General features: G+C 43.1%; 19 protein-coding genes across 33 annotated transcripts; 8 read left to right on the forward strand and 11 right to left on the reverse strand.

Moving 5' to 3' along the window:
• Window positions 1–679: 679 nt before the first annotated feature.
• LOC128258578 (dnaJ protein homolog 1) lies at window positions 680–2,838 on the reverse strand. Its single transcript, XM_052990272.1, has 2 exons — window positions 2,544–2,838; window positions 680–2,289 (listed from the first exon to the last, which is right to left on the reverse strand). Exon 2 carries the CDS (start codon window positions 2,267–2,269, stop codon window positions 1,208–1,210), a length of 1,062 nt encoding a protein of 353 aa, XP_052846232.1. The 5' UTR covers window positions 2,270–2,289; window positions 2,544–2,838; the 3' UTR covers window positions 680–1,207.
• A 527-nt stretch (window positions 2,839–3,365) lies between these two features.
• LOC128258089 (ubiquitin carboxyl-terminal hydrolase 47) lies at window positions 3,366–12,776 on the forward strand. Of its 3 annotated transcripts, none has more exons than XM_052989492.1 (10): window positions 3,366–3,626; window positions 6,850–7,070; window positions 7,133–8,805; window positions 9,067–9,454; window positions 9,513–10,430; window positions 10,497–11,477; window positions 11,538–11,664; window positions 11,753–11,823; window positions 11,883–12,016; window positions 12,080–12,776. In XM_052989492.1, exons 2-10 carry the CDS (start codon window positions 6,882–6,884, stop codon window positions 12,288–12,290), a joined length of 4,692 nt encoding a protein of 1,563 aa, XP_052845452.1. In that variant the 5' UTR covers window positions 3,366–3,626; window positions 6,850–6,881; the 3' UTR covers window positions 12,291–12,776. The 3 variants fall into 3 exon arrangements, with proteins under 3 accessions (XP_052845452.1, XP_052845453.1, XP_052845454.1); XM_052989493.1 differs by lacking the exon at window positions 3,366–3,626 and adding an exon at window positions 4,688–4,807; XM_052989494.1 differs by lacking the exons at window positions 3,366–3,626; window positions 10,497–11,477; window positions 11,538–11,664; ... (1 more) ...; window positions 11,883–12,016; window positions 12,080–12,776 and adding an exon at window positions 6,734–6,758 and having other exon boundaries at window positions 9,513–10,093; window positions 10,159–10,371.
• A 98-nt stretch (window positions 12,777–12,874) lies between these two features.
• Window positions 12,875–16,551, reverse strand: LOC128258103 (proliferation-associated protein 2G4). The gene is made up of 8 exons (XM_052989519.1): window positions 16,375–16,551; window positions 16,122–16,219; window positions 15,697–15,833; window positions 15,472–15,634; window positions 14,497–14,718; window positions 13,992–14,217; window positions 13,524–13,651; window positions 12,875–13,461 (listed from the first exon to the last, which is right to left on the reverse strand). Exons 1-8 carry the CDS (start codon window positions 16,460–16,462, stop codon window positions 13,348–13,350), a joined length of 1,176 nt encoding a protein of 391 aa, XP_052845479.1. The 5' UTR covers window positions 16,463–16,551; the 3' UTR covers window positions 12,875–13,347.
• Window positions 16,552–16,989: 438 nt separating this feature from the next.
• Window positions 16,990–18,234, forward strand: LOC128258106 (thioredoxin-like protein 1). The gene is made up of 3 exons (XM_052989522.1): window positions 16,990–17,451; window positions 17,515–17,798; window positions 17,858–18,234. The coding sequence occupies exons 1-3, from the start codon at window positions 17,086–17,088 to the stop codon at window positions 18,069–18,071; spliced, it is 864 nt and encodes a 287-aa protein (XP_052845482.1). The 5' UTR covers window positions 16,990–17,085; the 3' UTR covers window positions 18,072–18,234.
• On the reverse strand, window positions 18,107–19,906 carry LOC128258100 (bifunctional coenzyme A synthase). The gene is given in 3 exon segments (XM_052989515.1): window positions 18,107–19,238; window positions 19,298–19,349; window positions 19,351–19,906. Coding segments are annotated over 3 exon segments (1,557 nt in total). The 5' UTR covers window positions 19,858–19,906; the 3' UTR covers window positions 18,107–18,240.
• A 429-nt stretch (window positions 19,907–20,335) lies between these two features.
• LOC128258091 (ubiquitin carboxyl-terminal hydrolase 36) lies at window positions 20,336–27,395 on the forward strand. Of its 2 annotated transcripts, none has more exons than XM_052989497.1 (4): window positions 20,336–21,110; window positions 22,792–23,549; window positions 23,605–25,230; window positions 25,570–25,993. In XM_052989497.1, the coding sequence occupies exons 1-4, from the start codon at window positions 20,789–20,791 to the stop codon at window positions 25,756–25,758; spliced, it is 2,895 nt and encodes a 964-aa protein (XP_052845457.1). In that variant the 5' UTR covers window positions 20,336–20,788; the 3' UTR covers window positions 25,759–25,993. The 2 variants fall into 2 exon arrangements, with proteins under 2 accessions (XP_052845457.1, XP_052845456.1); XM_052989496.1 differs by lacking the exon at window positions 25,570–25,993 and adding an exon at window positions 26,311–27,395 and having other exon boundaries at window positions 20,382–21,110.
• A 138-nt stretch (window positions 27,396–27,533) lies between these two features.
• Window positions 27,534–28,476, reverse strand: LOC128258108 (nucleolar protein 12). Its single transcript, XM_052989526.1, is given in 4 exon segments — window positions 27,534–27,820; window positions 27,822–28,244; window positions 28,246–28,273; window positions 28,337–28,476. Coding segments are annotated over 4 exon segments (792 nt in total). The 5' UTR covers window positions 28,399–28,476; the 3' UTR covers window positions 27,534–27,541.
• A 241-nt stretch (window positions 28,477–28,717) lies between these two features.
• Window positions 28,718–30,844, reverse strand: LOC128258097 (membrane-associated tyrosine- and threonine-specific cdc2-inhibitory kinase). Its single transcript, XM_052989511.1, has 4 exons — window positions 29,827–30,844; window positions 29,621–29,766; window positions 29,201–29,565; window positions 28,718–29,145 (listed from the first exon to the last, which is right to left on the reverse strand). Exons 1-4 carry the CDS (start codon window positions 30,773–30,775, stop codon window positions 29,010–29,012), a joined length of 1,596 nt encoding a protein of 531 aa, XP_052845471.1. The 5' UTR covers window positions 30,776–30,844; the 3' UTR covers window positions 28,718–29,009.
• Window positions 30,845–31,302: 458 nt separating this feature from the next.
• On the forward strand, window positions 31,303–35,845 carry LOC128258092 (uncharacterized). 2 transcript variants are annotated; one of them, XR_008267937.1, is made up of 5 exons: window positions 31,320–31,364; window positions 31,458–31,506; window positions 32,504–32,942; window positions 33,031–35,460; window positions 35,516–35,845. XR_008267937.1 is itself a non-coding variant. In XM_052989498.1 (4 exons), exons 3-4 carry the CDS (start codon window positions 34,543–34,545, stop codon window positions 35,648–35,650), a joined length of 1,053 nt encoding a protein of 350 aa, XP_052845458.1. In that variant the 5' UTR covers window positions 31,303–31,506; window positions 32,504–32,942; window positions 33,031–34,542; the 3' UTR covers window positions 35,651–35,845. The 2 variants fall into 2 exon arrangements, 1 of the variants encoding a protein (XP_052845458.1); XM_052989498.1 differs by having other exon boundaries at window positions 31,303–31,506.
• Window positions 35,846–35,960: 115 nt separating this feature from the next.
• On the forward strand, window positions 35,961–37,775 carry LOC128258111 (transmembrane protein 11 homolog, mitochondrial). The gene is made up of 4 exons (XM_052989529.1): window positions 35,961–36,087; window positions 36,342–36,490; window positions 36,930–37,114; window positions 37,178–37,775. The coding sequence occupies exons 1-4, from the start codon at window positions 36,065–36,067 to the stop codon at window positions 37,340–37,342; spliced, it is 522 nt and encodes a 173-aa protein (XP_052845489.1). The 5' UTR covers window positions 35,961–36,064; the 3' UTR covers window positions 37,343–37,775.
• An 83-nt stretch (window positions 37,776–37,858) lies between these two features.
• On the forward strand, window positions 37,859–40,115 carry LOC128258107 (peptidoglycan-recognition protein LD). 2 transcript variants are annotated; one of them, XM_052989524.1, is made up of 4 exons: window positions 37,859–38,093; window positions 38,347–38,640; window positions 39,353–39,577; window positions 39,639–40,115. In XM_052989524.1, exons 2-4 carry the CDS (start codon window positions 38,386–38,388, stop codon window positions 39,963–39,965), a joined length of 807 nt encoding a protein of 268 aa, XP_052845484.1. In that variant the 5' UTR covers window positions 37,859–38,093; window positions 38,347–38,385; the 3' UTR covers window positions 39,966–40,115. The 2 variants fall into 2 exon arrangements, with proteins under 2 accessions (XP_052845484.1, XP_052845483.1); XM_052989523.1 differs by having other exon boundaries at window positions 37,862–38,093; window positions 39,399–39,577; window positions 39,639–40,114.
• LOC128258105 (retinaldehyde-binding protein 1) lies at window positions 39,979–44,117 on the reverse strand. The gene is made up of 2 exons (XM_052989521.1): window positions 43,887–44,117; window positions 39,979–41,254 (listed from the first exon to the last, which is right to left on the reverse strand). Exon 2 carries the CDS (start codon window positions 41,187–41,189, stop codon window positions 40,200–40,202), a length of 990 nt encoding a protein of 329 aa, XP_052845481.1. The 5' UTR covers window positions 41,190–41,254; window positions 43,887–44,117; the 3' UTR covers window positions 39,979–40,199.
• A 3,429-nt stretch (window positions 44,118–47,546) lies between these two features.
• LOC128258090 (E3 ubiquitin-protein ligase Bre1) lies at window positions 47,547–52,243 on the reverse strand. The gene is made up of 4 exons (XM_052989495.1): window positions 52,123–52,243; window positions 50,769–51,915; window positions 49,434–50,323; window positions 47,547–49,375 (listed from the first exon to the last, which is right to left on the reverse strand). Exons 2-4 carry the CDS (start codon window positions 51,906–51,908, stop codon window positions 48,277–48,279), a joined length of 3,129 nt encoding a protein of 1,042 aa, XP_052845455.1. The 5' UTR covers window positions 51,909–51,915; window positions 52,123–52,243; the 3' UTR covers window positions 47,547–48,276.
• Window positions 52,244–52,591: 348 nt separating this feature from the next.
• LOC128258102 (tektin-1) lies at window positions 52,592–55,171 on the reverse strand. 2 transcript variants are annotated; one of them, XM_052989517.1, is made up of 4 exons: window positions 55,038–55,171; window positions 54,706–54,886; window positions 54,123–54,635; window positions 52,592–53,332 (listed from the first exon to the last, which is right to left on the reverse strand). In XM_052989517.1, exons 1-4 carry the CDS (start codon window positions 55,144–55,146, stop codon window positions 52,753–52,755), a joined length of 1,383 nt encoding a protein of 460 aa, XP_052845477.1. In that variant the 5' UTR covers window positions 55,147–55,171; the 3' UTR covers window positions 52,592–52,752. The 2 variants fall into 2 exon arrangements, with proteins under 2 accessions (XP_052845477.1, XP_052845478.1); XM_052989518.1 differs by having other exon boundaries at window positions 54,998–55,083.
• A 3,797-nt stretch (window positions 55,172–58,968) lies between these two features.
• On the reverse strand, window positions 58,969–70,099 carry LOC128258101 (ribosomal protein S6 kinase beta-2). The gene is made up of 10 exons (XM_052989516.1): window positions 69,519–70,099; window positions 66,913–66,953; window positions 66,107–66,233; window positions 65,917–66,048; window positions 65,720–65,853; window positions 65,466–65,657; window positions 65,289–65,379; window positions 64,983–65,231; window positions 64,807–64,914; window positions 58,969–59,402 (listed from the first exon to the last, which is right to left on the reverse strand). The coding sequence occupies exons 1-10, from the start codon at window positions 69,627–69,629 to the stop codon at window positions 59,112–59,114; spliced, it is 1,476 nt and encodes a 491-aa protein (XP_052845476.1). The 5' UTR covers window positions 69,630–70,099; the 3' UTR covers window positions 58,969–59,111.
• LOC128258094 (uncharacterized) lies at window positions 60,391–64,664 on the forward strand. Of its 3 annotated transcripts, none has more exons than XM_052989506.1 (3): window positions 60,391–61,991; window positions 63,142–64,326; window positions 64,385–64,664. In XM_052989506.1, the coding sequence occupies exons 1-3, from the start codon at window positions 61,580–61,582 to the stop codon at window positions 64,552–64,554; spliced, it is 1,767 nt and encodes a 588-aa protein (XP_052845466.1). In that variant the 5' UTR covers window positions 60,391–61,579; the 3' UTR covers window positions 64,555–64,664. The 3 variants fall into 3 exon arrangements, with proteins under 3 accessions (XP_052845466.1, XP_052845468.1, XP_052845467.1); XM_052989508.1 differs by having other exon boundaries at window positions 61,856–61,987; XM_052989507.1 differs by lacking the exon at window positions 60,391–61,991 and adding an exon at window positions 62,754–63,066.
• A 1,188-nt stretch (window positions 70,100–71,287) lies between the features above and the next one.
• On the forward strand, window positions 71,288–72,384 carry LOC128258109 (uracil phosphoribosyltransferase homolog). Its single transcript, XM_052989527.1, has 3 exons — window positions 71,288–71,471; window positions 71,539–72,137; window positions 72,215–72,384. Exons 1-2 carry the CDS (start codon window positions 71,389–71,391, stop codon window positions 72,080–72,082), a joined length of 627 nt encoding a protein of 208 aa, XP_052845487.1. The 5' UTR covers window positions 71,288–71,388; the 3' UTR covers window positions 72,083–72,137; window positions 72,215–72,384.
• Window positions 72,279–73,287, reverse strand: LOC128258110 (mitotic spindle assembly checkpoint protein MAD2A). The gene is made up of 3 exons (XM_052989528.1): window positions 73,095–73,287; window positions 72,867–73,013; window positions 72,279–72,801 (listed from the first exon to the last, which is right to left on the reverse strand). The coding sequence occupies exons 1-3, from the start codon at window positions 73,165–73,167 to the stop codon at window positions 72,398–72,400; spliced, it is 624 nt and encodes a 207-aa protein (XP_052845488.1). The 5' UTR covers window positions 73,168–73,287; the 3' UTR covers window positions 72,279–72,397.
• A 267-nt stretch (window positions 73,288–73,554) lies between these two features.
• On the reverse strand, window positions 73,555–109,686 carry LOC128258093 (protein vein). Of its 7 annotated transcripts, none has more exons than XM_052989505.1 (6): window positions 106,206–109,686; window positions 78,456–78,633; window positions 78,254–78,381; window positions 77,953–78,064; window positions 76,755–76,804; window positions 73,555–73,688 (listed from the first exon to the last, which is right to left on the reverse strand). In XM_052989505.1, exons 1-6 carry the CDS (start codon window positions 107,557–107,559, stop codon window positions 73,666–73,668), a joined length of 1,845 nt encoding a protein of 614 aa, XP_052845465.1. In that variant the 5' UTR covers window positions 107,560–109,686; the 3' UTR covers window positions 73,555–73,665. The 7 variants fall into 7 exon arrangements, 6 of the variants coding, with proteins under 6 accessions (XP_052845465.1, XP_052845463.1, XP_052845460.1 ...); XM_052989503.1 differs by having other exon boundaries at window positions 73,573–73,688; window positions 76,751–76,804; XM_052989500.1 differs by having other exon boundaries at window positions 73,683–73,788; window positions 76,751–76,804.
• Between the last annotated feature and the right edge of the window lie 2,398 nt (window positions 109,687–112,084).

A 112,084-nucleotide genomic window follows, 5' to 3' on the forward strand; every position in this document is an offset into this window, starting at 1 on the left:
TTTTTTAATTTACAAAATTTGAAAAGGGCATCTCAGTATTTCAGTGCCCCAACATCAGGGTTTTTTTTTTGCTATTTTCAGTTGCTTTTCAATAAAATTAAATTGATCAATATTTAGTTGGCTTGGCAGTGTGAATTGGAGTTTCACTTTTTCACCGTTTTCTCAATGTTCCCCCAAAAAATACTGTAATTATTAATAAATTAAATAATGACAGATATTTAGTGATGGGATCAAAATATACTAAATATACTAGGTGAAAAGCCATAAAGTTGACGGTGAAATATTTTGAGAAAATTTGTGACTAATGTGAATTGGCAATAACAGCTTCCTAATTTCGCCACAGAGGGTCGCCCCTCTTGTCTACTCTGTAGAGTTCAGTGCTGGAATAAATTTACATTTTTTTTGCCATTGTTGCCAGACAGTGTTAAAAACATTATCCAACTTACAAATATACACGCCAGGAGGCGTCTCTTTCTACGGTAATGGACCGTAAGTAGACTTCTAAACTAGTTGGCGCGCATTTCATATTTACTAAAGAATAAGAAAATCAAAACAAGTAAAAGACGTTTTAAGGGAATTTAGTATTTGGCTACTTCCCCGCCACGTGCAATATCAAAATAATTCATTTTTCCAAATTCGCTGTAACCCACTGTAACTGCCCAAAATGAGCACACGATATTTTTATAAATAATTTTATTGTTAAACATATTTAAACTGGTACTAAAACGTACTATGTCCTACTGCATTTAAAACTAGAAGAGTTCCTTTTAACTGATATAACCTGCCTTGTTGGATTTGGAATGCCGAAGTTGTGCCTTTTTTCAAAAATCGCTATTTACTTTCAATTTATAATACCTTTATTTCTTATCTTGAAGTGCTTGAATGAATAAATATAAAGAGATGTTAAGCACCGACCGAGACGGCAGTAAACAAAACGAATTATGGAATTGGTGTGGACTAGGGTATAATAGTCAATAGTCGATCAGTCTCCAACACAAAACGGGCTCTCTGTGTGTGTGTTCTCTTCCCTATCTTATCTAGCGTCTGCATCCTCGGCCATATCTACAGCTGTTCGCTTGGCACACTCACTAACTTCGGTCTACAATTGGTTAGCTGTCTTACGAGTACGTACGGTATAACTAAAATTAGGCCTTAACTAAATTGATAACAATAGTGTGTATGTGTGTCTGCTGGCACATCTTCCCGCCTAGTTGGGCAGCAGCTCGGCCAGCTGGTTTCGCAGACTGGGCGGCAGTGTGTCGGGGAACTTGATGTCGAAGGACACGATCAGGTCGCCGCGCCTCGAAGGCTCCTTGGGCACGGGCAGGCCGCGTCCACTGATTCTTCTGGTGGTGGTGGGCTTGATGATCTCGCTGTTGGTGTTAACCGGAATCCGATCGCCCTGCAGCGTGGGCACACTAACTGGTGCTCCGCACAAGGCCTGCTTCAGACTGACCTGGGCTGTGTACTTCAGATCGATGCCCTCGCGCTTGAACTGCGCATGCGGCTTGTCGCGTATTATGAAGATGATGTCAGCCGGTATCTTGTTGGGCGCCGCATCGCCCTCCTTGGGGAAAGTGATCTTGGTACCGGCCTTCCAGCCGGGCTTCACGGTGATGCTTAGCACCTTCTCCTCCTTGTGCGGACCGGCATTGCCCATGGCCATGCGTGAGATCTTCATCTTCTTGGTGCAGCCCCTGTCTACTTCCTCCAGTGTTACATACAGATCATGCTCGATGGGCGGATCCTGCTGCTGCTGGCGCTTGCGACTCGGAGCCTGGGCGTTGAAGGACTGCGAACGGAAGGCACCGGCCATGGGATTGGCCGCAGAGAAGCCGCCTCCGAACACATCCTCGCCGCCGATGTTCATGAAGATCTCGTTGGTGTTGCCGCCTTGGCATTGGCCAAACATGTTATCGCCGCCGCCAAAGAAGATGCCGAAAGGATCCGAGGAGCCAAAGAACTGGGCAAAGGTGGCCCTCGGATCGCCGTGGAACTGGTAGCTGTAAGCTCCCGGCTGGCTATTGCCATCTGGTCCGGGCATGCCGCCCTTCAGGCCATCCTCACCGTACTTGTCGAAAATATCCCGCTTCTTCTTGTCCGAGAGAACCTCATAGGCCTCAGCAATCTCCTTGAAGCGCTCCTCCGCCTGCGGGCTCTTGTTCTTGTCGGGATGGTACTTTAGGGCTAGCTTGCGATAGGCCTTCTTGATCTCATCATCGGTGGCCTTGCGGTCGATGCCCAGAATCTTGTAGAAGTCCTTGGCCATTTTAGTTTGGGTTTTCACAGCTGAAACAACAGAGAGAGAACGTTTTTAGATTAGAACGAACACTGATTGCCGGGATGTGCCGATTGCTTTGCTTTCGGTGGAAATTGCTAGAAGCACAAGTTGTGCAACTGCCGTGTTGTCATGCGAGTGACGTAGTCCGCGGGTTCCGAGTGCTCCCGAGTGCGGAGCTGATCAGATCGATGCTCCCTGCCCACACAGAGCGGCCCACATGTATTTACAATGTTCCCCTGACAATATGCTAATTCTAACTCACCTCAAAATCTATAAAAATCCGCTTTACAATCCAAAAATGCAAGATGCAATGGCAAAGTGCAATTGCTGATAGTTTTCACAGTTCACTGTTTAAAAATTCACGGGGCAATGTTCTTGAAATATTTATGACGTTTTATTCGCAATTGATTCAATTGTTCTTTTCGTTTTCTTTATCCACTCAATGTGGCTTGCGCACTGAAAAACACCCTCTTTTTCGTTCTCTATTTTGTTTGATAATGAGCGCCAGCCAGCAGTGCAGTACTTTTTATAGACTCTTTCTGTCTGCGTCGAAATTTCTCGATGTTTCTAGTCTTTTAGGGTTGCATCTGGAATGCCGATTATCGATAGGTCTTGAGTGTTGGAGACTCACGCCAGTTCTAACGATTTATAGCTATTTTTAGCGGAAAAATATATCTACTATACAAATTTTAAAATAAATGGTGATATATTTTGTATAGTGTTTTCAAGTTGTCCTTTTTTGTTGGTTGTAAAACCGGCTACTCGGTTTTATATTAATACCTTCTTATTTATTAAAATAAACATTAAGTAACAATTTTTTTATAGTTAGGGAATATAAAAAATCATTTTTAGAAAAACACTTAGATATTCTACGTTCAAAATTAAAAAAATAAAACCATAATAATTTTTTTTTTTTTGATTTTAATATTGTTTAGCTTATACATATTTGTCTTGAATTTAATTAAGGTGGTTCCCAAAACAAAAAAGCAGCACTGATACAAGCCAATAAATGCTAAGTGTTACCAGTGTGACCTTAAAACTGTGCCCCCAAAAAGCACATCTGGAGGTTTGCCATTTTGCCAGTGGCGACGGACAGTCACACTGGAACGAGTAACTCTGGCAAAACAGCCGCAGCCGAACAACAAAAAACATTTGTAAAAATGAACCGTCGAGCCTCGTATTAACCGGATTCAAAGTGCACCGAGAGGAAGCCAGCACGCATGAGCAGAGCAGCAGGATCGGGATCAGAGAAGCAGGATCATTGTGCAAAAAACAGCCGCATTTACCCCTCAACACCCACACACACAAACAAAACCGTATACCGCAGTATTTTCACACACTTGAGGTGAGTGAGATGGAGGTACACACATACACACACACACAGATAGAGAGAGAAGAAAACAAGGCGCCCCTCGAAATTTGCGACATATGGACGCGACTCGCTAAGGACTAATTTCCAGCCCGAAGGACACCCATTTGGGGCCACTTTTTGGGGCCGACCCAAGCCAACATATGCGTGTCACGTTCCACAGCAAAGCCTTGACCGATCGCCCCGCCCACCGACCACCGCCCACTGGGGTGTTGCGCAAACGAAGGCAGCCTTTGACCCTTAACCCCTTTCCCAAATTGAAATACAAATCCTTCGGCATGGCGCCAGTGGCCAGGATGTCGATGTCTCATTGCAGCAATTGCAACGGCGGCAGCAGCCTCATAAAAATAGTCATTCATTCCCGCAAATAGAGAGCTGGCTGCTAGCCGAAAGAGAGCAGCGCCACCGACATTAATAGCACTTTCGCTATAAACCCAAACATCGCCTATATTCATTGAGTAATCTGACTGGGTTCTCGGGCCTTTAAGTTCCCCCAGAGAACTACCCACCCACTGCTTTGTTCGGCGATAACCCTTATCAGTTGTAGTCCCTGAGTGGTCATTGCAATTTGAAAAAGGGTGTTGCATATAAGTTGATTATTGGTCTCTGGATATTGTGAGAATCAATTATTGCTATCGCAGTTGCTAAAGCCCAACTATAGAATGTTTTTCCAACCGAAAGTCCATATAAGCCCAATATTTTCAAAATAATTCTTGAATCTAATTGTAGTTTAAACTAAGTACTTAGCAAAGTTCTTTTAAAAACAACAAAGGTTTTCCCATTAGGCTTAGTTTTCTTATAGCAATCAATAAAAACAGAGTAAGTGGCCTTAAATGAAATTTAAAGAATTACTTACATTCGAAATGTTCTTATCTTACTAAGCCCAAATCAATTATAGATCTGATTTTATTATTAGAAAACAAATTTAAAATGGATTGTGGCTCCAAAAGTCGGCGTCAACATAAAGTGCATCCCCTATAAAGAACTAAAAAGTACCGCACTCAGCTAGGCGGCTATTCGCGAACGACCGGGCGCCAAATCGGGTGGGATATCTTCGGAATCGGAATCTCAATCGGCCAGTACACGCGTGAACTATGTCGTGCGCTGACGGCGCGGTCTTCTAGTTCGGAAAGATTTCAGCACACTCGGATCAGACGGTAAAACATGCCAGAAATCGTTGCATATAGAGCTCGGGCATATACACACTTATTCACACCACATTGGAAGCTCCAACTGAAGAACTGAAGTTGTACGAGGTCTAAGAATAGCAATCGTTTCGTAATGGAGATTTTGGTTCTCGAAAGTGCATTATATGACCAGAAATCCTGCGATTTCCGGCAGACAGCAGTCATATCTCAGTCATCTCGTGGTTTTGTAGGCCACATAGATTTCGCAGTACCGAAATAGTTCAAAAATAGCACAAATATATGCGAGAATGAGCACTCTCCCCTCTGGTCTGCCAGATTGTCTATATGGCATAGATAACTCGCGATATCGGTTTCTGTAATACCCAACCAACACAAACATTGGTCGAAAGATCATCGCCGTCATGTAAATATTGAGTGGGGGCAATAGTGTTGAAAATGCCACACTATTCTGATGAACAGACATTCATCTATGAGTCTGTGTGCTTCTCTGAAAACGTTCGCGTTTACAAATAGCCAGATATACGCGTATTTGAAACGCTCCCAAAGCTGTCTTATATCTGCCTCCTCTCGCCCCTTTATCTTGAATTTTGTGTGCTTTTTCCGAACGCTCCGATGTGTCGTTGTCGCTGTCGCCGCCTGTTTTTATTTTTAGCAGCACGGATTTCTTATTTTGATTTCTGCTGGCCGACGTGTATTAGCATTTTTGGATCCCCATCTCGCTTGCTCCCTTGCCGGACTATACGGGTTGTGTTTGGACCATCCAACATGTGTTTGAACGGCAACTGCAGCGCATTCACATCACGTCGTGGTGCATCCTCCATCGGGAGTCCCAAAATATCTTGGCTGGCTGTGTGTTTTTGTGGATATGTCATTGCAGCGAATTGGAAAAACATAGCAAATACTCGAGCCAATTGCTTGTGACACTCAATTAGATGCCGAGCAACTTACGTCTCTTAAAATTAAAAGCAAAAAAATTAATTATAGATCCAATTGACAGGCATTTCTGAAGATTATAAATATCCTTGGTTTACAGTCGATAATGCATTAATGAAGTGCAAAGCATTATAAATTAATATTTATAAAAATAGACAAATGCAACGTTTTCAGTATTGACTGAAAGTCAGAGAATATAACTAAGATGCCTGCTTTAATGGAACCATCTTACAATTATCCCCTGACCTATAGAATAAATTTAGAAAATGTCTGGAATAGATTAGTCGCTATCGCTTAATGATACCTATAATATCTATAAGTTTCCAACTTAAATCCACCATATGTTTTCCTTAAATCTGTCAAGCTCTACAAATATTTCTAATATAATTTTCAGTCTTTCGCCTATGCTCCAATCGGTAATATTTTGTGCATGTGGGTATGTGTGCCGCCCACTTGCAATTTGCGCACTGCCGGAATATGGAGGCGCCAGATATTCGGTTAGCACTTCCGTTACAATGTCGAGCAGCGACCCACAAAGAATCCCAACCAACATGGAGCGATACTTGCACTGAAATTTATGCGTTCAGTACGCCCGATGATAATGACGTTGGTAGCCAAATGGAGGCAAATAATAATTCCCATAGCATCCTCCGGGGCCAACTGCTGGTCGGTTGTTTACGAAATTCCACTGCGCGTTAGTCACGACGTCGATTTTCGGGGGGCAGTCGATGCTCGATTGGGTGTACGTGCTATATCTGTATATATATATACACGGCAAACGGCGCTGGCCCGTACAAATAAGGCGCGAAAAGCGAGCCCGGAGCATGTCAATAGCCGTGAATAGGGAGGCGGGACGGATTTTGCTTGCTTTCTGCCGCTTTATTCGCGAATGAGGTCGAAAACAAGAAGATTTCGAAGTAATTTGGTGCTGGCCAGCTCTTCCTTGTTTACTACGGTCCTTAGCTGTCCAAAAGAAGCTTCGTCATGAAGCTGGTCATGCCACTTGGCCACGCCGGAGATGTCAAAGGTGTCATTTTGTTACCCTTATTTTAAAAAAAGAAAAACCAATACAAAATTCATGAGTAAAGCTCAACGTTTCACTTTCACTCTATCCGTAGGATTATCCCCACCATCACTCCGCAGACAGGACATGACGGACAAGGATAGCGAGCAGTGCACCGTGTCGGTCTTCGACCAGACTCCCGGCTCGGAGCAAAAGAAAATCAATGTTGTGGTTCGCTCCCACTTCACGGTGAAGCGCGTGATCGACCTGATTGGCACACAGTTTCCCTACGGGAAATTTGAGCTTCTGCTGCAACCACACGAAAACAAGGATCTGGTAAGGACTATCCCGGATTTAACTCTTAGAGCAGACCCTTTCACGAACTTCAACTTTTTTAGGTTAACCTGAATGCCCTTGAATCCAAGCTGCTGTACGATGTGGATGGTTTTGAGCGCCAGCTAAAGAACCACTTGGTTCTGCTGCCCTCCGGCAGCTGGGATGGCGACGTGGCCAAACGCTTCGAGTTGCCCATCAAAAAGGTGGTGGTCAAGAAGGTCGTGAAGTCGGACGAGGCGAAGGCCAAGAGCCCAGCCACTGGCGAGAAGAAGAAGCGTGTGGTTGGCGAGAAGACAAAGAAGAAGCCAGCCTTGGGCTCGGCCTCGCCAAACAAGACAAAAACCACGGTCGAGGACCCTGCGGCCAGCGCCAAACTAAGCGCTGATTCCGATTCAAGTCCAGAAAAGAGTTCCAAGACCAAGGCAACTAAAGAGAATAGTCCCAAGGCCGTTTCAGAGGAAGCTCCCAAGGCCAGCCCAGAAGAAAGTCCCGAGGTATCTGCAGAGGCTGAGCAGAGCTCCAAAATCTCGTCTCCAGCGAGTCCCATTGCAAAGAAGGCGGCGAAAGTCACGACAACGGAGACCAGTTCCGAGTTACCGAGTCCCATCAAACCATCATCACCAATAAAAGAACTGGACTGCGAACCTCTAGACTCGCTGAGCAAACAACAACTCTCCGAGCAACTGCAGCTCTACCCACAAGCTAGAAACCTCATTTCGCCGGTGGATCTATTCATCTCGGATGCCGAGCAACTGTCTGACGACGACCTGGCCCTGGGCGCATCTGCTAGTCCAACTAATATGGGACCAGGCTACGATTTTGGAGCCCCGGCTGGTGACTTGGACGTGGAGGGTATATCCGGTGAGGTGGATCTATCTACAATGGGGCCAGACGATGGAACGGATCCGGCTCTCTCTAATTTCTATCGCCGCAAGTATGGTGGAGATGAGTTGCCAGCATGGCAGAGAGTCAACACCACGACAGCGGACTTTGTGGCCTCGGTCACGACGGAAGCTGAGGCCGAGGCTGAAGCTGAGGCAGAGACGACACGGCAGAAGAACGGTGGAGCCAGGGGCTATGTGGGATTGGTTAACCAGGCCATGACCTGCTACCTGAACAGTTTGCTCCAGGCGCTGTTTATGACGCCCGAGTTTAGAAATGCTCTGTACCGCTGGGAGTTCGACAACGACAACGAGGCCAAGAACATACCCTACCAGCTGCAGAAGCTGTTCCTTAACTTGCAGACGTCGCCCAAGGCGGCGGTGGAGACCACGGACCTGACCCGCAGCTTCGGCTGGGACTCGACGGAGGCCTGGCAGCAGCACGACATCCAGGAACTTTGCCGCGTCATGTTCGACGCCCTGGAGCACAAGTTCAAGAACACCAAGCAGGCCAATCTCATCTCCAATCTGTACGAGGGCAAGATGAACGATTACGTCAAGTGTCTGGAGTGCAATACGGAGAAGACGCGCGAGGACACCTTCCTAGACATCCCGCTCCCGGTTCGACCTTTTGGCAGCAGCTCCGCATACGGCAGCATCGAGGAGGCTCTGCGCGCCTTCGTCCAGCCAGAGACGCTCGATGGCAACAACCAGTATCTGTGCGAGAAGTGCAAGAAGAAGTGCGACGCGCACAAGGGACTACACTTTAAGTCCTTCCCCTACATCCTCACGCTGCATCTGAAGCGCTTCGATTTCGACTACCAGACAATGCATCGCATCAAGTTAAACGACAGGTGAGACACAGTGGTAATTGATTTAATAAAAAACCAATAGGGGGAATCTGATTGCTAACATGTGTATAGTAACATACACCTAGTTTAACTGAGTTGTTGTGTTTGCAATGTGCATATGTTAAACAAGATAAATTGATTAGAGTCTTCATATGTCATATATCAATATTTCCTCCCGTTCTAAGATCAAAACACGTTTACATTTTTCCGAAAATTGACGATGATAGTCAAGCATCTTAATTCTTTTATTATTCTGCCTTTCAGAGTGACCTTTCCTCAGACCCTTAACCTGAACACGTTCATCAACCGGAGCGGCAACAGCGGTGAAGCCAACTCTCAGATGAACGGCACCGTGGACGATTGCAGCACGGCGGACAGTGGTTCGGCCATGGAGGACGATAACCTGAGCAGCGGTGTGGTGACCACAGCGAGCTCAAGCCAGCATGAGAACGACCTGAACGACGAGGACGAGGGCATCGACATGAGCAGCAGCACCAGCAAGAGCGCCAAGCAAGGATCGGGTCCGTACTTGTACGAGTTGTTTGCTATCATGATTCACTCGGGCAGCGCTTCCGGTGGCCACTACTACGCCTACATTAAGGACTTCGACAACAACGAGTGGTTCTGCTTCAACGATCAGAATGTTTCCACTGTAGGTTTTGCTTTACTTTTCAATGATATTCGAAAACTGATGGACTTTCTATCTGCAGATTACCCAGGAGGACATCCAGCGCTCGTTTGGCGGACCGAACGGCAGCTACTACTCCAGTGCCTACACCTCCAGCACCAACGCCTACATGTTGATGTACCGGCAGGTGGACGCTAAGCGGAACGAACAGGTCGCCAAGGTGGCCGACTTTCCGGAGCACATCAAAACGCTGCTGCCCAAGTTGCATTCGGAGGAGGAGACTCGCGTGACTCGCCTGGGCAGGCACATCACTGTTACAGACTTGGCTCTGCCGGATTTGTACAAGCCACGCGTCTACTTCTACAATCCCTCACTGAAGAAGATGAAGATCACAAGGGTGTACGTGTCGCAGAGTTTCAACATCAACTTGGTACTGATGTCCGCCTACGAGATGCTGAATGTGGAACAATTTGCGCCGCTTTCGCGCTGTCGCCTGGTGGCCTACAACTCTGCAATGGATACGATTATCCAGTCCCTGGAGAGCTGCACAGATCCGGGCCTGACTGAACTGCGCGCCGCACAGAACTACAGTCTGGACTTTTTGCTTGAGTATCGGGCCGAGGACCAGGAGTTCGAGCCCTACGCCCCGGACGGCATTACGTGGTATGTGTTTATGGTAGATCTATCGAGCATGGCGATGGACGGTCCCTTCCTGGTTTACTCAGCAGCGCGGGAGCGAGAGGCCAGCGACGCTCTTCGCCGCTCCATCGGCCTCCGTTTGCACATTAGCGAGCAGCAGTTCCTTCTCGCCACGGTGCGCGGCACGGTGCCGAAGGCTTTCATGGCCTATGATCCCAATCCGACGCCCGAGGCGCTGCAGCACCTCCAGAACCTGGCCAACACCCAGTTCAAATCCATAACATACTTCTATTTGAACGTGCCCAATACGGATCCCGCCAGCCTTGAGATGCTGGGTGTGCCCAGTGTAGAGCCAGTCGAGGTAAGTTTTACAGATCCCAAGTGTTCTGGGTGACTGAGTCTAACTTTCTTGGGTATCTTTTTCCAGCCAGCCAGCGGTGGAGATGTGGTGGACGCCGCCATGATGAACGGCGTGGGATCCGGTCACGAGACGTCCAGCAATGACTGTGACTGGAGGCGCTACAAGCGAGATTTGCTGGAGCCAATGTCGCAACCCAGTCCCAGTCATGGCCACGAGTCCAACTCGGAGGACAGCAGTCTGAGTGACGGGGACCGCACTCTGGTGGAGACGGAAAACCTGGCAAACCGCGGTGGTGGCGACAGTCAGGTCAGCTCTACCAGCCATTCGCCACAACTGTCTAGCCCCGAGGACGAAGCAGCCTCCCACGATGCCATGATGCGGGTGCACGCCTACTGCAATGGCAACGGCAGCTATGCGGCGGCCGATGTGGTTGATCCCCTGCTCCTGCCCAGCAGCACCAACCACTTCTTCCACGCCACAAAGATCGAGTGCGTGGATGTGGTGGGCAGCAATTCCAGTTCGGGTCACCAATCCGACGAGGAGGCACAACTGCGTAGGCCCACGCGCGCCTACAAACTGCTGGTGGGCTCACACATGCGCATGGGCGCCTTCAAGCGCCACATCGAGGAGCTGATCCAAGTGCCCAGCGCCTACTTTAAGCTCCAGCGCAAGCACGACAATAACCTGTCCGGCAACCAGAACAACTCTCTGGTCCTGCTCACCGAGGGCGAGACTCTGACTGTGGAATTGGGCAAGAATCTGGAGCCGGACGAGTTTAAGGCCAAGATTCACTTTCTGCGGCTGGCGGACGTGGATAACGAAACCTCTAGGTTGCCCTGCGTCTGTGAGTGGGTGTACAATGCCAACACCACCGCAGAACAGGCCAAGAAGGATCTGGTGGCCAAGCTGCATCGCATTGACGCCAAGTATGCCACTCTCACTGTGGACAACTGCCGCATCTGGCTGAAGGGCGGTCGTATTCCGATCAAAATTCTGGCCAACGATGAGACGCTCTACTGCGACATGCGCTCAACCATCGCAGCGGAGGTGGGTTTGTCTTTGTTACGATCGGGATGACAGTCATAATTTTTCTTCGTGGCTTTGCAGTTCATTGTGCAGGAGTGCGAGGAGGGAGTCAATCCACAGCCCAAGGACGATTCACTGACCATATTTGTTAGGCGCTGGTGTCCGGCTAAAATGGAGTTTGGCAAATTCCAGGAAATTACTATGGACCGTAAGTATTTTAAAAATCCAAATTTAGGAATGATGAAGTTGGTTTCATTAAATTTAATAATGTTTTTAAACCTTCATTTTTTTGACAGAGGACAGCGAAATCAGACGTTCATTATCAGAGATCAGCGACATCACTATAGACAAACTTAGCTATATGAAGGTATGTACGATACCCTCTTCGGTAGATCTTGATCCAAACCTAAAACGCTTTCTTCGCAGGTGAACAGCAACTTCCCCTGCACAAGCATATCGGCGTTAAGCGTCAACGAGTCCAGCAGCTGGTACTCGGTGCCTGCCACCCTGGACAAGTATCCGCTGAACACCACACAGACGGGCAACATTTACCTGTACAGGTGAGTACTTAAGAGGGGGAGTGGAGATTACACGGAGCTGATACTGACAGAACTCACCAACAGAGATAGAAGCGTACCTGCGCGTGAGCTATCGCTGGATGAACGACGTCAAATGAACGTCAGGGAGAAGGCCCGCTTGGACCGGGTGGGTTGCGTGTCCACCACGCGGTACTCGCAACGCCGGGAACGCGCCCTAAAGATCTACCTGGACTCGCCGGAGAAGTCGAGCAACGTGACCGCCTCGGCACCGATGGATGTGCATGTCGATAATTAGTGTGGCCCCGTTTTGAACACAGTCCTCGACCCAAAAACTAAAAAAGAGTACACCAAACTATGTATGTAGCGAGGGCAGACAGACCATTAAATCTCAGATCCTGTTATAGTCCACGGCCACATATCCTTGTCGGCTGAAAATGCTGGTCGTGTTGTCTATACATTGCCAGCAGCAATTGCGTATTTTGTTCTGTTGTTTATTTTATTTGACGCAAAAGAAAGAAGTCGGCGGGATGGGCAGAGAGCATTGAATCGAACTGGACTGGACTAGACTAGATGGCACTGGATACGGGGTAGGCGGCTGGGGTGGCTGGCTCAGCACTAAGCGACGTTAACCTTAACGAAGTTATTCTTGCAACTTTCGTAACACCAGAGTTCAAAGATGAGACTGTAAAATTTAAACTAAACATGCAAGAAATCTAAATTACAAATTGTATAATGTGAATGTGAACATCAAAACTAAATTAAAAGTATAAAATAAACACAACTCTCAAGTGCATTTATTACAATCACAAGCGTCTCGAATTCGATTAGACCCTGTGGCTGGGGCCCGAGGAAGTGTGATAAATAAAAACTCACTTGGCATTTATCGGTTGTTTTATAGAAAATGTTAATTTTATTTAATACCTACTACGCAGCGTTAATAACGTTTCTCATGAATTATATTTTAAGATCAGTTTAGCGTTAAAATTGTTACAATTTGACGACAGTTCTTGCTTTGCTTTTTCGTTGCGATGATGTTTAACAAACCGATAAACGAAGGCAGCTTATAGTAAAGGAAATAAAGAGGTAAAGTTGGAGCGGTGCCACCGCCCTGCTGATGGATGGAGGATTTGTTGGGGAAATGGTTCTGCGTTGTTATTCGCTGCTGCTGGTGTGAACAGGAATCCTTAAATTGTTGCCAGGTTCTGTTCTCTTCTGTTGTCAAAAAGGCTTTAATACGCAACGAATTCGATAGTAAAAAAACTGTAGAGCGCGGCAGCGGTAGGCAGCGCAATTGTTCACATTGTGGTTTCCGTTGTTGGGTTGGTGGTGCGGATCTGAATCAGCTGGCTGGTCTATGCCTTGGTCTCAACGGCCGGCGCCGTTTCCACCTTTGTCGCCGCTCCAGCTGATGCTTTCTTGCCCTTACCCTTGCCCTTGACGGGACCCAAAGGCTGCGTCAGCAGGGTCTAAAATAAGGGTGTTCTTAATAAGTATCTGTCGTGACATCATATAGGAAAAATACACTTACCTTCAGCTCCTCCTGCGCAACGCTGTACTCGCTCACGTAGTTCTCCGCCTCGAATGGGATGCCGGTGACCAAATTGACGCCGTTGGGCATGAGCAGAACCGTATGCTTGAACTGCGCCACAACCTCGGCTGCAATTCGAGATAAAGCAATAGTTTGTTAACGTTTTGATATGAATTTTGGTTTTAAAAATTAATTAATAAGTTATTTAAATATGAAACCAGTAAGATAGTATAATTGATAGAAGCTTTAAACCTCGTTGCATAGATAAAGATAACGTAGTTAGTTAATTGCAATTGTGACATTGGCATGTTCAGACAGAGGCCACACTGGGGCAACTGCTGAAGACGCCAAGGCCTGGGCTTTGTTCTAGCAAAATGTCTGGCCGTACCTAGCACCCGAAGGTGTACCAAATCCGGAATTAAGTTTTGCCACCGAAATAAGAGAAAGAATGCTTGATATCACACTTACATGGCTTCTCATACAGCACTTGGAAGGGCTCAATCATCTTGTGCGAGACGCACTCGACGACTCCCATGCGAGCCTTGGTCTCCTCCTCGAAGCTGCGGATGTTGAATGGCATGTTTCCGTACTTGGTTTTCACCTCTGCCAGCAGGGCGCGGGAAGCCTTCAGCTTGAGCATGTAGTTCTCCTCAGACTTCTTGTAGATGGAGACCTTGGTGTCCTTCTCGCGTCCCTGCAACGAATACGAAAGCTAAGCAATTGTTTTTTGCCCCATCCATTGGGAATCCTCGCTTCTCTTTGGCGTTCTCAGATCTCATAATCTAGCTATCTTCGGACAACAGCTGGCTGGACTTTGGTGTCTTCGCGTGCCGAGCTTACAGACAAAAGCCCGCCGAGCATACGAGATGCTTACGCAACAAACCCCTCACTCCAGCCTAGTCAGCCTCAAGCGCGTGTTTTTAATCATTGAACAAAGAGGAGAAAAGATGGTGTCTTTTGCTGAATTACTAACCACTCCTTCGCCGGTGCTGACGATGACATCGATGGCATACACCTCGTACGTGTCAAAAGTGCACTTCTCATGCTCCTTGCGCTGCGCCTCGCTAGGATTCTGTATGATCGTCTTCTCACCGTCAATTTTGAACTGCTTCAGCTCGTGACTAAGCATGCCCTCAATGGGCTTGCACTTGTACGACTCGCTGATTTGTTGCACGGCATCGGTGAGGGAGTAGTTCTGTTAAAAAAAAAAACAAGGGTTTAAAACTTAATCTTTGAATTTAAGATCAGTATAATAAACTAGTGCATTTTAAGACAAATTACTGTTGATTGTTCTTATTTACAAATAAAAATAAATCAATTTAAAAAACCGCTACAGAGATAAAGAAAACCTTTCGACTTGGCAAAGGCAATTGAAAGATATGCCATTCCCAATCACCTAACTTAGCATTTAGTAGATAATGCACATATAGCAGAGAAATCATAAATCACTAATCGGAATTCTCGAAGCGATTGTGGACAACTTTAAAGACCGAACATTTCTGTAATATAAACTTGTTCAGTTCACGAAATCGACACTGCTATTCTCTGCAGGCGTTGAGCTGTACTGAGCCATGGTTTAAGCAGCAGCCAATCCGTTGCCTGCAGAATACAATTCCAGCTTACTCTGTAGATGTGGACAACTTTAAAGACCGAACATTTCTTTGCAATAAACTTGTTCAGTTCACGAAATTGACGCGTTTTTTTCCGCAGGCGTTGAGCTGAACTGTGCCAAGGTTCGAGCGCCAGTCAATCCGTTGCCTGCAGAAGATGTAACCATGTGGACAACTGGCATGAAACAACCAGACCTAAATATTAGACCACAGCATATACCAGCTGCCAGCTGATCCTCGCAAGTGTTGAGACGTTCAGTCGCGTGGAGAAATGCGCCAGACAATCCGTTTCTTGCGAGGACTTACTACGGATTATTTAGAACTTTTGGTGGACTTACAGTGGCGCCGGACTTTAGCAGACGCAGAGCAGCCTGGACAGCCCAGTAGGCAGCGAGGATGACATCGGCCTGGCGACCACTGATCTTCTCATTTGCTCCAGCACCAACCACTATTGTGTGAGCTGCCACGGCAATGAAACCATCAATGTGGGCGCCCAGGTCACTATGGAGCAGGAAAACAAAGAGATTAGGTTTGGGATAAGCCAGATAAGAGGCAAGACTTACATTTTAACCACATCGCCGGCCTTTAACGTGTAGTCGGCATCGTTTTTGGCTGGCGAGAAGTGGCAGACACAATTGTTGACGGACAGACAGGTGGGAAAGGCAATGCCCTTCTTCAGGTCCTTCTCCTTTTTGTATACCTGTCGAAATAAAGGGGTTTATGTATTACTTGGGTGGCTCCTTAGACTAGAAATCTCTGAACGGGTTAGGCTGTCCTCAGATCTCATAATCTGTGAATCCTTGGGACCGAAAGGCGAGCCCACAAGCCGGGCACGTGGGTATTTGAAATACCCGCGAGCGCCTGGCGACCACGGAGTGATCGCCATCCCACACAGCACAAGGCTCGCCTTTGGAATACCCTCAAAGGTGTGTTTCTTAATCATTGGACTGGGTATTTAGCGTCTGAAACCCGGGTGGTTTCCACTTACTTTGCCGGTCTCCTCGGTGAGCTGATTGTCACCCTGGGTGCAGATCTCCCGCACGGAGGCATCCACCACGCAGAGTCCAATTACCGCCTTGAGGGTTTCTAAAATTAAACAGACAGACGGGGTCCAGAAATAGGCGGACTTATCAACGCGTGGCGTAAAAGGGAAAGCGGCATTTTTATTGTGTAAGCGCCACGTAGCAGCGCCTTCTGGAATCAACGCTTTCCCCTCACGCACTTCGGGCAGCAATACTCACTGTTGACGATCTCGCCGGCCAACTTGTACTTGGTCACAACCAAATCCTCGGCGATGGTCTTCTCGGGCTCCTTTTCCACGTCTGCCATTGTGCACACTCTCGAATTTTAAAATGGCGACTTTAATGAAAATGCGACTGACTGAAACACCACGAGGTAAAGCTAGTGTGGCCAGGTAATGCCGAGGAATCGATAGTATCGAAGGTTCCAGTAGCGTGGCCAGTGGGCCTGCCTCTTAACAATTTTAAGCCATGACAACCCTAATAGTAGAGCGCGAGTTTTAAATTAATTTGGTAAAAACTCAAACTAAAACTTAAGCCTGTGGCTAGCAAAACGAAAAACTGCACACAAAAAATTACAAAACTAATTTCTTTGGTAATTACATGTATATTTCATAGTTTTTTGCACATTCGACAACGAACAAAATAATTCGACAATTTGAATTCAAGATAATTTAAATTCAATCCAAAAAATATTTTGATGTTTCTTAGTTTTCAACGAAAATGTGGTTGAATGTCTTAAAACTGGTTGTGCACAAAAAATTTCTACACCCTCCTAGTTTAATTATTTAATAAATTAAGGTCATAGATAATTTTATTTTAAGTTTATTATAATATTTGTATCTGGTCACACTGAAATTAGATGCCAGTCATCTTTTTGTTGTCGCTTCGGAAATTCGCATTTAAAACCAATAATATTTTATAATTATCGCCATGTCCGTGCGCGTGATCAACGATGAGTCCCACTTCCAGGCGGAGTTGGCACAGGCGGGCGTTCGCCTAGTAGTAGTAGACTTTACGGCCACCTGGTGCGGTCCCTGCCAGCGGATTGCCCCTATTTTCGAAATGTTCCCGAACAAGTACCCGAAAGCGATCTTCCTGAAGGTGGACGTGGACAAGTGCCAGGATACGGCCGCCGGCCAGGGCGTTTCGGCCATGCCCACATTCATCTTCTACAGGAACAGGACCAAAATCGACCGCATCCAGGGAGCGGACGTCAACGGCCTGGAGGCCAAGATCCAAGAGCACATCGGCACCAGTAGTGGTGAGGATGCCGGCGAGGACTATGGCCAGGGATTGGTAGGGTAACCCAGCTTTTCAGACCACCCAATACTTACTAAGCTTTGTTCATTCACCATACAGATGGAACTGAACACTTTCATCTCGAAGCAAGAATGCGAGTGTCTCAACGAAGCCGATGACCATAACTTAAAGCATGCCCTGGCCTCCGCCGGCGGCTACCTGCAGTCCGACTGCGACGAGCAGCTCATCCTCTCCATCACCTTCAATCAGGCCGTCAAGATCCACTCGTTGAAGTTCAAGGCGCCTTCGCAACTGGGTCCCAAGGATGTCAAGCTGTTCATCAACCAGCCGCGCACCATTGACTTTGACATGGCCGAGTCCATGACCAGCGTGCAGGATTTGAGGTGGGCTTTACCTTAACCAACTTCCTTTCCCTCGGCTTATTGTTTGAACCACTTTGCAGCCTGGCTGAAAAGGAGCTGGAGAACGGCGTTCCCGTCAATCTGCGCTACGTCAAGTTTCAGAACGTGCAGAACATCCAGATTTTCGTGAAGAACAACCAGTCGGGTGGCGACGTCACGCAGATCGACTACATCGGCTTCATTGGCTCCCCCATCATGACCACCAAGATGAATGACTTCAAGCGGGTCGCCGGCAAGAAGGGCGAGAGCCACTAGACTACCCACTAGGATTCCAATGAAAATTTCAGCGATTTCCCAATGACGTCCCCGAGCTTCTCTTTAACTTTCGACTTACAAATAAGCAATGTACAACAAATGCATAAAGAATCATACAAAAAAAAGGTTCAACAATGGTTATCTCAGGTAACTTGAATATCAATTAGTGTTAGAGACTGCTCTGGTGCGAGTCCAGTTCCTTGGTGAGCATTCGCCAGGCCCGCTCCGCCTGTTTCTGTGTGAAGTCGTGATCCCATTGTGAGCTGAAGATAACGTGAGACTTGGCCACTATCTCCGTGTTGGGCACCTGACTGGACAGCCGCTTCCTGGCCTCCTCCTCACTGAGGTTGTTGCGATTGACTATTCTACGAACAGCCTCTTCGGGCGTCACAATCATGGACCAAATCTCATGGCAATTGGACTCCCAGCCCGCACGCAACAGTATCGCAGCCTCCAGGACCACCACACGGGGCACTTCGGCCTGGGAACGAAGTGCATCTAGTCTTCTATTGACCTCAGCGATGAGTTCCGGCCAGACGATCCCATTGAGGGTCTGCAGCTGCTTGGGATCGGCAAATACCAAGGGCCCTAGTTTCGAACGATCTATCCGGCCGTCTGCGGCAACAATGCCCTTTCCAAAATGCTGCACAATCCGTTCGTAGCACACCTGACCCGGTTCATATACATCGTGGGCCACCTTGTCGCAGTCGATGACATGGGCGCCCATTCCGCCCAATCTCTCGGCCATCTTACTCTTGCCGGAGGCGATGCCACCTGTTAAACCTATGATATGGGGACGCGACGGGAGCTGTGGTCGCTGATCCGGTCTTCGCCAGCGAGTTCCCAGCAAATCAATCCGAGTGTTACTTGAGCTGACTTTCGTCTCGTGGATGCCGTCATGCACGTTGCTCTCCACAATATCGATAACGAAGATTTCCAGCTCCCGCAGCTGCTTGGCGGAGCGTATCTCATTGACCTTTTGACCACCTCTCAGGGTTTCCGCACTGACAACAATCATGTCCAGATCGGGATCCACTTGCGTGGGTCCGAAGGGATCGTCGATTGGCACTATCTCGTACTGGAGCGTGCTGTCTATGTCCATAAGGAAATGTCTTAGCCGGGCAATACGCTCCTTCACGGGCAGTATCAAGTCCGGCAAAGTCTTGCCTGCAGATAGCAAAGGCCATTTAGATAAGAATCTTTTCGACGAATCATCCATTTCTTACCCTTCGTCATGGCTGGGGTCGTCACGCCCACAACCAGACGTTTGCAGGTGCGGCAGTACCGCCTGGGTGAGGAATATCTTGTGGCCCAGGTGAATGCGATCAAAGGTTCCGCCAAGGACAACCGAGGGATACATCTTCGGAGCCTGCGAGGCGTCCTGTTGGTCTCTTAAATTGGAGATAGGTGAGTCTTCTAGGAAGATAGTGGGCTTGCTGATGTTGAGATCCGCCCGCAACTTGTCGCACAGTTCCGGATGATGTGCATCCGAAAATATCAAGTCCACTGGCTGAAGCAACTTCAAGGATCCACTGCTTCCTGGCCGGAGTGGCGAGACAAGTACCCGCAGGTCCAACTGGTTGCCCACATAACTGCTGCTGTTCGCATAGAGCTGAGAAATCAGACGACCCCAAACCGGAGGATCCGGTAGATTTGGTGACGTTGTGGACGTTGACCCCGCCACATTCAAGTGGATGTATAGGGAGTTCACGTACTTCTCGATGGCGCGCAGGGATTTTCCAAGTTGCTTGATGTTAGACACCACCAGTAATCCTGTTGAGGCCATGGTTTCTATTGATTGGTAATATTTTAATTCTAGCTCAGTTCAACAGTTGCATCAACATTATAACGCAGGGTTGTCGGATGCACTCAAAATTATCGATATCTACTGATAAGGGTTTAAGATACCGATGACATTAAAGATTTAAATTAGGAATTTTGTGTATGAATTCTGTTAACTATGCTTACTAAAAATGTACAACGTTTTTCTATGCTGAGAAAAAATGTTTGTTAAGAATACCTCAAATTTCAACAATTAATTTTTGAAAAAAAATGTATTTTGAAAAAATAACCTTTTTAAATAATTAAAAAGTAATCACGAATTTAACTATATATATAATATTTTTTATAAGAAACTTTTTTAAAACACTTGTTTTTTATCATTACAAAACTTAAAATATTTTTATTGAATATATTTATATGTATTTTATATAAAACGCACTACGACATTTTTCTACGCCGCATTACCTAGCGCGTCACTTGGCCATTCGCCCCGAGTTGGCATCCCCAATCACGAATATGGTGCGAAAAGAGAATCCGCAGTCGGAAGAAACACGAGGGAAGGAATCGTCATTATTTTCGAAAGCAGACTTTGCGTCTTAAAATGTGCCGCGTTTAATACTGAACCACATCGATTAGCAAATGCCTGGGCTCCAAACGTAATGTTCAGTTTGCCAACTAAACAAATCGCAGCACGGACTTAACGGAGCCAGAAAAAGATTGTGTCCGAGTGCGTTAGTGTGCGTGTGTCGGTGTCGCAGTCGGTGTGGGAATAAGAAGCAGAGTGAGAAAGAGAGGAGTGAGAAAGGGGAGAGAAGGTGGGCAGAGGAGGATCTTCTGCAGGATCTTCGATGCACATTAGCTAACTGGGCGAATGTCGTAGTGGTCCACTTGGTCCACCCCACCTACACAAAATTCCACCACAAATCCCCAGCAGAATGCCCATTTCGATGGCCGTGTGTGAAACGGCGAATGTCGTCAACGCAGCTCTGCGAGAGTCCCTTGGCGCGTCGTCCTCTTCGGCCGACCAGGCCAAAACCGGCGAGGATTCCGCCGGCAACCTACAAAACCACATCGTGGCCAATGCCAAGCGCATCCTAATGGCCAAAATTGAATACGAGGAGGTGCCCAACTTCCACGAATCGGTGCTGGAGAACCTCAAGTCCAAATACATTGTCATCAAGCCTGGAAATCCAGGCGCCATAAATGGTTTTGGTGGTAAAAACAACACAGGCAAAGTTGTGGGCGCAAATGGACATGGTGAGTAAAGCAAAAAAAAATTCAAAAGTTGCCTGCAAAAGTGGCTTTTCTTCGTCTCCGCCTTCGTTTGTCTTTCTTCTTTGTGTGGCAATTTGCGCAATCTTCCATGTGCTATACATATCTATGTATATATATATATGTGAGGTATATATACATATATCCTCCCGTTTGTTTTTGCCAAATCTTTTGGGGAATATCCCTCCACAAATCACGTGTGTTGTTTTTCCGCTAACGTTTTATTTTTTGTGCTCTGCCTGCATCTGCCGGCAGTGCAGTCGGCGTTGGCAGAGCAGCATACCTGTACTTTTTAGGCGCTGTGTGCATGTGTGTGTGTGATGGCGTACGTGTAAACAGAATGCAAAGGAATACGCGGAAAAAGCAAAACAAGTACAACGTTCCAAAGAGTAAGCTGGAAAGGCAACAACACAACTCCCAGTTTCTGATTCACAGAAGTTGTGGCGGAAAAAAACGTGCTGCCTATTCAGCGGCAATTAATAAAAGAAGGCAAAAGCACGAGGGCTCCCCTCGATAGTTCCGTCTCTTTTCCCCGCACACATGGCCAGCGCCAGCGGTACTTTTATTGACTTTGTTTTTTTTAAATGCGTTAAATGCGTCGCAATCTGCTTAGGTGTGATAAAAAAACGAGCGCAAACAAAGGCGATTGCAGGCGTGATTCACACGGAACAGGAAGCGGACACAAAGCCAAAAGAACAAACTCTTACAAGATGATTTTTTTTGGCCTGGTCAATGCCTTGAACACAGTTACAAAGGCAAAAAATAAAGGGGAGCAGAGAGTCTACAACAACCACTGTTAGGTCGCGCCAAAAATTCAGTTGGCAACACTGTGCTACCTCAACCCCCGCAAGTCAAAGCAGGACAACTATATGTTCGGAGCAGACGCACTGTCTGGTCTGGTAATCGCCATCCCTTTCACACGCTTGCTGTTATCAGCATAAATGCTCTTCTTCTGCCAGTCGTTATCTCGCTCACACGCTCGCTGTTATCAAAGTTATGGGTAGTGTTGGGTAACAACTAGGTTTTACTGCCTAGGTACGTACCTAAAACTCTTTTTAAATACTTTTTGACCAGCTTTGTTTGTTTTTTTTTTGTTGAACAAGACTAGCCGTCAGAAATATTGTTAAAATACTTGACTATTCCAACCGATTTTATATCAAATGTTACTTCACATAACAAAAAGAAGAAAAACAAAATTCTAAAATAACTCTAACATAAAAAATGTATAGCTTTATTATCCATTTTGTTTCTTCCTAGAATCTTTTTTACAAAAAAATCTATTTTTATTTCCAATAAAAAAAAGCTATGCTTGTGAATCTTAAATCGTTACTTTGGTACTTCGTTAAATGTTATTTACATTATCTAGGTACAACACACTTGAACCTTATCCAACACTGCGCATAGGTGATGGTGAACGTGTGTGCGAGTGTGTGTCAGCAGTTTCCACAGCGAGAACAGCTCGTGTTATTTTTATTTTAGTAGCACGGCACACAGGCAGGGAGCGAGTGAATATTTATTAAGAACCCTCTGGACGCTCGATGCATTATGACTGTGATAATGGTGGACGGGTTTGCCTTGTGGCTGCTCTACAAACTGCTCGTGTTGCCCTGCTTCCTCCTCCTATGGCACGTGCTTAAACTGGCTACCAACCTCTTTCCCTTTACAGACAATAACGGCGGCTGTCGCAAACAGTCGGAGCACCCCAACAATCAGTCACACCACAACAACCACAATCATGCAAATCCTACTAACAATCCCAATGAGCTGCCCAAACCGAAAAGGGTCCTGTATCCCCGGGAGAATATCCGCATTGGCTGGAAGCAGTCAGAGCGCAAATGGCAGGTGGGAACGGGCATGATCAACGTGGGCAACACTTGCTACCTCAACTCCACGCTTCAAGCGCTCCTACACATCCCCGCTCTAGCCAATTGGCTCGTTTCCGAGCAGGCTCACCTGGACAACTGCAATGTGGCTGAGTCCGGCGGCTGTTGCATCGTATGCGCTATGGCCAAAACCCTGCTGGCCACCCAGAGCAATCAATCGGCCGTCAGGCCTTTCCTCGTCTACTCGAAACTGAAGCAGATCTGCAAGCACATGGTCGTCGGTCGGCAGGAGGATGCGCACGAGTTCCTCCGCTTCCTGGTCGAGGCCATGGAACGAGCCTATCTGATGCGTTTCCGCAACTACAAAGAGCTGGACCAACTGGTGAAAGAGACGACGCCGCTGGGACAGATATTCGGGGGCTACTTGCGCAGTGAGGTGCGCTGTCTGAGCTGCAGCCACGTGTCCATCACGTTTCAGCACTTTCAAGATCTGTTGCTCGACATACGCAAGGCGGACTCGCTGGAGGACGCCTTTGATGGACACTTCTCGCGGGAACGGCTGGAGGATATGGGCTACAAGTGCGAGGGCTGCAAGAAGAAGGTGCGTTTGCTTGTTTTTTATTTTCTAGATCGCGTTTCTAAACGTGTTTCTTCAGGTTTCTGCCACAAAGCAATTTTCCTTGGAGCGAGCTCCCATTACGCTATGCATCCAGCTAAAGCGCTTTTCTATGATCGGCAACAAACTGACCAAGCAGATCTCCTTTAAGCCACGCATAGATCTGAGCAAATACGCTGCCCGTTCGCCTGCGGCTCAAGCGCAACCGCTTACCTACCGTCTGGTCTCGATGGTCACCCACTTGGGAGTGTCTCAGCACTGTGGCCATTACACTGCAATCGGATCCACAGAGTCGGGCAGCTACTACAACTTCGATGACAGCTATGTCCGGCCCATCGCCATGCAGAGTGTCTGCAACACAAATGCCTACATCATGTTTTACGAATTGGACCTCTCACAGGCTGTCAGTCCTGCGGCCGTCAGGCCTAATGGAGTGCGTCACACCAACGGTCACAGTACGCCAGTGCCGGCGACGACTGTGTCTTCGCCCTCGCCAACTCGTTTCATTGGTCCCCAGTTGCCGCCCGGCGGGATCAATGGCTATAGCAATGGCAGTGCCCAAAAGACCGCCATCCAGTTCAAGCAGCATCACCAGCAAAATCAGCAGAACGGTCTCCAACTGGGGACCGGAAAGTTTCAGGACTCTACGAAGCCTTTACTGGTTGGCGCACACGCTAAAGGCGAAGCTACTCCAGGTCCCACTGCAAATGGTAACAAAAGTTCCTCTACCAGCAGCAACAACCACAAATCAATGAACCAGCAACAATATCTGCCAATCTCCTCGGAGGATGAGGACAGCGACGATGAAATAAAGTCCAGGCCAACCACAGCCCAGCTGCCGAGCATGCCCAGGATGACGGAGGACCACACAGAGAAGCCAAAATCGCCGGTAAAGGTTCAAGCTAAGACTCCCGTAAAAACCCCGCTGAAGAGCTTAGTGCCCTACGAATCCGCTTCCGAGGAGGAGGAGGCGCCACTGCCCAATCCCCGCAAACGTTCAAGTGGGGAAAACTCAAGCGAGTCGGACCAGGAGTCTGTACCGGTTAATGGTCACAGCAAGACCAATGGCTCTCTAGCGAACGGGTCTGTCTCGTCATCGGTTCACGTTAACAACAGCAAACAAAAGACTGATGCCATAGACGAGATCTTTAAGAGCCTAAAAAAGTCAGCGGATAGTGAGGATGACGACGATGAGGAGGAGCCGAGCATCCAGCTGACCAATGGCTGGCACCCACAGAAGCAATCGCAGTCGTTAAGCAGAGCACCACCCTCGCCCAAGACGCCACCCTCGCCTGCAGTCATCAAATCGAAGACGGGTATCTGGAAAGTTACGCGAAACGATGCCGCTGATGCAGAAGACGATGACGATGATGAGGTCGAGGAGGCGCCGGCAACCAAAGTCCAGTCGCCGACCAAGACCCATCGCAACCCCTTCGCCAGTAGCAAACCCTCCACGGACTCACCCACAACGCCTGGCGCCAAGCGCCAAAAGTTGCTCAACGGTAGCGCGGTCAAGTCGAACCAGCAGCCAAGGGTGGGCAATGGTTACCAGAGCGAGGCCACCTCAAATGGAAGTACCATTAACGAGCTTCTGAAGCAATCGCATCGTGGATACGGCTCCTCGGTGCTCAGTTGGAACGGCAAGCCAGCGGAGCTTGAAAAGGAGGTGAGTTCGGGGAGCAGTCTTAAAAGTAGCGAATTGTGAAATCTTTCTTAAGGGGTTTTTTCAAATGCAAAGTTGCGGTTTAAATAAGATTAAATTCCCGTTAATTTTCAATTGTTAAATGTTTTATTTAAAGTTGAATTCTTATTCCGATCGCAACTGCTTGCATCTTAATTTTAAATTTCATTCTTTGACTGGTTTTTTGGCCTTACTTCTTTATTTTCCTTTTGATACATGTCGTTCGCTTAGTTGTTGCATGAAATGCGATTGGATTGCGTTGATTTACTAAACGAACTTGTTTGTAATTTGCATTTGTTTCCACATTATCCCCCATTCATTTAGCCTTTTGAGTTGGTTTGTGCGAAACGGATAGCTGGTCACGGCAGTGTGGATGGCAGCGATATCGTCGAGAGCTCGGCAGAAGTCGACATGGCCAGTGGGAGTGACAGTAACGTGGTCGTTTTTGCAGTAGCAGTATCAGACGCTGGCGCTGACGCACCCGATCCGGATCGTCTCGAGGACGGCCGGTAGGAGGCAGAAGCGGGGGCAAAGGCGAGAGACCCTTTCTGTTTCCCCACAAAGCACACACAATATACAAACAATACAATTACCCCGAATAGTCTGTGATTGCGTTGACGGTATCCGTTCGTTCCCAACCGGACGGATTCCGCAATGCGGCCCCCCCCATTCGCCACGCGTTAAGAGTGTATAGAGAGTTGCAAGAGTCCTTGCGTGAGGGAGTGACAGTGACTGCACCAGAGCCTAGGTAATTCACCGGATGTCTCCGCACCCGTGCAATGAAGCTTATGATTTGACTGCTGGCCGCGGCACGTTCTTTCTTTCTTTCCCCGCCTGAAACGCCATAAATTCAACCGTGCCGTTACCGTTTTGCCTGATAACCTGTCACCGTGAACAGTAAACCGTAAGCCACTCACCCATTTCGAATACAATATGCATCCCAGTGTTTTTTTCGTGAGCGTTCCAAACCTCATCTGCATAAGCTTCATTACCAAGCGCATGCCAGCCTTTCCATTCATAAGGTCCGAACTCCATTTTAATTGTTAAATATTCTGTTTTCTGCAGCTACTGGTGGACGCGCGTGAGCAGCGGCAGCGGGACCTGGATGACGATGAGGAGAACGAGATGGATCGTGGGCGGCAGCGCAAGGTGAAGTCTGGAGCGACAAAAGGCAACAACAGCAGCAATGCCAGCAACAGCACGCCCGGCTACAATCCATTTCAGGAATACGAGGGCCAAAAGCGCTGGAACAAGAACGGCGGCGGAGGTGGCTTTCCGCGCTTCTACAACCAGAACTTTCGCCAAAACTTCCAGCAGCGCAACAAGTTCAAGTTTAACCGCTTTGGCGGACCGGGCAGCGCCAAGTTCCAGCAGCAGCGAGCCCTGCAGCGTCACCTGGCCGCCGGCGGTGGCTTCAGCCGACGACAGCCAACGGCACAGCAGCAGCAGCAATCCTAACTGGATGCGGACAGACGAGGATCGAGAGGAGACGGAGACGTCGATGAGACTGCGGCGTGTGCATTTGTTATTGGATTTCGATTTCGCATGAGTTTTGTAAACGTTTTTTAACTGCTGATGAACATATTAGAAGTAGGAGTAGGCGTAGGACTGTAAGCTATAAGCTAGAGCGTAACTGTTGCCCCCAGATCATCCAGAACCTTACCTTAACCTAAGCCTATGATTAAGTAAGAAAAAAAAGGAATGCGAAAACCTGTTTGGCATTTTATATTTATTGTGTTTGGCAGCATTACGTTTGGATACATTGAAGCGGTAACCGTGCATCCGCTAGGAAGTAAGGTTACCGCTCTAATGGGTCACTCACAAGGTTACCGCTCTAATGTATCATTTTGAAAAAATGTTACTTCCCGCAAAAGCAAAACTTCTTAAACTTAACAGCTGCGCATTATGGAAATAAAGAAACCCAATATTTTAATAAGAGCCTAAACTAAAAAGCAAACAAGCAAAATTTGTACATAGAATGCAAGAATAGACCTAGACCCATGAAAATCGAGTGTAATTTTAACGGCGCCCCACATTTATTTATAGAGCATAACCAAACAGCGGCAAGTAGCAATATTGCCAATGTTAATAACCCAAAAAAAAAAAATAAATAAATAAAGCATGTTGGATGGATGTATATGTACTATGAATATGAACGAAAATTATATGCGAAAGCGAGAGAAACTCGACCAGCGTATTAGAAAAATTATTGTACAAGCCAGGAATTAAACAGTTTATTTGATCAACTAGAGTAATAGTAAATAAACCGTAAAACAAACTATGCTAAAAGAAAAATTTAGTCGGCGTTGCGCTTGCGCCTCAGCTCCTTCTTGTTGACCATGCGGCCCTTTCGGTACTTCGTCTGTTGACCCTTTCCAAACTTGAGCTGTTTGCGCTGGTGCTTGGGAACGCTCTTGATGGTGTTGTTCCGATCCCGCTTGGCCTTCTTCATATTGTTCTTCTTGTCCATGCGCTCCTTCTGCTTAAACAGCTTGCTCTGGTGCATTTTCTTCAGGGTTTTGGTTTTCATCAGGCGGTCGAGGTCCTTTTTGCTCTTGATGTCTGGCTGGGATGTGGTTGTTAGCTTTTTTTGCCTTTGGATGCTCCTCCTCCTCCTCTGGCTTGGATTTGCGCTTGCGGGCATTGGGATCATAGTCCATGCCGGGTATTCTGTTGGGCTCGTCGGCCTCGTCCTCTTCGCTTTGGACCTCCCGCTCCTCCGGCTCGCTTTCTTCTGCCGTATTGGCTCCCAACATATTCCGCTTGGCAGCCAGATCATTGGTGGTCAACTCAACGATCTTCACCTGCACCTCGTCGTCTTCGTAAGTCTCCTCCTGCTGCTCCTCCTCCGCCTTGTCTTCCTCGGTGAGCTCCCGCAGTGGCTCAAAGGTCTTCTTCAGGTGGTTGAACCCATCTTTAACCTCCTGCCGGATGCGCTTTCGCTCATTTTTGAGGTTCCTTTCCAGTTCGGCCTTAGCCCGCGATCGTCGTTCGTTTTTTTCGCTTCCGAAAGCCGCTGAGGAACTCTCTACGGGATTTGGTTTGGAAATTATCACCCCTTTGGGATTATATATTTTATATCTTTGCTTACATGCGTTTTTTGTTGTCGAAAACAACCTCTGTTTTCTTTTTGGGGGCCCTTTTCCTGGTCATTTTATTAAGTTTTGGGTTTTTGTTTATGTTTTCAACATGTGCGAGTGGCGGCAGTGTTGTAAAACGTTCGACAAAGAGATGCTTAATGTTCTAGCCGTTTTTTATTTCTAGCCATGTTTTTCAAGCCAAAATTTTTATGAATTTTCATTCACTGTACCATTTTTCGTTAGTAAAACATTTTTTTGTTACCGTTTTAACATTTGGGAAAAATTTACTTAGATTTATATTTATCAAAGATTTAACTTACAAAATACATTAAAAGTTAATAACTTTCTATCCAAAAATGTCCATGCCCCAAAAACACAACACTTCATACCGAAATTTCAATTACTAGTTTTTATTTTTTTAAACTTTTCAAATCGCTTTTCGTATATATATCACATGATTATATGTTCAAGTTCAACAAGTTCTTCTAAAGAAGCATTAACATTACACAATTGTAAGACTACATCTAGGGAACTTCGTACAACTCTACTGTCTAGAACTAAGCTAAATATATTTAACGATATATTCGGTTGCCATATGTATCTGGTATTTGTTCCGTAACTGATATATGTAGATTATTTGTATGATAAATTCATTGGGTTTCCATTTATCGGTGCCCTCCTTACTCACTCGTCGTCAAATTCCACGTCGAACAGCTTTTTGCGTCGGAACGAGGATGGGTCGAGGACCTTGGGGGAAGACAGGGCGGAGCAGGGACTTTCGAAATCATGAACCTTAACAAACCTGCTCAGTGAGTCCACACTGAAAAAATATTGGTTATAAGCTCACCAAAGGTGAAGAGAACAATGGTACTCACTTCTTTCCTAACAAGTCCATGCGGGATTTGCCTTGATTGGTGTTTAGTGGCGTGGAATTCATTACGATGGGGGTACCATGATTGGACAGCTCCAGTGGATCCTCGCCGACAAGAAAATCTGAGGCGTAACAATCGCGATTGGCAATGGGCGTGGATCCTACCAGCTGGAATTCCACCCGTGGCACTAGAGGCACGCCTTTGGACGAGGGCGAGGAGGGAACAAGGTTCATGCTGGGCTGCGAGGGACCGATGGGCTTCCACAGATGCAGGGCCTCAAGGAAATAGAGAAAATAACGGAAGGCTGCCGTTTTCCAATTGCACATTTTTCCCCAGATGGCTCGACGAGATCGCCGAATGCTCCGTGACTGTTTATGGATTAAAGATTTAAAAGAGTCAAAGGGCGGGCTAGCGTACTCTTACCAGTATACTAAGGTTCATTAGCGACTTGCGCTTCTGTTGAAGGCGCTGCAGCTTGGGATGTGAGAGTAGTTGATCTGCTGTTGGTCTCCGGGTGGGATCGGGCATCATCATGGACTTGATCACCGACTGCAGCTCCAGGGATATTTCTGTGATGACAAAAAACATTATTAATTGTTCGCCTTCGGGGAAACTCCTTTGCAACTCACTGTTTATGAACTCCTCGGGCAGGATGCCGTTTCTAAGTTGGTGCCACAGTGGGCCATTCGAGGGCAGTTCCATGTAGCATGCCAGCTCCAGCATGGCGATGCCCAGGCTGAAGATATCCGCCGCCTTGGAGAAGTGACCCTGCAGGATCTCCGGAGCCATGTACCTGGAATCGCCCTCGGTGGCATGATGGCTATTAGCCTTGTCCACATCGATGACCAAGCCAAAGTCGGCCAGCTTGCACGTTTCGTCATCCTCGCCGATCAACACATTGTCCAGCTTGATGTCCAGATGGATGAGATTTCGGTCGTGGAGCGATTTCAGGCCCCTCAGCAGATCAAGCAGGATATGCCAGATACGCTCCTCGGGAATCCTTTGGCAGCGCAGCAAGTACTGCTCCAGGCTCTCACGGCACAGCTCCATTTGCATGTAAAGCCGGTCGTATTGCTCCCAGGCGCGTATGAAGCGGATGCAGTTCTCGTGACCGGAGAACTCCTCGTACCGCCGGACCTCCTCCAGTCGCTCGGCGCGGTACTGTTCGCCACGGAACAGCTGCTTGGAAATCTTCACGGCGTAGAGCCGACCGTCAGAACGATCTCGCACCTGAAACACCTCGCCAAAAGATCCCTCGCCCAGCTTGGCCACCCGCTCGAAGCACTGCTCAAAGTGGCTGTTCCCATCGCTCAGTTCTGATGGCACTGGTGAAAGTGGCAGAGTACTCGCGTCCGGACATTCCGATCCCCGGAAGGAGATGGCGTGGGCGACCTGGGAACTGTTGGCGCTGCAGGAGCCCAGCGACTGGCTCCGGTTCAGATTGTTGTTGTCCACCGCAACATAGCCACGCGTCTTGTACTTCGGTGGACGGAAGCGGTTACTGTTATCGCCATTGCATTGCTTGTGTCTGTGCTTATCATCGTGCAATTCCGGGATCGGCAAGCGATGGTTTTCCATTTTTTATTTTCAATTTGGGTGTCTTTTAATGAGTGTGGCGCAGTGTGACCATATCGCACAATGGGTGAAATCTTGACTCGCGTTGTTCAATAAGACGCCGGCTAGCGACCAATAAACTGCAATTTTCTATCTTTTGATCTTATAAATTATTTAAAAATAATCTTTCAGTTTTAAATACATTAAATTAATTATTCAATTGATCTGAAATACAAAATCCGTAATCTAGCGATGGAGCTGGAGAACATACCAAACAAAATACTAAATTATTTAGTATAACCTATTCTTTTGAGAAATACAATTACAATTAATTTTAATTGATTTAGTTATGCTTTTACTTTATTTAGAACAAAATCAAATAAAATTTTACCCGGATCAACCTTCTGACTCAATTAAATGTTGATCTAAATTTACAATAAAACATTTTTAATAATTTAAACATTTGGGGAATACCCCAAATGAGTGAAAATTAGTGATGATGAAAGGTATTTTAAAATAAGGCGCTCAGGTTACGTGCGTTCATATGCGAATGGTAAAAAAGAAAGAAGAAAATCGCAAGCAGATGATAGCTTTTTCGTCCAACTTAAAAAAAGTAAGAAACCAGAAGTTTGCGCATGCTTTTGGAGTAAAAAAGTTCAAGTGCCTTGAAATTAATATCAACAGATAATTTAACATCAAAATACAGTTGTTTTGTTGCAGTTTTCCAAGCTGCTACAAATTAATACGGAGAGCAGGTAATTATTGTTTTGTGCTTCAATTATTTGAGCTATTTTAAATTACGAATGTTTACTCTTCAGGTAGAGTACTGTTTTTGGTCTTCTTGTTTACGTTTTTGCAATGCAGCTGCAGCTGTGTGAACACTTCGCTACAAGATTTCCTCATTTGTACTTTTTTACACTGTGGCTTTAAACTCTGAAAATAAACTTTTTCATAGATGATGTTTGTACATGTGTACGTTTTTTTTCTAAAAAGGAAAACATTACCTTTTTTGTAAGCTAGCGGTGAAACATTAAAAACATGACAGATAAGACAAGATTTATTTTTTATAATTACTATTAAAAGTTTTTTTTGTTACCTATATGGAATCTGTTCAAATTTAATGGTTTTTGAAGCATTCTGCGTATACAAAGCTTTTTTTATAGGTACTTTGATGGTTTTCGTATAGCTTTGGATTCATCACATTAATTTAATGTAACCTGTAAATCCTATAGTATCCTATAGCACTATATCCATTTAGTGTACACTGTCATTAATTTTCTTTGTTAAAACTTCGGCGAAACGAAAATACACTAATTTTTGTGCACAAATTTCGTTCACTGTAAGCAAACGACTCCTAAAATTCTGAATTGGAAACATTTATAAATATTTCGTATTTAAATACATTTTTGGGCTTGCGTCCAAAAAATTATGAGTCAACATTTTTAAAAAGCTTAAAACTTAAATCGTCTTTTTTTATACGCATTTATGTATATATGGACCTACTTATTTTATTCATTTATATATACTGAAGAAGTGGTCTTACTCAAAGTCTTAAGCAGAAATGACCAATAATAATAAACAAAGGGGTTTGTGTGTATTAAAACGTCATCATTAAGCTTCGCTTATCGCTTGTCAAGAATATAAATTTAAGTTATTGAGTTCAGCCAAAAAATATCTTAAAGATTTTATTTGTGCATTGCTTTCTTATTTTGAAAATGTTGGGTTCAATTTTTTCGTTCATTTTTATTTAAGCTAATCATTCGAAAAACTTACCAAAGCTATCAATCAGCCTAAGAAATGGACGAAGATGGGGAATTTATTTTGAGCCCCGACTGCCTCTTGGAGATAATGAATTACGTGATTACTGATTGCAAGTTGAAAGACCAAAATGTTGTGCAGTGTTCTTCAATTTATGATGATCTAATCCACTTTGTATTGGCCGATGAAGTCTTTTGGGAGTTGCTCGTAATTCATCACAAACGACTATACGAAGATCTTGAGATGGCTATTTCCGGCAAAATCATAAAGCTTCTTATAGATATGCGAGTCAACAAGATACCAAGTGAAAATGAACATTGCTGGAGATCCTACCTACGATCTATTAGAGAAAACAGTCCTTACAATGTGGAATTATCTTTTGAGGGTCATAAAGAAAAAAGGGACCATACTTACGTAAACATTAGTATAAAAGGTAAGTCTTGATATAACTTAATGGTTAACCCCTATGAGCTCTTCAGATTTGCTTTTATCAATTAATTTTCAACTCATTTTTTTTCGAGGAACCTCAACGCAGCTTACAAACACCGAAAAGTTAAAGTTAAATGGTAACATTACTACACAAGAGTTAACTGACATCTGCATCTTGAACCAAACCAATTTAAAAATGTTGACCTTTGAAGGCAGTAAAATCCATGGAAGCTTTTCCGATATAGTACCCTTTTGCGAAAATCTTGAGGAGCTGAGAATAAGATTGAAACCAGGAGACGGTGCTGCCCAATATGGATCGCTTGCTAAGTTACCCAACTTAAAAACGTTTGTTCTTACTGGAATCCAAGAGAGCGGCTCACAATTGCTATTCTTTAATGATTTAAGAAAATGGAGCAGACCTAAAAGTCTTCAACCCTTGACCCTGACCATCGAAGATTGTCTTAGTGATAAAAGTCAGCATATTGCTTTTGCGACATGGAACTCGTTGAGATATATGCACATACATAACTATGAAGTTAATAATTGGCGGATAACAAAGCGAAACGTTTTAGTTAAATATGAGTACGACTTATGTGATATATCGGAGGACAGTAGTTCAATAGAGGAATCTCTTGCCACAATAACCTTGGGAAAATATGTAAAAGTTAAATTTAGCAGATGTAGTGAAGAACTTGAGGTTAAAATACATCGAGAGTCGGACATCAGCCAAATGGGTTCCCTATCCAAGCTGCCCAATCTAAAACGCTTGGTCATACATCATAAGTGTAACTACTTAGATTATCCTGATACACTTGCAACATTTTTACAGGCAATGGTCCCAAAAGGGTCATTTGATTTAAAATTTTGCAAGATAAACTATTCAACAATAGATAAATTAGAGTGCATGGAACTTTCGAAAATGAAATCAATTCGATATCTAGGCTGTCATCCCTACGATTGGAATTCAACCAAGTTTATAAGTCAATTATCTAACCTACAACACCTACAAATCAATGTCCGCCGCGAAGCGCTTAATGACAATCAATCAGAGCTGGTTCTCAATTTGCTTAATGCATGTCAGGTGCAAGCTTCTATAATGACCGAAAAGTTTCGTGTTACCTTAAAAAGGAATGAAAACAAAATGGAGATACATATATTTTGGAATAGCTTTAGGGCCGATATTCTGGCACCCCTTGCCCAGCTTACGGGCGTTAACACCCTACAGATCTCAGGGTGTCCAAATACTGGGTCACTAAATCCATTCTTTCAAGCATTCGCCACCAGTAATTTAAATACGATCGAAGAAATAGATCTTAGCCAAATGGAAAAAATAAGTTTTGACGATATTTACAAGGTTGCAGAAATTAAAACTTTAACGAAACTTACTTGTTGTCTCGCAGATACTACTGGAATTGAAAAATTGGCAAACTTGAATAAACTCAAAGATTTAGAGATTTTCGGAAATGGAAACCTGACCGCATTATTCATAAAATTGGCTGATACGGATTCAATTCAACGTATTCGATATTCCGGAGGACTTGATCACAAAGAGGTTATAATGGTTTCCCGAATAAGGTCACTTAAAAAACTAGATTGCTTTTTTAATGACGTGGAAGATACTGCAATCGTTGTCCGATCTAGCTAACTCAAGTATTGAAGAATTGATTGTTAACGTATCAAAGCCAACATGTTCCCTACTAAAATTATTTGCAGAGTTTTCTTCATGTAGTTCATCTAGGCTGCAGCACCTGGAAGTTACGAACAAAACTCTCGACATCACTGAAATGACAGAAATTTCGAAAATAAAAGGCCTAAAAACATTACGCACAGGCTTCTTATGCTTGGAAAGTGCGGCAATTTTAGATCGTTTAGTCAATCTGGAGAATTTAGTTATTAAAAATAATGTTTTGGCACTTAAATCACTACCTCGGTTACAGAAATTGCATTTATGGTACCAGATTGGCTTCAGCGAATGTAACAATTTAGTTGAGCTTGAAAAACTGGAATCCTTAAAATGCTCGTTAGCCAAAGATCCGGGTATTGAAGTTTTGGCCAATATAAAAAATTTAAAGGAACTATTCATATTAAAAACAAAGGATTCGCTTAGTAAACTTTATCGAGCTTTTGCTCTTAGAAGTGAGTCAACGCTAAGAGAACTGCATACACAAATAAGTGGTTCTGATGAGATCCGCGAAATATCGCAAATTAAATCGTTAATAACGCTAAATATTGGCTACAATAGTACATGTGATAACTTATCAGACCTTGGTCAACTTAGCGAACTTAAATCGTTGCATATAGTTAGCTCTGAAAATTCCAGTATAGATACCGATAGCTTATTGCTGGTTATTAAATTTTGTAAAAATCTCGATTGCGTCACGTTGGAATTTAAAAGAGGACAAAAAGTGGCTGTGACCTTTGTGAGCAAACTGAACACCATTTTAAAATCTATAAGGAACATTGGACTTCAGAAACCTTTACAGCTTACTCTAGTTGAATCAACAGTTTTCCCAAAATTTCATGTAAGTAATTATAATAACAATAACCTTTCAGACATTAAGAATTTACATTTTGCAGGTTGATGATATTGATGAATCTTACTTAAACGTTGTCTATTCCTACAAGACCCATGACCCAAATTTAATTGTAGATTTTATGTCGGATGGTGAAGAATCTGACGACTCTGAAACCTATGATATTGATTGGTATTAGATTCGTGTTTAATAAAAAATTAACAATATTATCACATATTTTGTTTAAAAAATTGTACATGAAGTTAAAGTTGTTCGTTCAAACTTCTTAATTTTTTGGTTTATTTTATCAGAAAACACACAAAATCCATACTTAAAAGAAATAGTTGAATAACGAAAAATAGTTTTTGAGGTTACTATTATAATTTAACCAATTTACATTCTGCGTTTGTCATTCGTTGAATTTTGAATATCGTAACCGTTAAAGAATACCCAATTTTTTAGTATATGCCGCCTTGCAAACGTTTTGAATTCGGTATATTGAATGGTATCTTTTAGTATTATTTTTACCGAACTTTGGTATATTTTAACGGTCCAGCTGCGGCCGCACTGAGTTTATTAACAAAATAAAAAAAACAACAAATTTATTAGCAAAATGGTTAGCAGAAATACAGAAAGGTAAATATTGGTCCGAGAGACGGTAACGCAGGATTACGCAACAAGCTCTATCTGTGGGTGCAGCCGTATCCCAGATTGTGGAGTGCACACCTGTTTTGGTTATGCAATTTACCAGGCGGCTTCGGCTTCTACACTATCTCCGCCGGACAATGGTTTCCCGCGGAGACTTAATCTTGACCTTAACCTTGAAAGTCCAGATCCAGATAGCCTTGATTAACGGCTTCCATTTACATATTTCTCCTCCTCTTGTGCAGCACGAGTAAAGTGCCAACTTTCCATGTCATCCGCGAGGTTTACGACAGTTCCAATGCCCATGAAAGATTCGAGGCGGAACTGGACAAGGCGCTGGAGGCCAAGGTGGACTTCATCATAATAGAACCACCGCGCCTAGGTGACGAGACTGGTAAGGCCAAGGGACTAAATCTTTTATAGTGGTTGTATAATTTGAATTTGCATCCAATGGCTGCCAATTTAAAATCGAAATCGATCTGATTTTAAAGTCCTTAAAGAAAAGAAACTGTTGCTTAGATGTATTCCAAATTACTGATTCAAAATTTTAATAATTTACCTTGTGTACTGAAATATTTAAGTTTGTTAATAAATAAATATTTTAGCAACTGAAAATGAAACCGTTATATCTCATAACTTTAATTTTGTAAATTGTATAAAATTATTAATTATTTTATAGAAGTAATTTAGGCCTAACCATACTAAAGCATTTATTAAGTTTAGTAGATTATAAATTAAATAGGCGTTACTGTTAAAAGGCGTTACTCTTAACTACCCTAAATCAATATTATTTAACAATAATTTTAATACTATCAAACTTATAATTTAAACAGGTCGTTGGATCTGGGTGGGTAACTGCCTGCACAAGACAGCCGTGGCCACAGGAGTAATCTCCCTGGTGGCCAGTTTGCTGTGGCGGGATCGCCCCATCATTGCAGCTCCCGCTTGTGCCCTGTCGCTCTTTTGCACAGGACTCTACACTGTCTCCTGGAACTATGATCCTTGTTGTCAATATCAGGTCTTAAATCAGACATCCTCTGGTCTGCAGGTCAATTAACCCATTTGTGTACACTTTTACCAGGTGGAAAACAATGAGACCGTGCTGGAGAAGCTGCCGCTAACAGATGTATCCTCGCCTGTGATCCTGGGCTACTCGCCCAACTCCAAAACCAAATACTTGCACCGCGGCGTATCCTTCCTCTCGGCTGCCCTATGCGCCTGGCAGATCTGGAGGTCCTACAAGTAAAGGATGCGGCGGAACCCTTTAAATGGGCAGCTGCTGGATTGGGCCACTTCCCTGCGGAGGCGTTATACCCTATAGCCAATAAGTTTAGTCTAGGCACCTAAGCGAAAGCATTTCTTTTAGATTTTCGAACGATTTTAACTCACTGTCTTGTCTTTCGTGAAATTTTAAAAGTCTCTGTCCAGTGTCCAGTATCCAGTGTCCTTGTCAGTGTTTTTGTGGCTGCCACTTGGACTGGCAAGCATGCTCATAGCCTATTACGGTTCAAAGGCCTCAGTTAGTCCTAAGGAAGGAGCGTTCCCTGCTCCTGAGCAAGCACTGTAAATTAAGCAAAGCCAACTTCTGTGTATAAAACGAAAACCCATTTATGATTGTTATTAGAGTCTAGTTGAAGATATCAGAAAGCGAAAGGCAAATAAACGCAATGCGAATGTTACTCCAGGCGGCCTTTAAACTTCTTCCTAAGCTAAGAGAACATAAGAGTGTTTTTTCGCTAAGAGACAGCTTGGTGATGACCAGCTGATGATTTACGGAAATGTTGTGCTTCATGCGGGCTCTCTCCCTTGTTCTCGTCGCAGTCGTTTAATGCATTCTGCTGGCACTGGTTGCCAGCGTCGATTTGTCGATCAAGTGGTGCGTTCCAGTGCGATCCGGTACGGGGCTGACCCACAACAGTCCACAGCACCACCTTGATGCCGAGGCTGCAGCAAGAGCAGTCTAGCCATGGACTCCAGCCACATAGCCGTGAGAATGGGTAAGTCTGACGACAGATAAGCCATCGCCTCGATAGATAGCTCAAAGGGGTGAGATAAATCAGCTTCTTGGCTGGATACCATCCCAGTTAGTGGCAAGATGCCGATCTTCGCGAGCGCCTATGCTCTGCTATTACTATGCCCACCAAGACCACAGCGGTCTGGACAAAATGTGCCACTTGACCAATCGTCTGCTCACTTTTATCTTGGCTAAGTTACATTATTTGTTTTTTGTTCTATATTTCGCTACGATAGCACGTAGTCCCTCGCCCTCTGGAGCTTCCCAGTCTTCATATGGCAGCTTTGGATCAATCGAAGACATTGTACACATTCGCGTCGACGAGGATTGCGGAGTCAACGAATCCACTCCCTTGCTGGCGGCTACTCAGAGGACGAACAAGTCGCCCCCATCCTCCCCAGCCTTCACCACATCGCCCTCCCCCCGAAGCCGAGTCCTCACAAAAGACTGCCTTAATTGGCAATCTGTGGTGTTCCTGGTTATGTGCGCCTCCGCCTTGGGACTGGCCTCGTATTTACTCTGGCGACAAAGTGAGTTTTCCAGCTGATGGAGGGGCCTCAGCGTGCACGAGTATGTGCTCAATTCGTTTTTGTTGAAATAAATCTGAATTATGTAGCTGTGAGTTATGATAAGCTGACTATAAGTGAGTTTTTGTGGGCCGGCGGAAATGGTCAACGATCAATGTGCATTCGCAGATTGCCTAAAAACTAGCTTAATGAAATATAAGTGATAACAAAAATTTAAAGACCAAAATTTAAAGAATTTTTGTATTTTATTTATTGACTCAAAAATACACACAAACAATTTTTGCATGTAAATTATTAAATAATTTGGAAAATATTTCGAAATGTTTGAAAATATTTTTTACACTTTTCAAGAGAGTCTGGACTAATTTTTTTTACTCAAAAATAAATTTAAAAAAATGTTGAGAGTATTTAAAATTAACAAAATATTTTTGTAAAATATGCTTTACACTTTTCAAGAGAGTTTAGAATATTTATTTTAAAAAGAATTTTAGCATGTAAATTATAAAATAATTTGGAAAATATTTTGAAATTTTTCAGAATATGTAAAATTTTTAAAAAGTAAATTTGTTTTGCACTTTAATCAATAAATAAGTAAATGACAATTAAATAAACAAATTGAAAAAAAAAAACAAATATGATTCGGTTTTATTTTAAGCTTCTAAATACAGACTGGCTTTGTGATTCATTCTTGAACTTCTCGAATTTTGTGTTATAGGTTGACAAAGAAATTAAACGACTGAATCACTTTGCATTGCTTGCAGCCCAAATGGCGGACCTTGGCTATCGGCTGAGTCTCATCGAGCATGACATATGGTCGGAAATGGATCTTCAGGGCCGGGGAACTCCATTGGATGCGACCAATGTGTTCACCGTGTTGTTCACCCACACGGAGAGTGAGGAGTGCCGTGAGGATTGTCCGGAGGTGTTACACAAACTGCAGGTGAGTTACCTGGATTATACGACTATATTAGCTTTAAGATGAAACCTATTCAATTTCGAAGAGCTCCCTTTTGGCGGAACTGCCCTACAATTTTCTGATCACCGGCGACTGTCAGGCCTATATGATATATGGATGGGAGTATCAGAGCGACTTCTCAAAGGATCTGCCAGGAGGTAGTTACCTAGTAATTGCCTTCGTGGGCAACTTTGACCGCTTTTCGCCCAGTGATTGCCAACTGAAGGCGGCTCAGGCTCTGATCCTGGAATCCCTGAAACGCAAGAAGCTGCAACCGGACTACGAACTAGTTGTGGTGGGCAACCATGCGGAGGCACTGCAGCAGGAGCTCCAGCACTGGCCACGCTATGCCAGCCACCGCAGGATTAAGTGAATGAAAGCACGGGTTCCAAATTATTCCTCTCGTTTATTGTACGCCAAACACAAACAGTATACAAAGAAGCGCAGGATGAGTAAAGCGGGCGCCACCGAAAAGCGAAGCGGGGATCCCCCGGATCGGCTCTGGCCGGGATCGGGGGACCAGCAAAGCGATGCGCATGGGACTGATTAACGGATGATGCCTAGGACTAAGGTCTTACAACTAAAAACTAGAGCTGGGTCGCACTGGCTAGTCGAACTCCAGTTTCCGAAAGCTGCCCTCGATGGACTCGATTTGTGAAACGAAGTTGGGGCCGCCGTTGGAGGCCTTCTCCGCGTTGAAACTGCTTCTTCGCTGGATGCCGCGATCCGAGAGCAGGACGATCTTGTCCAGGCCGAGGATCAAGTCCCGCTTGGCCGCCAGCTCCTGTTTCCACAGCTCGATCATCTCGCGCATGGGCATGGTGCCGCCCATCTCCAGCGGCAGACAGCCCTGGTCCACGGCCTTCATCAGCTCCTTTTCGCTGCCGTAGATGATCAGTCGCTGCTTCATCTTGGAGCTGACCCGGTTCTTTACGAAGTCGATCAGCCACTTGAGTGTGGAGGGCACGTTGATGAGGTGGATCTCCTTGTGGCGCATGGGCAGCGACTGTTCGCCCCACTTGAAGATGCGGGCGAACTCCGTGGGATTCCAGTTGGTCACGTGCGCCGTGGAGACGCCGGCAAAGTCGCCCACATGGGTCAGGCCCGTGATCTGGGTCTCCTGGTCCTCCATCAGGCACTCGTACGTGAGGAAGTGCGCCTTGGCCTGGTCGCAGCTGGTGTGGATTTTCGGATTGAGGCCCTTGGCATTGATGACCACCACCCGGCGACCGTGCTTGTCCCGCTGCGGCACCGCAAAGATGTAGCCCTGGTCGATGAGGTCGCCCAGCCGCGGCTCCAGATAGTCCAGCTGGGTGCTCATGTGCGGGAATGTACGTCGGATGTTCAGGTACTTGAGCAGCGTCTGCTCCGCCATGGGAATACTGAACTTCTTGGCCCGCAGGAAGCGCAGCAGGAAGGTGTCGTCGCCGCGCACATTCTGCAGATCCTCGTTCTTGGCCACCCAGTTCCGCAGCTGTTCCAGACTCTGCTCCCGGGTGCACCGATCCTCGCGCAGCTCCCGCTTGGCGATCTTCAGCAGCGCCTCTGGCAGGGATGTGCTCTCTCCCTGATCCTGCACCATCTTCGTCTCCTTCATCACTTGCTAGTCTGGGCTATGTGGTGAATACTCTGCGGTCAAGCAAACAGCATGGATTGCGGCCACTACAAAGGAAAGATACAAAGTGAACTGATCAGCAGGGTTTTTTTTTAAACGAGAACTGTATGATTAATACTAAGTTCAACAGAAGATATGGTTTATCAAGTGTTTCAAAATAAATTTAAACATGAATTGTTTAGTAATTATTTCTTTAAATGCTCCATTATGTATTTTGTTGTTGATGTTTTGAACAAAATTCAATATGTATAGCTTATTTCCCTGTTTGCACAAAATATATTTAAAATATATATTTTAAAAAGAGAAAATTTACATAGTCTCAACATATTATATATTGTTTATTAATCTTAAACTTCCTAAAAAAATGGTTTATCAAGTGATTCAAAATATATTTAAACACAAATTGTTTAGTAATTATTTTTTGTAAAGCTCTTTTACACAATTTTTTTCTGATGCTTTGAACTAATTTCCCTTTGCTCAGAAATTATCTTATGTAATATTATGTATTTTAAAAATGGTGAAATGGACAAGGTCCCTAAAATATATGGTTTATTAAATTTAGATTTTTAAAAATATGGTTTGTCAAGTGATTCAAAATATATTTAAACAAGAAGTGTTCAGTGATTAATTTTTTTTAAATATTTAAAATATTTAATGAAATATTAGGCATTTTAAAATAATTAATCAGGACAAGGTCCCGAAATGTATGGTTTATTATTCAAAATATATTGTACCAAAAATGGTATAGTAATTAGTTTTTTAACACTCTTTTATTCAGTTTGTTGTCTATGTTTGTATCTAAACTTGCACAGAAAATATATAAGTAATAATTTTGCAATTAAGTAAAATGGGCAAGATCCCAAAATATATTGTTTAATAAACGTAAACTCATTTAATTGTTTAAAATACTAGAAAATATCTAAGAAAAAAAATAAATAATCAAGTAGAATACGTTTTACCTAAGTGATTAAATCATTCAACTAGTTGTCATACGTATTTTCGCTAATTTACTTAGTTGAAAGATATCTCTTTCTGCCTTCTATCGTCAAGAAATAAAATATTGATTTACAATTCTTCATATTATCTGTGGGATTTACAAATGGTCTTCCCATCGAAATTAGTTCAAGGTCTCAGCGATCTCAAGGCAAACGCCACTGGATCACGGATGGTCTGTAATTTGCAAATATTTGCTAATTAAAACTCACAAGAAACGCGTATTTGTTAAAACACCCGACCAAATGTAAATGGACAATACATTTTCAACGAACTCGCCAGCGACGAAATGAAAAAATGTATAAATTATTCACTTCTTTGTTGTATGTGAGACCCATAAACTATGCGGCGCATTATGGCCACATATAAAATATGGTAAAAAGTCCAAAAAAAAAAAGCGAAACCTCAACGGGGAATTGGTTCAAGTTCAAAACTGTTTACCGAAAGCGGGTCAAAAACTGGCTATTGAAGGTACAAAAAAATGGGGTAAATAATTAGCCAGTACAAGAAAGAGTTTCACTGTTTGCCCGATTCCGAGCTCATTGCATAATCTCAGAGGGAGGAAAAATGATGAAAGCGGCTGAACAATGCCCCCTGTTTTGGAGCCACCTTGTTTGACTTGGCCGGATAAACAAAGTGCGATTATGGGATGCACTAACATGCCCAGCTTTATCCCAATATTTGCACACAATTTGTGATCAGTGAGCTGTGTGAGCTGCGGCTCGAATTGATTGTTTTACTGCCGCTGTGCCCTTTGTCTTTCGCTGTTGAGGCCCTCGGATAATCAAAATCCGTTTTCCCATGACTCCGACATCGACCCATTTGCATATGACTTCGATTCGTTGCGAACTCTGTGCCTTTTAATTGATTTCATTTTGGTTAAAAATTTGCATTCGATTTCGCTTTCGAATATTTGTCGGTTTTTCAATTTTCGTTTTGTCGGTTTTCCCCCAACTGGAAATGCGATTTCAAAATGTCATTGGGCAATGCGCCCGTTGGATCCCTCTCGCCATCTCTCTCACACGCCATCTACCCCTCTCTTTCACCTGAGATTTCAACATGTTTATTAGGAGCTCGTTGTGGCTTGCGTGGCTTTTGTGTGGCTAACTGGCCAATAATGCAACAGGCGGTGCAATAGTGGCTCATTTGGCAATGCCACAGCCTCATGTTCTCTTCGCTGATTGATTTTTAAGAAGCTAGCAAAGCTGATTACTTTTGTACTCCGTAGGTGCAAGTCAATTAAGTTTTAAAGGTTAATTGGGTTTCAAGTTATCGTGCAGTTTTTGATTGCTTTTTGATTGATATGAGTATGAAAAATTAATTTTATATTGCGCTAGAGTGGTAATTTTCATTCTTCACGTTTTCCAATTTCCTTTTAGATTTTTATCTTTAGTCAAGTCAAAAAAAAAGACACAAATCTTGAGGATTGTTTACCGCTATATTTCCTTTAAGAAATCTTATAATATTAGTTGTTTTTATTTTGTTTTGAATTCTTTTAAAAAAGTAATCAATTTATTTTGAAAAATGATTATAATCTCAAGTAATGTTCTCATTTAGCTTTGTTTTTTTAATTATTTGGTTAATTTCAATATGGAGCATAATTTGATATATATATATATATATATCCTTTTAGGGATTATTGAATCCCCAAACTTATCACAATCACACACACTTTGGCACTTACACCCTCTTTTAGAATCCTTTTATTTCGATAGCACGTCACACGCTGCGTATGAGCAATGCCAAACGCCCGTTTTGCAATCCTTGATTTTGGGTCTTGAGCTACGACTAATTTATCCTCGAGATGGCAATGTCAAACGATCTTCGAGAGACGACGCGCCGATTGAAAAAAGTACGTCCAAACAACGCGGGGTCCAAACAACGAATGACGCTGGCTGGAGAGGCCTCTCATCTAGCAAAACAACGAATGGCGGGGAGAAACCAAAATTGTTAAAGAAATTAACTGGATTATATAATGCCCACACAGACACATGAATACCATATGAACACCGAAGCCGAGTGCCTGTGCGGGATTCGAATGCAATCTGATCGGTTTGTTCGGTTGGTAAATGCGGCTGCTGCATGGAGTGAACAAGTTTTTGGCCAGCCGAAACTGAAAGTACGAAGTACACGAACCTTTTGGCCAGATTTTGAGGAGAGGAGAGCCATAGTCAGTGCCTGATCCCAGCCATCAAAGGTAGCCATAAAGTATTAAAGAGTTACTGTTGTTAAGCAATGGCAGTCAGTCAGTCAGTCAGTCAGTTGGTCACTTGGCCAGTGGCTGTAAATCAGGTTCGCTGGCGGTTCATTTTCGACTTTTCTCCCCAGCACTTACACATTATTTTTATTTTTTTGCCTTTTCATGCCTATTTCACTCATTAGGTTTATTGAAAACCATTGCTCACGGGGGACTGAGACAAAATTTGCATTTTCATGGCCCGACTCCAGGTGGCAGTGAAGCGAGAGTGTTCGAATGGTCGGTCGGCAACCTTGAAAATGCAATCCCCCGATGCGATGGTAATGATGCTGTCGCCTTTGCTAATAGCCAAACACCTAATGATCACCCGGCGTATACGTCATCCGATGGTGATATTTGCCCAGCTCTAGCTCTCCAGTTCCAATTCGAATTGCGACTGCAGTTTACGGCTGGGAAATGCGTTGGCCCTTTTGACATTTTGGACTCTTTGGACTCTTTGGACCCAGGGCCATGACGTGGGCTTGGGTATTTGGGCATTTGGGTATTTTGGTATTTGGACATTTCGCAACCCGACGAAGGGCGTAGGTCCAATGATCGTCTGCATGCTAATCTAATGATTCGTTTCCGTTCGCCCGTAGGCGGGGAGAAATCACGGGGGGATTGGATAGGTGGGCACGCCCCGCCCCGAGTGCTAAACTTGTCATGATACTGCAGTGTGAAAATGCCTTTGTTCGATGATAATTAATGTTGATCTTGTTATGAGCCCTGTCTCAATGACAATTTGGTTAATTGATAGCTGAACGGAGGCCATTCGAGAGTGAAGTTCCTTTGTAACCTTAATACAAATTAATACAAATAATCTAAGCAAAACTAAAGGGCTATAAAAGTAGCAAACCCCAGTTAAAAGTATCATTATACTTACTTACAAACATAAAATTCTAAATTCTAGAAAAGATTTCCTTGCTTCAAGGGAACTTTGCTTTAGACTTTAGAAAGAAACGCCATTAATTTTAGCAAAAATGTAACCTAGAATTTATGGTGCAGTGCCAATTATGGCCAAAAATAGGTAGAATTTCTTGTTTTTAGGGTAAATTTTATTTAGAGTGTAGGGTCATTACTACTATATATATTTAATTTGTGGCTAAAATGTCAGGCATTTTAATCATTGGTATTGATTAAATCGAATTGCGATACACTAATCCAAATATCATAATATAACTTGTCTTAGATGATCTTAAGACTTAAGACTTAATTACATTTGTTAAGTTCAATTCCGTATGTATTGTATATATTTAATTATGAAAACCCCCGCCTCGTAGCTGAAAGGTTATTGAATCAATTAATTTCAACTTTAATTGCCTTTATCCTGTGTGGTGGAACTTCCGTGTCTGCCTTACGACCCGGTTATTCCCCCGATTGCACCCATAACCTTCGCCATTGTCCCTGACCAGAGCCAACGGATTGACCTACTCCACCAAAGCAGCCACATTTTAAACACATCTGTTATGTTGGTAATAACCGTTCGCACTCGCTTCGCCAAGTGCTTGGTGTAATGTGCTCACTCATCGCTGGCACGATTTTAATTTCCGACTCTTTTTACATTTATTTTTCGTTTTCGTTTCGTTTTCCTTTGGTTTTTGAAACCTGGCTTGCCGCATAACGAGTTTACGGCTAAGATGCTCCAACAGCTCGGCATCAAAAACGACAACGACAACGACAACGACAACCCGTCCAATTGCTCCACATCCACATCAGCTGGTAGCCTGGCCATAAAGATGCCGCCGCCTCTCAATGCGAACAGTAATAATAATTTTTAATAAACACATTACATGGCGCAAAGCAGACGAAACAATTCGCAATTTCTGTGAATCGGAGGGGGGTACCTTAACTTTAGGTTGGGTAAATCTCAAATGGCTGGAGGGGGGAAAAAACACTTTTCGAAACACAGTCGAACACATGACTGCCTACAGATTTTACGGAGCTTTTGTGATTTTGGTCTTGGCCATAATTAACAGAGACGAAAATCAGCGACATGGCTTAATTACGATTTCGAAAATAACCCTAGCCTCCACATTATCCATCCATACATTCTCTTTCTGGCTGCTGGCTATACGCAAATCTTTCTTGATCCACCGAAAACGGGCGTAAAAAAATGTGCATACCATATTTGGTGATTTACAGAACATAATTTATCATCTTAGTCGTTTTAGGGCATCGGTGAGGGGGCTGAATAAGCGCCGAAACCTCTTTGCCCAATACGCAGTAAACATATTGTTGATACTGGCGCAGTTAGCACGAGCACCTGCCCAAGGCAAATAACTTCTTGGCTTACTTGTAGTCACCAAATTGCGTCAATGACTTTAATTATAATTGCACAAGACAATGTCGCTGCTCTTGTCGCAGTCCATTGTCATAAACACTAGGTAGCCATAATTGCCGTAAACTGGCCAACTGGGCTGTTCTGGCCAATTTTTGCCTAGCCAAATGCTAACCTAATACTATGCAAAATAATTGCCGTAGACTGGCCAACTGGGCTGTTTTGGCCAAAGTTTACCTAACTAGGTTTGCTTAGACTGGAATTTACCGCCAAATATCGTGTTTCCGTTTTATTTTCTTTATACAAACGAGTAAAAGTTCAATGGAAAAGAAAAAGTTTAATTTGGAGGCTATAAATTAAACAACTTAACTAAACTCAACTAAATATTTTAGAATGATCGTACTTTAAGAGAAAAGATGTAGTAAAAATATAATTAATATAAACAAAAGTTGCTATGTGAAGCTGTTTAAATTAAAACTTAAGCTTACAAGTTATTAAAACAGTTTGAAAATACGAATTAATTGGGTTTTTAAATCAAGTCTATGGTAGTTGCTTATAGATTAAATTTTACATGAAAGCCAACACTACGTATGAGCGATTTACTTTGAATCCAGCTTACAGATCTTTAAATTTTTTTTTATTTTTTTTAGTTACAAATAAATACAAAATTAAAGATAGAAAAGAAGATACGATCTAAGATTTTAAAAATCCGCGCGCCAAGAAATAACAGGGTAAAGATAAACATCGCTGTTATTAACATCAATTTGTGGGTGGCAACATTTTAACAGGTGGATTGTATGTTGACAGATAACAGAAGATCAAAATAACGAAATCTGATCAAAAGTTTCTTTATTCATGAAACAGTACACAGATTAAACGATTACACTTACACACAACAAAAAAAAACAATCAAAATTTTCTGTTCTCCTGAACAACAATTTTCGATCATAGGTTAATACAATAAATTATAACCAAGTTAGCAGCCCTTCCAAATAAAGCGCGACATTTAAACGGATTCTCCGACATGTTTATACAGCTGGTATCTATGCTACGTTTGATCATTACAATAGAAGTAGTTTACTTAAGAATAATAGGGGCTTGTATAAATATACTTAACATAAATTAAAGTGAATTGAAGACAAATACCCGATACTGGTTTTGGGGATCAGAAGAACTTTGGGTACGCTAAACATATAGTTTTTAGCCATTTATTAGTGTTCGTACATTTAGTTTTCAAATTAAATCATTTAAAAATAGAGTTTGATTTACAAAAACTAGAAGCTACATAAAAAAACCGCGACATGATCACGCGGCACTCATAATGAGATGCTTTTGCTTGGCGCAAGAATGAACAAATTCAAATAATTGCCACGGGGAATCTGGGGGAGTTATTTGGAGACTACTTAACCAACTATTAGTACGTAGGTAATATATGCATAATGAATAATCCGGCATGAATGTGTGTGACTGTCTCTGCTTGTGTGCGTGGTGTGTGTTTCTTGTGTGTGAATAGGACATGACCGGAACGTATCTAAATTATCGTTACGGGGTCTATCGCTTATCTACTGCAGATATAGCCTATGATAATCGTTGGCGCCAAAGGCGCAGTTGCATTTGGGACACTTTCGCTGCCGCGTTTCATACCGTGTGCGCAGGCAGTCGTAGCAGAAGACATGGAAACACTTTGACAGCACCGCGTCCTTCCGCTTCACTTTGCACGAGGGACACGTGAGCGTTTCCTTGTACTCGCGGATCTCTTCGATCATCACCTCGTCGATGGTGGTGCCCGACATCTCCATCTTCTTCATGCGCTCCGCCTTGCGTTTGAACTGCGCCAGCTCCTCCTGCAGCCGCTTGGTCTTGTAGGCCTCAGCCTCCAGCGAGCTGGTCTTTTCGGCCACCACCTGTTGTGCCTCCTTCATCTGCGCATGATACTTTTCGAGATGCAGCTTGAGGTCTGCCGCTGACTGGGCGGATTCGATCGCCTTGCGCTTGTGCATCTCCATAGCCTGCTGGCGCAGCATCAATTCCTTCTCGATGGAGGCGACGGTGGCCTGTAGGCTGCGCTCCTTCTCCTCGAGCTTTCGCAGAACGATGTGCATGGCCTCGATCTGCGTGGTGGCCGTGGCCATCTGATCCTCCAGCACCGTCTTCTCCTCGCGCAAAAGCTTGTGCAACTGGTTGGCCTTGATGCGCTCCGACATAAGCTTAAAATTGGCGTCGTCCTTTTCGCGCAACTGTTGTATAAGCCGTGAGTTCTGCTCCTGCATGTCCTCGAAAGCCTGCCCAGTCACCTCCATCTCGTTGAGCAACGCCTCCTCCTCGTGTGAGCCTACAAAGGGTCTCGCGTAGTTTGCCGTGCCAGGCGCTCCAGTGCCCCACGAATTATCCGAGGGTTTGTGGTTGGCCATCTGCTTCTGCAGCTCATACTTCTGCTCCTCCAGTTGCTTAATCTTACGTAACGCCTCCTCGTCGGCCAACTTTTTCCGTTCCTCGCGCTTACTCTCCTGCAGCTTCTTTAACTGCTGGCGCAGCTCCTCGATCTCGGAACGCAGCTTCTTCTCGGTGGCCATCAGCTGGACCTTGTCGCGCTGATCCTTCGAGACGCCTTTGTACATATCCAGCAAGAGTTTCATTTCCTTCTGGTCGTTCAGCGCTTTTCTATGGAGCAAGCAATAAAATTAATCTGATTATGGAAATAAACTGAGAGCAAACCTACTTTAGTTGCGCCTTCAGATCCCGCACCGTTTCGCTCTCCACAGGCTTCACATCCTTGCCTTTTACGCCATCCTTGGAATCTTTTTCGGTTTTGACGGGCGCGGAATTTGTGGCAGATGTCGTTGAGTTTCCGGGCCCAGGGGAGTCCTTTTTCTCGCCTGCGACCGCCTCTCCAGCGCTGAGCTTTTCCTGCTTGATGCCGTCCTTGACGTCTTTTCCACTGGCATCATCATCAGCTTCATCTTCGGCCGAGGCGTGGTTCTCCTCTTTGATGGCGACGTTGGTGTCGTTGCCGGAATTCGTTTGGTTTGATTGGCCACAGACGGAGGAGTTGTTGGAATTTTCCTCCTTCACACCCGACGAGTTCTCCTGCTTGACTTCCTCGCCCGCAGCACCCGTCGCCGCCTGCAACTTGTTGCCTTCGAGGGTGGCCAGAGCTTCGTCCAGCTCCTTGCGCAGCTTCAAGTTGTCCGTGGATGTGTCCTTGTACTTTCGCTTGTAGCGCTGCACTTCGCCTTTGAGCTGGCCATTGTGGTTTTGCAGAGAGGTGATCAGGTGTCGCATCTCGCGGTTGATGGGGGCCGTCTGCTCGTTGGCGGCCATGTTCTGCTCGAACTCAATGCGTAGCGCCTCGTACTCCTTTCGAATGAGGGCCAGCACGTCCTCCATCTGGATCATCTCACTGCGGACCTTTTTCTGGGCACTAAGCTCCTCGCTTTCCATTACCTCAATCTGTCGCAGGTGCTGGTTCTTGCTCGTCTGCAGTTGGTTTCGGGTCTCGTCCAGCATGGTCTTGATCTGCATGGACTCGTTGTAGAGCACGGAGAACTGGCTCTGCAAGCACTTGTACTCTGTGGTCTCCACAATAACCGATTCGGGTAGCTGTCTTATCTGGAAAGATAATGGTTTATAAGATTTATCAAGTGGGAATTATCTTTACCAAATAACAAAAGTTGCATTGCCTTTCATCGCAAAGCGTTTAACTTTTTATTTTAAATTATTTTAAATTTAAAAGTAATTAAATCCTAATTATGTTTATGCAATGATTATGTAATGATCATGTTTAAATTCGTAATTTGTTTTGTAAAAAGATAAAATTACGGTATGAGTGACTTTTCTGTTCAAAATAACTAGAGAATTAGAAAAAGTATTAAAGTAAAAAACTTAAATGAAGTTTCTAAAATTGAAAATGAAAATAAAAGGTGAACCAAACATAAAATAAGCAGTTTAAGTTCTTTTTAACAGGAATTCTCTGGCTTACGCGACCATAATAGTTTCTGACAAAAGGTTTGAAAACTGATGTCTGACTGATGTCAAGACAATATTTTGAACTTACGTCCATCTTAAGCTTCTCCACCTCCTTAAGGGTTTCGCGGTGCGTGGCGTGGAGCTTGTCCAACTCCTGCAGTCGGTTGTTGGCCAACTCGCGGTACTCCTCCAGCTCCTTTTGCAGTTCCTCCAAGAGCTGGCTGTTGACGCTAGTGGTGGCGCTGGCGGTGCCCGTGGATGTGGGTGTCTTGGCGCTGTTGGTGCTCTTGTTGGGATCGCCGTAGATCTGGTGGTACGCCTTCAGCTTCTCAATGGCCTCGGCCAGATGGTTCTCCAGCTTGTCGTTCCGGCAGTGGATCTTCTCCAGGTCGTACTGCAGCTCGTCGATCTGGTTCTTCAGCTCGGCGTTCTCCGTCTCCTTGGCGGTGTGCGCGTCCTGGTACTCCTTCATTTTCAGCGACATGGTGTGGAACTTCTCGTGCAGCGAGGTGTTCAGGTTCTGCAGCTTGTGGTTCTCGCTCATGATCTCGATGTGCGTCTGCTTGAGCGTTTCCTCCAGCGCATGGACACTGGCAGAGACTGTTGTGGCCTCCGCATCGCCGCTCGATTGTTGCTGCTCCTCCTCGCCGGCTGCCCCTGATCCGGATCCCGCTGAAGCCAGACTATCACCTTTCAATACATGAGTTATCTTCTCATTGCGTTGCATTAACCTATCAATAACCTGCACGATCTTGGCCACCGCCCGCTTGGACACTTGGACGCGGTTGGCTAGCTTCTCGTCCAGCTCCTCCTTGTCCCAGGTGGACAGCTGGGCAAGGAACGAGGTGGTGACTTCGTTCTCGTTCCGGTTCTCCAGTTCGTCGGCCGTCTCGGCATCGAAACGCTGCAACAGGACGCGGATGTCCTCGTTCAGCTGGTTCCAATACCGATTGACCACATTGAGAACGGCGTCGTCCTGCGTCTGCCGCTTCTCCAGCTGCTCGATGCGGTGCCGCAGTTCCGCCTCCGTTCGCATCCGCTGCTCGATGCGCTGGGCGAGCTTCTTGTTCTGGAACTCCAGAACCTTGATGTCCATCTCCTCCAAGGTGGACACCGGCCCAATCAGATGGGGCTCGAAGTGCACCTTTTTGATGGGCGGCTGACCGGCGGCTGCGGCGGCCACCAAACAGCTGCTCCCGCTGGCGTCGTCGGCGCTCCGTTTCGACATCCTTGCACTGCAAGTGGACAAAAGGGACGAAAAGGACTAAGTCTTAGTTGCGAAAGCCTTCAGAGTGCCGCATATTGATTTGCCATTCGTGGCTGTACTCCATTTTTTATCGTGTGCGGTGGCGGCGGCGGCGGCAGAGGCGTAAAGCTCCCGCCACTGACCACCGCACCACGTCTCTTGGGTGCTCAAATTTAGGACATGCAATGACACTCACCTTAATCTCAGGTTTGTACACTTTTAACTTAACATTAATTAAGGTTTTCTGTTGATTTTTTACGTTTTGTCAGGCTTCAATTTCATTTCGCTGTGGGAGCTGGATTGCGGTCATACTTAAGATTTTCACACCGATACGGTAACACTTTTCACCCTCGCATTTGCGTTCGCGCTATCGATAGGTTTGTGTTTTCTATCGATTAAGCGTAGTAAATACCAAAAATACCAGATTTTAAGTTGAAAATTCAACTTTTGCCGCGAAAAAAAGTAATGTTTTTACGGATTTCATTATTTTTAAAACAAATTTAATAAACAATTTTTTTCTATTTTAAAACTTGACCCACTCTAAAAACCTATATTTTGTAGCCCATTTAAATTTAATGATAAAATAAAATATTGTAAATATTTAAAAGAAAAGTAAAAGCAAAAAAACCAATAACCAACTGACAAGCCCCCAAATCACGAGACTCTTTCTTGGTAACTGGAAATCGAAAGTGAATTTCAATTTATTAAGTAATTTGGGATCGAACACGAAATGCACATGCATCTAATTTGATTAATGGTGGCTGGGCTGCGTGCGGGACGCTGATGGCGACTACTGGGGTGCGGTACTGGAAGTAGTGCTGCCCGACTAAAAGGTTTGATATTTGAGCGCCTGTCGCAGAGTCATGCAGTCGACCTCGTCGATCTTGCAGGTGTTCGCCTTGATGTTGATCTCTTCCTCCTGCATCACCTGGACGTGCATCAGGTATCGCATCGAGGCCTTGTTCTCGTTCAGCTTCTGGTTGAGCTTGCAGACAGATGCCTTGAGGGCCTGCAGTTCGTTGTAGAGTGCGTCCTGGACCATGTCGCAGGTGAGCTCCAATCCTGGACGGTGGGCACGATTGCTCAGCCTCGTCTGGCACAGAGTGATGGCCCTCTGCTTGTCCATCATCTCCTTCTCCAGCTCGGTCATGTTGCGCTGCACCTGATGAATGTGGTCCATGGTGTCCTTGTGCTTGTTCTCTAGGCACTGCTTCACGTGCTTCGTTTCCGAGATCCTTCGCTCGAAGGCCTCGTTGGTCCTGTCCGTCTGGTTCTGCATGTCCTCGCACACCTGCTTCAGTAGCAAATCGATGTAGGCCCGCAACTGTCCGGCGGACACCAAAGCCTTGGCGTTGGCCTCCAGATTCTCGTACGTCTGCGCCTGCCACTCGGTCAGCGAGAATTGGCTGAAGGAGGGGGTGGACACATGGGGAAAGTCAAGAAACCATGGCAACTATCAGGTCGATTTATATAAATGTGCAAATAAATCGCTTGTTGGAAAGTATTACCGGGACAACTCCATCCAATATTACCTAGGAAACTGCGATCTTATTATTGGGTTTGACCTTCCTCAAGTCTCTTCAGGAAGGCCAATCATTTAATCACATTAAAAGCATACGTGTCGAAAAGGAGAAAACTAGAAAGGATTTGACCAAGCTCAACTATGTTCTTAGCTAAAAAGAGCAACAAAAATCCAGTCAAATTTAATGGAAATATGCTTTGAACTGAACCAATGGCAAAAAATTAGAAACATAGCAAGACCTACCTAAAGTTCTTTAGAGAATGTAACATTTTTATTTTAACTAAACGATAAATTGCCTATTCGAAAAAATATGTCCTTGACTGTTTATAAATACTGTTGAAGATCTGAAAGGATTTATTAAGGTATTTCAAATTTTTATATTTAAAGGAACGACACTTTTAACTAAATGATATATTGCCTATTACAAAATGTCCTCGACTGTTTAAAAATATTGTTGATATCTGAGAAGATTTTTAGAGGCGTTTAACATTTTAATATTTTAACGAATGACTACCTATATTATATATTCCCTATCAGATAAGTTGTTTTTTAAATAAAATTGCAAACTTAAGAAATGAGCAAAACATTATTTTTTAAGCCGAAATATTCCATAGTTGGCCAATGCAACTCCTTACACCATCGCGATTTTAGTTACCCCAGTGTGCGATACCTACCAGTGCTGCTTGGACAGATCTTGACCCTTTGCCAGGTCGTGTTGGAACTCCTTGAGCTTCAAGTTCTTCTCGTCGATGGCCAGCGACTTGTCCTTGGCGGCCAGGTCCTGGTCCAGCAGATAGATGGCGGCGCGCAGCTTGCGGATCTGCTCCTCGGCCTCCTTGAGGGCGGCATCGGCCAATCCCTGGCAGCCCTTGATCACCTTCAGCTCGCGGCGCAGCGAGCGGTCCACCTCGTCGTCGCAGAGGTCCACCCCGATCCTGCCCTCCCGCAGGATCAGGCACTGCTTGCAGATGGCCAGCGACTTGTCCTTGAGGAACTCAATGCAGTTCAGCACCCGATTGCGGTACGTGTTCAAGGCCTCATCCTCCAGGGCGGCGGTCTTCTTCTGGCGATTCAACTCGTCCACCAGGAACCGGATCTCACTGGTCCGCTCGCGCATGTGATGCTCCACCTCGCGCTGCCAGTTCTTGGTGGTGTCCTTTGTCTCGTCCACCACGCGACGCGATTCCCTGGATGAGAGAGTGGGTGACCAACTTGAATCCGCTCCCAGGGATCGCACTTCACTCCCGATATACTCACTCCACGATCCGCTCGGCCAGCTTCTCCTGGTCGCAGGTGATCCGGAACTTGATCTTGTTGTTATAGTCCCAGTCCTCCTCGGAATATCTCGGCGGACACTTGGCCACTGGGCCCAGATGCTTTCCGGCCAGCTGGAGGCCAGTGATGCGGCGAGACTTCAGGTTGGGCAACATCTTTCTGGCTGGGATTGGATTGGATTCGATTAAGATTGCGTAAGAAAGAAAATATAAATGAAGCTCTTGGTAAGAAGTTTAACTGTCACTGCAAAATCTCTACACTCGATTGTCCCCACCTGGCACACTTCTCGAGACCGGGCAGGAAATTATGTGTACCTGGCTGGATGGCTGCCTGGCTCGGAATCTCAGCCGGAGTCGGAGGAGAGTCGCTGGCGACCTGAGTGGCCTGCCCTCCTCTCCCAGGGGCTTCGTTAAATCGATTCATGCTAGGGAATTTACGGTTGCCTAGCGGTATTTATTGTTATGTTGGCTATCCCCCCACCGAAAATCCTTTAACATACACTACACAAAAATATAGTATTTAACCTATTACTCACATATCCAGAAATATATTACTTCGAAAAATCTAGTTTTTAAATTTGTATTTAAATATCAAAAGGATAGAAACTGTTTTCAAGCTTTAAGAAATAATGCGCTCTTAAAACTTATTAAATGTGATACTGGCAAAGAGTGAACATTTGTTAATAATATTTATGTCTATTGTATTAGTTTAATATGTTGTCCATTTATTTCGATATAAATACCTTTTCAAACCATGATTTTCAGGTGTACCAGCTCCATCCGTCCGTGTGCATGTACTTGTCCAATGCGCTTGTGCCGTGTGTCACCTGGCAGTCAGTCCAATTGGGAACACGGAGCTGAAATCCGGCGAAGGAGTCGCCGGCGGCTCCGCCAGCTGCTCCTGCACCTTGTGGTCCCGTCTTACGGCATGTCTATAAATAACTTTATGCCAGGGGGAGTCCCCTTGAGCCAGCGGCTCCTCCTTGATCGATTTATGCTAACATACTTTCGCTTTTGCGCCTTCGTTTTTTGACTTGGGCTGATTCTTCATACTTTTTACTTTATTGCCAAGTTTTTGGCATTAATTATGCTAATCAATGGCATTTGCGTGTGTAAGTGGGAAAGACTAAAAATAAAAAACTATCAATGATTGGTTTTGGCATTTGAACCAGCAGTTTGAGAGGACTTGGAAGCTTTAGTAACCACTTAGATAAAGAGCAATGGCTTAAAATAAGTAATAGTTTTATCTTTTGATTAAAATTAATTTAAAAACGTTTTAAATAATAAATATATATTAGTTTTTTTCAAATTGTCTCAACCCAAGTTTGGATCTAATACACTAAATCATTCCAAACCGAACTCTGTTAATGATAGTGATAATGAAAAATGTATGTGCTAAAAAAATAGATTTTGAAACACAGTTTTAAACTCTAAAATCCGGTCTAATGGGGCTCTCAAACCTACACATTTAAAGTCTAGTTTCACAAACACAGTTTGAGAAGCACTGTCAAGCCCCCCAATTAGCTGGTGACTTCAGCTAAGAAATTCCCAACTTAAAAGCTCTTAAAGCTTTTAAGTGAATTCAAACGTATTTCAATGTTTATTTTTTTTGTAAAATTAAGTTTTAATATATTACGATACACATTGGCCATATACATCTTTTATATCCACATAGACGTATATACGCACTGCGCTTACAGCTAAATGATAGAAATTTACAATTTAATTAACTAGGATCTCTGGATGTCGACGCTATAATGTTTTGCTCTTTGTTTTGGATTTCCGTGTTTCGGGTTTCGTTTGGCTTCAACGATCTTATGGCTTATGGCAGCTCGTCCAGAACTCTTTGTCGACTTGGCTATTTTGGTATGCAGTATGCAATTAAGCCCGCTTTTGGTGGGCTGTCAACAGATGTGGCGACGCCCCCATAGGACTAATTAACTATAATTAAGCCTTGTGTTGTCTCGCTGTTTCTGTGCTTCTTTATGGTTTATTAACAGTGAACTTTGAAATTCTATTCTGGCTTCATCTTTACTACTTCCAGGTCGCCCACCCACCCGGATAAGTACAATGCGGAATCGGTTATTTACGTGGTTCAATTAGCTGGACTGTACAGTTTTTTGGGGCTCTTGGCCTGAACTCAATGATTGGTGCTAGACCTTCGTAACATAACCCCTGATCGATCGATCGATCGATTGATCGGTAGGCAGGTCGATCTGTGATGGAGGATCTGTTTCAATTGGTTAACTTGGCTATCTACGAAATTCTGTAACTCTCTGCATTTAGTGTTCCTGGTGTTTGGTTTCGCCCTTGGTTTTGGGTCTGGTTTAAATTCATTTACTTGCGATTTGTTTGTTTATTGTAGTTAGTAATAATTTGTTGCTAGTGTTTCTTTTGTTACTTCTTGCTTCCTTTTGTGTGTAGGCAGTGTTTCATCATTTTGGGTTATTTGTTCGATAGTTATTCGCTTCCTTTTCCGCTTCGTTTTTTTTTTTTTAAATTTTTTTTTACATATTTCTTGGCCTTAGCACTTTGTCCTGTTATGTCTACTAACAATAAAAATAAGACATACCTTCCACGAATGAAAACAGTTTCATTTTTGGTTTTTGTTTGGGTTTTTCTTTTTCTTTTCTTACATATAAAAAATGATTGTTTAATTAAATACAAAATACATTTAGCCGTGAACAAAACCAAACACAAAGAAATAAGTGTACAATGAAAAAAATATATGTTTTTATATATTCTGTTTCCTAATTTCTCGATTTATTTTGTTAATAGTTTTTTGTTTCTGTACTTTAGTTGGTAGTTTATCATTTTGTTAAGTTCTTTATTTGCATCGCACACTTTTTTAGCTGCTTGTAACAAAAATAATTGCTTCTGAGGTATTTATTTTTTGTTTATATAAATATTCTTTATACACATAACCGTTATAAGTATTTAGGTTTTAGTCGCTTTCGTTTTCCATAGTTTTTCATGTTTTCTATTCCGTTTTATTTCCGTTTTTATTCTGTAGTTGTCTTGTCTTTTTAAACAATTCAAAGCACCTTTTGATTATATTTGACATTGTAATTTATTTTTGCTTTTTTGCGTTTCTGTAGACATTTCCTATTTTCTCGTTCCCTAGGCAAATACAAAAAATATGAATCAGATTGTTACTGAAACGGAATATAATCAAAGTACATAAATCGATTGTATACATTGTTTTAGATCCCCCTTTTTGGGCTTATTGTTGTGGCAGCGTTTAGCTTCTCAGTACGCGGTATTATTAAGTTTCTTTTTACTAGCTTGAATTCAGAAATGCAACCGAAATCGAATTAGACCAATTCTTGGGGCTGACTACGAAAGAGGGAGAATTCTTCTGGGGGTAGTTATTGAATACAAATTGGCTATGCGAGCATGTTAGGCCCAAAGTCGGGTCACTTTGTTATAATCGAGCTGGGAAACCTGATACGTTATATATTTTATTTTATAGTTTATTCTTTAATATTCTAGTTTAGTTTATAATTTACATTTCATTTAAGTTTGTGTTGTTGGCTACGCTGCAGTTGTCCCTAATAGCTAACGTCACTATATGCCTACTGAAGGTGTTTGAAATGACAAAATCAACTGGAAAACTGTTCGACAACAACTAAAAAAGCTTTAAAGAACGTGTCTAACCAGAGTAAATATACTTGAATTATGTGTTTGTGGCTGAACATCAGTTTCTAGACCACAAACTCACACGATTCGTATGTATATACTTTATATAGAGCTATCTCGCGAATACAGACCTTTCTTCGTAATATAAATGGTCTGCTGTCTGTTTCGATTGGAGTTTAATAAGTGTAAAAAGAAATTAAAGTGTTGCGTGTACATTTGAACTAAATTGTGTAAACCTTTTTGCCTATATAAAAATTAAGTGTAAGTATAATATTTATACATAAACACGGATAAGTTTAGATTTGAGGGTCACGGGTCGGGTTGGGTTGGGTTGCGATCTCGCCTACCATCTCTCTAGGTGTATATAGTTATAGCTATAGCATATGCTTATGTGGATGTCTCTAACTGTAGTATCTGGGTGTATCCAAAAACGAACGCATCCACATCTGCCTCGGCATTCTCATTATCATAATCATCGAATAGCACGATCCGCGTGCGCTCTCTTTAACAAAAACAATTCCGCACACGCACCACAGAGGTGATGTGCTCCTCCTGCTGCTCCGTCTGCATCCTGGTGATCGTCCGGCCCATTCCGTATCCTTAACCAAGTCCACACTCCACATACGTCATAATAGTAACTGTCAATTTCTGATTTTTGGATGGGAAGAAGGGGAAGGTGGTGGGCGTGGTTGTGGTAGTGTGACGGGACGGGATGGGATGGGATGGGTTGGGAAGGTAGCGCTCCAGCCTTTAGACCATCGGCAGACCCTGCTGCACGTCCATCATTTCGTCCTGCGCCGGCGAGGGACGTGGCGCAAACGTCTGCATATGGTGAGGGGGCGTGGCCCGGGCAAACATCCCGGATCGCTGCGGATGGCCGTGCATGGACATCGGGGCATTGGCTCCCACATTGGCCGATGGGAACTGTAGCCGGAAGCTGCTGTCCGGCAGCTGGCGAGGTGTACGTCGTGGGGAGCGTGCCGGCATCCGGTTGGCCCGATGCATGTCCTCCAGTATCGAGGGCGCTACGTAGGTGAAGCCCTGCGAGAAATGACAAATTTAAAACCTTGAGTTGCTTGCCATTTAGAGTGTGACGCTATCCCCCCAAATCCCTGACCCACTTGTGCGGTGTGTGTGCAATTGAAATCGGTTCGGGCAACTACAATTACAACTACACTCGGTAGTCCAGCTCGATTCGATCCGATTCCCGTCTTGAATACTAATAATGCCCCCACTGGCTTTCGTTGCAGGGATTATGCAAGCCGGCTGGCTAAGCTGTGCTCCATGTAACACACATTTTACATAATTTTCCAGACCCGCCGAGGAGAGACATTAATTAAATATATGTCTTAACGAAATCCACCGGCAAATGCAATAAAATAATTAAAAGCCGCCGGCTGCCGTGTGTCTGTGTAAATTCCCGCGGTACGGAGGCTGGACACAAATGCGTGGCGATGTTAGAGGAGTAAGAGGAGGAACTGCAGGGAGGGGGGCAGTGGCACCTGTCGCTGCCAGGTAAAATGTACGTGAGAGCGCCGTCGTGTTAATTGGAACTGCGATCGAGCGCTGACCCACTAAGGCATAACAACTCGAGGTGCGTCGAGCGAGCCAGCGAAGCGATGAGAAAGTTTCCATTATCCATAATAAAGTTCTAATTGAATCCCAGTTTGGGCCTCCATCAGGTGCGATATAAATCCGCTTCTCGGTACGGTTTTAGAAACCTTGATCTTGGCCTCTCACGTGATGATTGGCTAAGCATCATTAAGTAATTAGCAAAGATGTGATCTATGAGATAACCGATAGAAACAGTTATTCTCAAACTGTTGGTTAGAGAGTTTGCTAGCCAGTTGCTATCAAAGTTGAGTATTCAAATTGGTAAGAACTACTTTCTTCAAACTGTACGAATGTCACAGAATTATAAAAAACAAAAACAAAACAAAATTACATATATCCAATAATATTTTTTTCCAACTTGTTGGTTTAATTACCTTGGTATTTTTGTTAAAATAAAGTTAGCTCATTGAAGAAAGCTTCTGGTTCACTCAAACCGTAAGGTTAAATATCTTAACATTTCCGGCTGTCCAAAGACTCCAAAACCTTAATTAGGCAATACTTAAGTTCACATTTAGCCCACTAATCCCATAAGGCCATGAGCAAAACAAACTTTACACAGCTAAGTGAGCCCCGAAACGCCAAACGAAAGCAGCACAAAGGTTGTTCGTCTCACCTGGTCTAAACCAACTCAGATGTTTGTAAACAAATAAAACAAAAAGCGGATAGAAGAAATGAGAGAGGGGAGGGATATAGAGGGGTGCTCGGTGCGCAATTGGCTTCAAATTGCAGCGCAGCAAGAGCCGGAGCGAGCCAAACCGAGTAAGCCAAATCCGGCGACTTGGCCACTTGGCTGCACTCATCGCCAGTCTCACAGAAACGCTCAAAGCGTTCGGACACCCAAGCACAAGCGGTGCGAGTCTCAGCCACAAAGCAAAATAAGAAAGAAAACAAACCCAAAACCAGGCGACTTGGAGTAACTTTCGTGCCTCGTGGTAGAAAACTCAAGCTGGAGAAAGGCCTAGACCAACAGCTCATAAGCATTTTATTTTTTTTTTTGCAACCCAGCCAGCCAGTCAGTTGGCCAAAATCGCCGCATTTCACCGACCATAATGCGCTGACATTGATTCTGGGCCAACGTGCATTGTCATCGGTGGTGAGGTCGTTCAGGGCTATCGGGATTACCAGTTGGTAGACCCAAAAACCAGTTGAAGGGCAACAAGACCAGCTAAAAAGCGAGAGAGAAACTCAGCGCGCATGCGTGCACGTGCATAATTCACTCAAACGCTTTGAGTTTTTGGTAACAAGAACGAGCGTTCGCTGTGCTGCTCAAACTGTTGGTGCGCGGAAGTGTTAAGTTTGTTATAAATAATATTGCGCAACATAAGTACCAAAAATAAAAGATACATAAATGCGCTAACTAACCACAATAAACGAAAAATGTGTAAGAAATTTGTGAGCAAAATTGGCAAACTGTCGAGCTGTGTGAAAATACTAACAACACGGTCGAGCCGATAACACAAAAGCCACGCTTTGTTCGTGACTCGTGGCTAAAAGCCAAACAGCCAAACAACCAAGCGAGCCAATAAATAAACACTAACCAAGACAGGCCACAAAAAAATAAAAGAAAAAAGCAAAGCATATAAAGGAAAATCATAGCGGGCAAAATGTCCAAGCAGTTGAAAATAAATTCACTTTCGTTGCTGCATTGCCTGGCAGCGCTGCTCTGTGCGGCAGCGCTGCAGCCACAACAACCACAGCTAATATTGCAGCAGCGACAACAGCAGCAATTGCTAGTCCAGCAGCAACAGCAGCCACAGCAGCAGCAATTGCAGCCAGCAAGTGTTGCTGCGACAACAGCAGCAGCAACAACTCCTGCAGGCAGCAGCGACATCAGACTTTTGAATGCAACTTCAGATGGTGCTGTCACCACCACTTTCATCGACAACACCAGCAGCAATGCCAACAGTATGACCCACAACGTCCCAAACAATGATGCTGCCTCCTTCGAGCAGCAGCAACAGCAACAGCATCAAACGTTGCAATATGCACATATCTCGGCATTAGATAAAGAAGTAGGTATGCATCAACAAAAAAAAAAAAAGAAAAACAAAGAGTAGCAAAAAATAAATCAATACTCTACTGCGAATGAATTAACAAAAGTATGCTTGGATCCTCGGGCAAAAGTGATTTTCAATGACATATTAATTTTATTTGTTTGTGATATGTAAATATGTATATGTTGTTATTGATTGATAGTTAAATATTTGGTATGAAAAAGGCGAGTTTCTTAGGAAACCTACTTAAGATAAAAATTTGTTGAATCGAACAACATTGAAAACCGATAATCTACCACGTTTGTGGCGAAAAAAAAGAGTTGTAAAACAAATGGTGACATGCTGAATAGGATTTTAAATAATTGTAACCCATTTTCTGTACACAATTGGTCATACAATTTCTGTCACCTTCCTAGCTGTACAAGCAATTTTCAATGACATTTTAAAATATAACCAGTGTCAGACTCAAATTCTGTTGTTAATTGCAATCTATAACATTTCAGATTAGTGTAATAGTTTAAACCATTGTTTATAGACTAAGGAAAAGTCAAACTATATATCAAATCTGACGCCTAGTTTTAGTTTACTCTACAAACTTAGAACAATTATGTTACGAGCTTAGGGCCGCGTTATGCCACTTTCCTTCTCTATTCACACTTCCCACTAATATGTTTTGATGGTGTGACCAAGAGAAATTTCCGTCACGATTTAGTCGAACGACTTCATCGTTTGGCGCTCGCTTATTGCCAGGGAATCACCCCATCAGGCGGGTCTCCAAGTGCGTATTTATATGGAACAGCGGTAGTCGGACGAGCAGTCAGCTTACCTCGGGTGGCGTTAAATTTTGCGAATTAGCCATAACAAACATTACCGCTACCGACGACGAATTGACTCTTTCTTGGGGGCCGACAGTAAGGGCAGTGGAGCGGGCGGAGCACCTAGCCAAGTCGACTTGATGGCCGCGCTTTAAGTGTGAAAGTGAAATTTATTACTCTTGAAATTGAAAAACGAAAATCAGAGCTAGACCAGAGTCAAAGAAAGGGGGCGATGGGGCGATGGAGGGGCTAGTGGCCGAACCAGTTGGGTAATTCCGTGCGGTTCGGGTGCGCTAATTAAAAACGATGCGATCCGTGCTAACCGAGCCTATCTGGGGCCTTTCCATCTCATTGCAGTCGAGCGCCTGATCAAACAGTGGGCCCCCATCGTTTGGCTGGCCCCCGAGGAGAAATTCATGCCGCTGGGCGTGGAGGAGTTCCTGCAGTATGTCCATCCCATGGACAAGGACAGCAGCTTTCGGCCAGGAGTTCCGTTTAGGGACTACTCTACCAAGTCCCACCTGGTCACAAACAACGAAATCCAGGAGCTGCTAGAGAACGACAAGTCTTTTCTGTACGGTCGCAATCCCAATGAGAAGCCGGTGCCCATCTATGGAGTGGTCACCATGTGTCCTTCCAGAAGGCAACCAGTGGTTCCAACTCCTCAACCGGTCAGCACACGAGCTGCTTACATTCCCGTCTCCATTGATCCCCTCGAGCAACAAAATGACACTGTAAGGAGATCCTCCAGACTGTTTCCACTTTTTCAGCGGGTTAAACGTGAGGCACAGGCAGCTCCAAAGTACAGTGCACTCAACGAGTACGAGGAACTGGTGATGGAGCCCACGCAGATGCCCCAAAAAGACTCCGATCCAGAGTCGGAGCCGGAAAGCGGAGTGCCAGTGAACAACTTTATTGCCAACCTGGCGGATAATGTCAAGTTTAGCGGTGGCACCGACTCCGATGACAACCTGGAGGAGAACAGCATTGGGCAGAGCCCGGAACAGGAGGCGAATCCTGGAAAGGGCAAGTTGCCGGGCTTCCATGTAACCTACTGGATGTTTTATCCCTACAGCCAGGGCAAGACCATGTGCACCGTGAGCTTGGGTCCTCTGGGGAGGATTCCCTTCCCCGCTGTGTATGGATATTGTCTGGGCAATCGCAAGGATATCGGTAGCCACGTGGGCGATTGGGAGCACATGAGCCTGTATTTTAACGGCGATGCCGAACCGCAGGCCATGTATGTATCCGCCCACGATGCGGGTGCCTACTACAGCTACAATCGGCTGACGGGATCCTTTGAGTTCCGCCGCCAGGAGACCCGCAAGGGAATCCTACAGCGCCCTAACTTTCCAAAAACAGTGACGACATTCAAGAACCATCCGGTGCTGTTTGCCGCCAAGGGTTCGCATGGCCTGTGGACAGCGCCAGGGAAGCACCGATTTGTCAAAGTAGCGCGCCTCTATGACATTAATGGATTTGGTACGCCATGGAACACTTGGAAGGCTGTGGACATAAGTTATGAAAACTTGAGATCATATGGTGAGTAGAGACCATTATTTTCTTTCGTCGGCTCTGACCAGTTTTGCATTTACAAAAGGTCGTTCACTGGTACCAGATTGGCTCACATATCGCGGCAAGTGGGGCAATCCGAAGAGCAATTGCCATCCTTTCCGGCGAATCGGACTTAATTTCTGTGAGTTTACCGACGGTCCCACGGGAATACCGCTTAAGGAACCCCACTTCCAATGCGGTGCTGACTATCGCTGAGGAGTTACTCGGAAAAAGGTCCCTTGCCTAGTTTTAGACTAAAGTATTTATTGTGAGAACCACCCAAAAAGATCCCCTAAAGATTTAAAATGAATCAATAGTAAACATAATTTCTAGATTTCTTTACTGAACCAAAGGGGAAGAACTTTGAAAATGTATATTTGATGTGGGCCTTGGAAACTGATTTACGTTAAAACGTATTATAATTTAAGTAATTCTCTTATTTTTCCCCTTGACTTTGTCTCTACTCACTTGGAAAATTAAATTGGCACTTTCGCTCAGCGTCGTATCATCAGGTGAGTCCACTGGAATTTGTCTTGTGAATCTCGTGTCGAACTGTGAGACATCGTCTTCGCTTCTCTGTTGGTTTAAAGGTAGGGATTAGTATTAAGGTACTCTTAATCGGTGGCCAATATAGTGCGACTTACCAAGAGCGGTTTTATAGGCGGTTCGAGGCGTCTGGCAAGCACATCGTCCCAGTTGACGTGCTTGAAGAACGGATGTATTTGCACAGCCGCCGCATCCTCGGGACCGCTGCCAAGGCGCTGGGGCTCCTGACGCTTCATCAGACGACGCACCAGATCCCTGGCTTCGGGTGTGAGGTAGGCTGGCAGATTGAGCTTGGCTTTCAGAATGGTCTCGATGGTCTTCTTTCGGTTCTCGGCGGTGAAGGGTGGCTAATCGAATTCAGTAATTATACAAGGGCTCATAGATCTGGTAAGCTGTGGACTTACGACTCCTGTGAGCATGTCGAACATGAGAGCGCCCAGTGACCACCAGTCGACTGCTTTGCCATGGCCACTTCTGGTCAAGATTTCAGGTGCCCTGCAAACGAAGCGAACTCAAGTTATTTTCAAATTTAGTCCTTCCCGGGGGGAAAACAATGGAAAAAGGCTTGCGGGCGCACGCACATGTACTCAATTGTGCCGCAGAAGGTGTGGGTGACAATACCCTCTTGTATGTGCTCCTTGCACAGACCGAAGTCGGTGAGCTTTACATGTCCCTGTGCATCGAGCAGTATGTTCTCGGGCTTCAGATCGCGATAGATGATACCCAGTTTATGTAGATGGCCCAGGGCCAAAATGATTTCGCTTAGATAGAAGCTGCAAGGCAATGGGAAATATTGTTAACTGACTTTATATTCACTTCGTTTTTTAATAGCTACCATGTGGTATCCTCCAAGAAGATGCCCTCGCGCTCCAAATGCATGAATAGCTCGCCGCCGCTCAGATATTCAAGTATAAGGTAAAGCTTTCCGTCTGTCTGAAAGGCATAGACCAGCTCCACTATGAAGGGATGCTGAGGGACATAAAGTAGTACCGATTAGAAGGGGATAAGATAATAATTGTAAAACGAACACACCTTGACTGCCTCGAGTATGTTGCGCTCGGCGCGTGTGTGCGCTGTGTCCTTTTGATTGGTCACAATGGATGCCTTCTTGAGCACCTTCATGGCAAAATATTTATTGGCATCTCGTCCAGCGGTTTTGCGCACCTGAAATGGCGATATTGTTAGTGATCAGTGATCTTGGTGGAAGCACAAACCAACTCACCTGAAATACTTTGCCGTAGCCACCTTTGCCGAGGACCTTCTTGAGCTCAAAGTCCTTGGGTCCCAGCTTAATTTTGCCTGGATTGACATTCTCCTCGCAGAGCTGTATGGTCTCCTGGCCCTCAGTGCTGTTAATTGGGAACAGGGAATTAGGAATTGGGGTTAGGGGACTGATTTAATTGTTGTCTTCTGTTCGATGGTGTTTGCGTCTGTGTCGGCTAGCGTGGGAAAGAAGCAGCCCACGTGCTATAAATAAATCCCATGGCGTGCACGCGCCAATCGTCACCACCATTCTGGCCTGCTGCTCCTCCCTCCCAGCCGGCCATCAGCCATCAGCCATCTCTCCCATTATTGCCGTCGAGTGTTTGCCGTGAGTCTTGTTTACACACCAAACTAGCTAGCTGGCTCATTGAAGAGGCGGCCAGGGGCCGAGTGACAGCTTGTTGGTAGTCAATAGCAGTTGTAAACACTTCTGTACCCTGGTCCGTTCGTCCGTACGTCAGTCCGTCCGTCTATTGGTCCCTTATCATCGTCCGAAGTCGAGCAAATGGAGTGCGTCTGGTCCGGGATCAGGCTCTAAGCCAAATCAATCAGATGTTAGCACTGCCGGAGTTCCCAGTGTGTAAACAAGTCCAGACTGATAATTGGCAATTAGGCTGCTCATTTGCCCGGCTTCATACGTTTTTTTTATCTGCACAGCTGCTTGCAGAGGAAGTTCGATGCGATCTAACCCCTTATCTCCCCCACATTCCGAGAAAACCACAGTCACGTCCTCCAAAGTGGCGAAATTACTCTGGCATTACTCACTCTTGGTGCAGATTAATACACAATTCCGGTTCTAGGTCAACCTGCAAACGAGAAAAGATACGGAGAGTGGGTGTGAGTGAGCTGGCGCTTACTTGCGAGCATAACTGCCAGTGGAATACATGCGAAAAAATCAACAATTAATCATAGTTATTGCGAACTTGAGACCAAACAGCAGAAGGGAAAGATACGTAGCATACGGCTTCAACGAAAACTTAATGCTCTACATCTTTTGATTTTTTGGCTCTTACAAGAGAAAACCTTTTAAACTAGACTTAAAAAAAAATCTTAAAATCACTCGGCAAAGACTAAAAATTATTGATAGAACAAATTTTGTATAAAACCTAACAGGTGGTCCACGTTAATTACAAAAGTCGACTTAGCCAAAAAATAACTAAGTTAATTATTAACAATTGAAAAATGAAATACTTTATAAATATACTTATTAGTAAATGTTTATATTAATACATAAAATTGACACAAATTTAAATGAAAATGATTAAAAATAAAAAGAAAACAAATTGCTTAAGTTCTGTCTTGAATTTCCTTGCCCTCTTAAATCTTTGCATGCCGCAGCCTAAATCCCCATTCGATGTTACCCTACTTTCAGCATTTATTTAAAGCAGCGGGAGATTCCGATGAATGGAGAGATCCCATCGGGACTGACAGGGGATCGCTCTTGCGGCTTGCATACTGGCCGCCTTTGGAGTCTGTGACGGCAGTGAATTTCTCCCCCTTTCGATCTGCCCACTCACACGGAGGTATTTACACAGAGAGAAAAAACATAGAGAGACTGTCTCACACAGACATACTTTTTGCGCACGCACACACACCTTTTCTTTAATGACAAACTAAATTTAGATCTCGGAACAATGCCAAATAATCTGCCGGCGATGCTGGCGCTGCTCCGCCGCCCCAGAGGATCCATCTCCTGCCCCCAGATGCGGTTGCTCCAACCGGGGGAAGGCCACAGTTAGGGGCGGCAGAAGAATCAGCAGCCGCCGCTCTCGTCATGCCTAAAATTTGTATAGAACATTTTTGACTAAAGTTCAATTGAATGGCGGCATCGGCATCGGCATCGGCATCGCCGTCTCGACATCTCGTCGCACAGCACATTAAAAACTGGTTCACCTCGTCAGCGTTGGCGGTGAATTCCAATTAACGAATCCATCATAATTTATAGCGCTCACACACACAATTCGATAAATAGGCGAAGGGGTGTGTGCGCTTGCGTAAATTACATTCGACAAGTTGTCGAAAGGGGGGCGTTATGATAAGAACAGGCATTTAAAAAGGGCTCTCCACCTTTGTGATTGCCTTGAGAGCGCAAACACTAAAGAAACCAACTATACACGGAACAAAACAAATCATAGTTATATCATTAAGTTTTGAGTATGATATTGAAAAGCTTTAAGAAAGCCTCTAATTACTCTTTTAAATAGGGAACTATTAAAGTTGACTCTTAAAATTTGCTTGATTTTACATTTTTTCAAAAGTGAACAGATGTTACAAAGATCATTTTGAAATAGGCCTTTCCCAAAATGAAATTTTTGTTTTTAGCTAAATGTACAGCTACGATCATTCTTAAACTAATGCTGTTTTAAATTTAAATTTATGAGTCGATAATGAAAGTCTATATGGGGTTAATTACTCCGAGGCCATTTTAAAACTAAAGCTTTTTTAAATGTACGGGTAATTTGGTAAAGAAATTATGCAGTATTGTGAATATTTGCAAATCATTACAAATTACGTTTGCAAGTAAATATGTAAGCTAATTTTGGGCCATTTAAACCTGTCGAATCGATAGTCTCAGCTTTGTGAGCCATAAATCAAATAGTATGATTACATGCGAGGTATTCTAACATTAAAAATTCCATTACAAAACTCAAATGTTGATTATCTTAAAGAAAATCTTTTTTTTAATGAATATGGCTAACGATGTCGTTTATTATTTCCGTGTATTTTTATACTATACAATTCAAAAGGTGCAGTACAGTTACAACTGGTTCTGTGGAACACCCTAAATATTACTGTTTGGCACGATCACTCGATCGCCTGCTTGCTTTCCAACATTTTGTTGTGTTCTCTTATCAGCGCGGTGAGGTTTTTCTCATTTTCTAATTTTATATTGTCCGCTGATAAGCAATTTCGTTTTCTAAGTGGAAGTTTAGACTCTTCCGTCTCTTTTCTATCCACCTTCGCAGTTGTTGATTGGGGTGAGGGGGAAAAGTGGGTTGAAAACTATGGAGTGTGGCTGATTATTTTGAAGGACATTACTTCGATTGGCCAATATCATCGATGGTTTCATAAAGAGGTTTTGGATGGTGGATCGTGGGGAAATTTCCGTATAATGAGTGTACGTGCTGAATAATCTGCGGCTGAATGACGCCAGACATTTGCGCAGCAGATAAGCCGAGTTTGCAGGGTGTGTGGATATACTGTGAGAAGAGGGGTGTGGATGGGATTGGGATGCCCAGACGAGCGAAAGGAAAACGGGCAGACAAAGCAGAAAAGGTAAACAAAGAGGGAAATTCCGACCGAGTGTGTGTGGGGGAAATTGTTGCTGCGTAGTTTATATAGGGTATGGCATGGATGTGGGACTATCTTACGTCGTCCAGTTCGATCCTGTCGTCATCGGAATCCCGGGCCTTGTCGTCCTGCAGCTCCAAGTCGTGGAGTTCCAGGTCGAACAGCTCGCTGGGATCGCTTACGTCCGCCATTGTGCTGTGGATGCGGATGGATCGCCGCTGCTCCGCTCCTAAACTGGGCGCTCCTCTCGCGGGGCGGAAGTGTTTTATTTTGGTCTTTAGTCTACTCTGTTTTGTTGTAGCGCTGGTTCAGATGGAACAGCAGTGCCGATTTCGTAGCTTTCGTGGCCCGAAGGTTATTGTTTATTAGTTAATGGCAATACAAATACACACACACTGGGGGACACGAACCAACACAACTGCGACGCACGCACCACGCACCCACACGCACGCACACTGCTATCTATTTAGGTATTTATCCTGCCCACGCGCGCCCTGCAAGTCGCTGATCCGCCAGTTATACGCAATTGTTCGCGAATGCCTAATCGCAATGCAGTAATCAGCAATTAAAATGCACTTTTTCTTTGTTTGCGAGTGAACACGAGGTGATGTGCTAGAGTGGCCAGACGGTGGCTACCTGCTACGCGCGAGCGACCAGACACTAAAAATGGCCGCGGAAGGTGCCAGGCGATAGTTGCGGACACGCGATAGTACCAAAAACATCACGAAACCGCGGGTCCGGCAACGTTGGGTGCGTTTCGGTATTTTTCAACTACAATTTAAAAATATTTAATTTTGTAGTACAAATTTAATAAATAAATTAATTTGCTCTTTGGGAAAAACATGAATAACAATTTGGCTTATCGTTAAATTTATAATGTAAGTTTTAAAATTATTTTTGAATACATTTTTTTAATTGTTAGTGGAGTTCTATTTGGTTTATAGTAAAACAATAAAATTTTATTTTTTTTTGTGTTTTTTTGAACTAGTAATTATTAACTGACTTTTCATTACCAAACCCGACTTCAGAATGTTTAGCTAATTTCTGCGAATTTTTGACAAACCGCGACGAAGTCTACCTGAATAATCCCTTTATAACCTTTCCAGGTAAAACTCTTTGTAATCCCGTCCTTTATTCACGTGCTAGTTGACTTAATTATCTTCTATAGGTGCTTAGAGGGTGTTTTTCTAATAAATATTTCGGGTGAAAACACCTTGAGGAACCAAAATTTTGAAAAGGTGAATAACGAATTTATTTTAAAAATGATAGCAAAGATACATGTCCGTAAAAAAATTTGGAACACGGAGGGGTTTTTTTATGTTTTCGCAAAGGCCAAAATTATAAAAATTAAATTCAAACAGGTTAGGAAAACAATAACGAAATTTCTTCTTGCAAGTATAGGAAATGTTTTGAATTATTTATTTTAAAACAATTTGTGCGCGTATACGGCAATAGCTCAGCGACAAATTTTTGGTTGGTTATTGTTTTAAGTAATAAAAAAGTAAGAAAACTTCATTTATTGAATAAAATTTAAAGAATTAAAAATAAATAATCCATAGTAATAAATTGCACAATGTTTATTTTCCATTAAAAATAAGTATTTAAATCTTTGAAATCTGACGAAGTTAAATTCTAACATCCACTGGGAGTTCTCAACGGATTTACCTAAAAAGTATATATATAAATTCTTTGGGTTAGCTCGAAACAAAACAAAAGAAAAACAGTTAATTTTTTCTAAGTCCCATTTTTTCGATTATTCCAATTGGGCGAGAATATTTTTAGTTCCGATAAATTGCCGACACATTTTTTGTAATAGACACCCGACCAGTGTGCCCGGGTTAAATAATGATTCAGAATAGCTGGTTACACTAAAAAAATTGGCTGTGTCAGACACGTGAATGACTAAAACGTAAACAAATTATTTTAAAGCTGACAATAAAACTGTCAAATATGGATAACAACGATCTTGGAAACCTGAAGCTCCTCGAGTGCAACTCGCAGGTAGCTGAGCTGCAGACCATTCTGCGGGACAAGTAGGTGGCTCTGAAAGTGGGTCAAAAGTCGTTACCACTACAAATTCCGAATTTTCCCCGACCCCAGAAACACCACCCGCAGCGACTTTAAGTTCTATGCCGATCGACTGATTCGTCTCGTGATCGAGGAGTCCCTCAACCAGCTGCCCTACACACACTGCGACGTGGAGACGCCCACTGGAGCCATATACGAGGGCCTGAAGTATCGCTCCGGCAACTGCGGAGTGTCCATCATCCGTTCCGGCGAGGCCATGGAGCAGGGATTGCGCGACTGCTGCCGCTCCATTCGCATTGGAAAGATCCTGGTCGAATCCGATGCCAATACCCATGAGGCTCGTGTGGTGTATGCCCGCTTTCCGGACGACATTGGCAGCAGGCAGGTGCTGCTGATGTACCCCATCATGTCCACCGGGAACACTGTGCTGCAGGCGGTGAATGTGCTGCGGGAACACGGCGTCCCCGAGAGCTGCATCATCCTGTCCAACCTGTTTTGCACTCCCATGGCCGTTCGCACCGTCGTAAACGCCTTCCCCAAGCTGAAGATCCTCACCTCCGAGCTGCACCCGGTGGCCCCCAATCACTTTGGGCAGAAATACTTCGGTACAGACTAGAGCTTTGAGACTGTCATGCCACAGACACTTGACGACTAAGCGCTGCTTAGGATAGGTAGCCGTCCCCCCACAGACAATCGCCTTCCTTCCTTCGCCCCACTAACGAGTGCTCCTCTCTGTTTCGTCCTCCAGATGGCATTTGAAACGAACGTCAAGCCGGCGTCGTCCATGGGTCTACCAAACTTCTTAGCAACTGTTAGCTTTTCACAACTGGCTTTTAATGCAACTCTCAAAAACGTTATGTTCGTTACGCACTATTGTATATATAGAAAATTGAATAAATATTTAAAACGATTGGAGAACGGGAGCTGGAAGCTAGGAGCTCATCTTGTAGTTGACCACGGTGTCCACCTTGTGCAGTCCTGTGGAGAAGGAGCGCAGCTGAACGGACTGCGGATTCTGGATGACAACGGCACCCGTTTCGTCCCATTTAGCCGGAATTTCGGTGTTTTGCAGTGTGTGGATCATCACGTCAAAGGTGCAGATGCAGTCGAGCAGCGGAAGGTAGCTCACGGTGGCCGATATCTGGCGCATCACATCGCGGATCTCGTTCTGAATGCGACCCAACTCCTTGGTGGTCGTTAGCTTGGTGGGATCACTACTATCGCCGTCGCCCGACTCGGCCTGCATCTTGAAGTCCCAGCACTCGAGCACTTCCTTGGAGTGGACGTTAGTGATGACCATGGAGATCTTGTTGATCATATTCTTGGAGAGCCATTCTGGGGGTCAATTACGGGGCAGAATGTCATGATTAAGTTGGCTGTGTCGTCTAGGAACCACTCACCTTCAGTTTGACTGAGCACATTCTGCAAAAACGTCTGGATCTTGGGATCCTTGGACATCAAGATCGTCAGTCCATATTGCTGGGTGCTGTCAAAGTCCTCTGCCGGGTAAATTCCTCGTTGAAACAAAATTGAATTGATCCCATATTCTATTTTGGCAAAACAAAAACAAAGGAGACGCCTTCAATGGCGGGCTTCTTGACAATGACCAACTGCTGCGTTCTACTTACTCAGATATTCCGCAATAATCTGAGCTGAACCTTTAAGGGTGATGCAATTCTTGGTTGCCTGGGCCGTGGACATGATAAGTTTAATGAAAGTAAACAACTTTTTGATTAAACTAAAAAATATTTTCCGACAAATAGCCGCTATTTTTTAAAGCAGTCTTGGAAAGTGTGACTGCCTTGGGGGAGACTTAAAATACCAGATGGCTACGAAAAAAATTCCGAGCTCCGACTCAGAGTTGCCAGACCAAAAAAATCATATGCTTTTGTAGCCCTTGTTTATATTTTTCGATTAAGAAATCGATTAATTTATTTCACTCGATTGCGTACAATCTTAACCAGGGCTGGCGGTCTAAATTCAAACATGGACCAGTGCTGCCAAGCTAAAGCTGGTAGGGCCGCAAATTCAAACAACTGGCAGAAATCTTAGTTGCACAAGAAAAACACCACAACCCATTGACTGCAACAAATTCATAATTTTATTGACCTTCCTCGTGTAAACTAGAACTAAGCATGAGATCCATTTGTGAGCGCAATAGTTATTCCGCGGGGTTCGGCTAAACAAGGTTCCTCCGGTTCATCGAATGCTGTAGGGGCCGCCTGTCAAAAGACCAATACGATACTTTGATTTAGCCAAAATCGAGTTCCCAGAAAATGAAAGTTATCCGAAACCTGGCTCGGTTTGTCAGAGCTTTGGTGGCTGCCCTTTGATTTGTTGTTTGTGTGAGGAAAATTAGCAGCAAAAGCAGATGGAAAATAGGGAAAACCTTGAGTCAAATCAAATTAAATCAAAAACGAAGTAGAAGAAGCCACAGAAGAACAAGAACAGGAAATCAGACCAAATTAAAAAGCAATCGATGTTTGTAAAATGTGAATTATTTGCAAGTTTTAATTAAATTTTTTTCTTACGCATCGTTTTGTTTGTTTTTGTTTTTTTTTTTCGTTTTTGTTTGTTTAATATTTTGTTTTAAATTAAAATTAAACTTTACATGGTATTTTTGGTATAAATCTTTCAATAATTAAATATATAAAAAATTTGCCACTTAAAATAATTAAAAATAATCTCTACGCACTCTCTTGCCTTTACGCCTAGCCGTACAAACTGATGTCAACATACACATTGCGAAAAAAATAACTAATTTGCCATTTTACATGTTTCGGTGTCAAAATTACGCAAATCAAAAACGAGGACAAATAAAATAATATTTCGATATTAAGTAGCTTATAGTGTTGGTGTGTGGGGTGTGTGTGAAAGCTTAAAGCTAGAGTTACGTTTAATTTAGGTGTAATTAAATACAATAAATTATGGTTAAAGAAGGGCTTGCATTAACTTAGTTGAAATGTACACAAAACTTATCGTTAGTTAAAACGAGAGCTATTTACAGGATTTATTACAAAGTTCTCGGCTACGTCAACCTTTGTTCTCATTTAAAGAGTATTGTCTATGATACAACAACAAAAGCGCAACAGTGTCAGAGTCAGGGTCGAATCGGTAATGCTTTTCATTCGAAACTTCGATTTTCTTTCGTACAATAAATAAATTAAATTCTGTTTAGATTAAGATTTATACATTTAAAATATTCTGTCACCGTGCACAAAAACAAACGTAGCTAAAGTCAGTCTGGATCTGGAACTTTTCGCTCGGGGAAAAGGAACTCTGGGCTAGGGAAATCGTACGAATTTTGAAATGTTTTCTGTTTTGGATATAAGTTATTTTTTTGTAGTTGCAAACTTCGAGAACGGTGATGGGTTTTGGGCTTGGTCTGCTGTGGTGCAACAAATTCTTTAATTTTTTAAAGTAGTAAAAAATTACAATTGTCGACGTTTTGAAGTGCAGGGAGTTTTGATTTTTGATTTTTTGTTTTTCGTTTTGTTTATAAAATCATAAAAATAATGAATCAAAATTCTATGCATTAATAGACGTTATTTAAGGTATGTATTTGGCCGTAGATTGCAACAAAATATCTGTGAAGAGATTAAATTATAAATAAAATTAAAAATTAATCTTTCAGTTCTTCATTTACTGTTAACTAAAAGCTGGCTAACACCATTTCCACAAATAGGGGCAACTACAAGCATCAAATTGCGCTCTCAAAGGAAAAAGTTCCATGCATGGGACGTTGAAGAGTAGGCCTTCAGCAGGAAAAACTTGGAAATACGTGTTTTTGGTTCATTCGAGCTCAAGTTCTTTTTTTGCTGTGGAATTTATTGAAGGAGACGAGCACAAACTAAGGAAGTAATAGTGAACAGAGTTACCCAAATCGGAAACGCAGGAGATTAGTCAAGAGAAAAATACAAAAAAAAAAACAATCACCAAATAAAAGTAAACAAGGAGCAGAATGAAATTGTTGGTTTGATTGATTTGAATCGGGTTCTTCCGGTGTTTTTTTTTTTTTTTTGGTTTGTCAAAATCTACAGCCAAGGGTTAATGTCTAATAACGAGTAGTAACTAAAATTAATTGCAAATCATAGAGTATAATGGGTTATTCGTTGGAGAGTAGTTGAATGTGGTTTGTTTTAAATATTTGCAAACTACAAAAATTACATCGAAAACAAAACAAAATTCAGTTCCCGTTTCAATTGTTTAGTCAGTACATTGCCTTTTGTGGGTGAGTGTTTTGGCGATGATGCCAGCGTTTATGCGTGTGGATATTCGTGTATCTAACTTAAGAGAGCCTCTGTTGATTGTAATCGTAAATCTGGATATTCATATTTTGTGTGATGTGGGGGTGAGCCAAAGGATTCGACAAGTTTCTCAGTACTAAGTGGGGATAGTATCCCTTTTGTCCAATAGTCCAATTGTCTGGTTGTCCGCTTGTCTGTCCGCCTGTCCTTTTATCCGTCCGTTCGAGTTGCTTGATAATTTTGTTTTGTTTTGCTGTTTTTTTTTACATTTACTTGTGGTGTTGGTTGGTGTGGTTTGTGTGATGAGTGAGTTGAAATTATATTAAGTTCCTATGTAAACACTATTTAAAATAAACCTTCTATAGCACCCTTTGTTTTTATTCGTATTTATTTGATTATTCTCGTTTTTAATGATTGCTCTTAATGTGACTTTAGTTTACAAAATAATAAATATTATGAATAACTTGGTTAGTTATTTATTTTGTTTACTCTTTGTTTTCGTTTTTAAGACTTTACTTTGTTTCTTTTTGGAATGTGTTCTCTAATAAAACTTGTAGTTCGTCGTTTTCAAAGTGACTGATTGCAGGGGTGTGTGGAGTGTGAATAGGTGTCTGGAGTTAAGTTTGTGGGTCCGATTCTGCATACTGTATTTGTACTTTCTGTCTGTGTGATTGGGTGTGGTTGTGTCGCTTTATCAACTATATTTGGTTTATTTCACTTTCTCGTTTCGGCTCTTTTCAGAAAGCTTCTATGTGGAAGGATAGCCGTGAAATGTGCAATGGGAATTTCGTTGGTTTTGCTTTTATCTATTTAGTTTGTAGTATTTTGTAGATCTGTTTAGTTATTTTATGTTATGTTATTGTTATTCATTATTTTGGTATGGGCACTGAGTTCGGTTTGCTTAATTTGATTCGGTTTCGGTTTTGTGCATAACTCGCGTTTGACTCGACGTAAAACAATCGATGCTATAGAAGTGCCTATTTTAGCAGTAAAAACCTCCATGATAATTTGGGCATGATTCGGGATTATTGCTGTACCTACTGTCGGGCCTTTTGTTCTCGCAACGTTCGCCGAAGAATTCGGTTGGGCAACTGAAAGACAGACAAGAATGGGAAAAGGAGAGATTTCAATTAGTACAAATCGTGTTTCATATTCCATATTCATATAATAATAACAATATATAAGGCACACAGAAGTGGGGGAAATCGCGGCAGCGAGATGACCATGAACTGCGGTGCAGCATTCGCTTGACCACTCGCAGATCCGGTCAAATATAAACAAAAGAACAAACAAATTAAGTGTGTGCGGCATGAAACGATTTTTAGCAAAGGGAAAGTGGGTGGGGAAAGTGGGATCAGTTTATGGGAACGAAATGGAAATTGATTTTCCCCCTCTCACACTCCGCCAAAGCCTCCGCCACCCAAAAAGAAAAAAAAGAAAAGAGATCATCGCAAGGGTGAAATGCGCTTTTTTGGGATCCCATTGGATCGAATCAAATCGAGTCGAATCGGTTTGCGTGTGCACACTCGTACCGCCAGATAAAACGAGGCGCTGAAAGACATTATTCACATTGCATACACACACGGCTGCAAGTGGGCCTTTGTGGAGTTCTCTTCTCCGGCCACGAAATTTGTGGCCTTTTAATTGCGCTTCCCTCCGTATTGCTCCGTTTCCGAGCGTGTAATGCGATGCCAAAATATTACAAGATATATATTTAGATGGGGTCGGCGGCGCTGTCTTATCAGCTGTCACATGAGCGAGGTTTATCAAGCGAACCACTTGAGTTTTTGGATCGGTTTCGAGGAGTCTAACTCGGGTTTGTGGCAGGATGCTAAGAGTGCACAGCGAAAAACTAGTCTACGTAGTTTCGTATTCACGGTATTGAATGAGTTACTTTGATCTTATATTATGAAATTATAAAGAACAAGTCACTAGAAGGTCTCACACATACAAATACCATTGTGATAAGTCATAAAAAACTTAAAATATCTTAAATGTTTTTTTAAAAGAAAACGCTTAAGCTTTTAAAGTTCTGGTTAATGCAAAAATTGAACATTTTATTTTTGTGTATTATAAATTTGTAATAACATCAAAAATATTAAACAAGTTAGTTTTCATTTTCAAAAAATTTTAAAGATTTGTAAACGCAATTTATTGATTTGACATATGCAGAATGCCTAAGCAATAACTTCTGGGCTTATAGTATCGATTATAAAACCTAAAGGTTTAGTGTACTAACCTGCAGAAGACCGCGTTCAGATCCGCTATCATCATACAGGTGCCGCCATGGAAGCAGAATTCGAAGTGGCAGGGGGTGCCCGAGCTGCGCGACTGGTCCAACGGAAAGAGAACTGAAAATCAGGCGAAAGCATTTGATTTACAAGGATGAATTTAAATAAATAAAATGTATACATGCAGACATAAATTAGAAATGAACTGGAGCATTTCGAATTGGCATTACGACAACATAACAACATCGACAGTGAGATGTTTGTGGCAAGAGCCGCCCACTCACGGACCGAAAATCAAAAAAGACTCACCTGCCGAGGCCTTGATCATGATGCGGCGCTTGAAGATCGTCTTGCTGGCTTTGTTCTTGGCCCGGCACTCGTATTTGCCCGCATCGGAGGAACTATTGAAGGAGCGCACGATCAGCTCGGAACGTCTTCTGCAAAGGGGTAATCCCCGAAAAACAATTTCTTAGTTATATACTTTTACCAAAAACCCCCCGATCGTACTCACTTGTGATGCTTGAATTGGTAAACGTTGCGCTTGCGATTGATGGACTTGTCGTCCTTGAACCAGGTGACCTTGGGGGGCGGCTGACCCGACACCTTGCAGACGATCTTCAGCTCCCGGCCGTGCTCGATGGTGGTATTGTTCGGCACCGAGGTGATCGACGTGATCGATGCGTTCTGTGCTGTAAGAAAGACCAGGCAAACCATTAGGCCATGCATTTCGCTTTCCTGTGATTTTTCATTATTTTCCACCTTCAATCGATCGAAAACAATTCTTTAACAACTTGGCTAAGGCGATTAGTGCGGAATTTTCCACCTGCCTTTATCGACTTTATATGATTTGCAGACACCCGTAAACAAAATAGCTAACTAGAAATTATTCGCATTCTTAAAGAATTTTCTCTTGCTTTTTTATTTGAGTTCTATTATATGGTTCTTAAGATGGCTGGAGATCGTTAAAAGTTTTAATTTGTCTGGCACTTTTTGAAGGTGAAAAGATTTACGGGCAGAAAATTGGTGTAGTTGCGATGACAAAAGCAGATAAAAAGCATGGCTTTAAATGCTCAGTTATATTTCTTCTATAAACTTATTGAATATATAATAATGTTTTGGAACTAAATATATAAGAGGTTTGTATTGTAACTTTTATTCATCACGTGCTCCTAGCTTTTCACTCCATATCAAGAGACTTGTCCCACACTTAAGGTTTAAATTTATTTCTTTATAAGTTACCCAATTACATATTAAAGAGTCACAACATACTGACTCATCAATGCCGACAAATTGGCAATGAAACTTGTGTCTCTTCGCCGAATGCCGAATGGCGAATGGTGATTTGCCACTCCCCCGCCGGCGAGTGCTTTAATTAGCCGCCATATCACGTGTCTGGTGGGCGGGGGCGGTTTTAGTGGCGGCTGGGGGAGGGGCTGGGTTGTCTAAGTGCTCGTCACATGCTAATTGAGACCTGCGTGCGCTGTCCAAGTGATTCACCAGCGGTGATCATGATCATTCATCGATCGGCGGGTCTATTTCGGTTCGTCGCACTGCTGCACTGGTGGGTGGCAGGCAGGAAAAAGTGCACATCCACAGAGCAAACACCCTCGGTCGTTATGCAATTGGCAGGGAATACGAATGTACTATATATCTATTCATTCCACCAAGGGGAAGGCAGTTCCAAGCAGTCTACAAAGTCTGCGCTGATTTAATGCCCGGCAAATGTTAATTTATGCGATGAGGATCGCGTGGCCAGACGAAGCTGTCCATATGGATATATGTATATGTACATATATAATGTGATTTTATATTCGAAAATGTACACTGGGCGAAAGCGACACGCAAGGATGTGTTTTGTAGATATCAAACTTTAATGTTTAAAAAAGGTTTTATTTAAATTCTCTTAAAAATACAAGTAGTAATAAGTGATAATAAAGAATATTGTAAAAATATAAAATAAATAATTTTAAAGTTAAACTTAAGTTTATTTATGAATGAAAGGTTGAAGAACAAATTGAAAAACAAACCATAAAGGTTTATAAAAGATAAGCTTGACTAAGCCCCTTTTGAATGCCAAAGAGCAGGTTTATTGTAAGAAAAACAAATGGTTTGTAAAACATAGCTTTTTAAGACATAATCATTTTTAAAGTGCTGCTTTTTTGTTTCCAGTGTATATGTTCATATAGGTGTATTAATTCTATACAATTTTGAGTATATTTAAAGATAAATTATTGTTTATAATTTATGTTTGGCCCAGCGTCGGCCCATAAAGCAGCATTTTAATTGTGCTCGCCACTTTCTCACGCTCCCAAATCGTGAGTCGCCCCTGTGTTCGTGTGTATCTGTGTGTGAATGGATCTGTTTGTGTGTGTGTGTGCGAGTGCGAGTGTGTATCTGTGTGGAAGAGATCCGAAACGTCAACTCACAAGTGTCCACGGCACACAAGACGATTAAGAATTGAAGGCACCCAACACACGGGCACACGCAAAACAAGTTGACAATTGTCATGAACAGCTCCTACTTCATATTCCCCTTCCAAATGCCCCTCAGCGGTTCCCGCTTTGATTTAACCAGAAATCCCAGCCAGAATAATAAGATGAACATTTTTATTTGCCTTCTGCGTGTGTTCGGTTTTCGGTTCAGCCAAAAATTGGCATATCATATTGCCCAATCCCCCCGCTCTTATTATTATTATGACTTAATTATGCGCTTAAAAATATGTGCTTTTTGTTCAGGCCATTGGACTTTTTCGAGGCACGGAAAAAAATCAATCATTTTTCAGATCATTTTAAATAATTTATAAATTGTATCAAGTAGAATGGCTACAAAATAAACTTCATGTATTAAAACCATAACAAATTTGAAATATTTTTGCCTATTTTTTGTACATATCTGGTCAAATTGATTATCAAATCACACATATTTCTTTTTGTGCGTAGTTTGATTTGTCAATGTCAATTGGTTCGAGGCCAAAGGATAAAGGAATCGAACTGAAATCCGATAGCCTCCAGCCGGGCTCATTGGCCTTTCAGTTGGCCCTGCTGTGTGCGTTTGTCGAAAATGCGTCAACAACTTTAGGCCAGTGCCTACGTCAAAAAGGCTGATGTCGCGACGCGCTTCCGGAAAAGTCTGGCGAACAAGTACAAGTGCCTCTATGGAAAGGAAGCGCTGCCAAAGAAAACGGAGGAAAACTGTCGTCGTCGTCGTCGCCTCGTTGCCTCGTTGCCTCGTCGCCTGCTCCCCAATTTAGCACTCAGACAGCACAGCGACGGGGAGCATTAAAATAACTTTTCATATTTCAAATAATATTTTTGCATTTCATTTTGGGGTCCGACGCGCTTTTCCTCTCGAGCGTGACGCTGCCGACAATGATTCATGCAAATCCATCAAGAAAAGCGGGTAAAATCGGGCGGGGAAAACTGGGAAAACATGTGGTTATCGCTCAGGTTGCGAACGAGCGAAAATGAAGTCGCTTAGCATTGAATTAATCAGCGGAATTGCATGCGACACGCCGACTGGCGCCATCTGCCGGGTCAAATTGGCTGCGAATTCATCGTCTTTAGATAAATATATATATATATTTAAAAAATATAAATATATATATATATTCACGTTCGCCATGCGATATTCACTTCATTCATTCATTCAGCCTGACTGCTGAAATTTACATAGTCATTACCACTCCGATCATTGTTCGCCTGGGTTTATCCCAATTGTGCAATGTAAAGTGCGCTTTTCACTTATTATTTCTCCCTCAAAAGATATATATGTATACGTTATTTGTATAATCTTCCAATACTCGCTGCGAGTGGGAACGAAAGAGACAATTTATTTTGGCAGCTCGGCGAGTGACCCACATTTGCCAAGATGCTGAGATGCTGCCGCTGTCAGCGGAAGTTTTTCCAAAAAAATAAAATTCATATAAATTTTCCCTCTTCGGCCGAGGCGGTTATTTATGCTTTCGAATGCGTTCGAGTGTTATTTATTTGATTATTTTTGATTCATTTTTATTGGCTCGCGACATTGTGTCACTGCTGGACTCTCTTGCGTAGAGTTCCCGACGTCAGTGATTTATCGGGCCATAAACTAATACTACGAGTGCGCGGCCACATACGATATACGGTATCCAGCACTATCTTATTTGTCTGGATGAAACTTAACTTAACAATTGTAGCACGCGTCTCTTTCGGGGGCGCGGAGTGATACTTCAATTCACTTCACTTAATGCTCTGATAATATTTGCATGATTACGCTTCCAGGGCAGATAAGTGTCTTCCATATAAGTTGTGTTGCCTGGAGTGTCAATAGTGCTAGCGGGCATTGCGCATACGCCGTGTTGGCCTAGGCAATGGCAAACAATTGCTCACGGCGCCGATTGTCAGTGAAGTGCAATGCGATTGTCCGTTATCAGTGTGTTAACCATTCAACAACAAGTTGTTCACTTTCATTTTGCATGTTAATATCCGCAGAATAAATAACTCAATTGCAAAAAAGATAATTGTGTTTAAATCTTGGTACTTTTCTAGATTTATACAGGGCTTCTGGGAAAAATAGTCTAATCATCACTAAAGATTTCACTACGAAATCTGCATTTTTTAAGTGAAACCTATGACTTGGCTGCTTGTACATATGCAAAATACAAGTTTTTTTTCAAGAAAAGCCATTTAAACATAAAACATATAACACATATAAATTTGCTTAGTTATTATGTTATGTGTGTGTCTTATAAACATTTAAAAGCATTTTTGAAGACATTCCAATACGAAATTCGATATGCTTGCTAATGTGTCCAAGTAAACCAAACATTCAATACGAAAGCAAACATGGGAAACATTTTCCGATTCATTTCGAATAAAACAGCAACAATCTAGGGGCGAATAATATCGTTTCTTTTGGCCAAACACAAGACAGAAAAGTCAAAGAATATGTAGGCAGTGCGAAAAGATTTTCGCGTGTTGTGAGTTGTTAGCAAAGGCAGAAGGATGGGAATGGAGATGGCTAGATGGCAATATGGGCGTATGGAGATGGCCAAATGTTATGGATGGATGGCACGTGTGGCCAAAATGCTGGCAGAACTAATAAAACCAGGAAAATAGCAGCAACGTTGTCGCCATTTGGCCGATGTCGATTTTTCCATGTTTGTTTGCGATTCTTGTCGTCTCGTCTATTTTTTTCGCGTTATCGTCTTGTTTATTTGCACATTGCGTATACGCAATGTGATTTCCTTTGAAGCGCTGACTTTCCACGTTTTTGTCGCTGGCGCTGACAACTCAAGCAAATAGAGAGACAGCAGCAATAACAAGAAGCATTTCGTGGGGGTAAATCTCCATAGCAAATGGAAACTGCTGGGATCCAGTCTAAAGCGCATTTCCATTAGGAAGAATAAGAAATGTAATCTCGCCTAGATAAGCGATAAGCATTAGGGACCAGTACCCAGTACCCAGTACCCCGCCCCCCAATCATCTACTTACTATAGCTCACACATTTGAACTTCCCCTTTCACATGTATTTTTACCCGCTGTCTGCAGCGTTTAATTAAGTCAAGTGAGCGAAGATCGCTGGCCCCCATGCATCGCCATCGCCATCGGCATCAATTGTCTTTGCCTCAGTTTTAGCCGCTAAATGCCAACAAATTCGCTTCATTTCACTTCGCTGCTGATCCGATCTGCTCTGCCCTGCTCGATTCTATTCTGTCTACCTCTTTTATAGCGCATTTGTTTTGTTTATTCGGCTGGCTTTCTTTGTTTGCCGATGCTCTATTTTCTTTTCCCTGCTTTTTGCCCATCTCGTTTTTGGTTTATTTTATTTTTGGGGGTTTCTGTGCGCCCAGGTGTTACGCCAAACCAGAGATCTGCGATCTGCGATCTCCAAGCTCCCATCGGCACTTGCGGTCATATCTCGCCACATATCTGCCTTATCAGCGGGGCAAACTTTCTCACGTTCCTCTGACTAATGCCCCCGAAAAGCTTATCACTAAGTCAGCTGTTGCCACTGTTGCTTTTTCGGCTAATGCGGGTGCTAATGATACTGCTAATGCTGCAGCTGCCGTTTCAGATAAGACTTAGCTCTGATTTATTAGGGATCTTTTACTGCAATGTGTTATTAAAGATTAAGTTGTAACTTCAATTGCCTATTTGAATTTCTATGACTTTTAACTAAGTAATTGCACAATTAAGACCTTTATTTAATTGTTGTGGGTGTATTGCCAATAATTGCCGCATGCTTGTGCGCTTACATGTATTTACAAAAAAAAAAGCTTGTGCTCACACACAGAATTCCCAAAATAAATAGTCTAGACATGTGCTAAGCGTTCTGCAAATCTGCTCAACATACAAAAGATTTATTTAATGGCAAATTTATTTTATTACCTATATATAAAGACTGTGACTATGATTAGCTAAATGTTTAATTATATCTATTGAGTATATTTGGCATTAGTTCTTGAGAATTGATATAAAATCAATGCAGAATTAATAAAAAAATTTTATTTCTATATGCTGAACATTTCTTAAGAACTTAGCTCAACCTTATAGACATACTTTAAAATTCATAGTATATTCTCGAAAACGTATAATTTGGTTTGAGATCTATGAAGTGTAATCAATTTTCTGCTGCTAGTTCAAACCTCTTTAGTCATTATTTTTAAACGATCTGAAATATCAATGTCACGCATAACAAATATCAAACAATTAAGATCCTTGAAGGGTAACCTACTCAACCTCATTCAGTCTGCGTCTTATCTGCTCCCATTTCAAAATTGCCCGCTTAACTCCCGATTTACGATCTGCTGGCATTCCTGATAAATTCTTCATCTCGATAACAACGTAACAAACTTTCCACGATGCACGTGATGGGATGAAGATGCGTCAACAGTGGGTGACTGGTGACGTAGTCGGGAGTTGTTGACACTACTGTTTCCTACTGCTCCGCCCGCTCCTGTTACTGTCTTTATTGTTATTGTTATTGTTACTAATATTGCTATTGTTGGTGTGACTGTTTGGGACCACCTCTTGGCATGTTTTTCACGAAACTGTCAAAATGTTATGCTAATATTTGGCCAGCGATTCTATGTAAATTTGTCCGTATTCCATAGCCATTTAGCGCTCTCACCAAATATTTCTCGCTGTGCATAATTCAGCTTGTTGTTTTGTTTGTTTGTTTGTTTGCGTTGTTTTTGTGCTGTTTGTGTTGCTTCCCCCCTTTTCTATTTTGTTGGGGGCGTGTGAATCCAAACAATGCGGCAGTGATAAAGCCGATAAGCCCGAAAGGGGGCGGTGGAAAAACTGGCGGTGCTTGTCTTCGGACTTCAGGGTTGGATATTCAGTTATGCTCGGTTCTTCAACTTGAACTAATAGTGCATGCCTAGCAAGTGAGTCACTTGGTTTATCAATGGCATAACTCTACTATTAGCTAACATGATATCAGCTTAGGGAATGCATTGTTATATCACATACTTTGACAATCTGAGATGACTAACATCTTGATAATGCGTTGATTGCCAATCAAACATAAGCGACAATTAAAGAGATTTAAACGATCACTTATTAGGTGATTTTGGAATTTATACTACTGGTCATATGAATGAAAAACGCTTTCGAGTTCATACTGAAACAAATATTATTGCAGATTTATGTATACCCAAAATGTTTCGTAATAAATGCATTGATGTGTTTATAAAATTTGTTGTAATTATGATTTTCTTTTCTTACATATACGAGATATTAGGTAACAACTTTTTATTCCTTAAAGGGTTTTATGTTTGATACATATTTGTAAAGATAAATTATTTAACAATTTTAAAAAAAATGTATATACTCTTTGTCTGTTTCATTAGTAAGCTAACTTGAAGACCAAAATGTTTATTTTTTTCTTAACTAGAAACTACATTTCCTAACAATTTCTCCCAGTGCTTGTGCACAGGCAACTTGGGTAAATTTTCTGCCCTTGCTGACAGCGTGTGATATTTTCCGAATGCAATCCAGTGGGTGTCTACATGCGCCCAAGGTTAAGACAGTTTGCTTTGTTTTTCCTTCCCCACACTCTTTGTCACGCTCACTGTCATCAAAATCCCAGCCTGTTATCTGTTATCGTCTGCTGCGAGCATTTTTGTTCGTATTATTTTTACGACTTTGTTTGATTAATGCAAATCGAAAATTGCAACTTTCAGAAGTTCACTGCGATATTACTCAGCTGGAATGGGGGCTTCTGCTCATCAGGCTTCTTGGGTTTGGGTTTGGGTTCGGATGGCTGGCGCACAAAGCGCCTGATTGCTGATAGCCATCTCGGGGCAGACCGCAGACCAAGAAGATCCAATACCCAATACCCAAGGAGGACACGGTCGAAGACATCGGGCCAAGACCGCGTCGACTGACTGCAATTGTTTGGCAATGACACAGCGCACCTCCCAGCCGGGCCAAGACTTCCAAGACTTCCATGACTTCCATGACTTCCGAGACGGCAGAATAAACAAACCATAATTAAGTTGCACTCGCCGCAGATGCAGATGGAGCTGGCGGCTTAGTCGTTCACTAAGTCAGTGAGTCAGGATGAGGACGCAAAACGTGGACGATGATCTTAATTCTTTTTAAATCGATCAATTTTCCCCGACGACATTATTTTTTTTTTTGCTGCCAGCCCATCCCCACACGTTACAAAAATAGCATCAAGTTTTTGCAATCCATGGAACATTTCGTTTACATATGTTTTACAAAGAAATAAAAAAAAAATAATAAACACAATGTCATGTAAAAACATATTCAGACAAAAAAAGAAAATTTTTAAAATAAATTCTATCCGTAAATTGCGTAATTTTAAGAATTTTAGAAACAAACTATGATAAAGGTGAAAGGAATTAAAAACAAGATGGTTTTTAAAACACTGAATTAATGCAGCAATATTGGTAATATTTAAAAAAATATATTTGTGGAGAAGTTTTCGAAACAAACTTTGTAAAAATAGGAGTTTGAGTTGTAGATAAATTTTGGATATAACTAAAATATATATATTTTTTGTTATTGGAAAACCATAGGGTAAGTGATATCGCAAATTTTTCAAAACTACATCATTATACAAAGCAATTTTTTCACTGTGCAGCCGGAGGTTGCAATCGTGGCCTCGTCTGGATTTTGAGTTACGTGGGTGAGCCTGGCCAACAAGTGGAATGACTAAGCGTTCTTCGGGCCCTTCTGTCTGCGTGTCTGCGTGTCTCTGTCTTTGTCAGCTTATCGCGATGGGGACGCGCCCTGCTGGCTCTAAAAATAGCCAGAAAATGATCGTAGCCGCCGCTCAGCAAATGGCTAACTCAATAATAAGCCACCATCATCGGCATCATCCTGGTTATGATCGGAGGCCGAATCTAGAGCAAAATCTTGACCAAACCGAAGTTAACCCAATTTCAGGTGAATTGCCGCAAAAGGAAAATGAGCACATTACCAAGCACAAGAGAGAGATAGAGAGAGAGAGAGAGAAAGACAGAGTGGCAAGTGGGGAAAAAGTTGCCACTACAGTGGCTAAAACTCCTCATTCTCATCATCATGCTCATCCTCATGACGAGCTTATCTCGGACACGTACTGGGATTTGAGCCTGAGTGACATTTGTCAGCGCTGTGAATCCTTCAGAGCTGCTCATCTGGTGATCTGGTGATCTGCTGAGCCGACAACTTCAAAGTTTTCCACTCCTTCTCCGTTGTTTTTGGTTTTATCAGCGTGAGAAAATCTGGGCAGAATCATTTTTCATTTCGCATTGTATCGGGGAGGCCGAAAAGAGAGAGTGGGGCTGCAGCTGGTTGAATACGACGACCTTCGGGCTTGGGCCTAACGGTTCACACCCACACCCACACCCACTAACTCTATTCAGCTGGCCAAAAGGCCGGCAATCCAGCACCTGGCAGTTAAATTTGGTGCATGTTCGCTGATTGAACACAAATGATACGGAAGTCGGCCGGGCCAACTGGCAACTGGTCGGGCTCCGTTTTGCTGCTGTGTGTGTAAAGTTCTCACGCTTTGGCCACTTGGATTACCCGCCAGATTACATGAAAAGCGCCTACACTCGTGAAGCGGGCGCATAAATCAGCTGGCAGGAAAAAAAAAAGTAGCAACTGCAAACTGCAAACTGCAAGCTGCAAGCTGCAAACTGCAAAATGCAACTGCTGCAGCCAGAGTTGGCTGCTTTTGAAGTTGTACGCACGCCAAAAGCGGCTTAAATGTCCAAAAGTGGGCAACAACTTCGGTAACACAACAACAGCACTCGGCGAGTGGAAAATGTGAAAATGCCTGGAGAAAAGCCAGGCAAAAGCAACCAAAAGTGAACTTCAGCTATTTGTGGGAACTTCTCGACTTTGCAATTGCATTGCAGTACTGTTGCACTTTTCCACTAGTCTAGCAGTCTTTTCCTTGCCTAGCCAGCCACTTCGAGAAAAGAGTGGAAAACAGACCGCAATCGAAATTAATCATACGCACCATTGAACAGCGATGACGTAACGAGCCGGCGGCTCTCTGTTGGCCATGATTCGCTGGCTCTTCCAGCTAAATATCAACACTCATCATCAGCGGCGGCGGCGGTTGCGGCAACTGCCACGCCCACAATTCTTGGAAACCATTCGGCAGACGGAAAGAATCTGTGCAAATATCTATACTTATCCCACACATATATATATATATATATACATATCTACTTAATATATATATTGGGGGAAAATCAGCGGAACTATATGTGTTTGTGTGTCCTATTATTGCAATGCCGGAAAATGCGATTCGCATTTTCCCTTCTGCATTTTCCATTAAATGTATTTACTTATTGAGTTCTTAATAAATCCATCTTTCGAAACACTTTCTGTTTACACTCGGCTTGGCTCTGTTTTGACTGTCGAAATATTTATGGCCCTGACAGCCTTGTGTTCCGCAGCATTTGATCTTGTCTCTTGGTTATATTTTCCGCGAAATCCCAATTGCAGTTCATTTAACTGCAGGCGTTAAGTGTGCGGCAAGGCCATTAATTATCAAAACTCTTTAGATTAGATTCACCTTATCTATTCTGATTTTAGCTGGCCCTAAGTCTGGGAAAACATTTTACATTTTGTTGTTGGGAACTCCTGTGTTCTTTAAATTGATTGGAATCCATGAAATTATATTTTAATTGGGAAACCCCAGTTCTTATTTCTGTTATTTTTCTGTGATTCCTTTGAAATTGACAAATGATTGGACATTCCCTTCTACTAATAACTATTTTCTTCGATCTATTTCCCTGCCATTTTTGCAATGCTAAGATACAAACAATTTAATAGTTTTCCATGAATTTTAAGATACCTTTTCCATACAAATTTTTCCCAGAATTGAATAATTGTCTTCATAATCATGCAATGTGCCAAATTTTTGATATCCAAAACGAGACTTTAAATTGAATCAAATTTACACTGGCGTAGCTTTACTCGTAATAGTTACGCCTCAATAGATCCAGTTCCAAAAGGTTTCCACACCCACACAAAAACCAAAGTCAATATCCAAATTGGAAACGGAATCAACAATGTTGCCCGATTTCAACGAGCAACCAAATTGCACAACTAACCAGAAGAATCAACGAAATTTGTTTAAACAACTTTGGTCGATCGCCGTCCGTCAATCATTTGAGTGTGTACATTTTGTTGTTGCGAAAAGAAATCGCCTGGCATCGATGAAAAGAGATCTCAGAAATCAGAATGTTTGCCGCCATTCGATGGCCCCCCGGCCATAAAATGGAAAATAAATAAATAAAGTGCCAAACTATTACAACATTTGTGATGTTTATTAATACGAAATTAAGTAGCTGCCGTTAACAAGCATCGCAGTCGGTGGGTCAGCCCCCGACAAGGGATCCCGCCGATCCACCGATCCACCAAGGTGTTGTTTTGGATGCCTTGGATAGTCGGTGGATGCTTCGGGTGGGTGGGCCCCACATGGACGGACGCTGGCCCACAAACAGCGCTTTCATCTTTTCGTAATTAGGCGAGCGCTAAAACTGATAGATAGAAAGATAGATGGAACGATGGATGGAATGGATACAGATACAGATACAGATACGGATCCGACTTGATGGTGCTTGTGTATGGGGCCAAACGCTAGACAGATGAAAATTAAAACACCAGCCGAGAAAATGTTTACATATACGCTCGCATAAATCCAATACATGGACTTGCCTCGAGACCAACTAAATAACTCTGTTTAAGATAGTTTGGAAATAATGGATTTAATATTATAGATGTGGAAACATGGCAACAGAAATTGTGTAATTGACTGGCTTCCCATTTACAAAAAAAAAATCTGTCCAGTTAACATTATTATTTTTAACAAATAATTTAAATCAATATACTATGTTGCATAGAACACTTAAAAATCTATACTACCTTAATTTTATTGTAAAACTTTTTTTAATTGAATTTATTTAATTTTTAAATTGAATGTTGATTATTTATTTAGCTCATATTCAATTTATACAAATTGAATATTATAACAAAACAAATTAATGTTGTTTTCAGAGACTATATTTACAGGGGAAACCAAAGCTTCTATAATGTTATTCTTAAAATGGGTTGTCTATTTAATTTTAAAGTTAAAAAGAACCGTCAGCTTTTAAACTATTGGCAAGAACATTCAAGCTTCGGCTGGTTGGCCTGTTTGAACCAAATTCAAACGCCAGACGTCGTGGCCACCAGCTGTCGATACGCACACTAGTTGTAGCTGGCAAACTCAGAGACGCAAGCCAATTGGATACTTCATTTATAGATTGTTTTTTTTTTGGAAATTCTAAGGCTTTTGTGAGCTGGACGAGAGTAGTTGGCCCGGAGCAGCCGACGGGGGCGTTTATAATTAATTGTAATTGTCGCTGAAAGATTAATTTGGTTGCGCTTCAATGGCGCTTCATTGTCGGCCCTGCCATTGTGCGGGTGGGGAAATCAATTTTATATAGTTTTCTAGTCTCGATGCGAGTGAGTGTGTGGCTGGCTGGCTGTTTTTTTGTTGTTTTTTTGTGTGAGTTTGTTTTTTATTTTGTTTCTCCGATTGCAGACGCACATAAATGTATATTTTATGCTGCGAAAAGTGCAATCAAGTGGTTAGAGGGGTAGCACACCAGCACACAATCTTCAAAGGGGCGACGACGGCCTGCTCAGCCGATTCCCTCCTCCGCCAGCCCATTGAAATGGAGCATAAAAATTGTGGCTATAAATAAGAAAAGACCCTGCTGCTGCCGCTGCTGCTGGTTGTTTTCGGTTTTTTTTTCCCTTTGGTTGGAGGTGCGGTGCGGCTGCATTTTCAAATCAAATTCAAAGTTGTTGCTGCCGAACATTTCCGCAGATCAAAGTCACAGCTTGACAAATTCTGTGGAAAAAAGCCAGCTGGTTGCCAAGTCGCTGCTGCTAATTGCTTTCATATCAGTTCTCCAGACTCAGCAGACTCCCCAGACTTTTTCCAGCCCCCCAAAGAGAGTACTAAGGAGATCTTTTGTTGTCTGATAACAGCACCCCCAAAGAGATGGTTGTTTGTTTTCAACACCTGTAATTATCAGTGGCCAACGGCTGAATCACTGATTGATTTTTGGGGTGGGAAAGTCCAGGTGGGTGAGTTGGTGGCTCGGTGGCTGGGTGCCCTTTGATTTCATTTCGGTTTTCCCGTCTGGCTCGTTTGGTTTTTTTCGCAATCGAGGCCGACAGGGCGCCAACCACAGCCGCAGCCCTTTGATCTCTTCGCTCCCCGCTCCTCATAGTCACACTCACACTCATTCTCATACCCATACTCATACCCATACTCATACAAATGTCTCGCTTTACTTTGCTAGTGCTTAAACAACAAACTTGGCGCCACGGAAAGATCTTCCTTTCGGTTGTTGCAGCTCTAATTAGGCACACTTTTGTGTCTAGATGGAAAATTCGGAGGGGCCGAAGAGGGAATGCCACCAGGGTCTTTCTCCCCTTCGACTCTTTCGACTTGTCAGACGTTGTCGTCGCGTCGTCGACGGTTGTTGTTTATAAATAAATTGCACATAAATTTATGAAACATGAAAGATTTCAAATAAATGTTTCGTCATGTGAAAACTTCTCTCTCCCTCCCTCTTCCTCTCTCTCTCTCTCTCTTTCTCTCTTTCTCTCACTCTCTCTCTTGTCTATAGTGTTTTATAAGTTTTTAGTTTTAAAGCCGATTGAGTTTTCCCTTGCGCATCTCTATATATCATCGACATGAAGCCAATTCGTTGGAAAAATCAAAATTTACCACAATATTTAGAAACATTTGCCAGTTAGCAGGAAGCAAAACAGAGACCCCATTGGGTGCCGTAAACAATAAATACAATAACTAATGACATATAAACAAACGCCGGGCAACATTTGCAGCTCCAAGATTGCTGCACGACAGCAACAAGTTGTCGTTGTGGTTGCTACTGATGGTGTTGTTGTTGTTATTGTTATTGTGGTTGCCACTGCCAAGTGCAACTCCGCTTCGCTCTTCTCCTTTTTGCCGGCCAATCATCATCATTAGCCACGGCCATTTTTGGGTAAATAGTGCAACCCTCTTTGCATAATAATGTGGATCGGCGAGCGCATTTGGTGAAAAGCGCGAAACATGCAACATTTTTGTGTCTAAATAAAGATGCGATGCGTCTGGCAACATCAACTGCAGCAGCAGCAGCAGCAGCAGCAGCAACAGCAGTAGCTGCACACATCTGCAGCTGCAACTGCAACTGCAACAAGAGCAACAGCAACTTCAACCCGGTAGTTGCTGCCTGCCTGGGTAATCGCTGCGCGAAAGTGGCCACTTCGCATCGGGTAATCGTTCCGCGATCGAGTGTGGATCGTTGCGGGGCAAAAGTAAGTTATTTTCGGAGGGGCAGCCAATGGTAGGAATATACAGGAGGCTCTTTTTGGTTATCATCAAAAATTACGACCATTACGCGACACTCGTTGTTAATAAATAACAAGACAAGCTAGTCAAATGCTAACTATCTTCCTAGCAAAATTAAAATAGTAATTTCATTTAAGTAAATTGAAATCAACTGTTTTATTAACCAAAGACATGCATTATTTTCTTAATTTTTAGTATAATTTTGAGCTAATTTAAGGAAAGTTTGCTAAGCATACTTCTTATAGGTTGGTTTTTAAACAATTACTTAAAAGATTATATTTATTATTATTTGGGAAGTCATTACTGGGATTTTGGTCAATAAGAATTTATTTTACGGTTTTGTAAATCCATTACCATTTTACCTTCTATTTATCTTGCCGTTTAAATATTTGCGCGTCGGTTTTCAGGTCATATTTCTCAGAAAAACTTAAGGATGTCACAAATAGGCTACTGGTTAAGTGTTTTATGATTTTGTAATCATTTAATTGCATCTAATTTTTTAATTGTCTCAGTATCTCTGTTTGATAAATGTGTGAACTCTTGTTATTTAATCAGGTAGAACTTAGATGTTACTATATTTATACTTTAGCCAATATCGGGAACTACTTTTTACCAAAAATGAGTATGGCACTCAGCATTACTCAGTGCGTTTTTTATCGGGAGAGCATCCGAAACATATCTACGTCATGGGCGTAAAGTTCGCACGTTTCTTGGAAATTTATCTGTGAAAGATAGTAGTGATAAGACAAGTTGGCGTTGGCGTTTGCGTATCTTCCGATCTCGAGCCGTCAGCACCCACATATTGTAACGCTCTCACTCTCGGGCTACGGCTATATACCATAGTTATCTGATTCCCAATCCGTCTCCTACATTCGGATCCGCTCATTTGCAGTCACATCAGGCGTCAGCCGGTCGAGCAATGGCCCCCAGAAACCACATTTTGGTGTGATTTCGGTGATTTTGGTGATTTTGGTGATTTGGTTTCTTATGCCAACACAAAAAGAAACAAGAAAAATGATACAGAAACAAGTAAGGCAAAAGGCGAAGCAAAAACAAAAACAGCAACAGCAACAAAACTGTCATAGGCTGGCTAGCAGATTTATAATGGGGCGCTCGACAACAAGTAAATGACTCGGCTGCGAATCGCGGCTGCTTCAAAGTTTCGCCCAGTTCGCGGTGGCATCATTAAAATGTAAAGAGTTGTGCGCACAATTTCAGCTGGGGAATTTATTTCATACGCAGCGTGGGAATTGCCCCTCAATTGTTCAGCAGGCGCCAACAGCAGCGCACAAACGCCGTGGTCATTGTTGCTTCCTTTGCGCATTATAAACGCATTAACTAATGTCGAAATAAATAAACAAACGAAGATTGTTTGGAAAATCTTGGCTTGGTCGAACGATCAATAATGGTTCAGAAGCTCACGTTGGATTGTATACAACCTATAGGTTTAAAATTAAAATATGGACGCGATATAACCTTTGTGTTTTAAGTTGAAAATTCTTAAATTTGTAAGTTAAGTTAGAAGGTAAAAAACATGTATGTAAATGAAGCTGTTATAAATAGAATTATTTTTTTAGCGTATCCAAGGTCTAGTTAAAATCAGTTTTGGTCAATTATGTATTTGCAGTCAAATATTAAGTTCAAAAGAAGAAAAGTGTTTAAAACTTGTTACACATAAGTCATCATCATCATAAATCGTATAATTGTAATTGCATTTACCATTCAAATATTTTAAACAATCTTTAAGTTTCAAGTTTGACTTGTGCTTAAATGTCTTATAGGTAATACCGATTCTCCCCCTGCTGTATTGCTCATACGCACTGTTGCCCGTCTATCTAAGGTGTCGTCGCCGTCATTTGACGTTTGTCGGGTGAGAGCGTGTCGAGCTAACTTTATGGTCTATGTAACGATCAAAAGTTTCTATGCCATCCGGCTTAATTGCAAACGCAAAAGCGTGAAACAGTTATCTGTTTAACTGTTAACTGTTTACTGCCGCAATATTTTCCCAACCGACTGGATATGGAGGCACGTGTCCGCTCGACTGCAACTAAATTGGCTGGTCGCTGGTACTTAAAACGCTGCCCTGGACTGCCGGTGAGTTCCCAATCAAAGGCGACGGCTTATCAGGTCCTAGCCAGATGGTAATCAACCAGCCGGAGGGCAGTGCATGCAAATTGAATTGATGCTGCTGCCGCTCGGCGGCTGCATGCCAGAAATTATAGCATAAATAGCTGCGAGACTCGGCTGAAAACAGGTGCCCAAGTCAGTTGGCAACACGTGCCCCAGGGCGATGCTGTTCCTTTGCTGCCTCTGATGCCTGTGCTGCCTGTGCTGCAGCGATGTGGCTAAATAATTACGTAATAAGTGGTTGGCAGGAGGCAGCCACGCCATGGACAGCGTCCAGGGAAAGAGCAATTGCCCGGCTGTCAGTCGAAGTATGCCAAGAATTTCAACTGGGGAAACGAGGGGAGCGGTCCATAGTATGTGGTCGGGTGAAAATGAACTGAGATGAGCTTGCAACCTGCTGCTGAGCTTCCTCCAAGTTATTCTAATAATTGAAAGCTGGTTACAAGATTAATCAGATCGAGTAAGGAAGTCGAAGATGTGGTATCTGCCAAGATAAACCAGATTGTTGGTCAGATATTGTTAACTGACCAAATTGTCGAGTGCAATTATCTAACACATGAAGATAATCTACAATTTATAGAACTTGTGAAGTAATCAAAACTTGTTTTAGTTTATTTGACTGTCATGTTAAGTTATTATTAAACCACTCAAGTTACAATAGAATCATAACTACGATGTTAGGAAGATCAGGTTAATTAGGTAAACATTTGGTATAAGAAAAGATAAAAGAAAATGTGATACATCTAGAAATTGTAATCTTTTCAATGTGTCAAGTTTAATTATAACAGCTTTTCTAATCCAGTAGCCTAGCAACTAATCCCATTTAATTTAAATTAGTCAAGAGAAAACTGTTGCAACAATTTAAAACTGATAACCAATCAACTTATTTGTTAGATAGAGTAATTGTGGTCAATATGTACAAATAAATAAGTTGCATTAGAAGATGCCCAAAATTAGACAAGATAGACCCGCATGTTGTGTTTGAAAATTGTAACCAAATTGTCTGTTAACAGCGAAATGTTGCTGCTGCGCCAGCAACATGTTGTCGCAGCTGCAATGTTGCAGTCGCAACAAGCCAGGCCATGAACACACAATCAATAATCGCATCGATAAAGATCGTTAAACGAAATGTTTTTATTTCTGGCCCCGACTGCCACGACAATTGCCGGCGAGCAGGCCACATATATGAGTTATGGCAACGTCCTCGTCCAGCTGCTCCACCCTTTCCCCGCCACACATGCGCAATGGCAATGGCTCACCTGACTGAGAATACCCCTCCAACCTGGCCACCTGCCCACCTGAGCCCCCCACCTGTACCCCCCACTGTACACCCCCCACTCCAGATGCAGTGCGTCTGGCGCGTTGTGCGGTAAATACGCTTTATGGGCTCCCGACAACGGCAACAACAACGACTGCTCTATGCTAATTACGTCATGGGGACGACGCTTCGTACCTAATTTTGCATTGTGGGAACCGAAAACTGGAAATCCAAGATACCCCCGTTTGCGTCCGCCTTGCATTTTCCAACTGCGACGCGGCAATAAAAAAAATGGGCACTGCTGTTGCCGCAGCACCCAAACAAGCAACAAACAGCGGCAGCAACTGTTGCTGTTGCTATTTAAGCAAATGTGTCGCAGCCAAAGCCAAAGTCGCCGTTTGCTGTTGGTACACAGCAAGAAAAGAAACACAGCCTAACAAGACAGTTGATTTAAAATGTTTATAAATCTAAATCTAAATATTTGATTGGTGTAATTTTTTTAACATTCTTAGCTAAACAATTTAAAACTTTTTTAATGAGAAGTTGAAGTTCATTTAGATATTTGTGCACGTAGGAAAGCTTAAAGCAACTGTATTTGGTAATAAAATTTTAAGTCTAAGACCAACTATTTTACCATCCAAAATGTTTTTTTAATAATAAAGTAGCATTTATTTTATATGGTCCTATTAACATAAGGCAAGTTCAAGTTTCATAGCTGCCAACAATTTTTTTTTAATTCAGATATACATCACTTTTATATGTTTTTAAAACCCAAACTTTTTAGACCCAAACTTGTCTAATTCACGATTAATTAAACTCCATATACAAATTTCTTTCAGTGTGCTGCTGGCGTCGCTGCCAATATCGACGACTTGGTTGTCGCATATAATGACTTTTTCGACTTGCAACTTCTTGTGGCTTTGCGCTTTTTTATGCTTTATGCGCTCGCTTTGGTCTCGTCGGCTGGTCAAGCATGTGGCGATGCTGATGCTGATGTTGCTATTGCTATTGCTGCTGGTGGCCATTGGATAGTTTCTAGTTGCCTTCTTTGTTGCAGGAGGCAGCAGCAACAGCAGCAGCAAAAACAGTTGCTGTTTGTTTGCCGTGTGTGGCATGCAGCGACTACCTGGCCACTTGCTGCCGCTGTTATTATGGTTGCTGGTGGCAAGTTGAAATCATTTTCGTGTGTGTGAAAATATTTTGCGCCAGGCCAGCAACATTTTGAATGCAGACTGCATATGCAACATCAGCTATAAGGTTTAGCAAGCAAGTGTTAATCTGGTATATTTTCAAATCTTAAAATTTTTAGTACTTTTAAGACATTATACCATCATGAATATTTTTTGAAAAATGTCTGTATAACTAGTACCACCGGTATAAGCGAATTAGAACTGTGCTTCCCTTTTTAGTTTGTTTGGAAATATGTTTTGATAATGGGCTACTTCACTGATTAAAATTATTAGTTAATTGTTATTTTATATAATTTCAATAAAGTTGAAATATATTTGTATTGTATGATTGTATAAAAGCTAAGTGAATTTTATTAAAAGTTAAGATTAATTTAGAAGCTAAGAAGAATACCGACTTACAGCTTCAAAGGTATATAAAATTCTATTATATATAAGGGTATATAAACTTCGAATTTCTTGAGTTAACTTGCTGTTCCGTCTTAAACTAAAGTGAGTATTGCTTATATGAATTCAAATATAAACAGCAAATAATTAAGCCAAATACTAACAAATACATATTTAATTAACCCCCTTAGATTCCACCGTTCATAACAAAAACCGCCTGTCAACTAAATTCCTGCACTACGTTTGACCATCAACAATGCAAAAAAGTGAACAAAAACGCCTCAATTATGACGCATTATGTCAGGCACTCGCTGCTGTTTTCATTTTTAATGAAATATACTCATAAATGTCGTTAAGTGCTTTGCCAAATACTTGGCGGGCAAAAAATGCGAATTAAATGCGCAAAAAAATTACTTTTAGACACATTTAAATACCATTTAAATAGCTTTTGGGGCACAAGGTGAAGCTGGGTTTGAGGCTGGAGTTGGTGGCCAACCAACCGGTGGCAGTGGCGACTCGACTTGCGAAGCCTGCCCCAGCCACAAATTTGTAGCCAGCGGCGACGAATAAAATGCCGCACAAAAATGCTGCTAAAAATGCAACTCCAACTTGTCCGAGAGAGCTGTGTGCGTGTGTTAGTGATTGTACACCAGGTGTATGGGTGTGTGTGTGTGTGTGTGTGTCGGTGTGGGCCAAACAAAGCTTGGGAACCAAAAAGGCCAACACGCGCGCTGAAACGTGGCCAAGTAGCCAAGCATCCAAGTATCCAAGTATCCAAGTGGCCAAGTGGCCAGTGGGCAGGCGCGCGCGTTGACCGGCGGCAATTTCGATATAAAAATTTTGTTTTAGCACACGGTCACCTTGCCGGCCGGCGGAAATTCACAGGGGGAAAAAAAAAGAAAAAGACACAAACGACTACAGATTGGATGCAATTTAGTGGCCACTTCCGCCAGTAACACAACCTCTTCTCTTCATCACATGGCATACATCATTTTTGTTCGGGGCCAGCGGCCAAATGTGTCCTGGAATTTCCGCTGCTTAGCGCTGGGAAATCCCTATGTGATCACGCCAAGTAACGAATTCGCCACAAGGACACTGGCCAGGGGTCAACAGGGAATTTCCGGCCAGACATGTGGCCCATTACCTGCTGCTGGCCCTAAAAACTCCTGACTCCTCGGGGCGGAGTCTCAGATTAGGCGATTTTCCCACACGCAGGTACGGGAATCGGTAACTTCGACACTTCCAATAAACTCCATAAAAGAGTTGTTAGGGCTTTATTGAGTCAACACATCGATGGCATCGATGGCGGATTAAGCCATTCAGCGGAGGCAAACAACTTCATGCGATTATGAGCGGGAAATGGACTAAATCGGCAGCTAAAATGAAAATATGGCCCCACAGCAACAAGGGTAGCTGACGAGAACGGGGGATTCGGAGGAAGATGCACAACTGACTGCATACTTACACACTGAGAAATTAAAGCTACCACTATTTGATGAATTGAAATATTAATGGACTTTCAATACTTATATAGAAACAAAATATTATGAAAGTAAATTTAAAGTATTTTATATAGCTACAAAACAGAAAAGGTAATATATTTAGATCGATTGATGTTTTAATACCTGTTCTTTTAAAAATATATTGTATTAACTCTTGTTAAGTGTAACCAAACATATAACGTTAAGTATTTAAAAAACATTTCAAGTATAAAATATTCACTAAGTAATCGATTAGAAAATATGGTTTTCTGTTTTTTTTTTTAAATACGAGGGTGTGCAATATAAATATATATTTTAATAATATAATAACTATCTAATATGTTATATATGCTTTAAAGTAATAGGTGTGCTTATTAAAAATTTAAGGTCTGATCTCTCCCAATAAAATCAGCATCCTTGGTCAGTTAATTTCGATCTCCTTCCCCAGTTTTTCCCTGTGCACACATGTGGTCGATATCAAAGGCAAATTTCTCAACGTGCCATCGCGAGTGCTGGCAAAGGCGAATTCAGAAGGCAGACAGTGCGACAGAGCGATCCGGCTATCCAGCGATCCAGCGATTCAACGATCCAAAGATCCGACGAAACGACGACCAGGATGGCTTGCAATTTGATGCAGGGCGCTGCGAATTTGCCGGGCAGGGGGTGACAGACAGTTTAATATACAGATACAGAGGAGGAGCCCGCCTTGATACCCAAGACCCAGAACAGAACCGAACAGAACAGAACAGAACAGAACAGACCAGACCAGAGCCACCGGATCGAGGAGGTGTTGCTGCCTCTGAAGGAGATAGATGAGCGGCCGCTCGACTGGCATGTGGAATTATTAATGTTTGATGTAATTAATGCGTAATTAAGATAGCCAGTCGAGGAAAGGACAGTGGATGGCCAGGGCAGCGATCGTGAACTCGAGTGTTTAGTGGCATGACTAGCCTAGTTTAACCAGGTGAAATCTGGGCAAACACAAAAACTAGGGGGAAACGATTTTGGCCAATCAGTATACTCCGCCCACCGTGTTTTTTCTTTTTTTGGTTTGGAGTTCAAAGCGTTGGAGCCGCCAACGCAAATTAAATTGACTCCGCAGCCGAAAATTGGTATGCGACTTGCTGGGAAGCTCGTGCTCCCAGCCAACCATTAGCTGTGAAAATGATCCATGGGAAACTAATAATGAGTCCACGCTCGGCGAACCGAAATGATTTTTCAAATATCAATCAATTTCAATATCTATCTGTGCGTCGTTCGTCCGCTCGGCCGCTCGGTTGCCGACTCTTTTGGCCATTAATCTTGGCCGCGTGCGCAACTGTTGAAGCGCTTTTTTGTTTTTGTGGAGCAGAAGGTGGCCGAGGGCAGTGCGATTATGCGGGCAGAAATTAACAGCCAGCCAAAACAATTAGTCCGTCTGAAAACATCTCTTATCATTTATCTTTTCACGAATGGCGTTTTGTTTTTGGCTTTGGTTTTGGCTTTGGTATTTTGGAATGTGCCGCAAGTGCCGCGAAAATTAACGCATATGCTGAATGGCTAATTGAGGCAAAGTTGAGTTTGGCAAAAGGCAGTATATTAGCTATGTATTGAGGCTTGTAAATGGATTAGACTACGAAACTTGAGGTTTCCAGCGGGCAACTTGTAACAAGTGTTTCATAATATTCTTATTAATTTTTGCTTTCTGGTAGGGTATTCAAAATTCGCCCTGGCCCAATTAAGCTTGGACTTAAGTGCTTGAGGAAGCGCCACCTGAGGGGGCCTTTGATATCGCGCCGACACAGATCTGGACCCATTGATCCATCGGTCCAATAAGAGACCTTATGAATGCCAGGCGGTTTATCCATTTGGGCGCTGCGATTGCGATGCACAAGCAGCACATGCACCCGGCAATCAGATTATGTCACATCCGCCGCGAGTGGATGCTCGAGTGGATAGATCGGAACAGAGGGGCCCATTGATCGCCCGGTTCCGTTTTCGTTTTCGTTTCTATCTGGCCAAGATTGCTCCATTAGCGCCACTCGCGGATGGACCAAAACCCGGCTGCTGCTGCTGCAACTAAACTGAAATGCAAATTGCAGGCAGGGCTAACAAGCAGTGAGATTTTCTCGTTGGTTTATTTTCCGAATTTACTATTTCAGGGGGGGAAGCTCTGTGCGTTTGGTTTTTTGGCAAGCCGATGGCGGCCAAGATGTCTTCCTACTCTCAAATGGCTTTCAGCTGCGTGATGTTGATGCTGTTGCTGCTACTGCTGCTGATGTTGCTGCTGTCGGCGCGGCCAGAAATAGCATAAAACTCATAAACGAGGCAAGCGAGTCGAGTCGCGAAGGCAAGGCAAGGAAACATGGCATGCCATTTGAAAATTTCATTTCGTTATAATTTTCTATTTCCCGCATGCCAAACGGCCCGCCAGCCAAGTCCAAGTCCCAAGGGGCCCCTACACTCTGCGAAAATGCCAACGAACTTGCTCTAAAAACTAAGAAGCCTCTGGCAATTGTCGCCCTCATGGCGGGAAAATATTCTAAGCAACTGAAAGGCTTAAGAACTTAGGAGACTATGAGTTTTAAAATCCATTGGTTAATTTACTATCCACATTTCTTCACACGCTTCAAAGAAGTTTATGTTACCATAATTAACATAAGCCATGGCCCTTAAAAGTTTAAAACAAGTCTTTTAATAATTGAATAAAATTAAATTAAACTAAATACAACTTGAATCTTTAATAATTAATTGTATTATACAGTCAATAACTTGTACAACAAGAACAACAAACAAATTTGAAAACATAAATTTCTAAAAAAAAAACCCTCTTATGTATATGTCCTAAGCCTTCTTCTTTGAGAATGGAAAAAAAAGGGACTACGAAATGTTTTTTTTTTGAGTGCAGTCCACGGTTGAGGAGCCAGAAAGGGGACGGGGCAGACGGGGCTGGGCTGGTCAGAGAGCTAAGACAACCCCCTTTGCACTTACTACCTAAACGAACCAAGGTTCGTCGTCTAGCGCCGCCATTCATACTTAATTACAAAAAAATACAAAAAAAGTAAAAAATCAACTAGAGCCATCACAGACAGAAACTAACGAAAAGTTGTCTCTTCTCTGGCGTGACGCTAAATGAGCTGCCCGCCCCATCCCACCTTGGTGGAAAATCGTATGACCAGGTAGACCAGACACCCCAAAAAAGATGAGATGAGCTGAGAAATGATGAATTGTGGGTGCCGTTGAGTAAGTTTGTCGCTTCCACTCGTAGGCGTTGACCTAAATATGCGAACTGCGCTGTGTCGTCGTCGTCGCCGTCGCTGAAAAGCATTTTCCGCTCTGGCGTTTTCTTTCTGTTTCGTTTTGTAATCGCTTGCCAAACACATTTTCCATTTTCCAACAAGTGCAACCGGAGTGGAGAACCCAGAAGAGAAAACCGAAACGAGAGACGCGGGTTATCCATGCCCAGCTACATGGGTAATGGAATCGCAGCAGTCAAGGTTCTCTGCGGTGTGGTTTTACTGTAGAACACACCAGGTATTGCTTTTCTCAATGAAAAATCTTGTCGAGATTATTAGTGCTTTGGCAAGGTGACAAAATAGAGACCGCAAAAAAAATTAATATTCAATGCTGCGTGCAGCACAACAAGTGACAAATAATTATATAATACAGCGGCAAACAAATCTATATTTTAAGAGCACCGTATAATTAATATTACGTTTTGTCAGCCCCTGCCAGTTTGTCTCCGATTTCCGATAGCAAACAGAAAAACAAAAAACAAAACAACAAAAAACAAACCAACACAATAAACATTGGGAGCTAAGCTGATGATTCTGCTTCGACTCGGTCTTCTGCCAGATCAAATCATGTTTTATGAGCAGCTAATTTACTTAACACCTCAGCAACAATAGCAACCACAGCAGAAGAACAAACCGTAGTAGCCCCGCAGCAGCTAAATACAAAAGATGTGACTTTTATTTATTTTTCACATGGCCTTTTCTTTGTTTTTTTTTCCCTCCGCTTGTTTTTTTTTCGCATATTCAAGTCACACTCTTGGCGCAGAGTGACGTTCACGGCGTGGGTGTAAATTGGGCATAAAATGAGACCAGTTAATTCATGATACTACCGATTCAGTCAGGTTCGAAGGCATTTTAATTGGTTTCAAGCAGAGCGCGAGCAGCGTCGTCACACGGGGCGTATGGATAATAAACCCCTGTCTTCGCGGCCACCGAAATAGTTCAGGTTGCAAAGTAACCGATCCGATTCGATTCAGATTTTTTGATTGATCTCCACGATTTGATTCCATTTTGGGGCTTTGATTGGGCTGAGATTTTAACGATCCGGCTGACGATCTTCGGGCTTTATGGCCCCATATGCAAATTGGCCTGTTGGCCAGCGTAGAAATTGGCAAAGTGAAAGGAGTTGACAGATTTCGGTCTGCGCCTGTGTGGGTGGATTGATTAGTATGCATTTTGATGAGTAATCGATTTTGTATACGAGTTGCGGTAGCTCGCAACTTGCGAATCGATTCCCAAGCATTTGCTGCGCTCGCAGTCAAAATAAATCAGGCGGGGCAAAAAGTAAATATCCTGTTAATGCTTTATGTTCTTCATTGATGAGGTCTGGGAAGCCGGATAAAAGAAAGAGAAGCGAGCAGCGAAGGCAGAAAGTAAATAAACACCAGATAATAAACCCAAAAAGACAAAGCCCGAGAGAACAGCTGATTGAAGCTGATTTCGGTTACGAAGGGGGGGATCCGAATAGGGTTGGGTCTTCGAGGGGGGTTTTCACTGTACGTATGTGCATATGGGGGATCTCGGGAATACCAGGGGGTTTTCCTCCATCTCCGTGTGCGAGAGCCATGACGGAAGAGCCAGAAGCTGAAAAAGCAGCGGCCAAGGAGCGAAGTGGGGAGAGAAAATGAATTAAAAATCTAATTGCGCCCGCGAGAAACAAAGCACAAAATCCAAGAGGGAGAAGACAATAAAGACAACAGCAACAAAAACAAATAAATAAAAAGAAAGGAAGTTAGCATCGGCTACTCGAAGTTTATATGCCCTTGCAGGCATATTAAAAACCTGATTAGTCGGATAACTCTTAAGCAAGCTTTGAGATATAAATGAACCAATTTTGACAGATTCCTTCTGTTAGATACTCTCAGGCGGTTTTGAATGAATCCAGCTCAATGCCATGCTTCCACAAAAACGACAAATTTTTGCTTGAGTTAACTGATAATCTCTGAGAGAATTATATATAATTTTATATATAATTTAAGCAGTATGTTTTTTAAACTTGGTCCTTAGGAACTTTATATTTTATTTAATTATTTATTTTATTTTCAATTGAACTATCACAGTGCTACAATATTGTCTTAATACCAAAAGCTATTAGACTAAATAGGTATTTAGACTAAAAATATATATACTGACAGACTGCTGATCAAAGTACTTATACCCCCTAAAAAAGGGTACAAAAAGAAAAGCAAGGCAAGGGCGAAGCAAAGGCGAAGAAAGGCGGGGGCGGCGACGAGGGGCGGGGCCGGGTGATCGCACTTAGTCGCATTACAGACGCAAAACTCCATGAACCGCGACGCAAGAATAATTACAACAACAGCAGTGGGAGAAGAACTTAGGGTTGGGTTCAGTCCGCCAACCGCAAAGGTCGAATGCAGACAACAACAACAATAATAACAACAACAACGTAGACTGACACGACGACGATGACGTTGTGAGTTGCACATGGAAGCTAAAGAGCTAAAAAGCTAAAAAACTAAAAAGACGGGCGGGCAGAAATGAGTTTTCAAAGTTTTTCCCACTTCTTGGGGGAGGCCGGGAAGAAGCAGAAACCCGGGGGAACCGCGAGTAAAGTTAATGCGAATTTAATTAAAATGTGCAACTAGCAACAGCAGCAGCAGCAGCGGCGGCAATAATAAATTCTAGATGTGAGCATATTTGTTGCCCGGCAACCAAATTGAGCCGGGCACAAAGAAAGAATCCAGTGGAAGAATCCGAAGAAGAAGACCAGGGCCTAGACCTGCAACTCAAAAAAGAAAAAAAAAACTGCAATCGACCAGGCGCATGCGCAACGTTTGCCAGTGTGAGTGTGTGTGTGAGTGTGTGTGTGGCAGTAGTATTATGGTGTATGTGAGTGTATTGCATAAAATTATTTCGGTCTGGTGAATATTAGCAGAGCGTGAAGTTGGCAAATAAGAAATTCAGCTGCAAAAAAGCAGCTAAATTTCATTTAACAACAATAAGACGATGAGAAAGAGCCAGCTGCCACTGCGGCAGAGAGTTAGAGAGAGAGAAAGAAAGAGGGAATGAGAAAAAAAAAAGGTAATGGGAGAAAGAAAGGGAGCAACTTTAAGGAGATTTTTATATCATGTCTTATAGACGAAAACATTATTTCCCAGATTTCAAGCCAGAGAAATGGGTTCAACGATCGATCACATTATGTAAACTGTTTACAACATTTACCAAAACTTAAGTAAGAATCTTCGGACCAAACCAAAATAAGGTATCAGAATCGAATTTAATCATATTTCTTATCATTATAAATGTTCCCAAGGAAATCTACTTGTTCTGCTAAAATCGTAGACTCTTCTATATATTCAATCATTAATTTACAAAATTACCTTTATTTGTTTATAAAAAATAACTAATAATAGAATTTAGTTTAAAATTCTTTATAACTAAAGCCTTTTCGTATTAACTTTTCTTGAAACATTTTTCCAGATAAAGTCACTCCCCTTGAACTCTTTTGAAAAATATTAAACTATTGCTGTTTGGGAACCCACATTCAATATTGCACTTGTTACTATATTTACTGAATAAGTTATCATTTTGCTATTAGTTTAATAAATGTAATAATGTTTCCATTATAAAATCAATTCTACAGTTTTTTGTAATCTTAAAAATTTTCAAATATTAAAAATATTAAGGGAATAAGTTCTGTAATGTTTAAAATCGAAATCCACTCACCATAATTTTCGCTCACAGCCATTTTGACCGATTTGATCACCGAGTGCGTGACCCTGATGGGCTGGCCGAGGATGGTGAAGTTGCCGGGATTGGTCTGCTGCACGAACATCATGTAGGATATATCCGAGGCCTGCTGCAGATCGTTTCCGGATCGGAGCAGGCCCCGCGGCAACAGGCGCTCCCTGTAGATGTCACACTCGCCGCTGGTGTTGCTCAACGCGAACTGCAGTCGCACCAGCGTTGGCAGTTGCAGGTCATGTTGCTGCTTGTACACCTTCTGCACCTTCATTGTGGCCGAGAAGTTGACCCGCCGATCGGCGGACATCGACTTGAAGACGCCCTGAAAGACGGTGGGCGCCGCATAGGCCAACTGGGCGGGATCCCGGGCGGAACAGTAGCGATCCGATCGCTGGTGACCCCGATGCTTCCGCTGGTGCTTCCTGCGCTGCTTATTCTGTTGCTGCTGCTGCTGGTGGTGATTGCTCTTGTGCTGATGTTGCAGTTGACGCTGCTCCTGCTGCTGTTGCTGCCGCTGGCGGCGATGATCGCGCTTATCCTGCTGCAACTGCTGCCGATTGCCGGGGTGATGTTGCTGCCGGCTGCCGTTGGTGTTGCTGCCGTCGCGTCGACTTCGCGCCGCCTGCTCCGGACTGCGATCCTCCAGCTGGCTGTCTGGCACTTCGTAGGACTCGATGAGATAGCTCTGTACCGCCCGCGTGCTGTAGTTGCTCGGCGGCGGCGCTAAACTCTCTTGCTGATGTTGCTGATGTTGCTGCTGCGTTGGTTGAATGTGACGACGCATTTTACTGCTCGCCGCCTCGATGGGCATGCCATTGAATAATAAATTATATATTTGACTATTGATTAACGTATTTGGAACTTTTTGCATTGACTGCTGCTGTTGCTGCTGCTGCTGCTGCTCTGGCACGGCAGCAACATGTTGCTCCTGCTGAGCGGCTGAACTGCTGCCGGCGTCGAATACTGTTGCTGGCTTTAACTTAACATTGCTACGGCTACTAAGACTATTGCTGGTGCGGCTGAGCAGCCTACTTAAGATATTGTTGTCGATGTTGCTGCTACCACTGCTCTCGGCGCTTTCACTGCTCCCGCTGCTGCCATTATCCGAAGTCAGTGGTATATAGTAGCTGCTTTCTTCGGCACTGGCACTGCCTTCCCATAATCTTGGCTGCTGTTGTTGTTGGTGTTGCTGACGCTGCTGTTGCTGCTGCTGCGTCGTCATCGACGACGACACACATGTGTTTAGTAGCAACATGTAGCTGATAATTAGCAATATCAATGGCATTAGTTGCTTTTTTGTTTTTAGACTCCATTTGCGCAAATGTTGCGCATACATGGCGTCCTCCAAAGTTGTTGCTGCTATTGCCCCGACTTTATGTACAAAATCTCGATAGCGAGTGTTGTTGCTGCGTGTTGCTGCTGCTGCTGCTGCTGCGGTTTGCTGGGTGTTGCTGCTGCGGCTGCTGCTGCTGCTGCTGTTGAGGGGTTGGTGTGTCCTGTGTCCTTGCGATTTGCCTAGTCGTGACAAATGTGACCGTCGCTGCCTCGTCGTTGTGGCTTGTCGTATTTCCGTTTATCCTGCAAATACTTTCGATAGTTTCGTAGCATTTTGAGCGACAGCAGGGGCAAGAGAGAGACGGACTGTTCGAGGGGAATAGAGAGGGGGATAGTGTCTTTCGGACTGGTCTAACACACTGTATTCCTAGCATTAATTTATGAACACTTGGCCGCACTCGTTAGTTGCTTTTGCTTTTGCTGTTGGTTTTGGCTTTGCTTTTGATGTTGCTGCTGCTGTTGTTGCTGTTGCTGCTGCTTGTGGTGACTCATTTTTGTTATCTGCCCAGAATTTCGCCGCGTTTCACTTGAGCGATCGCCAGGAGTCGACGCACGGCCACGCCCCGCTGCACGCCCCCTCAATTGAACGGGCCTAAGGTCGCGTGGCGTTTGATTTTTCCCCACTTTTCTTCACGAGGTTTTTCACGCGCGCGATCTTTTCGTCTCGTCTCGTCTCGATTCGTGTTCGTTTGCGTATTCGGATTTGGGTTCGGATACTCGGTTTCGGCTCTAGCTTCGGCTGCCGATCAGTCGTGTGCGTATACGTGTTGCTGCTCTTGTAATTGTAATCCTCGCCGCCAGATATACGATAATGTTTGTCTGGCCGTATACGCGATCTCTCGTCTATATGGTATAGCCGTAGCCGTAGCCGTAGTCGAAGTCGTAGCCGTTGGCCGTAGTCGCAGCCGTAGTCTGATTCACGAGTCTTTTCTGGCACACACACCGCCGCAGATCAGATCTCTGATCTCTGATGACGATGATGATGATGGTGTATGGCGTATGGTGTGTGGTGTATGGTGTATCGTGTATGGTGGATGGTGGATGTTGGATGGTGTTTGGTGATGATGATGTGCGATATAGCAGACGCGGACACTCAAACGTATCTCACGGATACGGATACACGGACGGGGCACACACAACACACACGTCTTCTAATTTTAGACAAAAGTAATTATAAAAGAAAAAACAGAGCAGAGTGCGCCGCGTTCAGCTTATACGCATATATATCTTCTACTTTGGCTATACGTATATACCCGCATCTGCTGGTGTATTTGTGTAACTTTTCGATGTCTGGGTGCTCACTAGCCGATTATATAGAAAAGTCGTCGCAACAGTCGGCTCTAGACATATATATTTTGTGCATATATATATGCAACATGGGAACGCACACAATCACACGCGCGGGAACGAGAATCGATCGTTTTTGTTTTATATATCTGTGCGTATATACTAGTGTATATAAATGTACATAAACCAAGTGCAGACAGAAGTTGTTGCTTCAGGGAAGCCACAATCTATGACGATGCTCCCGTTGTTGTTGTTTAATTGTTGTTCTTCTATTGTAGTTGTTGTGTTAGCCACTGCAGTTTTTTTTAGATTTATTCCACAAAAAGTCCTTTTTGCACCGGGAATCACTGATCCGGCTTTTTATCGCACACTCGTAACGAAACCGAAAGTCCTTTTACATGATCGATCGATTGGTTGGTTGGGTGCTTGGTTGCTTGTGTTCGATTTGTTCGGTGGGTCACTTCAGTTACTCCAGCTGATGAAATTCGCTGGGAACTCTTTTTTTCTTGTATTTATCGAATTTATTCAGCCGACTTTTCACACAGAATTTCACTGATTTCAAAACACTCCACTCGATCTGCAGTTGTCTGGGTGATCTTTTATCAACGCCCTTTGAGTGTCTGAACAATAATATTTGGCTATCTTTCGGATTGCCGACAATCGCGCGCCCGTTCCGTTGCCGTCGAATGGTTTCTGCGGACTGTCGGTGGAAACTAACTGATTGTGTACGTTGGTTTAAAATTATTCTTTTTTCTGCTCCTAAAACAGGCGGAATTTCGTATAATTCTTTTTTTCTTTTGGGAACTCGCTCTACGGAGCGACACAGGTCTGCTCGATTTGACGCCGCGAAAACGACTCGAACGTAGCGCAGCGATGCAGAGCAGAGCTGAAAAATTCAAAACGTATCTCACGGATACGACTCAAACGTATCTCACGACTCGAACGTATCTCACTGGTCGGCATGTGTTCGTCTGCGTTCGGGCGGGTTCGAATGTCTTCGGCACTCTCTTTTCGCTCAAACGCCGAGTTTCCGCTCCAAAATTTTCTCAAAGCATTGCTTTTCTCTTAAGCATTTTCTCAGCCTTGCAATTTTATCTCAAAAATTGCGAGTGAACCGTTTGTTTACTTTATATTAATTAATTTAAGGCGATTTGCGGTTAACAATAGGGATTGTTAACTTACATTAAAATTATGCTGAAATGTGTTTTCATAAGATTTCGTTATATTTCTTACAGGAACTTTTTTACAGATCTTTACAAGCGATTTAATTGCATTTGATGAAGTGTTATTGATTTTATATTTCTTGATTATCTTATTTCACTTTTCTTTTGGTGATCATTTCAAAAATGTTATTTTTATTTTGTACCCAGTTCTTCTCTCTCGCCCTTGCTTTTTGAATAAGGATATCATACCTGTATAAAATTTATTTATAAAGAACCACTATTTACTTTGTGCAAGTCTTAAGTTTTTGTGAACTTTAAAATTGCAATACTCTCGTTTCACTTTAAGGTTCAAATTGAACTAAAAGTGCAATCGATCTGGTTGGCTTTTTTATAGGTGTCAATGCAACCCATCCTATAGACAAATGTAGATAAGAAGTTAGTTTTTATTGGTTTTTGCGGCGATATATGTTACTCATAATCACCGAGCTTCTGATAGGCTACTGACAGCCCTTTTCAGTCGAACGGTATCAGATAATGATTGCTCATATGGATAGAGGGCAAGTCCTAGTTTAATGAGTCATTTGTAAATAGATTCAAATAATTATAAAGGAGTGTGCTTATGGTATGCTTGAATAAGTTAAAGTAACTGTTGTCGATTAATTTCAATTTTCACCGTAAGAGTTCGGTATAATTGAGTTTTATTCTTTGAAAAACTAGATATATCAACAAACAATTTATAATAGTTTATAATATAAATCTAAAAGATCACATACGAAATAAACATATATAAAATATAAATAAAATTGAATTTTTATAGGGATAAGATAACAGAAGTCTTCTTTACACACTAATTAAATAAATAAACATCTACCGCTTAAAAACTGTAAATGTAAACATTTCATAGATTTAGCTAATCGATCTGTCCATAAGAACTTAAGAACCCATTAAAACTAGCCTATCTTAATGTAGTTTGACCATCATCTAATAGATCTTCGCTCAACGCTTTCGTTTGTTTTGGCTATGGTTCCGCTTTTTATATTATCTTTTGGTGACATATGCGGTGAGCAGTAGTTCTTCTGGTAGCTCAGCTTTTTTCCCATGATTATTTGCTTTATTGTCAAATGTCAAGCCCACAACGGCCGCTACAGAAACAACAAACTGCGGCAGGTGATTCCGCCCAGCGCTTGGGAGTCGTGTAAACTTAACGTTTTTTTTTTTACTCGCCCCAGCTGCTGATGTTTCACTCGCTGTTGTTGTTGTCAAACAAAGCTTCCACTTGTTCTACGCACTGCGCATAACAATAAAAGAAACTGACAAAAAAAAAACAAGAGGAAAACATATCAGGGAAAGGGAGGGGGTGCAAAGGTGGGGAAACAGTCGCGGTGACAAGTGCGACAATTGTAAGAAAAACCAGAAGCATAGAAGGGTTCGAAGTCGGCCACTTGTGACGGAGCTGGGCCAACTTGGTCTGCGTTGTTGCCAGTTTTTGAATGACAAAAAACAAAACAGGTACTTACCCTACTAACCGCAACAAGCCAGCTGATAAGGTTGCAAAAATAGCTCGACCGAATGATAGTGCTTACTTCCTTATCGATTAGCTCACCTAGTTCCTACCCAAAGTAGCCCGAAAGCGGAAATAAAGCTTAGCACCTGTCGCCGGTGTTCTGTGCTTAGAGTTCAGAGTTCGGGCAGGTAGATTGGTAGGCACATATTTGGAAAGCTGCAAAAAGACTCCAAAAGAGACTCCATTGTGCTGAAGGAAGTGCAGGAAGTAAACGTTGGACAAGCTGCATAATCCATGGATCCACCGTTCTGCTGACGACAGACAACAGCTGCCAGGCGCAGCGTCATTGTATCATCAACAAATACCCACATACACATACACATACACATACTCACAATAACAACAAGAGTAGCAAGCCAAGCCCACAAAAATAACAAACAAGAAAACATGGAAACATTTTCCAAAAGCAATTTCAAACTGCGCGCAGGCGCAAACATCCAATCCAATTTATCGTCACGGGGGAGGCCTTCTAGATGGGACAGAGTTGGGAAAACAAACCGAAGGAAAACAAT

Source organism: Drosophila gunungcola, assembly GCF_025200985.1.
Source record: "Drosophila gunungcola strain Sukarami chromosome 3L unlocalized genomic scaffold, Dgunungcola_SK_2 000003F, whole genome shotgun sequence".
Classification (NCBI taxonomy): domain Eukaryota; kingdom Metazoa; phylum Arthropoda; class Insecta; order Diptera; family Drosophilidae; genus Drosophila; species Drosophila gunungcola.

Excerpts from the sequence above, each read along its gene's own strand:
- LOC128258578 (XM_052990272.1), bottom strand. The coding sequence starts at position 2,269 with ATGGCCAAGGACTTCTACAAGATTCTGGGCATCGACCGCAAGGCCACC.
- LOC128258089 (XM_052989492.1), top strand. The coding sequence starts at position 6,882 with ATGACGGACAAGGATAGCGAGCAGTGCACCGTGTCGGTCTTCGACCAG. Across the intron at positions 7,071-7,132 it reads CACACGAAAACAAGGATCTG|GTTAACCTGAATGCCCTTGA; the intron begins GTAAGGACTATC and ends CAACTTTTTTAG. Across the intron at positions 12,017-12,079 it reads GGCAACATTTACCTGTACAG|AGATAGAAGCGTACCTGCGC; the intron begins GTGAGTACTTAA and ends ACTCACCAACAG.
- LOC128258103 (XM_052989519.1), bottom strand. The coding sequence starts at position 16,462 with ATGGCAGACGTGGAAAAGGAGCCCGAGAAGACCATCGCCGAGGATTTG. Across the intron at positions 14,218-14,496 it reads TCAGCACCGGCGAAGGAGTG|GGACGCGAGAAGGACACCAA; the intron begins GTTAGTAATTCA and ends TATTCGTTGCAG. Across the intron at positions 13,462-13,523 it reads TTGCGCAGGAGGAGCTGAAG|ACCCTGCTGACGCAGCCTTT; the intron begins GTAAGTGTATTT and ends CCCTTATTTTAG.
- LOC128258106 (XM_052989522.1), top strand. The coding sequence starts at position 17,086 with ATGTCCGTGCGCGTGATCAACGATGAGTCCCACTTCCAGGCGGAGTTG. Across the intron at positions 17,452-17,514 it reads AGGACTATGGCCAGGGATTG|ATGGAACTGAACACTTTCAT; the intron begins GTAGGGTAACCC and ends TTCACCATACAG. Across the intron at positions 17,799-17,857 it reads ACCAGCGTGCAGGATTTGAG|CCTGGCTGAAAAGGAGCTGG; the intron begins GTGGGCTTTACC and ends ACCACTTTGCAG.
- LOC128258091 (XM_052989496.1), top strand. The coding sequence starts at position 20,789 with ATGCCCATTTCGATGGCCGTGTGTGAAACGGCGAATGTCGTCAACGCA. Across the intron at positions 21,111-22,791 it reads TGTGGGCGCAAATGGACATG|ACAATAACGGCGGCTGTCGC; the intron begins GTGAGTAAAGCA and ends TTCCCTTTACAG. Across the intron at positions 23,550-23,604 it reads GCGAGGGCTGCAAGAAGAAG|GTTTCTGCCACAAAGCAATT; the intron begins GTGCGTTTGCTT and ends GTGTTTCTTCAG.
- LOC128258097 (XM_052989511.1), bottom strand. The coding sequence starts at position 30,775 with ATGGAAAACCATCGCTTGCCGATCCCGGAATTGCACGATGATAAGCAC. Across the intron at positions 29,767-29,826 it reads GCCCGAGGAGTTCATAAACA|AAATATCCCTGGAGCTGCAG; the intron begins GTGAGTTGCAAA and ends TTGTCATCACAG. Across the intron at positions 29,146-29,200 it reads ATGGACTTGTTAGGAAAGAA|TGTGGACTCACTGAGCAGGT; the intron begins GTGAGTACCATT and ends ATATTTTTTCAG.
- LOC128258092 (XM_052989498.1), top strand. The coding sequence starts at position 34,543 with ATGACGTGGAAGATACTGCAATCGTTGTCCGATCTAGCTAACTCAAGT. Across the intron at positions 35,461-35,515 it reads CAGTTTTCCCAAAATTTCAT|GTTGATGATATTGATGAATC; the intron begins GTAAGTAATTAT and ends TACATTTTGCAG.
- LOC128258111 (XM_052989529.1), top strand. The coding sequence starts at position 36,065 with ATGGTTAGCAGAAATACAGAAAG. Across the intron at positions 36,088-36,341 it reads GTTAGCAGAAATACAGAAAG|CACGAGTAAAGTGCCAACTT; the intron begins GTAAATATTGGT and ends CCTCTTGTGCAG. Across the intron at positions 37,115-37,177 it reads ATCCTTGTTGTCAATATCAG|GTGGAAAACAATGAGACCGT; the intron begins GTCTTAAATCAG and ends CACTTTTACCAG.
- LOC128258107 (XM_052989523.1), top strand. The coding sequence starts at position 38,063 with ATGGACTCCAGCCACATAGCCGTGAGAATGG. Across the intron at positions 38,094-38,346 it reads CCACATAGCCGTGAGAATGG|CACGTAGTCCCTCGCCCTCT; the intron begins GTAAGTCTGACG and ends TCGCTACGATAG. Across the intron at positions 38,641-39,398 it reads GTATTTACTCTGGCGACAAA|CCCAAATGGCGGACCTTGGC; the intron begins GTGAGTTTTCCA and ends CATTGCTTGCAG.
- LOC128258105 (XM_052989521.1), bottom strand. The coding sequence starts at position 41,189 with ATGAAGGAGACGAAGATGGTGCAGGATCAGGGAGAGAGCACATCCCTG.
- LOC128258090 (XM_052989495.1), bottom strand. The coding sequence starts at position 51,908 with ATGTCGAAACGGAGCGCCGACGACGCCAGCGGGAGCAGCTGTTTGGTG. Across the intron at positions 50,324-50,768 it reads TGGAGAAGCTTAAGATGGAC|ATAAGACAGCTACCCGAATC; the intron begins GTAAGTTCAAAA and ends TTATCTTTCCAG. Across the intron at positions 49,376-49,433 it reads GATCTGAAGGCGCAACTAAA|AAAAGCGCTGAACGACCAGA; the intron begins GTAGGTTTGCTC and ends CTTGCTCCATAG.
- LOC128258102 (XM_052989517.1), bottom strand. The coding sequence starts at position 55,146 with ATGAATCGATTTAACGAAGCCCCTGGGAGAGGAGGGCAGGCCACTCAG. Across the intron at positions 54,636-54,705 it reads CTGGCCGAGCGGATCGTGGA|GGAATCGCGTCGCGTGGTGG; the intron begins GTGAGTATATCG and ends TCTCTCATCCAG. Across the intron at positions 53,333-54,122 it reads GATCTGTCCAAGCAGCACTG|CCAATTCTCGCTGACCGAGT; the intron begins GTAGGTATCGCA and ends CCCCTCCTTCAG.
- LOC128258094 (XM_052989506.1), top strand. The coding sequence starts at position 61,580 with ATGTCCAAGCAGTTGAAAATAAATTCACTTTCGTTGCTGCATTGCCTG. Across the intron at positions 61,992-63,141 it reads GGCATTAGATAAAGAAGTAG|TCGAGCGCCTGATCAAACAG; the intron begins GTATGCATCAAC and ends ATCTCATTGCAG. Across the intron at positions 64,327-64,384 it reads TGAAAACTTGAGATCATATG|GTCGTTCACTGGTACCAGAT; the intron begins GTGAGTAGAGAC and ends CATTTACAAAAG.
- LOC128258101 (XM_052989516.1), bottom strand. The coding sequence starts at position 69,629 with ATGGCGGACGTAAGCGATCCCAGCGAGCTGTTCGACCTGGAACTCCAC. Across the intron at positions 66,049-66,106 it reads GCTACGGCAAAGTATTTCAG|GTGCGCAAAACCGCTGGACG; the intron begins GTGAGTTGGTTT and ends TCGCCATTTCAG. Across the intron at positions 59,403-64,806 it reads GTGCCAATTTAATTTTCCAA|GGCTTCACCTACGTAGCGCC; the intron begins GTGAGTAGAGAC and ends CATTTCTCGCAG.
- LOC128258109 (XM_052989527.1), top strand. The coding sequence starts at position 71,389 with ATGGATAACAACGATCTTGGAAACCTGAAGCTCCTCGAGTGCAACTCG. Across the intron at positions 71,472-71,538 it reads CAGACCATTCTGCGGGACAA|AAACACCACCCGCAGCGACT; the intron begins GTAGGTGGCTCT and ends CCCCGACCCCAG.
- LOC128258110 (XM_052989528.1), bottom strand. The coding sequence starts at position 73,167 with ATGTCCACGGCCCAGGCAACCAAGAATTGCATCACCCTTAAAGGTTCA. Across the intron at positions 73,014-73,094 it reads GATTATTGCGGAATATCTGA|AATATGGGATCAATTCAATT; the intron begins GTAAGTAGAACG and ends TTGCCAAAATAG. Across the intron at positions 72,802-72,866 it reads TGTGCTCAGTCAAACTGAAG|AATGGCTCTCCAAGAATATG; the intron begins GTGAGTGGTTCC and ends ATTGACCCCCAG.
- LOC128258093 (XM_052989500.1), bottom strand. The coding sequence starts at position 107,559 with ATGTATGCGCAACATTTGCGCAAATGGAGTCTAAAAACAAAAAAGCAA. Across the intron at positions 76,805-77,952 it reads CTGAACGCGGTCTTCTGCAG|TTGCCCAACCGAATTCTTCG; the intron begins GTTAGTACACTA and ends TCTGTCTTTCAG. Across the intron at positions 73,789-76,750 it reads AACAAAAGGCCCGACAGTAG|CCACCAAAGCTCTGACAAAC; the intron begins GTACAGCAATAA and ends ATCAAAGGGCAG.